This window comes from Haliotis cracherodii, unplaced genomic scaffold (assembly GCF_022045235.1).
Source record: "Haliotis cracherodii isolate W230 unplaced genomic scaffold, xgHalCrac1.p SCAF_14, whole genome shotgun sequence".
In the NCBI taxonomy this organism is placed as follows: domain Eukaryota; kingdom Metazoa; phylum Mollusca; class Gastropoda; order Lepetellida; family Haliotidae; genus Haliotis; species Haliotis cracherodii.
In genome coordinates, this window is record NW_027266269.1 from 32,214,171 (window position 1) to 32,358,349 (window position 144,179).

The 144,179-nt window shown below is 42.3% G+C and overlaps 7 protein-coding genes and 1 pseudogene across 7 annotated transcripts in view; 3 read left to right on the forward strand and 5 right to left on the reverse strand.

The window, feature by feature from the left end:
* Positions 1-4,644: 4,644 nt before the first annotated feature.
* LOC139460730 (uncharacterized) lies at positions 4,645-24,505 on the reverse strand. The gene is made up of 11 exons (XM_071242208.1): positions 24,454-24,505; positions 22,313-22,354; positions 18,359-18,489; positions 18,126-18,241; positions 16,126-16,241; positions 15,181-15,269; positions 14,786-14,854; positions 11,378-12,614; positions 9,674-9,857; positions 5,448-5,531; positions 4,645-4,864 (listed from the first exon to the last, which is right to left on the reverse strand). Exons 1-11 carry the CDS (start codon positions 24,503-24,505, stop codon positions 4,666-4,668), a joined length of 2,319 nt encoding a protein of 772 aa, XP_071098309.1. The 3' UTR covers positions 4,645-4,665.
* Positions 24,506-31,983: 7,478 nt separating this feature from the next.
* LOC139460731 (fibropellin-1-like) lies at positions 31,984-51,346 on the reverse strand. The gene is made up of 14 exons (XM_071242209.1): positions 51,313-51,346; positions 46,234-46,380; positions 45,507-45,623; positions 43,860-43,976; positions 42,841-42,957; positions 41,534-41,653; positions 40,154-40,270; positions 39,288-39,404; positions 38,521-38,637; positions 37,764-37,880; positions 37,187-37,303; positions 35,910-36,026; positions 32,690-32,800; positions 31,984-32,078 (listed from the first exon to the last, which is right to left on the reverse strand). The coding sequence occupies exons 1-14, from the start codon at positions 51,344-51,346 to the stop codon at positions 31,984-31,986; spliced, it is 1,560 nt and encodes a 519-aa protein (XP_071098310.1).
* A 5,177-nt stretch (positions 51,347-56,523) lies between these two features.
* Positions 56,524-64,385, reverse strand: LOC139460870 (uncharacterized). Its single transcript, XM_071242345.1, has 6 exons — positions 64,257-64,385; positions 63,443-63,553; positions 61,655-61,736; positions 60,125-60,298; positions 57,832-57,932; positions 56,524-56,589 (listed from the first exon to the last, which is right to left on the reverse strand). The coding sequence occupies exons 1-6, from the start codon at positions 64,383-64,385 to the stop codon at positions 56,524-56,526; spliced, it is 663 nt and encodes a 220-aa protein (XP_071098446.1).
* Positions 64,386-66,197: 1,812 nt separating this feature from the next.
* On the forward strand, positions 66,198-73,223 carry LOC139460732 (uncharacterized). Its single transcript, XM_071242210.1, has 6 exons — positions 66,198-66,344; positions 67,294-67,404; positions 69,818-69,902; positions 71,032-71,211; positions 72,178-72,275; positions 73,114-73,223. The coding sequence occupies exons 1-6, from the start codon at positions 66,198-66,200 to the stop codon at positions 73,171-73,173; spliced, it is 681 nt and encodes a 226-aa protein (XP_071098311.1). The 3' UTR covers positions 73,174-73,223.
* Positions 73,224-77,135: 3,912 nt separating this feature from the next.
* LOC139460733 (roundabout homolog 2-like) lies at positions 77,136-92,113 on the forward strand. The gene is made up of 13 exons (XM_071242211.1): positions 77,136-77,194; positions 78,044-78,091; positions 79,085-79,164; positions 79,550-79,624; positions 80,983-81,106; positions 82,118-82,209; positions 83,354-83,425; positions 84,517-84,790; positions 86,984-87,262; positions 88,805-89,086; positions 89,849-89,967; positions 91,072-91,225; positions 92,041-92,113. The coding sequence occupies exons 1-13, from the start codon at positions 77,179-77,181 to the stop codon at positions 92,043-92,045; spliced, it is 1,620 nt and encodes a 539-aa protein (XP_071098312.1). The 5' UTR covers positions 77,136-77,178; the 3' UTR covers positions 92,046-92,113.
* A 17,964-nt stretch (positions 92,114-110,077) lies between these two features.
* On the forward strand, positions 110,078-111,415 carry LOC139460374 (ice-structuring glycoprotein-like; annotated as a pseudogene).
* Positions 111,416-113,680: 2,265 nt separating this feature from the next.
* On the reverse strand, positions 113,681-119,854 carry LOC139460735 (A disintegrin and metalloproteinase with thrombospondin motifs 9-like). The gene is made up of 4 exons (XM_071242212.1): positions 119,713-119,854; positions 115,221-115,504; positions 114,184-114,348; positions 113,681-113,839 (listed from the first exon to the last, which is right to left on the reverse strand). The coding sequence occupies exons 1-4, from the start codon at positions 119,852-119,854 to the stop codon at positions 113,681-113,683; spliced, it is 750 nt and encodes a 249-aa protein (XP_071098313.1).
* Positions 119,855-138,875: 19,021 nt separating this feature from the next.
* LOC139460736 (A disintegrin and metalloproteinase with thrombospondin motifs 9-like) overlaps positions 138,876-144,179 on the reverse strand; it is an 8,150-nt gene continuing 2,846 nt past the window's right edge. Inside the window, exons 2-4 of the mRNA XM_071242213.1 lie at positions 141,114-141,397; positions 139,404-139,568; positions 138,876-139,034 (exon numbers count right to left, since the gene is read on the reverse strand). Of these exons, the coding sequence (XP_071098314.1) occupies positions 138,876-139,034; positions 139,404-139,568; positions 141,114-141,397 (608 nt within the window). The remainder of the gene's footprint in view (positions 139,035-139,403; positions 139,569-141,113; positions 141,398-144,179) is intronic.

The window sequence follows — 144,179 nt, forward strand, 5'->3', positions numbered from 1 at the left end:
CAGAAAGAAATGCGAACAATAGCGACTTGTAGTGTAACCACTGAGCTTCAATAAGTTTTTGTCATTAAACAATATATCACGTGACTAACCACGGGTCCAGGTAGTCCTGTGGGTACCCGGGTCCTACTCAGGACCCACCCGGCCCGAGTACCCGTCCCAGTCCTACATTGAACACCTTCAGTACAATTGAACACCCTCACTACTACTGGACACTCTAAAAAAGGACCTGGTGGCACGGGTGGCCCAGTCGTCTAAGGCGTCGTGATTCGCTGTGCAAGAGTTGCGTCCCTTGGGCACGCCAGAAACCTATGATTGTGGGTTCGAATCCCGCGTTCGCCCCGATTATGTTTCTAGGTTTGTCAGCACTATAACTGTGCTTGTGGGTTTAACCGAAGTAGTAAACGTCTGAGACTTGCATCACTTCGGGCTTTCCTCCCACATTAAGCTGACACGCCGTGATATAACTGGAATACATGTAGTGTTAAAAGCGGCGTTAAACCAACTCGCTCACTCACTCAAAAAGGACCTGTCTTTTTTCATGAAACATAACCAGTTTGTGGAAAACGTTTGTGTCTACTACCAGCCCAAACTTGCCTGAGAGCACCAATTTCAGTAGATACTACATAGACCAGTATTATTAGCTGAGCTTACTAGACAAAATTCTACAAGACTCTGATTTCGGACTAGTGGCAAAAGTCACAGATTCACACAATAAAACATTAACTTGTCTATCCACAACTCACATGGCTCTCAGCCTACCATCTTGCCATGCCTTTTGCTTAAGACACATACTTACATACTCTGTCTCTAACAAAACTCCATACAGCTTCAGAGTAGTGGAGTTGAAAGATTTTGGCGGAAGACATGTGGCAAGAATACTACAGCAGTACTGGAAAAATGTACTGCACAATTTCAAGCCAAGCCTGTACATGTATAACCATTGTGGTAGTCATGGATGCTGAAATACTCACCAACAAAAGAAACTTGAATGCCATACATGTTAGTCAGTATATAAGGGCTTATTCATATTCAAGAGATTTCAGATATGTTCTGTGAACCGACGCTCATGAACACATCACGTGTGATGTCATAGATCCCTGCCTCAAGATGCACCATTTGTATTAGCGTGTAAAACTTGGAAATCATGTGCAGCATATCGTGATAACTCTGTGGTAACACTTGACTGATTGTTACTTTGGTCATAAAGTGGTACTCATTGGAAACATCTCTTCTTAACGTACATACTTCTCTACATGTTTCTATGGCACGCGGTTCTTTTGGCGGTGAGTATATACCTATACACACATACAAATATATACAATCAAATCAATTTGTAAAAGCAAGTATATTTTGTAACTGCTAGAAAAACCTACAGGATAATGCTTTTCAAATTACAAATGCAAGTTTGAGAGAGGTAAAAGAGAATTGCACTTGATTCATGTGTAATCAGTTTTCTCCAACATCTGTTTCATATGAACATGCAGTGAAACAATTTACAATAATTTCTCGACTGCACAATACTGCATCAAAAGAACTAAGGCTAAAAAAAAAATCTTGGTTCTCAAGCACCGCCTGCATCTGCCTAAAGTCTGCCGTACATTTTTTTTTCATTTCCACTTAAAAAATAAATAAATAAAATAAAAATACTTAAAAACAATGCGATCCAACATAACATGCAGTTACTTCCCTTTCCACGAGCACTCCTTTACTGTGTATCTCGTGTTATGGTCACGGCGGTAACAGCATTAGAAATTGGCACTAGTCCTGTAGTCCTTACCAAACTGCCCAATAGTAAAGGTATCCTAAAGACTAGTAGAAATTAGCCCGTTTTAAGGGTTTTGCTATATGTTATCATTATAAGGACTAGTGGACAAAAACTGTTAGTTTCTAACCCTGTGGTAATAGGAGTTGGTATGCTTGTTTAGGTTGGGAGGCCCTTTCCAAGGTTGATGGTACACAACTGTTAATTTGGTTACATACTAGTTTGAACAAGCAAAACAGCAACAACGCCCGCACTATATTTTCAAAAGCCAATGCCTGAGGACCAATTCTTTAATCTTTTTAAGCCTACATGAGTAACCACCGATGGAAACATTCCAGCCTGTCACTGTCACACAACAAGAAGGTAAGGCCAGGCATTTAATATTTTTCGGATTACGGACCCGCCGAAAAAGCCTGGCCTAATCACGATATTGATGCAGCTTCATTTCCACACATACATTTGAGTCTGTCTACACACGATAACCAGCAGATAACAAGACTTCATGTTACAGCTGTGAGGTCATTTTCATGATGCAAATACATGAAATGCAGAGGTGAACTGGTAGAATTTGGTAGCCATAATGCCGAAGCCTAGGCTCTATAGATAGCGTTAAGTTGGAGTATTTCTTACACTTTGTCCGACCAAAGAGTAACCCTACTTTTGTTAGATAATATTATAAGTTGTATCAGGATCACAAGGGGCACATGGGTTTTATGAGTCCAATGTTAGGTTTGAAACCATGAACCAGAGGCGAGTGTCATAAAACCCAACAGGAGAATGCATAAAACCCCACGTACCCCCTTGTGATCTTGCTACAACAAATTTATCTTACCGACATGTTTTAATATGACATTGTAAAAGAATTCAAACAAATTAAAATTGATAGAAAACAGCTATGCCATTGAGCTGAGGTTAGCTTGCGCTATGTCACGTGACTTCCATGGACTCGGAAAAAGGGTGCACCATTTTGCTTTGAAGCAGGGTATAAGGGATTTATTCTACCTCTCAGAAATCCACATGCAGCCTGAATTGCCTGTGGTGTATAAGAGATTTATTCCCCCGCTGAGAAATTTATTCCCCTCCAAGGCGGGATACAATATTTTATCAAGATTCGGTGAACCAATCAGATCTCATCATTCTGACATGGGGATGTGATAAATAAACTTTATGGCTTGCATATATCATAGTTCATCCAGAATGAATGTGTGAGTGAGTAAGGTTTTAAGCCACTTTAGCAATATTCCAACAATATCACGGCTGGGGACACAAGAAATGGGCTTCACACATTGTATTCATGTGGGGAATTGAACCCAGGTCTTCGGCATGACATGTCAACGCTTTGACCACTAGGCTGCCCCACCTCCCCCTTCATCCTTAGTATTCTTTCTAGTGTAAATGCCGAAATAGCCCAATCTGTGAAACATCCTGATTATTTATGATTGACAATAATTATCACATTGGGGGATTTTACAGGACGCTTTCATCACACTCCCTGAGGTTGCACTTGAGTAGGCTTGTCATGGTTATTGACTTAAAAAGTCAATGCTTCAGTGAGTACTCTGGACATGTCTTGCATGCAAGAGACAGTAGCACTGGAAAGGAGGGTTATTGTAATCACACGAAACATATAAATAGGATAAATACAGGTAGTTATTAAAGGAGTGATTATTTATCATATTCCCACGATTTCTAGTCCTAGCTTGGAAGAACATTTACACTTTCTAAATGGCATTATGTGTTTATTGTTAGATGTCCCAAGTGAGAGTTTAAATAGTGAGTGAGTGAGTGAGTAAGGTTTTACGCCGCTTTTAGCAATATTCCAGCAATATCACGGCGGGGGGACACCAGAAATGAGCTTCACACATTATACCCATGTCGGGAATCGAACCCGGGTCTTCGGCGTGACGAGCCAACGCTTTAACCACTAGGCTACCCGACCGCCCCGAGAGTTAGATAAGTTACAATGAGTACCTTGAACATCAAGATGACTCTCCATTATTTCTGTTAGTTGAATCTGTAAGACACGAGACACGAGACACGAGACACAGCACAACCACCAGATGTATTACAAGATTTGGTAAAAACACAAACACACAGTTCAGAATTTCCCTTCGATTTGCTATAACCAATGGAGGGTGTCCCCCTTATTTAACACAATTCACCTTCATACACACAAATGTTTTACAGGCGATAGGTCGTCACCAAACCTAGCACGACCATCTATCTAATTGAAATTGGATCTTAGTGCACGCTACCCCTAAACAACGATCTGAGGACATCCCATCACATCAGAACAACCTATCGCAAATTTGGCCGACCAATGAAATGACAAATAAGAAGCTGACATTGGCCAATCAGTAAGCAGTTCCCTCAAACTTTACGGCACTAGTTTCAAACTTGCGATTTCCATTCCAAACTACCTTGGAAAAATATCGATTCAAATTTTGACACTGAACAAAAGAACTTTCTGGAATGTCTAATAGATGGATGAGATTGTATGGCAGTACTTCCCAAGGGCTGGGAAAGTCGTTTCGCTTCAAATATTTATCCCATCTGTTGTTTGGACCACCCTGCTGAACCATTTGGAGGCTGCATGATCAGAAAACTGACTATTACTTTCCTGATCTGGTAAGTGACGATCTGACTGGTCGGATATAAGTTGACTCGTAATTGGATGTCCTCAGATCTCTGTTTAGGGTTAGCAAGAACTAAGATCTGATTTTAATGAGATTTCACGATTACCGAACACAAACTGGTTCCAGTCTGAGTCTCAGATGTCGGTGTAAGTATCCTAATCTTATCCCAATGTGCAACAAGTATTGTTTACACTCTTACACCACCAACCATACACGCAATTTACTTAATGCTATTGTTGTATGGTGTCTTCATCCCCAAGGGAGGTATCATTTAAGGAAAAATACTTCTTCTAGAATTTTGCTCTCTTCTAGATCCTCCGCCTGTTCCTCTCTGCCAGACAATGACTGGTCCCTGGAATGAGTTTTGAGTGACGTGTCCGCCTCCCTACTGCGAACACTTCCATCTAGCGAACCCTCGTTCTTCTCAATGGAGTTGACTAGTTCTAATATTGCCAGAGTCTTGTCACTGAAATGAAGGAAATCAACAATGAGATGTAAGGAAGAGAATATATGGATGTCAACTTCTTTATTATGAGGGGCGGTCGGGTACCCCAGTGGTTAAAGCGTTCGCTAGTCACGCCAAAGCCCTGGGTTCGATTCCCGACATGGGTACAATGTGTGAAGCCCATTTCTGGTGTCCCCCATCGTGATATTGCTGGAATATTGCTAAAAGCGGTGTAAAACCATACTCACTCACTCTTTATTATGAGGAACACAACGTTTCGGAGTATATGCTTACTCCTTCATCAGGTGAATGAATCCCTTTCCCAGGTTGATGGTATACAACTGTTTATTTGGGGTTACATACTAGTTTGAACAAGCAAAACAAAACCCCAAACCACAGCCCGCCCACACTATATTTTCAAAAGTCATTGCTTGAGAACCAATTCTTTTATTTTTTTAAGCCTTGGCTATCTCCATATATCTCTAGTCAGGGAAGGGTCAAGTAAGTTTGTCTCCTTGCACGAAAGCTGTGGTGACAAAACTGTAAGGTGGAGGTATTCAAAAATTATTCATCTAGTTGCTGGCCCAAGATGAGGCAGTGTTACCCTGGTGACGGAGCCCCTTTACTGTGTGATGGACTGGTCCTCTGGCGGTTGAAGGGCAAGGGGAGGTTACTCTGTTGAGGGGACCTGAAACAGAAAAACAAAATAGTTTTGGTTCTCAGGCACTCCCCGCATCATCATAAAGTCTGCTGCATGTTTCATTTTTATTTCCGTTTATAAAAAATCCCCCCAAAATCCTTAAATATTCCAAATCCAACGGTCGTCAAATACTGCATTCCAGTATTTATTCATCAAGGAATACATGCTTCAGGGCTAGAAAGTCCTGGTATTGTAGTGTCAATCACAGCTTACATGACGAATGGGTAGGTAGAAATAATTCCAATCATTTTTCACATTGTCTTGGACTTTCCTGTGAATGGCAATCTCAGTGGAGCTCTCCTCCAAGAATGTGAATAGTTAAATACAGACACGAACAGTATTTAGGTCATGCCACGTCACCTTCATATTTGGGAGGTGTGAATCACGGCTTTAAGACAACATTTTTTTCTTTGAAATGAGAATCTAAACAATTTGGGTTAAACAACATTTTTTTCTGGACACCGCTCCATCCATCAAAACAATTTTCTTTCATAATATTTTTTAAATCTGTATATTCTGGTACAAATTATTTTTAATAAAATATATCGGCAGGCCCCTCTTTCCCTCAACACATAATATCGAAGGTCTGTCCCTAAGACAAGCATTTAGTTCTTGAGACTGAGTAGGAATTCCTGCCCACCTCGATATGTGTCTGTATAGAACACCTGTGTCTGCATCTATCAAGTTCCTGCCCACCTAGACATGTGTCTGTATAGAACACCTGTGTCTGCATCTATCAAGTTCCTGCCCACCTCGATATGTGTCTGTATAGAACACCTGTGTCTGCATCTATCAAGTTCCTGCCCACCTCGATATGTGTCTGTGTAGAACACCTCTGTCTGCATCTATCAAGTTCCTGCCCACCTTGATATGTGTCTGTGTAGAACACCTGTGTCTGCATCTATCAAGTTCCTGCCCACCTAGACATGTGTCTGTATAGAACACCTGTGTCTGCATCTATCAAGTTCCTGCCCACCTAGACATGTGTCTGCATGGAACACCTGTGTCTGCATCTATCAAGTTCCTGCCCACCTAGACATGTGTCTGTATAGAACACCTGTGTCTGCATCTATCAAGTTCCTGCCCACCTAGACATGTGTCTGCATGGAACACCTGTGTCTGCATCTATCAAGTTCCTGCCCACCTAGACATGTGTCTGTATAGAACACCTGTGTCTGCATCTATCAAGTTCCTGCCCACCTCGATATGTGTCTGTATAGAACACCTGTGTCTGCATCTATCAAGTTCCTGCCCACCTAGACATGTGTCTGTATAGAACACCTGTGTCTGCATCTATCAAGTTCCTGCCCACCTAGACATGTGTCTGTATAGAACACCTGTGTCTGTATAGAACACCTGTGTCTGCATCTATCAAGTTCCTGCCCACCTAGACATGTGTCTGCATGGAACACCTGTGTCTGCATCTATCAAGTTCCTGCCCACCTAGACATGTGTCTGCATGGAACACCTGTGTCTGCATCTATCAAGTTCCTGCCCACCTAGACATGTGTCTGTATAGAACACCTGTGTCTGTATAGAACACCTGTGTCTGCATCTATCAAGTTCCTGCCCACCTAGACATGTGTCTGCATGGAACACCTGTGTCTGCATCTATCAAGTTCCTGCCCACCTAGACATGTGTCTGTATAGAACACCTGTGTCTGTATAGAACACCTGTGTCTGCATCTATCAAGTTCCTGCCCACCTCGATATGTGTCTGTATAGAACACCTCTGTCTGCATCTATCAAGTTCCTGCCCACCTAGACATATGTCTGTATAGAACACCTGTGTCTGCATCTATCAAGTTCCTGCCCACCTACACATGTGTCTGTATAGAACACCTGTGTCTGCATCTATCAAGTTCCTGCCCACCTAGACATGTGTCTGCATGGAACACCTGTGTCTGCATCTATCAAGTTCCTGCCCACCTAGACATGTGTCTGTATAGAACACCTGTGTCTGTATAGAACACCTGTGTCTGCATCTATCAAGTTCCTGCCCACCTCGATATGTGTCTGTATAGAACACCTCTGTCTGCATCTATCAAGTTCCTGCCCACCTCGATATGTGTCTGTATAGAACACCTGTGTCTGCATCTATCAAGTTCCTGCCCACCTTGATATATGTCTGTATAGAACACCTGTGTCTGCATCTATCAAGTTCCTGCCCACCTAGACATGTGTCTGTATAGAACACCTGTGTCTGCATCTATCAAGTTCCTGCCCACCTAGACATGTGTCTGCATGGAACACCTGTGTCTGCATCTATCAAGTTCCTGCCCACCTAGACATGTGTCTGTATAGAACACCTGTGTCTGCATCTATCAAGTTCCTGCCCACCTAGACATGTGTCTGTATAGAACACCTGTGTCTGCATCTATCAAGTTCCTGCCCACCTCGATATGTGTCTGTATAGAACACCTGTGTCTGCATCTATCAAGTTCCTGCCCACCTTGATATGTGTCTGTGTAGAACACCTGTGTCTGCATCTATCAAGTTCCTGCCCACCTAGATATGTGTCTGTATAGAACACCTGTGTCTGCATCTATCAAGTCCCTGCCCATCTAGATATGTGTCTGTACAGAACACCTGTGTCTGCATCTATCAAGTTCCTGCCCACCTAGATATGTGTCTGTATAGAACACCTGTGTCTGCATCTATCAAGTTCCTGCCCACCTAGACATGTGTCTGCATGGAACACCTGTGTCTGCATCTATCAAGTTCCTGCCCACCTAGATATGTGTCTGTATAGAACACCTGTGTCTGCATCTATCAAGTTCCTGCCCACCTAGACATGTGTCTGTATAGAACACCTGTGTCTGCATCTATCAAGTTCCTGCCCACCTAGATATGTGTCTGTATAGAACACCTCTGTCTGCATCTATCAAGTCCCTGCCCATCTAGACATGTGTCTGTATAGAACACCTGTGTCTGCATCTATCAAGTTCCTGCCCACCTAGACATGTGTCTGCATGGAACACCTGTGTCTGCATCTATCAAGTTCCTGCCCACCTAGACATGTGTCTGTATAGAACACCTGTGTCTGCATCTATCAAGTTCCTGCCCACCTAGACATGTGTCTGCATGGAACACCTGTGTCTGCATCTATCAAGTTCCTGCCCACCTAGACATGTGTCTGTATAGAACACCTGTGTCTGCATCTATCAAGTTCCTGCCCACCTAGACATGTGTCTGCATGGAACACCTGTGTCTGCATCTATCAAGTTCCTGCCCACCTTGATATGTGTCTGTGTAGAACACCTGTGTCTGCATCTATCAAGTTCCTGCCCACCTAGACATGTGTCTGTATAGAACACCTGTGTATGCATCTATCAAGTTCCTGCCCACCTAGATATATGTCTGTATAGAACACCTGTGTCTGCATCTATCACGTTCCTGTCCACCTACACATGTGTCTGTATAGAACACCTGTGTCTGCATCTATCAAGTTCCTGCCCACCTAGATATATGTCTGTATGGAACACCTGTGTCTGCATCTATCAAGTTCCTGTCCACCTAGATATGTCTGTATAGAACACCTGTGTCTGCATCTATCAAGTTCCTGCCCACCTAGATATATGTCTGTATAGAACACCTGTGTCTGCATCTATCAAGTTCCTGCCCACCTAGATATGTGTCTGTATAGAACACCTGTGTCTGCATCTATCAAGTCCCTGCCCATCTAGATATGTGTCTGTACAGAACACCTGTGTCTGCATCTATCAAGTCCCTGCCCATCTAGATATGTGTCTGTATAGAACACCTGTGTCTGCATCTATCAAGTCCCTGCCCACCTAGATATTTGTCTGTATAGAACACCTGTGTCTGCATCAATCTAGTTCCTGCCCACCTAGATATGTGTCTGTATAGAACACCTGTGTCTGCATCAATCTAGTTCCTGCCCACCTAGATATGTGTCTGTATAGAACACCTGTGTCTGCATCTATCAAGTCCCTGCCCATCTAGATATATGTCTGTATAGAACACCTGTGTCTGCATCTATCAAGTTCCTGTCCACCTAGATATGTGTCTGTATAGAACACTTGTGTCTGCATCAATCTAGTTCCTGCCCACCTACACATGTGTCTGTATAGAACACCTGTGTCTGTATCTATCAAGTTCCTGCCCACCTGGGTATATGTCTGTAGGAAACACTTGTGCCTGCGTCTATCAAGTCCGGGATGTCTGGTGTCAGTCGGCCTGATGTGTCCAGTCTGACTGGAGATGTTCCTATGGACACTCCTGCTCGACTGTTGATGGGGGATGTTCCTGCTGACTTCATCTGCTTCGTCCTGCCTTTCTGACTTGAAATATCTAAGTACAAAATAATAATTAAACTTTAAATGATTACATACATAATAACTTATAACCTATCGGGAATTATGGAATATAATGTTTGTTTTGGTTCTTCACCAAAGCAATATTCCAGTTATATGATGGCATATGTAAATAATCAAGTCTGAACCAGACAATTTAGTGATTGACATCGTAAGCATCGATCTTGTTTGTTTGTTTGTTGCTTAACACCGCACTCTGCAATATTGCAGCTATACGACGGTGGTCTGTACTTAATCCAGTCTGGACCAGACAATCCAGTGATTGACATCATGAGCATCGGTCCACACATTTGGGATACGATGACATAGCCTGTACCTTCATGGCGCTACGGATTGCATGTCCTAATAGAAATTAAATTCAGTCCTAAGCCTTGCAGAGATCAATATTTGTGTCAAAATCAGAGCTTATGCACAACCTTCTCAAAAGTATTTTTTTATGAGGCAGATGAGCAAACATTTCTCTAAATAATGTAATTGCAAATACACAACACACAGAACAAACTTTCTTCCCTGCTTGCATCACATCGAAGCCCCTTACTTATTAACAATTCAACTGCCGTTGCAGTGGGGTAGAATGAAATTGATAATTCTGTAATTAACATGATTAAAGATTTCCCCAAAGTGCACTGCCGATTATTTGCTAAGTGAATTTGATAAACAGAACAAAAAACCCAAATGAAATGTGTTAAATTCATTGCATAGCAAATATTTCATTACTTGGAGAACATTCAATTTGCTGGCTTAATATGATTCTGAGTGAGCAACTAATTAAGTTGGAAATTGGACCCGCATAAGCCACACCTACCAGACTGCCCCAGCAACTTAGTAAGGTTGGTTTGTTTGCTGTTGTTTAAAGCCGCACTCAGCAAAATTCAAGCTATATGAAGGCGGTCTGTAAATAATCGAGTCTGGACCCGACAATCCAGTGATTAATATCATGAGCATCTATCACTTAGTAAGGGGTCGTGGGAGGCAATTCGTTGTTCAGAGTTGCGTCGGATTCTCTGATTGTCAGCACCATACCTGTGGTTGTGGGTTGCACAAAAGTGGCAAATGTTCAAGACCTGCATCACTTCGAGGTTTCTTGCCACATTTAGTTGCCATGCTGTCCACTATGACTGAAATACTGTTCAAAGCAGCATAAAACAAATGTTAAACCAAACTCACTCCCTCAAACATCATACCTACGTGAGGGATTAAGTTGTTTTTTTAACAGTATTCCATTTATGCATGTCACAACTTGTGGGAGGAAAGCTGGAAGTGAGGCAGGTCTCAGATGTTTACCACTGGTATGGTGCTGACAAACCGCAGGGCAAACCAGGATTCGAACCCACAATCATCGATTTCTGGCTTGCCCAAGGGATGCAACCCTGCACAGCGAATTGAGGCACCGTAAGCGACCGGGTCACCTGTATCCCAACCGTGGTCTGGAAATGGCTTAGAATTAAATGTATTCCCCAATGACTGGCAACAAGTTCAATAGTTCTGTATTCTCACCACTGCCACTGTTAGACCGAGAGAGAGACAACCCAGAGTACTCCAGTCTCTTGGCCAGATCCTCTATGCCTCTGTTCCCCGACACCACAGTCTCTGTCACTGTCCTCGGCTGTCCACTGTGTCTGTCTGTCTGACCATTCCGTGTGCCCTTCACAAAGTTCACATCACCAAGTCTACTTTGGATATTTTGGTCTTCAATGTTGGTCAAAACAGGCTTGAATGGAAATTCTTTTTCCTGCAGTTGTTGTTGCTGTCTGTGATTCAACTGCACCTGTTTTTCACGGAGCTGAGTTTCTTGTTCCACTAAAACGTGTTTAAGTCGAATTTGTTCCTCCAACAACGCTGCACGCTGTCGCAGCAACTCTCGTTTCCTCTCTGCCGGAGTCAGTTTCTTGTAATACTCCATGAACTCGCGGTCTCCAGCCACATTCTTCTCCACCTCCAACACCGGCGAGTGAACCCTTGCACTGTCTAAATCTTCAGGGTGATCCACAAAACCAACACGATTCCTATTTCGGTTATCTGGTTGGTTATCATGGAAACCATTATGTCCGCTTAAGGCAAATGTCGTACGTGGACTATCATCTAAAGGAAGAGGCTGATAGTTTTCGCTGGCAATAGTTGGCAAAGAGTTGAAAGACATCTCTTCAAAAATCTGCGAACTTTTCTGGGTACTTGACATGATTGGTTCCCGAAGAGGCCCCAACATCTTCCTGGAACTTTTCTTCCCGTGTCTCTGTCTACCATTGGGCAAATTAGCAACAGGACCATGTTTCATAACATTGTATTCCCCATGCGACACAGGTCCATATTCCCCATGTGAAACAGGTCTGTATTCCCCATGTGAAACTGGTCCATATTCCCCATGTGAAACAGGTCCATTTTCCCCATGTGAAACAGGTCTGTATTCCCCATGTGAAACAGGTCCATATTCCCCATTTGACATTGGTCTGTATTCTATATCCCGTACTGGTCTATACTCCTGCTTCATTGATACAGGCATGTATGCCCCACCCTGAGCTACAGGCCTATATTCCCTAGTGCTAGGTAGGGCTTCATGCTGCATGCCATGTGGCCGGTTCTCCTGCTGTCTGTGCAGAGCTATCTCCTGGTCAATGAGGGAGGTGTACGGCCTGTGGGGGTCTGGGGGGAGTGCTGGGTCCCACCTTTGTGTGGGCACTTCTTGGTTGTCCACATGCATGTCCCTCACAGGCTTTGGTCTCAGTTTGAAACACTCCTAGATGTGAAAAAAGTAGGAGTGTAGTAGCCCGAAGAAATGTTTTACAATATTAAAGAAATAAATGTAGAGGGAGAGTTGTTTATCATAACACTGCAGGGAGATTAAAATATTAGGAACACATCCCCGAGTGGTTTATTTTCCCTGCAGTGTTTTATTGTATGATAAACAACGACAAGTCACGTTTACTTAGAGTCTGCCTGTCCTGTCATAATGTTACGAAGTGCAGTTAGATGCACACACAGCGACAAAGGTAACAAGGTAACAATTCTGACATATTTTGGCCAAATCCATCTGTTTTAATTTGGGGAAAGGATCCAAAACCTGCCGAGGTCTACAAGCACAGGTATGGAAACTGATCACACCAGGCCAGTGTCCTGGATAAATTGTTTAGCAATTTATTTCGCAAAAGTAGCCAAAAGTTGTAAAATGCTTTGGCTATGTCACAGATAGACACAAGTTTTAAGCATATTAGACCATTCTTTTGATAAAGATAGCAATAATCCAAGTACTTTCTCCAGATTCCTGATGGTCACTTCTGACCCAATCCCCAAATGACAAGGGCGATGCCATGTTTGTTTGTGAACACTTAATGGAGTCTCTACTTGACCTTTGATATTTGCATCTCTATCCACATATGACCCTAATGGATATTGTTTTTATCCGTTGGCTTTATCCTGCCGAGAAACCTACCCATTACACGATAATGCTATATTGGGAGGTAACGTGTTTGACAGTGATTGACATTGATTGAACATGCAGATGGCAACGATGTCCAACAAACAGTCAGCATGGCTAGTCACTGCCATTTTGTGGTCATGGATAAAGGGGAGTTAATAATGTAAGAAACAAATCACTTCTCTGATTCCGCCGATTTGTCAATAAATTTCCAGTCTCATTAAAATCAGATCTTAGTTCTCACTACCACTGAACAAAGAGGACAGAGGACATCCCATTTCAGGTCACGCCAGAACCACCTTCATCCGACCAATCAGAGCGTCACTTACAAGATCGAGAAAGTGACAGTTGGAATGTGTTTTCTCGTCAGCCAGAAACAAGTGCAGTAGAGCTCGAGAAAGTTGCTTTCTGACTGGCCAATGTTGACTTTTTGTTAGTCACTGGGAGGTCCTGAGAAATTTGTTCAGCAGTAGCAAGAACAAAGATGTCATTTCAATGATATTGATCAATTTCAAAGGTAAACATCATTTGTGAATGAATTTCTGGGTAGATTGTAATTTAAACAAAACAAATAACAACGACATTTGTGATATATTTTTAACCAGATACACCACAACACGGATAATTCATTGCAATACGAATCATTTGTAAAGCTTATTGCAGTATACCAGTAACACTGTGCAGTCCTAGAAAAAAGTACATAAGTGTACCTCTTAAGATTATCTATAAATGAACATAAAAAAGTAAGTGAATAGAGCCATGAGATTATGTGTATGACCCCTGCAACCTACAATTACTCTAGTCTACCAGTTTGGTGAGGAAATAATGTGTTGTTCCAGTGAGTGAGTATGGTTTTACGCCGCTTTTAGCAATATTCCAGCAATATCACGGCAGGGGACACCAGAAAGGGGCTTCACACATTGTACCCATGTCGGGAATCGAACCCGGGTCTTCAGCGTGACGAGCGAACGCTTTAACCACTAGGCTACCCATCCGCCCCTGTGTTGTTCAATATTAAGGGAGGTCCTCTAGATGTTCTCCTAATGGGACCATATGAATCATGATGGTTTGACACCAGGGTTATCAGTGTTTGAAAGTTCCTTGAGGGGTCCTGAGTTCCTTGAGGCTTGTCATTACAGTATCTGAAATTATGGACCCACTAAGCAGCGGTAAAAACTAACATTTTTAGTCCACTAGCCCTTATAATGATAATATATAGCAAAACCCCTTTAAAATGGCAAATTTCTACTAGTCCTTATGATACCTTAACAATTGGGCAGTTCAGCAAGGACTTTTTAACATTAGGGTGACGATAAGGACCACTTACCTTCGACACTGGTTGTAACACTAACTTCCATGATTGATTTGGAAAACTGCACTGCACTCATAACACTGATTGATGTCTTTCATTGTTCGTTTCAAACACTGGTTTTTAACACTGACACCTGACTATCACGGTATTTTGAACTATGAAATATCTGGAACTGTCCTACCTCACTATCAGTGTCCACGTCTCTCCAGCTCTGTGGTGTCGAGCGGCGATTGTCCTCCACCGGAGGTGTCTGTAGACAGATTTCTAACTATCAGATAAGTTTGTATTTTTGGCTTGGTTTGTTGTTTTACGCTGCACTCAGCAATATTCCAGCAATTTGACGGCGGTCTGTAAATAATCGAGTCTGGACCAGACAATCCAGTGATTTACATCATGAACATCGATCCTCGCAATTGGGATCGATGACATGTATCAACCAAGTCAGCGAGCCTGACCACCAATCCCGTTAGTCGCCTTTTACGACAAGTATAGTCGCCTTTTACGGCAAGCATGGGTTGCTGGGGACCTATTCTACCCCGGATCTTCACGGGTCTGGCCCTTCTATGTGTATCTCACCTTGTGCTTTCTGTGCTTGTGGTCCTCAATTATCTGCTCCTGGTACTTGGTCAACAGCTGCTGGGTCTCAAACAACTTCACGTGGACATCTGAAACAGCCACAGCACTTCTTGAAGGACACTTACAACCAAATCTCCTGTACATGGCATAGAGGCACCATGGAAGCATAAAGTGTTCAAAATAAAGGGGGAAATGGGGTAATTGAGGTTTGCTCAAATAGTATTTGAATCTAGGGACCACTTAGATTTACAAAACTCTTATCAAGAGTGAGTGAGTGAGTATGGTTTTAAGCCGCTTTTAGCAATATTCCAGTGATTTTGACACAAAAAGCTGTATACAGGTCAATGACTTGACCCAAGAAATGTAATAAGTCATTGGCAAAAGTCAGTAAGTCACTTAAACAAAGATGCCGGATGCAGTAAAATTTCGAAGTCAAATCAGTACTTTTAAAAAGTTGGGCATAGCTTCCGCACACCCAGCTACCCGCCGGGTCTGGGAGCAATACTGCCATCAACTTCACCCCCCATCCCCCAGACACAAGGACAACTGAGTCTTGATTGGCACTATACTTTATGAGAGCATTAAAATCGATGGCTACAAAATAATCCTTACTAATTACTATTTAATCATTAAATTATGACACATGTGATGCCTTGCTTAGCATTTCTATCGGTCAAAAGTCCGACAACTTAAACAAACCATCGGTCAAATAGAAAGTTTATCGGTCTATGACCGGTGACCGAGGGCCATCTGAAACCCTGTATTCCAGCAACATCACAGCGGGGGACACCAGAAATGGGCTTCACACATTGTACCCATGTCGGGATTCGAACTCGGGTCTTCGGCGTGACGAGCGAACGCTTTAACCCCTAGGTTACCCGACCGCCCCTCTTATCAAGAGAAGGGTTACGACAAAGACCCCATGAATTTGTGCCCAGACTTTACCTTCCTTCTCCTTGAGCACTTCCTCTTGCTGGGCTACCAGATGCAGAATCTGCTGATCATACTGTTCTCGCTCCTGGTGAAGCTGGGACAAGACCTTCTCTTTCTCATCCCCTGCCCTGCAATGAGAAACAAGATCAGGAATTCTGGACCTTTCCATGTGTCCTGTAAAGTAATTTCAGTGATACTCGCAAATATACTTCACGCTTTACCTTCACTGTGAGACTGTGAGGGGCGGAGGGGTAGCCTATTGGTTTGGCGTTCTCTTGTCACGTGGAAGGCCAAGGATCGATTCCCCTCAAGGGTACAATGTGTTAAGCCCATTTGTGTTGTCCCCCACCATGATAATGCTTGGAAATTGCTGAAATTTCACTGTGAGCAAATTTTAAATTTTTTTAAAAAAAACTTCAAAGCAGTGTTCAAAATTAATTGGGGTCCTAGGGATTGCTTCTACAGTATTTGAATCCAGCGACACTCTAACTCTTTAACATTTAACATTAAGGCAATAAAAAAGACCCTCAACTTTCATGCTTAATTTCTGCATGGGGATCCTTAATTATCTATTTCAATAAGGCACAATATGACACACAATCAGCCAAGTCACCAAGCAGAATCCCCATGGGCCTTCTCAGAACCCCCGTGGACCTTCTCAGAAACCCTATGGACCTTCTCAGAATCTGCACAGACCTTTCCAGAATTCCCATTGACCTTCTCAGAATCCCCATGGACCTTCTCAGAATCCCCATGGACCCTCTCAGAACCTCATAATTTCCATGAACCTTCTCAGAATCTCATAGACCTTCTCAGAACCCCCATGGGCTGTTCTCATAGAAGACAAATATGTGTTTTCAGATCTACGAGTTATAAGAAGAATTGAAGTATTTCCCGATATTTTCTGAAGTACTCTCTCTCTCTCTCTGCGCGAGCTCTCACAGCTGAGACTGACATGACGTCACTCAGGAATGCTATGATGTCACCCTGGAATGTGATGATGCCATGATACAATGGACATGATAGATGACATCACATCCTTCGTGAAAACTGAACTCACCAGTTATCAGAAAGTGGGAAAAAGTTGCCCTGATAAATATTGATTAAACCTAATATTTAAAAAATGTGCCAAACCGAATGACACGCTTTTCAAATATGGGATGAAGGGAAAAAACCCCGATATATATCATGAAGAGATTCATGCACAGTGAATATATCAAGGAGGCTTCAAATCAGCAAATGTGTCAATCAGCAAATGACTGTGAAGTGTCTTCAACTGTCTTAATTCACCTCTAGCTTGTCTGGTGAATTTACAGTCAAACATTGTTGTGTTGAAGTTGAAGAGACCTCTGTAAATACTTCGAGTTATCCGAGGTTCGACACAATCGTAAAAATGAACGACACATATGCGACTACAGAGAACGACATAAGGGAATAAATGTTGACTTATCAGAGTAGATTTGTGCTGGAAGTACATGTTCGGGACTGGAAAATGACTTTGAGACAACCATAACTTCAACACATCAGAGGTTAAATAATGATTAATAAAGTAGGAATGTGCAGGGACCCAGCTTTTACTTTCAGACAACTGTAAGTTTCACACATCAAAGTTCGACACAACTGTGTTTGACACATCAAAATGTTTGCTTTATTGATACGTAAGCCAAGACTATCCTTCCACATTGACTTCCATTCCACAAAATGACCGTAGCACTAAGACGACAGTAACTCCCATACTTTAACAGACATAAAAAAACAGAGTTTAAGGATAAATTTCGTGGTTTATGCTGTCAGCCTGAAATGTTTATATACGACAGATATGTTTTTCCAGAATTTAATTGCCCATAATTAAGGGTGCATATAACACACAAGTGTGTATTATACACAAATAAATAAGTCTTGTGTACATTGATCAGTCAGAAGAGGTGCTAATTGGGATTGTTCACTTGCCAATAATGAATATATTAGCAAATATCGCTGTGGGCGCTTATTACATCGAATATGGTACTTACTTTGCCAACTCTTTGATGAGGTTCGCCACCCTCTTCTTGTCTTCCATTCTAAGATCCTTGAAGGAAGCCTTCCTCTGATGGCGACGTTGTGAGTGGGTATCAAGACTCTGGGACAGCTGGAAACAACAAAGTGCATGTACACGTGTCTGTTTGTTTGTTTGTTGTTAAATCTCATTTTTAATGCGTAGGAGCGTATTTCTGATTTTTCTTTTTATAAAATTGTACTTTCTCACATCATGAAGCAGGATATTTGTCTCAGGGGGCAGGTCTTCCACTGCGGGTCGATCCACTGATATGTTGGCCTTCACCTCGGGAGTCTTTCGACCTTTGACCCTCTGACGCATGTTTCCTGGCTTGGACAACCCTGAAGAGTTAAAATATTGACAGAAACTAGTAAGAGGAACAGTGAAAAAGCATTCTGAGACTTTAGCCACTTGTCTGAAGCGCATGTCTGATCTAAGATTTCTATGATCAGCTTATTCAAGTCCATATGTGAGACTTAAACCTCCTGAAAATAATGCCAATATACATGTTCAGACTAGTAGACTAGAGTACTACACGAGTCCCTGTGAGACTATATTTTTATCATGTTTATCATGAGTGTGTTAAAAAATGTATGTAACCCCTCCCCTGCTAGCATCAATATCCACAGACATCACCAGGTTAGAAACACTTGTAGTCAATTGAAAATCCAGCTTCAAACTCGGTTCAGTGTAGAGCGGTGAGGGGAGCCCGAGAGGTGATCAACTCAACGACATGTCATGTTGACTGTGTGATTTCATACGAGGCAACATATGGTTTATCTGTTATTGGTTTTAATTACTGTGAGGATACACAATCATATATCAGGATAATATATGTTTTTCACCCCCACGAGCCTCCCTAAAGATTTGCTTGTTTGTTTCTTGTTTAACGCCGCTCTCAACAATATTCCAGCTATATGTCGGCGGTCTGTAAATTATCATGTCTGGACCACACAATCCAGTGATTGACATCATGAGGAAAGATCAACACAATTGGGATACGAGGACATGCATCAACCAAGTCAGCGAGAATGACCACTTGATCTCGTAAAGGGGCATTCACACGGTACAACTAGTTGTATACAATTTGTTGCATGCAACACATTTCATCGTGTGAACGGGCAAGTCGGTCCAACTTTTGACGCATGCAACTTGTTGGACGTGAGTTGTACGGAATAGGACATGCTCTATTTTCATGCGACAAGTTGTACGTACGCAGCCAATCAAAACGCGTATGAAAATCACGTGACATTTACACGTCAATTTGTAAACAAAAATGGCGACTCCGATTCACGTCGGTAAGTTCTGCTTTTCGGTATCCTAAGTGTCACCACTCAATAAAGGACCTATGAAAAGTAGGTACCACTGTCTCAAATTATATATTTTGACATTTGCATCGGTCTAATTCTCCAGGTTAAACTGTTTATAGTATTATTTGAAACGACAGGCTATGTGACTGTAGATACTGTAGTGTAGACCATGGTGAGATTAGGTCCATATACGTTTCTAAAACTTAAAATACATCATACACACAAATAAACGTCACAGTTTTAGATTCTGAGGGGAATTATCTATTATGTGATGCCATTAACAACTATGTTAGGCAAAGCATATGTATCACTAACGACATCTGAAAATAGTGTACAGCGAAAATATTGCCATTTTCGCATTTTACCAATTCACTGTTCTAAATGTCATTATTTATTTAAATAAGGTATAGCTACATGAGAATTTCAGTTACAAAAACATTTGGTTTCTGCTCTTTGTCAAAACACCAATCATCATTCCTAAAAGACTCCAATAATCCTATATTCGTTTTCGAAACAAAAACTCTGGACCGAACCGCCATGTTGATAGCGTTGGGAAATCATGGTTCTTTTCGCGTTTGACGAGATGCCTATCACATCATATGTATTTCACACTCAGCTACGATACATACATCCCTGAATTCATCATACCATTAAGAATCAATTGACATTTTGTCTAAGTCACCAATACAAACGGTCCAAATGAAATCAACCGCAATATTCAAGTGTGAAGCCAAACCCTGTGCTCTTCTTTGAAAAAAATGTAAACAAAGCAAACTTCTAGTTTTACTTAACATTTTCTACTATTCCGAGAGATTTAGTCGTCAATTTGTTACGTAGCTCGGATTATTACGGTTATGCAGTCCTTGCAAAAACTGAGGAATAAATAATTAGAGTTTTTTGGAAAAGTCAACAGAAATCGTTCCACGTGACGCCATGATATTGACGCAAAATCACACACACTGACGACGGTATTGGTCTGCCTTTCCACATAGTATCAAAGCGAGAATGGAAACATAAAAACAAACAGAACCTGCTGATTTCAGATTGATTCTGATTACTTAACTTACATGACTCATTTATGTATGTATATGATCCCAGCATCACGGTAAAACCTGCTCCAAACATTCCGCGTACTGCTATCAGTGAACTCGCTACGTTATGACGGGAGGTTACCGGTAGTGATGTCATATTAGTATACGTCAACATCAACATCGTTGTACATATTTGTTATTTTCTTTGAGGTGCGGGTGAACTAGCACACAACGCATTCAGTTTATGAAGTAGTTTACTGTTTCAATCTTGAATTATAATTTGAATATCTCTTCAATATCTTTTCACCCAGTAAAATAATGCACTGCTGCACAATGGGTACATGTATGTAGTACTGTTACTAATATAATCTAAAATGCCATAGAATTTATGAATAATCAGCTGGTTTTTTTATCACAGAAATTGACATTCATCGTGTTATTCTTCCTATAATATGCTTTGTGAATGTACCACACTGCAGCATATACATATTTCCTTTGGAGAATTGTGAAATATTCATTGTGGCAAATTTATATAGATAGGTTAAATAAAACATGCCCTTCATTTCTTAAATTAAAGTAAATGTACACCTGAAGGAAATTCGTCACGTTATATTTTTATTAATATATAACTCATGTGTGGACAACTATTTGTTTTACATTTGGATTTTATCGTCTAATTGGCGGAAAATTGACAGCTAAGGCTTTTTGTCAGAGATCTCGCGAGACCCGAGTTGTATGCACTCGCCGCCGTGTGAATGCGGAGTTGTATACAACTTCAGTTTGTGCAACTAATTGCATACACCAAGTTGTATACAACTAGTTGTACCGTGTGAATGCCCCTTAAGTCGCTTCTTACGACAACCATAGACGCCTTTTACAGTAGGGCTGGGATGATACACCAACTGTGCGATCCGATATGTATCGTGAAAACCTTACTCACGATCCGATATGTATCGTGAAAACCTTACTCACGATCCGATATGTATCGTGAAAACCTTACTCACGATCCGATATGTATCACGAAACCTTACTCACGATCCGATATGTATCACGAAACCTTACTCACGATCCGATATGTATCACGATACCTTACTCACGATCCGATATGTATCACGAAACCTTACTCACGATCCGATATGTATCACGAAACCTTACTCACGATCCAATATGTATCACGAAACCTTACTCACCATCCGATATGTATCACGATACCTTATTCACGATCCAATATGTATCACGAAACCTTACTCACGATCCAATATGTATCACGATACCTTACTCACGATCTGATATGTATCACGAAACCTTACTCACGATCCGATATGTATCACGAAACCTTACTCACGATCCAATATGTATCACGAAACCTTACTCACGATCCGATATGTATCACGAAACCTTATTCACGATCCAATATGTATCACGAAACCTTACTCACGATGCGATATGTATCCCAAAACCTTACTCACGATGCGATATTTATCACGATACCTTACTCACGATCCGATATGTATCACGAAACCTTACTCACGATCCAATATGTATCACGATATCATACATATATATGCATTCCCTGCCCAGGAGCGAGCATACTTAACCCAAAGATGGCTGTGTATTTATTAAATGAGTAAACAATATGTTGAACCAGCATCTTGTTTTGTTCCATTTATGAACTTCAGTTCATACCTTAATGTATCAGATTGCTTTTGAATTAAAAATTTAGAATTATACAATATATCATGATACGTATCGCAATACGGCCTTGTGCATTGCAAAATATTGTGATACACTGTACATTTTAAACCTCCAATACCCATCCCTACCTGGAACATAAGCATCGGAATCCTCCGTGCTGGAATCCATGGCTGCAAAACAATGCATAATCATCATTAATGTTTCGTCAGTGCCTTAAATTTGTTAATTAGAAACAAAATGGCAATAAAGTGAAAGGGCTTTCCATAACAATAACCTTAACTCCAGCATATTTCATTGGCTTGTTTTCCAGCGATAGAAACTAACTGTTTTAGTCCACTTGTCCTTAAAATGAGAACATATAGCAACACCCTTAATAATGGCAAATTTCTTCTAGTCCTTATGACTTATTAGGCAGTTTGGAAAGGACTTTCGGACTAGTGCCAATTTCTAACGCTGTTTTCTCTTTCACTTCAAATTGATATACCCAGTGTCAGTTGGATGCAAACATAAAGTCTTCTCAGCAAGATAATTTTCACAGCAATGTTCTACTTCAGTATTGGGTTGTCTTTAATTGTGTTATTTACGTAATGGGCGAATAAAAATTTAATGATACAGTGCAAGTATGCGAAAGTGCTTCATTAGTAGCAATGTACCCATCTTCCTTCATGGTATACTTCTGGAAACTTCACACGTGAGTGATCTAGCAGAAAGTTTGGTATGTCAAAACTAGCACAAGACACTTTTGTCAGTGTTATGTATTACTTATTGCCCAAACATCATTGATTAATGTTCTTAAAAATAAATTTTCCCCTAAAAAAGTCCCTTATTTTTTAACACCTACATGTTTTGGTACTTCAGCAGGGTTTCCATGAATGAACAGACATGTTTACACGCACAATTCTCAACATAATTCTTGCAGGTCGGCATCAAAAATCAAAATGAAATTGAAAGTTGGAAACCTATACACAAAATATGAATATTTGTCCCATTACAGTGTTCACACTATTATATTCTTCTTCTTCATCATGACATGGGCACCCAAATTCTGAGGGACGATGGAATGTTCTGAGTGACAGGTGTACAGTACTTCACATGAACCCAATGTTGACATTCCAAACGTGCACTCTCAAGTCGGCAGCTTTGATGATGTCACACCTCGTTATAATGTGACAAATCACTATCAAATACGGCTTTTCTAAAATAGGTGTCATTCGGGAATAGGGAACTCGACAATGTATTAATTTATTCAGATATAGACAACTAGACTAGACTCTCTGGATTTTCATGAGTCTCGGACTAACAGACTAGAGGCCATGTCTACCGCAGTAATATTATTAATAATTATATCTTGATTCATACATGGGTCTGCTTATTTCTTTGGCAACAAATACAAGTCTGTCGAACAGATGATGATAAACAATGAATGGTGGTACCTTAACCTAATGGTCTTACTGGTTACTCCCTTAGTGCTCGTAGACCCGTGAAGATTCCTGGGTAGAATAGGTCTTCAGCAACCCATGCTTGCCGTAAAGGTGACTATGCTTGTCGTAAAAGGCGACTAACGGGATCGGGTGGTCAGGCTCACTGACTTGGTTGATGCATGTCATCGATTCCAATTGCGTGGATCGATGCTCATGATATTAATCACTGGATTGTCTGGTCCAGACTCGATTATTTACAGACCGCTGTCATATAGCTGGAATATTGCTGAGTGCGGCGTTAAACAACAAACCAACCAACTTTGTGCTCGTAAACTCCACAGATAATCTATTCAGGATAACGATAATCCTAACCTGGATATTATAGCCCAGACATAACCAAGGGAAATGTAGGTCTGTCTTATGACAAAACACACATTCCACAGGAACAAATAATGGACTATGCAAGGGGTACCAATATATTTTCACGTTAGAACTGGTCAGGCCTATTCCTGAAATTTGTTCTTCTTCAAAAAGAAAATAGTAACAACATTGTTATCCGATAAATATTAACTGTCATAAAATCCGAAATGTTTCACTGTTTTACGTTTAATGAATGTCACTCCGTTTTCTAGATGTAATAGTTTTAGTCGAATATCAAATCGGACATGTGATCATATTTCGTCTGCCACTGTCATGTCCAAACTTGAAGTTTGACACATTGGCTGCTGTCATGGTAAATGTATTAATGACTAGCATGAGAAAATAAATTCCAGTAGAGTACGTTTAAAACTGTAACTGTCATATTTCGAGTTTGAGCTATATCATACAAATATAGAGTAATGTTTAACCTGTATTCGTCCAGAAAACACGTCGTCTGTTATTTGCGGAAGTGTCCGCCATGACATCCAAACAAACCGCCTTTCATTTGCGCATGCGCGAAGTCCGGTTATCCGGACGAGGCCAAGTCCGTACAGCTGTGATTCGGAAATTCGTGGGGAGATGAAAAGGATTTTACGACTCTTCCAGTGATATTTTAACAGACACGGAATAAAGGAACTGCTCGTTTGGAGAAAATAGTAAGACACCCAGAGTAAACAGAATCTAGTAGAAATGTTTGTTTCTTTCGTTATGCATCTGTAGCTCGAGGCCCGTAGGAAAAACGCCCTAAATCGCCCCACATCACCCCACAAACACTTTTTCACATCGATTATTTATTTATCAGCAACTTTTCACAATGAGAAATGTTCATCCCCTCTCACCCCATTGGCTAACATCTACAATTATACACAGTATTTGCTACGAAACCAAGTTTACATGTTTATATCAATCAATAAATATGCTTTTCAGTTTTGTCTTTTGACTTGTCTCTCGTGGAGATTCTTTATCAGTGCCATTGATGACATGGGAAATCGAGACTGCTCTTTCACTCGAAAAGGACGACACTAGTTACTGTCTGTTGTCTAACTAATGTTGATCAATGCCGGGTCTCGAATTTCATGGCATAAGGGGGCTTATTCACCGAGCCATTATTTTCAATGGTGAGAGTCGATTCTCTCCAACAACATGTTTACAAACTACGGTTATAACGAACTCAAAGGGACTACTAATTTTAGTTCGTTATTACCGTAGTTCGTTATAAGCATATATACCGCATAACTACAGCAAATAGTCGGGACAAAACAAGTAAGTTCGTTATATCCTTCAGTTCGTTATAAACCTGTTCGTTATAACCGTAGTTTGCTGTATTTCATCATGCGTGTGACCTGACAAGTTGATATTTTCATCACCTCAAATCCTATACGCTCTACACGTACATATATACGCATGGCTTATTAGTAAAAGTAAATAATATTTAGGAATTTCATCTTTTTAATGTAGTTAATCGCTGAGATTATCTCAGAAAATGTAATCTTCTAACACATGAGTGTGTGAGCTGTTTAGTCTTTAGTTTCACCATTGGACGGGGGAAGATGTGTCAGAATAAACATGACAGAAAATGGAAAGAATAACAGCCATCTTATAAGTACAATGTGTGAAGTCCATTTCTGGTGTCCCCGCCATGATATTGCTGGAATGTTGCTAAAAGCGGCGTACAATCTCACTTACGCACTCACTATCATAATATATCAGTTAATCCAAAATATGTATATTACGCATATCGTGATCATGTTTTAAGATCCTATGAATTGATACACTTATAAACCTCATGTACCTGTATTACAGATATATGTCTTCTGAATTGAAATAAAAAGAATTATAAAAAAAATGTTGTAAGTGTCTCATGTCTTTTTGGCTGCGTGGGCACATGCGTGCTTTAATGTTTCTGCATACTATTATGTACATGCTTCATTCTGCAGGCATACGTGTGTACTTACTAGATCGTGTTATTGGTATCCGCGTCAATACTTTCACATAATATCACACTGTAATACAGTATGTTTCTCCCTTGTTATAGAATGAACAGACAGACAGACAGAATTTTATTCAGTAAAGAAGGCCACATGACCCATAGTTACAATATATTTTGGATGCGCTCTATTAGCTAATAAACCTCAATATAAATATAGAAACAGTTAGCATACTGACAGTGGTGGGATTATATAAAATGTTATATAAATCTGACAAACTAAGATTTTCCAGACGCTTCAGTTAGTTGTTTTCTTTTCTTAGTACAGTGAACCCTGAAACATTTCAAATAGTGATAACTGTAAAAATACTAGACATCCCCTCTGATACTGAAAATGATATATAGAAATCTGGAGAAATAATATAAAATCTCACTTTGATCTGATGTACACAACATATTTATAGTAACAAATGATTTATTCTTTTTTCTCAACTCCTCTTGAAAAACCTTTCGGCTATCTTCACACCTAGGACATTGAAATATAATATGATTTTCATTCTCAAGAACATTACAAAAAACCAACAAATTGCTTCTTAATCCTCTTTAACACATTTACCTTTTCTAACATTCTGGATTCCAAATGAATTAAAACCACTTCTGAATTTTAACAACGCTCTTCTAAATTTAGTTACATTTATACAAAGCACATATTTTTCACATTCTAACAAAAAATAGAATGAACATTTACACGATGATTGCACATCCGGACAAGATTCATTCTTGTTACATGTCAAGACAAGGCACAAATTATAAAACAAGAAAAAAACGTGAGCGTGGCTCACTAATACCCCCGACCCGCCTAGTGTGTCAGTAGTTTCAAATTAAATAGCGAGGATAGGGTTAGGGTTTGAAAAAAATCCTAAAAAATGGAAAATTAATAAAAACAATTTCTTTCTTTTGACTGCATCCCTCCACATGACACAGATTATATGTACTAAGTTTGAGATGAATCAGCTGAATAGTTTAAGAGAAATCGCGCGGACAAAGTTTTCGGACAGACGTAAGGGTTTGAAAAATTAATAAAAAAATATTTTTTTTCTTTTGACTGCACCCCTCCATATGACACAGATTATATGTACAAAGTTTGAGATGAATCCACTGAATAGTTTAAGGTGAGGTGAGGTGAAATGGGGTTTAACGTCGCGTCCAAGATTATTGCACTTATATAGCGACGTGCATGTACGTGTGTGTGTTTGTGTGGCTGCTTGTACTAGTCCGGACTGATTTCCGATTTATAATGCTAGCTTACTGAGATACCATGCTGCAGTTTAACTTGAATACCCCACTCAGACACAGTATACTGACTCCGAGTCGACCAGTCCTTGTATTAGCCCCTTAATGCCGAGCGCCAGACAGGGTAACAACAAGTACCATCTTTTAACGGCTTTTGGTATGACGCGGCCGGGGATCGAACCCCGGACCTTCCGCTCTCCGGGCGGACGCTCTACCACTAGACCACGGAGGCGGTCTGAATAGTTAAGGAGAAATCGCGCGGACAAAGTTTTCGGACGGACGGACCGACGGAACCTTGGTATAAATATAAATAATGTGTGCACTTATATTGTGCTAGACTCACTGCACAAGACGCAGGCAATGGCTTGTTTCAAAATGGAAAAAAAACAACAACGGATGATTGCGTTCGGAGGAATATTAATTCGTCGCTCCAAATTTCCACACATATTCGATTATCCAATGCGCTCTGTATCCAATCCGTTATGATAAATATCGCTTTTAGGACTCGCCAGAATGGCGACGGTGTTTTACTGATTTGTATGGACTAAAGATGTATTACATGGGAACTCCATATCGTGGGTTCAAACCTTGCTTCCCAGCATCTGTACTGAACTAAACTTCCCGGCAGTTTATCAACGCTTACTGACTGATTTTATCTGGTGTGGTGGTCTAGCCTAATGGTTAAAGCGTTCGCTTTTCACGCCGAAGGTCTGGGTTCGATTTACCCTGTGGTACTACGATGAAAACCCACATTTCGCGAGTCCGGCCAGAGGAAGGATAATGCGGATGATAACATCGACGTGATGATGGTGTTCATATGTTTGTTTGTTGTTTCAAGCAGCACTCAGCAATATTCCAGCTATATGACGGCGGTCTGTAAATAATCGAGTCTGGACCAGACAATCCAGTGGTTGACTTCATAAGCATCGATCCATTCAATTGGGATACGATGACATGCATCAACCAAGTCAGCGAGCCTGATCACCCAATGCCGTTAATCGCCTTTTACAGCAAGCATGGGGTTACTGGAGACCTATTCAACCCTGGATCTTCACGGGTCGTATACACATGTCGCTGCATTTAGATGAGTTGCCTCCCCTAGGCATGCCAGAATCCAGTGATCGCTGGCTAGAACCCCTTGGTGGACCGATAAATTGGGAAACCACTTATACTTTAATCAATTCGGATTTTCCTCCCATATTAAGCGGACACGCGGTGACATACTGTTGAAGCGACGTTAGGTGCAACGTGAGTGAGTATGGTTTTACGCCGCTTTTAGCAATATTCCAGCAATATCAGGGCGGGGGTCACCAGAAATGGGCTTCACACATTGTACCCATGTCGGGAATCGAACCCGGGTCTTCGGCGTGACGAGCGAACGCTTTAACCACTAGGCTACCCGATGGCCCCAAGTGCAATATGAATGCAGGAGTTATTGGTTTGAAACCGGTTTGAACAGTATTCCATGCCGTTATATCACGGCTTGCCAACATCATCTGGAAAGAAAAGCAGGTCTCTTAACCATGTTGGCGAAGACCCGTGAAGATCCGAGGTAGAATAGGCCTTCAACAACCCATGCTTGCCGTAAGAGGCGACTAACAGGATCGGGTGGTCAGGCTTGCATGTCATCGTATCCCAGTTGATCCCGTAGATCGATGCTCATGATGTCAAACAAACAAACATTTTGGTGAAACCCACCAGCACGGTATTGCGCTGACAAACTTAGAAAAATAATAAGCGTGAATCGGGATTCGAACCCAGGATCATAGGTTTTTGGCGTGCCCAAGGGACGTAACTTTTCACAGCTAATTACGGCGCCTTAGACGAGTTGGCTACCCATCTTCCAAAGTCCAATATGATACAAAATACCAAAAACATGCCGTTTGTCTTGAACCGTATGCTTTATTTCAGTGGAACAACCCACTTACGTCAGAAACTCTACACATCATCAGGCCAATGTACAGGTGAGGAGCAGTTTCTTTCTTAATAAACAGGTAGGGATCAGAACAGAAACAATACACCAATTACAAGTGTTGCCATGGTTGTCTCTAATTTGGTGACCATCAGCACGGACATCGAAACAAATGATGATGACGACAACAACAACAACAACAGCAACAACAACAAGAGGCCCATAGGGCCTGTATCGCTCACCTGGATATTTACGCACTCATGACAAAATATACATTTGCAATGTACATGTATATAATACTGAAAATATTTCGTAATCTTGACTGTCAGCATTTAAAATAGGTGGATACAACAACAACAACAACAACAACAACAACAACAACAACAATAATAATACCAAGAGGCCCATACGGCCTATATCGCTCACCTGGATATTTACGCAATCATGACAAAATATACATTAAAATTTTGCAATGTACATGTATATAACCCTGAAAATATTTCGTAATCTTGACTGTCAGCATTTAAATATACTACTCAAAATACGTTAAGGATCACCCGATTCTTTCATATTGGTAAAGTTAATCTGTCATGGCATGAGAGATTAACTATTGTAATATGGAAGAATCATGTGATCCTTAACTTCTTTTGAGTAGTATAGGTGGATGGCAAATCCGACAGCATGAACGTGTACTTCTCTAGATACAAATGTTGCATAAACATCAGGACCGTTTCCATGTTATGATCCAGGATCTAAGTTTCCAGAGGTAATGCTGGATCACAGGGCGATACCTACTGGCATAACTGTATTATTCCCTTCATAACAAACATGGGTACAATGTGTGAAGCCCATTTCTGGTGTCCCCCGCCGTGATATTGCTGGAATATTGCTAAAAGCGGCGTAAAACCATACTCAGTCAGTCAGTCATAACAAACAAATGCATACAATGTATCTGTTTATTGTAGGGTGGAGATAATTAGGAGATAAACCTACTGTGTTTTGAAATTTGATGTAGTCCCACTGTAGAATAGATACCTCTTTATTATAATTTGGAACCGAGCGCTTTATTAGGCTTAATATATTTGAAAGGGGTTTCCGTAGCAAAAAGGAAACCTCTTTTTAACCAATCAGAATCAAGCATTCATCAATGTCATGGTAGAATATGAGTTTGCATGTTATGGTCAAGGTTCTAACTCCTTTGGGAGTGCCAGATGAACAGAAGGGCCAGTCCTGGGAGCATATGTGCATTCCTCTCATTCGTCCAATGTTGTGAGCGAATGACCAACATCCAAATGTTTTAATTTGGACTCCGGAACAAGCTCGTGTTGAGAACTTGACTTCAGAGATCTTTCTGGGTGGTACTCATTCGCTAGGTTAGATATCTCGATACTATGCCATTCACACATTGATAAGTGAGATACAACACTTCGATGTCGACTCCTTGTTTGCATAGGATGTGTTTGTTTGTTTGTTTGTTGTTTAACGCTGCACACAACAATATTCAGTCGGTCTGTAAATAATCGAGTCTGGACCAGACAATCCAGGGATTGACATCATGAGCTTCGAGCATTTGGGGTACGATGACATGCATCAACCAAGTCAGCGAGCATGATGACCCGTTAGTCGACTCTCACGACAAGCATAGTCGCCTGTTACGGCAAACATGGATTTCTGAAGACCTATTCTACCCCAGATCTTCACGGGTCTTAAGAGATCTAGCTGGGTAGTACTCATTCGCTAGTTTAGACATCTAGACACTATGCTATTCACACATTGATAAGTGAGATCAGCACTTTGAAGTCGACTCCTTGTTTGCAGAGGAAGCCAGTTAAGGTCCTTCACCAGTAGAGTGTTCTGGTCACAATGCGAGCACCATTGTTCTGGATCTTCAAAAGATGGCGTACTTGCTCTACTCGTCAGAAGGGACAGTAGGGTAGCCAAGTGGTTAAAGCGTTCGCTCGTCACGCGGAAGACCCAGGTTCGATTCCGACATGGGTACTATAGTTTGAGCCCATTTCTGGTGTGCCCCGCCGTGATATTGCTGGAATATTGCTAAATTTCTAATTTGAAATTCTCTTTTCTTGCCAGAACGAGCGATCTTAGTGCTGCTGTAGATGTATCACTGAGAAGATTCAGAGAGCCGCCTTTGTTTCTCAGATAGAAGTTACTGTAGCATTTCTTGACGATGGTTATAATATGCTGTTCCATACGGAGAGTAACGTCAGACGGACCCTAAGGTATTTCACGCTTGATGAAACCTGTACTTTAGCGCTTCAGGCAAGTGTGAGTGAGTGAGTTGGGTTTAACGCCGATTTTAACAGTATTCCAGTTATATCACGGCGTGTCAGCTTAATGTGGAAGGAAAGCCCGAAGTGAAGCAGGTCTGAGACGTTTACCACTTCGGTGAAACCCACGTGAACGGGTATGGTGCTGACAAACCTAGAAACATAATCGGGGCGAACCGGGATTCGAACCCACAATCATAGGTTTCTGGCGTGCCCAAGGGACGCAACTCTGCACAGCGAATCGCGGCGCCTTAGACGACTGGGCCACCCGTGCCCCTCTGCTTCCAGCAAGAAGTTCATGATCGAGGTGAATTTTCAGTCGACCCACCGGCTTGGCATAAAGCACGAAAAGAATCGGTCCCAAGACAGAACCGTGGAGTACACCACACAGTTTTCGTTCAGAAGGTGAATCTTTGACGCAAACATATTAGAGGCGACCCGTTAGATATGATCGAAAGTAGACAAAATATACCTTACAAATGGATATTTTCAGAAACTTAGATAGTCAGTTGACCATTCCATTATTTAAGGTATGCTGCCATTAGAACTGCGCCAAGAACAGACTCGACAATGCAGAGACGACGAGGGGGCCCAGGAAGATTGTCACGTGACTGCCACTTGACCATGTCCACGTGACTGAAAGAAACGAATAACATGCATGGTTTTAGTAACAATCAAATCATGCATTTAATCACAATTTGTTTCGTAAACAGTAATGTTTGTTCATTGTTTAACACCATACTCGGCAATTTTCCATTTATATGACAGCGGTCTGTATATAACCGAGTCTGGATTAGACAATCCAGTGGTTGACATCATGAGCATCGTTCCATGCATTTGGGGTACGATTTGTTTGTTTGTTAGTTTAACGCAGCACTCAGCAATATTCCAGCTGCTTGACAGCGATCTATAAATAATCGAGTCTGGACCAGACAAATCAGTGATTGACATCATGAGCATAGATCCATGCAATTGGGAAACGATGACGGGCATCAACCAAGTCAGCGAGCCTGACAACCCGATCCCGTTAGTCGCCTGAATACCAAACATAAGGTGCTGAAGACCAATTCTAACCCGGATCTTCACAAGCAGGGGTTGCTAAAGACCAATGTTTACCCGGATGTTAACGGGGTAATGGAACTATTCTTTCTATTTTTGGGAGGTATTTGGATGAAATGAGTCGTTGTCAGTTTGCCTTGTACGTATCTCGAGAATGGATTTTGAGTAGAATGTAGCAAGTGACTTACGACACGTGGGTCCAGTGAAACCTGCAAGACAGGTGCACTTGTAGGGGAATGTTGAAGTGTCGCACCATCCTCCATTGTTACATTCACTCCCTCGGGGGCTGCACGGAGGCGCTGGAAAATAGTGCCCAATCAGCATATTTGCATATACATCATTTTTTTCATTTTTTTTTCACATGAACAAATTTTACTTTGTACAAAAAATACACACGGATGAAGTCTGAAAGAAAAATAATGAGTTCTGTGAAGAACGTCCTCAAATCATTACAATGATGCTGTTGAAAATTACAAGTATTTGGCTCTGATATTCTGTACAAGAAATGACATACTGACATACATCATGCTGATCAATGTCAGTGCTTAAACTGTCTTTGTAATTCTTTGTTCGTGACAGAGCTGTGTGTTTGTGATAGAGCTGTGTGTTTGTGATAGAGATGTGTGTTTGTGATAGAGATGTGTGTTTGTTATACAGCTGTTTGTGTTTTGTTATAAATATGTGCATGTTTGTTATAAAGCTGTGTGTGCATGTTTGTTATAAAGCTGCGTGTGTTTGCTATAAAGCTGTGTTTGTTATAAATATGTGCATGTTTGTTATATAGCTGTGTGTGCATGTTTGTTATAAAGCTGTGTGTTTGATATAAAGCTGTATGTGTTTGTTATAAATATGTGCATGGTTGTTATATAGTTGTGTGTGCACGTTTGTTATAAAGCTGTGTGTTTGTTTTAAAGCTGTATGTGTTTGTTATAAATATATGCATGTTTGTTATAAAGCTGTGTGCATGTTTGTTATAAAGCTGTGTGTTTGTTATAAAGTTGTATGTGTTTGTTATAAATCTGCGTGTTTGTTATAAAGCTGTATGTGTTTGTTATAAATATGTGCATGTTTGTTATATAGCTGTGTGTGCATGTTTGTTATAAAGCTGCGTGTGTTTGTTATAGACATGTGGTGTTTGGCTAGAGCTGCGTGTGCTTGAATAGAGCTGTTTGTTTGTTATAGAGATGCGTGTGTTTGTTACATGTTTGTGTGTATTTGTAATAGACACATGTGTGTGTTTGTTGCAGACATGCGTGTGTGTGTGTTTTGTTTTTTTGAAGACATGCGTGTGTGTTTGTTGCATATATGCGTGTGTGTGTTTGTTGCAGACATGAGTGTGTGTTTGATGCAGACATGAGTGTGTGTGTGTTTGTTGCAGATATGCATGTGTGTTTGATGCAGACATGCGTGTGTGTTTGATGCAGACATGCGTGTGTGTTTTTATTGCAGATATGCGTGTGTGTGTGTTTGTTGCAGACATGAGTGTGTGTGTGTTTGTTGCAGATATGCGTGTGTGTTTGATGCAGACATGAGTGTGTGTGTGTTTGATGCAGACATGCGTGTGTGTGGTTGTTGCAGATATGCGTGTGTGTGTGTTTGATGCAGACATGAGTGTGTGTGTGTTTGTTGCAGATATGCGAGTGTGTTTGTTGCAGACATGAGTGTGTGTGTGTTTGTTGCAGATATGCGCGTGTGTTTGATGCAGACATGAGTGTGTGTGTGTTTGTTGCAGATATGCGTGTGTGTTCGATGCAGACATGAGTGTGTGTGTGTTTGTTGCAGATATGCGTGTGTGTTTGATGCAGACATGAGTGTGTGTGTGTATTTGTTGCAGATATGCGTGTGTGTTTGATGCAGACATGCGCGTGTGTGTGTTTGTTGCAGATACGATGACATGCATCAACCAAGTCAGCGAGCCTGACCACCCGATAGTCCATCTTACTTCAAGCATGGGTTGCTGAAGACCACTACTAACCCGGATCTTCACGGGGGAATTGTTATATACACGCAAGGGGATGGTAGCATTTGTTCAAATGTAGAAATGGTCATGAGGAAACATTAACAGTCTTACTGTCTCTGCGATGTGCCTCATCCGTGGTCCAGTCGTCTAGGGTGCCACAATTCGCTGTGCAGAGTTGCGTCCCTTGGGCACACCAGAAACCTATGATTGTGGGTTCGAATCCCGGTTCGCCCCGATTATGTTTCTAGGTTTGTCAGCACCATACCAGTGCTCGTGGGTTTCACCGAAGTGGTAAACGTCTGAGACCTGCATCACTTCGGGCTTTCATCCCACATTAAGCTGACACGGCGTTAAACCCAACTCACTCACTCAGTCACGTAGGTGCTCAAGTACATCCTTACCTGCTGAACAGGTGGCCCCTCCATACCCAGAATAACACTGACAGACATAGGTGCTCCAGTATATCCTTACCTGCTGAACAGGTGACCCCTCCGTACCCAGAATAACACTGACAGGCGTAGGTGCTCAAGTACATCCTTACCTTCTGAACAGGTGACCCCTCAGTACCCAGAATAACACTGACAGGCGTAGTGCTCAAGTACATCCTTACCTGCTGAACAGGTGACCCCTCCGTACCCAGAATAACACTGACAGGCGTAGGTGTTGTAGTACATCCTTACCTGCTGAACAGGTGCCACCTCCATACCCAGAATAACACTGACAGGCGAATTGGTCAAAGTACTTCCTTACCTGCTGAACAGGTGACCCCTACGTACCCAGAATAACACTGACAGGCGTAGTGCTCAAGTACATCCTTACCTGCTGAACAGGTGACCCCTCCGTACCCAGAATAACACTGACAGGCGTAGGTGTTGTAGTACATCCTTACCTGCTGAACAGGTGCCACCTCCATACCCAGAATAACACTGACAGGCGAATTGGTCAAAGTACTTCCTTACCTGCTGAACAGGTGACCCCTCCGTACCCAGAATAACACTGACAGGCGTAGGTGCTCAAGTACTTCCTTACCTGCTGAACAGGTGCCACCTCCATACCCAGAATAACACTGACAGGCGAATTGGTCAAAGTACTTCCTTACCTGCTGAACAGGTGACCCCTACGTACCCAGAATAACACTGACAGGCGTAGTGCTCAAGTACATCCTTACCTGCTGAACAGGTGACCCCTCCGTACCCAGAATAACACTGACAGGCGTAGGTGTTGTAGTACATCCTTACCTGCTGAACAGGTGCCACCTCCATACCCAGAATAACACTGACAGGCGAATTGGTCAAAGTACTTCCTTACCTGCTGAACAGGTGACCCCTCCGTACCCAGAATAACACTGACAGGCGTAGGTGCTCAAGTACTTCCTTACCTGCTGAACAGGTGCCACCTCCATACCCAGAATAACACTGACAGGCGAATTGGTCAAAGTACTTCCTTACCTGCTGAACAGGTGACCCCTCCGTACCCAGAATAACACTGACAGGCGTAGGTGCTCAAGCAGGTGTTGCAGTCTCCCTTGATCCCGCATTGGCTTCCTGATGCTGTGCAGAATGGTGCTGAAGTGGAAGCATTGCCAACTTATCATGAGCCCCGAACGTGGTTTAATGAAGTACAGTAAACTACGGTTATAACGAAGTCAAAGGGACTACTATTTTGAGTTCGTTATAACCGTAGTTCGTTATAAGCACATATACAACAGAACTACAGCAAATTGTCGGGACCAAAAAAGTAAGTTCGTTATATCCGTCATTTCGTTATAAGCGTGTTCGTTATAACCGTAGTTTACTGTATATGAAACGTTTTCAAAACAATTTAATGTCCACAAATGTTTCTAAGAAATAACAACATGATAAACTTGTTGTAGTCTCCCCAGGGAGCTGAGAATGATTGTTGAGTACACACTGACCCATGGACCGGGAGAATAAATGTCTTAGTGCTTAGAGCATGCTTTGAGTTCAGGCTGTAAACATAACCTCAGTGACACAATATAACCCTTGTGTCAAAGCAAATGTGACGATGACATTGCTTTCAAAGTTTACTGGGTGAGTACACATGCAAGTCTCTACATTGGATCCCGCTGAGATTGGATGTATCGTATAGGGCTGGGACAGGTAACTCGGGTACCCGGGTCGGGTGGGTCCTGAGTAGGACCCGGATACCCACAGGACTACCCGGACCCGTGGTTAGTCACGTGATATATATTGTTTGATGACAAAAATTATCTAAAACTCTATGATTACACTATACGTCACTAATATCCCATTTCTTTCTGACAATGCACCCATTCCTTCTGACTTTTATGTGTTTGAATAAAGATAAAACTTCATGCATTAAAAGGGGCGGTCAGGTAGCCTAGTGGTTAAAGCGTTCGCTCGTCACGTTGAGGACCCGGGTTCGATTCCCGACATGGGTACAATGTGTGAAGCTCATTTATGGTGTCCCCCGCCATGATATTGCTGGAATATTTCTAAAAGCGGCATAAAACCAAACTCACTCACTCACTCATGCATTAAACTTCAGTGTATGCATGACCGGATCGTCTTACACGTGTGTCTAAATACATTTTGCCAGGGCTATGGTCAAACCTTTCCAAATCGGACAGTTTGTACCTATCTCTAAATATCTACAGCGGGTACCGGGTAGGGTTGGGTAATAGGGTGTTGGGTACCCGGGTAGTAAATTTGGACCCGTCCCAGCCCTAGTATCGTAACAGTACCTATGGTACACAGATTGCCCTTGTATCCGTTGGAGCAGACGCAGACGTAGGGAGTGGAGGTGGTCCTGCAGACGCCATTAGTGCCACACTGGTTGCCTGCAGCAGTGCAGATGGGGGCTGTGAAGACAAATGGAACAGCGTTAGATGCAAGTCCATGCAGACAACAGTAGGTAATGGTAAGAGGATGCCATCGTGGCAGAGACAACCTATTGATGCCGCCAGTCAAACATCACTTTTTTCAGTTATTAAAACATCCACCACAATGTGTTCGACCCTACAGAGATTACCATGTCATCTTGTTACAGCAAGGGTTCCTAGTTGACACCGCTGTATGACAGTAACACAGCCACAGTCAGTCTGTTGATGCCAGTTTGAATGAACTAAGGCAATGTGGTTGTTAACCTTCAGGCAGCTTGGGTTGTATTCTCCCCAGGGAGCTGAGAATGACTCTTGGGTTAATACTGATCCTGTGACCAGGGTAATAATAGCGCTTTGAGCATACCCGTGAGTGGTATGGAAATATGCGCAATATAAATAGCCTAATATCATTTTTATTATGAACACACTGTCCCCTCACCTGTTGTACATAGTGACCCTGTGTATCCGTCACTGCAGGTACAGACGTAGGGAGAGGAGGACACGGTACAGCTGCCATGTGCGCCGCACTGACTTCCGCCACTTGTACAGATGGGGGCTGCAAATATACACAATAGATCTGTTCAGCGTCGAGGATGGAGGAAGTGTAAGTGATGTCGAGAAGGTTACAATATCAATTATGGACAAAATATGTTTAAAAATAAAATAAAATATAACAATGTTTGAGACAACTTTTTAATCTCGGGGCAACCACAATGCAAGAAGGTACCGCCATGCACATTTTTTATTTGGCTGAAACCTCTGTGCCTGCCATTTGATATTGTTTTTGTTCTAACTTTTTCTTACACACCTTTGGGTTAGAAACCCATTTGAGATAACTGTTATGAAGCATATGTGTCAGAACGAATTCCAGATCCCTGATTGGCTCCTCCATGGTGATGACCTGAGGTCAGATTATGACGGACTACTTTCCTGATTGTAACTCATTGATAAGTTACTCGTCCTTCAGTCGAATTCACCTATGTCTGTAAATGGCTAGCGATATGGCAATGTGGTTGTTAACCTTCAGGCAGCTTGGGTTGTATTCTCCCCAGGGAGCTGAGAATGATTCTTGGGTTAATACTGTTCAAGTGACCAGGGTAATAATAGCGCTTTGGGCATGCCCGTGAGTGGTATGGAAATATGCGCAATATAAATAGCCTAATAATATTTTTATTATGAACACACTGTCCCCTCACCTGTGGTACATAGTGACCCTGTGTATCCGTCCCTGCAGGTACAGACGTAGGGAGAGGAGGACACGGTACAGCTGCCATGTGCGCCACACTGACTTCCGCCACTTGTACAGATGGGGGCTGTAAATATACACAATAGATCTGTTCAGCGTCGAGGATGGAGGAAGTGTAAGTGATGTCGAGAAGGTTACAATATCAGTTATGGACAACTTTATTTGTTTCCATTTGAAAATATTTTCTGAGATACCAGTAATGGGAGTGAGTGAGTGAGCATGGTTTTACGCCGCTTTTTGCAACATTCCAGCAATATTACGGACACAAGAAAATGGGCTTTACACATTGTACCCATATGGGGAATCGAACCCAGGTCTTTGGCGTGACCAGCCAACGCTTCAACCACTAGGCTACCCCACTAGTAATGGATACATATCATTTGGGGGCAGGGGTGGCCCAGTCGTCTAAGGTGCAGCGATTCGCTGTGCAGAGTTGCGTCCCTTAGGCACGCCAGAAACCTATAATTGTGGGTTCGAATCCTGGTTCGCCCCGATTATGTTTCTAGGTTTGTCAGCACCATACCCGTTCTCGTGGGTTTCATCGAAGTGGTAAACGTCTGAGATCTGCATCATTTCGGGCTTTCCTCCCACATTAAGCTGACACGCCGTGATATAACTGGAATACTGTTAAAAGCGGCGTTAAAACCAACTCACTCACTCACTTACTCATATCCTTTGTCTTTTGACACCAATGTGTGTCACTGTATCTTCCCTTACCTGTGGTACATAGTGAGCCTGTGTATCCGTCCCTGCAGGTACAGACGTAGGGAGAGGAGGACACGGTACAGCTGCCATGGGCGCCGCACTGACTTCCGCCACTTGTACATATGGGGGCTGTAAATATACATAACATTTTGTCTCACCAACGACTGTAGAGGTGGTGTATTTGATATCGAGAAGGTTATAAGTGAGTGAGTGAATTAATTTGGGTTTAACGCCACTTTAACAATATTCCAGTTATATCAGGGCGTGTCAGCTTAATGTGGGAGGAAAGCCCTAAGTGATGCAGGTCTCAGACGTTTACCACTTCGGTTAAACCCACGAGCACGGGTATGGTGCTGACAAACCTAGAAACACTCACTCACCCACCCAGGTCTCATTGCCACCCCACCAGTTTGACGGTACTTATACCCAAGTCGAGAAATTACACTTTTTCATTAGCCAAACATTTCGAGCAACTTGGGGTATTGAGGTAACCACATCTATCTTTCCCGCAGTTCGCCATTTTGTCTGTTAATTGAGATGCAGCGTCGGGGGCATTTTTAAGCTCATGAATGAATGGGAATTCACCTGAAGGCGAACACACTTTGCCTTTGTGTGCACGTGCATCACGTGCAGTTTATGTAACATGTGATTTTTTTTCATTGTGATGTTCAGATCACGGTATTGTAAATGTGCACCTCAACGATAGCTACATTCAAATCATTGGTTCCCTCATATTTTGTCGGTAGCATATTAGTTATGTACAGGCTTATTTATCACCATTCGAAAGTATCTGCTGAGATACCAGTAATGGATACATGTATATGACATGTCTTTCGACACCAATGTGTGTCAATGTGTGTCAATGTACCTTCCCTTACCTGTGGTACATAGTGACCCTGTGTATCCGTCTCTGCAGGTACAGACGTAGGGAGAGGAGGACACGGTACAGCTGCCATGGGCGCCGCACTGACTTCCGCCACTTGAACAGATGGGGGCTGTAAATATACACAATAGATCTGTTCACCCATGGGTGAGTGAGTGAGTGAGTTGGGATTAACACCGCTTTTAACAGTATTCCAGTTATATCGCGGTGTGTCAGCTTAATGTGGGAGGAAAGCCTGAAGTGATGCAGGTCTCAGACGTTTACCACTTCGGTGAAACCCACGAGCACGGGTATGGTGCTGACAAATCTAGAAACATAATCGGGGTGAACCGGGATTCGAACCCACAATCATATGTTTCTGGCGTGCCCAAGGGACGCAACTCTGCACAGCGAATCGCGGCGCTTTAGACGACTGGGCCACCCGTGCCCCCTATTCACCCATGAAGATGGAGGAAGTGTAAGTGATGTTGATAAGGTTATACCATCAATTACGGACAACTCATCGCTACATGACTGATAAATGCCGATGTGACGTTAAATAATAACTCACTCACTTAAATATGCACACATTTTGTAATCTTGGGGCACCAACGAGATGGGGTGAAATCGGGTTTAAAGTTGCGTTCAAGATTGTTGTACTTATATAGCAACGAGCATGCACGTGTGTGTGGCTGCTTGTACTACCCCGGACTAATGCCGATTTTATTGTGCTAGCCCACTGAGATACCATGCCGCAGTTTAACATGAATACCCCACTCAGACACAGTATACTGACTCCGAGCCGACCAGTCCTTGTTTTAGCCCATTAATACCGAGCGCCAGACAGGGTAACAACAAGTACCATCTTTTAACGTCTTTTGGTATGACGCGGCCGGGGATCGAACCCCAGACATTCGTTCTCCGGGCGGACGCTCTACCACTTCACAACGGAGGCGGTCTTGTTCGCCAACGACGATACAGGAGTTGTTACTGATGTCCCAAATATGACGAAATGTCAACAGCAGACGTCGCTTGTTCACAGCGTCACAACGCATCACTGCACACATTGAATACACAGTGGTTGGTTTGTTTGTTTGTTTGTTGTTTTACGCCGCACTCAGCAATATTCCAGCTATATGACGGCGGTCTGTAAATAATCGAGTCTGGACCAGACAATCTAGTGATTGATATCATGAGCATCGATCCACGCAACTGGGATCGATGACATGCATCAACCATGTCAGCGAGCCTGACCACCCGATCCCGTTAGTCGCCTTTTACGACAAGCATAGTCACCTTTTACGGCAAGCGTGGGTTGCTGAAGACCTATTCTATCCCGGAATCGAATACACATTGACATTTGATCCCAACGAGAGAGGACGTTGTGTTACTTTACCTATGTTACACAGTGTTCCTGTATATCCATTCGAACAGGAACAGATGTGTGGTAGAGTAACGGAGGTCCTGCAGACTCCTTTAGCGCCGCACTGGTTTCCGGTAGCAGTGCAGACCGGGGCTGTAAATATAAACACAAACGTCTCACACCAACAACCACCTAGGAATTGTTAATATCAAAAGAGTGGGTGAGTGTGGTTTTACGCCGCTTTTAGCAATATTCCAGCAATATCACGGGGGAGGACCCCAGAAATGGGCTTCACACATTGTACCCATGTCGGGAATCTAACCCGGGTCTTCGGCGTGACGAGTGAACGCTTAAACCACTAGGCTACCCGAAATAGAAATAACCGAGCTAAAAACAATCGTACGTGTACTTCTGCAAATATCACTTCACGCGCACCAGTGTATTCTTTACGACATCCAGACGGCACTGTTGACGTCATTCGAATCCTATTGTGACGTAGGGCGGAATGACGTCACATAAGAAATGACTATTGACGTCTTTGCGACACTTGTGGTTTTGGTTTTGTCATGATTCTTCTGAGAGGATTTCAAAAGGATTAACAAATAATGGTTAATAAAGAAATTATTACACTCGGGTCTGTGTCATACTGATTTTCGAAACTGGTGTAAGTATTCATGTATTACTAGGGCGGTCGGGTGGCCTAGTGGTTAAAGCGTTCGCTCGCCGAAGACCCGGGTTCGTTTCCCGACATGGGTACAATGTGTGAAGCCCATTTCTGCTGTCCCCCGCCATGATATTGCTTGAATATTGCTAAAAGCGGCGTAAAACCATACTCACTCACTCACTCACTCATGTATTACTATCTCTATCGCTCGGGAAATGCAAACATTCTGACACTCGTTCGTGAAATCAGTACGACACACATGCTGGTATAATAATTTCTATTTATGGAAGTTTGTTTGTTTTTTGTTTAACACCACACTCATCAATATTCCAGCTATTTGACGGCGGTCTGTAAATAATCGAGTCTGGACCAGACAATCCAGTGATTGACATCATGAGCATCGACTTACGCAATTTGGAAACGATGACATGCATCAACTAATTCAGCGAGCCTGACCACCAAAAACCGATACTCGCCTCATACGACAATCATAGTCGCCATTTACGGCAAGCATGGGTTGCTGAAGACCTATTCTACCCCGGATCTTCACGGGTCCTATTTATTGAAGTGACACACGCGTCGTCATTTAAACGCCAACTTTGACGAACCAGTAATCATTGCATTTCAACACACACAAATCATTTCATTTGATCCCAGAGATGTACTGTAGATATACCTGTGGTGCAGGTCAGCCCTGAGTATCCGTTCGAGCAGACGCAGACATAGGGAGTAGAGGAAGTCCTACAGACGCCATTAGTGCCACATTGGTTTCCGCCAGCAGTGCACAGGGGGGCTGTAGATAGGATAGGAGAGATACATGGTACATGGTACAAAGGTGATACAAAGGTAGTACAATCGCCGACTTATGATGAAACTGTTGGGATTAGTAACTTAACAGTAAACGTTCAATCAAATATGTTCAACAATTGTAATTAACAACACAATCAAAATAACAGTGTCAAAACAAATGGGATAGAAAGATCGCAAGTGTAAATTCAAACAAACGCCTAAGTTGAAGGTTCAATTTTTTGTTTGTTTGTTTGTTTGTTTGTTGTTTAACGTCGCACTGAGCAATATTCCACCTAAATGACGGCCGTCTGTAAATAATCGAGCCAGGACCAGACAATCCAGTGAGTTTGCCCCGTGTACACATTCCGATAAATATCCTCTGCCAAGACTTTCTTTCAGATAAGGAGGAGAATATATGTGTGTCAACTTCTTTATTATGAGGAACACAACGTTTCGGAGTATATGCTTACTTCTTCATCAAGACGTTGTGTTCCTCGTGATAAAGAAGTTGACATCCATATATTATCTCCTTTATGTGTATCACTTCTAAATTTCTTTCAGATATTCTGACGGCAGTATGGTATATTTACGTCAGGACACGTTTCGTCGATCTTGTTTCTTCCCATGAAAGATCTGGTCTGCTTAGACCAGTGCACTACCCAATGAGATGCTCGCTATCAATTTAACGTAATGAGAGTGAAGGCGTCGCGATATTACCTATGGTACACAGTGCCCCTGTGTAGCCGTTGCGGCAGGTACAGGAGTATGAACTGGGCGACGTCAGGACACGCTTCGTCGATCTTATTTCTTCCCATGAAAGATCTGGTCTGCTTAGACCAGTGCACTACCCAATGAGATGCTCGCTATCAATTTAACGTAATGAGAGTGAAGGCGTCGCGATATTACCTATGGTACACAGTGCCCCTGTGTAGCCGTTGCGGCAGGTACAGGAGTATGGACTGGGCGACGTACTGCAGTAGCCATTTGTACCACATTGGTTTCCGGCAGCAGTGCACACTGGGGCTGTAAAAAGCAGTTTGTTATAGCAAGGTTCATGGACTAAAAAAGTTGATACGACTTGACTACGATAATGCCGCTTAACGAGTTAATGTGGTTTTACGCCGCTTTTAACAATATTCCGGCAATATCACGGCGGTGGACACCAGAAATGGGCTTCACGCAGTGTAGAAATGTCGGGAATTTGAACACGTGTCTTCGGCGTGAGGAGCGAAAGCTTTAACCACTAGGCTACCCCACCGCCCCAATATTCCGGCAATATCACGGCGGGGGACACCAGAAACGGGTTTCAGACGTGGTAAATCGAACCCGGGCCTTCGGCGTGTCGAGCGAACGCTTCAACCACTAGGCTACCTAACGTCCCACATATGTCAATAACCGCTTATAATGTTTCATGGTGGCTAGGGCGGTCGGATAGCCTAGTGGTTAAAGCGTTGGCTCGTCACGCCGAAGACCCGGGTTCGATTCCCGACATGGTTACAATGTGTGAAGCCAATTTCTGGTGTCCCCCGCCGTGATTATTGCTGGAATATTGCCAAAAGCGGCGTAACACCATACTCACTTACTCGCTCAATGATGGTGGCTAAAATAAAACCAAGAAATGGTTATTCGATGGTGATGTATTTGATACGGGTATCATAGATGTGTTTTGGACCTTACGTTTGCAGCGTTAAGTCGACTGTTTCCAGCCTAGTAACGTTCTGATAACGTTTGTATTTTTGGGGTCAAATCCACTTTTCAAGTGTATACTTTGATACTTTCTATTGTCCGGCAGTATTGGTAAGTTGGAATCAAAGATTCTCCAAGATGACCCTAGGTCATTCGTGATCAACTCCGGGACAAGCCGAATAGCGACTCGTGCCCCTCTCGTGGCCATTTTTGCGACCGGGTTCCGTCTTAGCGCAAACGGGCATACCTAAACCAATTGTTAACTCGTTACGTAATGGTTCACATATCTTTCCTCATATATTATATAGATATCAGATGCAATTTAAAGCACATCGGGACATGCGAAATTATACAGTATGATTGAACACATTTAACTGTGTCTTGGGTATATTTTTAGATGCAAGAGGGATGTAAAATCCAAAATTATTTCTGAGGGATTTCTTTGACGAAGAACTTGAAATCATACGCGCATTCTGATTGGTCTGTCGTATTTTCGCGCATAACATTCATCGATAGGGGGACGAGTCTTCTTGCAGGTTACGGAAAGGGACGAGTGGTGACGAATGAGGGGAACCAGTCTTCTTGCAGGTTGCGGAAGGGGGCGAGTGGTGACGAATGAGGGGAACCAGTCATCTTGCAGGTTACGGAAAGGGGCGAGTTGTGACGAATGAGGGGAACCAGTCTTCTTGCAGGTTACGGAAAGGGGCGAGTGGCGACGAATGGAACCCAGGTCTGCCACCGTACAAGTTGGTATAAGCAACGACGGACGTCATATAAAATTGATCGACGGGGACATGACTGAGATACTACCTCAAATGCATTAAACCCGCCCCTTCACTCATAATTGAACAAAATGCTTTTCCTTACCTACGGTACACTTTGGGCCCGAGTATCCGTTGTTGCAGGTGCAGACGTAGGGGCTTGATGACGTTGTACAGACACCGTTGGCACCACATTCACCTCCGGCTGCAGAGCAGATGGGTGCTGCAACAGAAGCAGAAAGATGACTAAATCTTTGCACTGCGGATGAAACAGAGTTGATAATGGTCGCATTCGCTGTATAACGTTTTCAATTTAAGCCTTGCTTGACTGAGGGTTTCTCCCGCATCCCCTGACACATCAATATTTGTTTGTTTGTGTGTGTGTTGTTTAACGCCGCACTCAGTAATATTCCAGCTATATGAAGGCGATCTGTAAATAATCGGGTCTGGACCAGACAATCCAGTGATTGACATCATGCACATCGATCCATGCAAATGGGATGCCGACGGGTCTACTCAGTGATGACACCAGGTGTTCATGTAACGACCGACCCGTGAAGATTCCGCGATGGAATCGGTCCTCAGCAACCCATGCTTCCCGTGAAAGGCGACTATGCTTGTCGTAAAAGGCGACTAACGGGATCGGGTGGTCAGGCTCGCTGACTTGGTTGATGCATATCATCGATCTCAAGTGCCTGGATCGATGCTCATGATATCAATCACTGGAAGACTCGATTATTTTCAGACCGCCGTCATAAAGCTGGAATATTGCTGAGTGCGGCGTTAAACAACAAACCAATCTTGTAACGACGGTCAAGGTAACGAACACTCACGGACAGTGCAGTCGTGGCCGCCGTAGCCATCAGTACACGTGCACGGAGCTGAACAGGGGCTGGGGCACGTGCCGTGGCCATTACAGCTGTTGGCGTTGACACAGTCGGTTATCGCACCTTCACACAGGGCTATGCACAACACAATACCTGGAAAACAAAATACAGTTCTATACGGTTATAACGAACTAAAAGGGACCACTAATATTAGTTCGTTATAATCGTAGTTTGTAATAAACATATATACAGCCTATAAATAGCAAACAGGACTAAAAGACATTTCGTTATATCCGTCTGTTCGTTATAAGTGTGTTCGTTATAAACGTAGTTTACTGTAACAGAATACTTTGACACATCCTTTCTGTTTAAACACCAACAACAATTTGCCATGTCCCAAAATCCTTTTCTACACTTCTTGATAATGGTGACAACATTAAAGGCTCACGTAAAGTAAAGCTTTATGGTAGACATGTGGAGAACATTTCCAAAATTGATGATTCAGTGACAAAAATGATAATCCAATGCCATTCACTATTTTGTCTGACTGACTGATATAGGAGATTTAACGTGCGCTTTCCGACTGTAGCGTATTTCGCACACGCGCCTGGCCAGACCATTTAGTGTTTTCCGAAAAGCGTGAAAGTGGTGTGTGCAACCCAAGAGGGGGCTTTTAGGGGTTGCTTATATTGAATTTTTGGAATTTTTAAATTTGGAATAAATGCCGAGGTGGGTGGAGGAGGGAACTAAGGGAGCTGGGTGAGGTGGGTGTTTGTATGTTTATTGGATTTTGGATTGGTAGTTTTTAGATGCGCTTTATTAGGTCTATTTTGTCTAGTACCACATGCTTATGACATACAAGGGGCGTTCAATAAGTTTTGCAACTTGGGCATTTGTGTTAACACAAACAATGTCAGCTTGTGGCAGGTGTGACACTATAATAACATCAGGTTGACACGTGTCATAACAAGTTCCAGACACAACAATAAGTTAGATGTGATGGCTGTATTCACCTAAGGGTGGTCACAATCATGGATTCTCCCAAACATGAACAACACGCTGTAATAAAGTTCCTTACCAAGGAGGGATGCAAAGCAAAAGAAATCCATGATCGCATGTGGCCGCCATATGTGAATGTGGATTCGAACAGTTAAATCACCCACCCTACAGCCCAGACTTAGCCCCCAGTGACTATTTCCTGTTCCGGCAAATGAAATCTGCCCTACGCGGAAGACGCTTCCAGGATGACGAGGACATAAAGGCTGCCACAGAGGCGTGGTTAGAGGGCCAATCTGCGGATTTCTATAAAAGTGGTATTAAAAGCTTGAAAGACAAATGGAATAAGTGTATTGAGGTGAATGGAGATTATATTGGAAAATAAAAGTACAAAAGATATTTTGCGACTTGGTCTTATATAAATATTGAAGTTGCAAAACTTATTTAACGCCCCTCGTAGTTGAATCGTCACTTGTAGTCACAGTTTCCAAAACGCTGCAAACTGAAGGTCAAAGGTCAGCTATGATGCCCGTATCAAATACATGTAATCTCTATGTCCTGTTTGTTTCATTTTTAGCCACCATCAAACATGGTGTATACGTTCTTTTAACCGGCAGTTCATTTGATACCATACAAAGGTCACAAGAATTATTAGTTTTAATTAGACTTAAATATGATTAATTAGACTTAAAAATAAATACTATTAATTGGAATGAGCTATTAGATGCTGCAGCTATATGGGCCCAAGAAATTCTATTCAATATTTGCCCCAAGGACCAAACTACAGTCGAACTTCGTTATGTCGATTTCCCTGTTGACTCGAACTTACCTTCCGGTTCCTGCGAAATCTGTCTATGTTTATTATCATTTATACTCGCATCTGTCGAACTAGTTGTGTCGAACTTATTTGGGAGTCCAACATATCCAAATTAATCATAACATTCCCTAAAGACTCGAACAGTTCAGAATAAAACAACGTCCACACGCCACACTGATGTTGGTTGGTTGTCTCGAACCCTGGATAACTCGAACTTTTCCATTGGTCTCCACGAGTTCAACACAACGAGGTTCGACTGTATATGTTTGATCGATTCATAACATCAAGGCTAAAAAAATGATAGTCTTGGTTCTCAGGCGCCGCCCGCATCATCAAGTCAGCTGCACGCTTCGTTTTCATTTCCATTTTTAAAAAAACACTAAAAAACCCCATAATACTTAAAGACAATGCGGTCCAATAGAGCACACAGTTACTTCCCTTTACATGCACACTGCTTTACTGCGCATCTGGTGTTATAGTCATGGTGGCAACAGGAGTGGTATGCTTGTTTATGTTGGGAGCCCTTTCCAAGATTGATGGTACACAACTGTTTATTTTGTTACATACTAGTTTGAACAAGCTAAAAGAAAACCCAACCACCGCCACCGCACTTTATTTTCAAAAGTCATTGCCTGAGAACCAATTCTTTTATTTTTTAAGCTTATATAATGTCTCTCCGTCACGATCTACTTCTGATGCGTCCCGGCCTACTGACCCAAAGCCTTCTCGGTCTGTCATGCACCAACAGGACAGTGTTTGTATTGACTCTGATGCCATCAGCAACGGACCGCTAAGCGGGTATTGTTCTCCCGCCCTCGTACACATATTTAAGTAGATTGATTGGATCCGCACCACTTCTTCTATATACTCCCAACAACAAGACCACACATTCGCAAGTCGATAATACATGAACTAGTTATCACTAATGGCTAGCTACTAACTACAAAGGCCAGCTGAAATAAGTCAAACAAATGAGCTTATATTTATTAAAAAACGGCAACGCCTGAGAATAACCAGTCTCGATTATCCGCCGAAACAGATTCCATTGGGGGTAAAAGGCAAAATGTCGGTGAAAATTATAGGAATGGATCACTAAATGGTGACATCAATAAGTTTGCTGTTTTCGGCACAATTTTACCCGAGTCCTCATTTTTCCAATTATTTTAAAGCAAAACTACCCATCCGCAGATTACGTTTTACAAGACATAATGCAATTTAAAAAAAGTTCTTTCAATTTTCAAGTACTTAAAATGTAATACGTCCAAAATAACCGGTCTTGATTATCCGCCGAAATTAAATTAGTTCCATAGGGTGTAAAGGGCAAAATTGCTGTGAAAATTATATGAATGGACCACTGAAAATAAGTGATGACACCAGGTGTTCTTGAAAAGGATAAGCATGCCCTTCCCTACCGGTAGCAACCGCACTTCCCCCATTTTGCATGAGCAAGTACAGTAAACTATGGTTATAACGAACTCAAAGGGAGCACGAATTCTAGTTCGCTTTAACCGTAGTTCGTCCTAAACATATACAACATATATACAGTACATGGCCGGACCAAAAACACAATTCGTTATATCCGTCAGTTCGTTATAAGCGTATTCGTTCTAAACGCAGTTTACTGTATGTATTTATCCACTTTCCTTTCCCCTCAGTTTCCTTGACACTGACTATGTTGAAGCTAAGAGCGAGCAATTCTAGCCCATGAGTCAATACATTGGATACCTAATGCTAACCCACGCCATGGAATAACTTGTGTTTTAAAATTTATTCGAATAAACGAGCATTTAGGAAAACAAACCTAGCCTATATTAAGTTCACAAGACTGTATCGGGCGGGGGGTTGCTTTAAAACAAATACGTTAGAATTTTGCAAACAAGCAGTGATTGTTATTTTAGACTAATTCCAGTGTTTGTTCCAAGAAACTTTAAGACGACTGATTATACACTAAAAAGTCTCACGTAAATTGTGAAAGCTCCGAAAGAAAGATTGACATGTAAATGACAATATTCCCGATACTGATGTTCTATACCGTTTAAATAATATACATAGTGTGTGAAAGAGAAGGCCTGGGTGTAATAAGCTACATTTCAGCCTCGAGATAATATATCATAACTTGTAATTACTAAATGAGACTACTGTTGAACCGTGACCCGTGACCTCATTAAAACAATCTCTATTTTACTACGCCACAGACAACAGTGGGGTCAAGGAAAAAGTTGTCTGTAATTGGCGGTTGCAGAAAAAAAACAGTTTTGTCCATCACCGGATGAAGGACGTGGTAGAGAGTTCGAGGCTTTATTACGACACCAAGATGATGACATGCAAGACGTAGTGGCCTTGCGATAGCTACGCTAAATGTGTTCCGTCAAAGCCTTGTTGATGTTGCCTTTATACATGTATATCTAATGACGGAAATGTGAAATTTTACCTGGTGAGGTGAGGTGAGGTGAGGTGAGGTGAGATGAAATGGGTTTAACCTCGCGTTCAAGATTATTGCACTTATATTGCGACATGCACGTGTGTGTGTGTGTGTGTGTGTGTGTGTGGCTGCTTGAACTAGTCCGGACTGATGTGCTAGCCCACTGTGATACCATGCCGCAATTTAACATGAATACCCCACTCAGACACAGTATGCTGACTCCGTGCTGACCAGTCCTTGTTTTAGCCCTTAATTCTGAGAGCCAGGTAGAGTAACAACAAGTACTATCTTTTAACGTATTTTGGCATGACGCGGCTGGGGATCCAACCTTGGACCTTCCACTCTCCGGGCGAAGGCTCTACCCCTAGGCCACTGAGGCGTTAAAATTCTGCCTTGAGCCATACAAAATGCTTGGTGCTTAGAATATGCAATGCAGGAACCTCTTTCACAAAAATAAAGGATCATTAATTGAAAAACACTTTAAACAAATCATCGGTGGATGTAAATACGATTAAAATGTAAAATAATTCGTCCAGAACCGATTTCGGTTTGTCGAAAGACACGAACAACCAATCATTTTTCATTGTCTGACATTCAGAGTCACTTTTTAGGAATCCTTGAAGGGATATTGTCGCTTTGTCGCGCTTTCGTTAATTTTAACACTTTTTGCTTTTTGGCGATGCGACAGTGCGACAATGTCCCTTCTAGGCTTTCATACCCTTTCAAATGTAGAATTGGCGCAGATGAGTGACGCCATGGTTCAGTCAGTGACACATGGATATAGAGGATCAGAATACAGTGGTGCACGTTCCCTGCATTTTTTCTCAACACATTGTTTAAATAATCTTACCTGTAATAGCGAGCACGGAATGAAAACGAGCCATGTTAAGTTCTACCGCTCAAAACGGAATCCCCCTTCAGCTGCGCCAACGTCTTCATTTAGATCAATGGTTTCCATGGAGACATCAAGCGTTGTAGCTACATACATAAAGTAATAGACGTGATGCCTCCCCATTTGTCCGGTGTCCTCGGCGACATCAACTAACCATGACTACACCGCTGACGACATCAACATCACACTACTTAGGACCAATGAAACGACGAGGAAGTCTTTTGTTTGTGTAAACACATCGGTTGTCTTGTAACTATTGGAGCATTCTTATGTTCTGTGAAGAACTTACATCCGTTCACAAGAATATCTACCCTCTTCACATGTCATGGGGAAATGAGTGAGTGAGTGAGTGAGTTGGGTTTAACGCCGATTTTAACAGTATTCCAGTTATATCACGGCGTGTCAGCTTAATGTGGGAGGAAAGCCCGAAGTGATGCAGGTCTCAGACGTTTACCACTTCGGTGAAACCCACGAGCATGGGTATGGTGCTGAAAAACCTAGAAACATAATCGGGGCTAACCGGGATTCGAACCCACAATCATAGGTTTCTGGTGTGCCCAAGGGACGCAACTCTGCACAGCGAATCGCAGGGCCTTAGACGACTGGGGAGATGAGTCTAGGACAAAATTTAGCAATTACAACAAATAACATGGCCCGTTCAAGTATTCATTATAAAATTCCGGGCAAAAGGAAGTATACACCCATGTTTGACGGTCGCCTATAATGAAACATACAAGAAATGGTTACTTGACGGTGATGTATGTGATACGGGTATCATCGTTGTGTTTTGGGCTTCAGGTTTTCCAGCGACTGTTGTTAGGGTAGTAACGTTTGATGTAAAGAATAAGACACCACCACGAGGTCTAGGTCGGTATCGTACGACCTGACGGAGGCAGGGACGGGCTCTTATAACCGGGGGGCGAATCTACCCGAGAGTTTAACAATCCCGACAAGACCGAGGAGGACAGGTTTGTCCGACTTATGTGTGTGTGTGTGCGTGCGTGCGTGCGTGCGTGCGTGCGTGCGTGCGTGCGTGCGTGCGTGCGTGCGTGTGTGTGTGTCTGTGTGTGTGTGTGTGTGTGTGTGTGTGTGTGTGCGAGCGTGCGTGCGTGTGTGTTTTTGTCTGTTTGTGTCCTCTCTCTCTCCCCCCCCCCCCCCCTCTCTCTCTCCCTCGCTCATTAAAACTGACCCCCCACTTCTGCTTACAGAGGGACCGTCGGGTAGCCTAGTGGTTAAAGCGTTCGCTCGTCACGCCGAAGACCCGGGTTTGATTCCCGACATGGGTACAATGTGTGAAGCCCATTTCTGGTGTCCCCCGCCGTGATATTTCTGGAATATTGCTAAAAGCAGCGTAAAACCATACTCACTCACTCACTCTGCTTACAGAATGGAGTACTGCTGTGTGTGTCCCTGTTGGTCTCTGTGTGTCTGCGTGTGTGGGTGTGTCTTTGTGTTTGTGTCTACGTGGTGTGTGGGTGTGTCTGTGTGTGGGTGGGTGTCTGCGAGTGTGTATGTGTCTGTAATTCATTGATACATTTCTCGAGTTTCAGTTGAAGTCGCCTACGTCTGTGTAGAAACGTTATGGTTTTAGAGTATTTAATAAAAGCTGTTATATGTCAGGTAGTTTGCATTTTGATCACCGCCTTGACAATCAACAGATACAGCTGTCTTTGGTGGTGGAGAGTTGCATTATGTATGAGTAGAAAACAGTCAGCCGGATGACGTCACTCGTGATCGTTGTGTTACGTAGTAATGAGCCACAGCGATTATGGGATAGACAAAATATGCATCGATTCAATTTTTAGGTTGTGTAGGAAACAGATGTTGGCAGCTGTGCCTGTCGTATACCGCCAATCTTTAAACGCGTTGTGACATTAATTAATGATTTCTGATATCCTCTCCTGTAGTAATGCCAGCATATCAATATGGCGGCATTAGTCGGTATGCATCGTTATTTAAACAAGAAACTCATGACATCAATCCAGATGATTCCCTCTGGATTATCAAGGTTTTACTTTAGAGAACTCCGAAGTGACAGGCCATTGAGTCATATATTAAATTGCTTTAGATACTGTAAACACTTAAAGCAGCCTTCTTCAAAATGGTCAATGTATTTCACAGTATCCAGCAGTGGACATCAAAACACTTAAGGAACTTGGAGACCAACTATCCAACATCACATTGTCTTCATTGTTTAGGCTTAAACAATATAACAAATATATGGACCAGAAAACGTTGAAGGATGGCTGCGTTATTGATTTAAAGCGATGACGGGAACGTCATTTGGAGATGACCTTCTTCATCACAAATAACTAATCGATAGCATCCTGCAATCCAGTTTTTGTCCTCTGAGGCTAACCAAACATTGTATACTACTCGTGCATTATCGATGGTGACGCGGTTAGCTGACTCAGTTCAGTAAGTGCGGAAAGTCCAATAACCTCCAGTTGTAAGCCAGGACAAATATTTTTTTCAATTACACGATTATTGTATACTGGTTAAGGTTACCTAAATTTTGTCATGATCAACGTACATGTATTTCCGACAGCTATTGTTTTCAATGACCAGTTGGTTGGTTGGTTTGTTAAACGCCGCACTCAGCAATATTCCAGCTATATGACGGCGGTCTGTAAATAATCGAGTCTGGACCAGACAATCCATTGATTAATATCATGAGCATCGATCCACGTAATTGGGATCGATGACATGCATCAACCAAGTCAGCGAGCCTGACCACCCGATCCCGTTAGTCACCTCTTACGACAAGCATAGTCGCCTTTTACGATAAGCATAGTCGCCTTTAACAGCAAGCATGGGTTGCTGAAGGCCTAGTCGACCCCGGATAGTGATTCCTGGACGAATGCTCGGCTATTGTCGGAATGTACAATCAACTCTGTTTTTGTCAGAGATCGAAAACAGTGCTTCGTTCTCAATATACTTTCACCATAGGCGAGGTGAATATTGATTATTCAATTAACTATAAATATTTTGGGCTATGGTTTAATGAACATTTAGATTTACAGTTACAATATATAAGCTGGGGAAATCGGCACTAGGTGCACCATGTGCTACGTAGTTTGACTCAGGTGTTTCCTCTGTTATATTCCCGGGGCGGTCGGGTAGCCTAGTGGTTAAGGCGTTTGCTTGTCACGCCGAAGACCCGGGTTCGAATCCCGACATTGGTACAATGTGTGAAGCCCATTTCTGGTTTTCCCCCGCCGTGATATTGCTGGAATATTGCTAAAAGCGGCGTAAAACCAAACTCACTCACTGTTATATTCTCAAAACTATATGAATCACTGGCGCAGCCTATAACACTATGGCAGTGCTATTTGGGTATATATGAACAAAGTGCATAGCAGACCATGTTAGTTCTTTCTCGGTCTGGACCGGAACTCCTCAAATATTGCAGCTTGAGGTGATTTTGGATGGACTTCCAGTGTGACTAAAGACAAACGTGAAGTCTTCAGCGCTTATATTTTGCCACATTCCAGCTATATGACGGCGGTCTAGCATAGTCGCCCTACGGCAAGCATGGGTTGCTGAAGACCTATTCTACCCCGGATCTTCACGGGTCTGCTTTTAAGTATTTGTACTGTACTTGTATTTCTGCATGCCCTGCCACAACTCAGCGAATATGTCACGCCACAAACGTAGCATATAGTATCAAGGTGTGGTGAGATGAAAGATTATTGCACTAACATAGCGACGTGCACGCACGTGTGTGTACAAGACCGGAATAATGCCGATTTTGTAGTGATAACCTACTGAGATAGCATGCCGCCGTTTAAAATGAATACCCCACTCAGACACTCAGTATACTGACTCCGAGCCGACCAGTCCTTGTTGATCTCCTTAATGCCGAGCCTGAAAAGCTTTAAAAGAATTTGCTTGCAGGGACATGTCGTGCACCTTGTGTTTTTGAATGGCGTGCTCGTCAACATTTCGTAATGTGAGCTGTTTGAGCGATTGGACAATGAATGTAACTGAGAGACATCAAGTACCAACATGTATTATTTGCGTTTCTTTTGTCGTTTAGTTTTTTATCCCTGTATTGTTTTTCCATGCTTGCTCTGTTTGTTTCATACTCTACACGTTTTGATCTGCATGGTTTAATCAAATCCGTTCAACGTGCATATGTGCAGTAGACCAACTCTATGCATGAATTTATCACATCCGTCCAATATTCTATGACTTAAAGGGGGCAGGAGTGGCCACGTCGCATAAGGCGCAGCAAACCGCTGTGCAGAGTAACGTCCTTTGGGCACGCCAGGAACCGATGATCGTGGGTCCGAACCCCGGTTCGCCCCGATTAGGTTTCTAGGTTGATTAGCACCATACTCGTTCTCGTGGGTGTCACCAAAGTCGCAAACCTCGAAGACCTGCATCACTTCAGGCTTTCCCACATCAGTGAGTGAGTGAGTGTGTTGGGTTTAACGCCGCTTTTAACATTATTCCAGTTATATCACGGCGTGTCAGCTTAATGTGGGAGGAAAGCCCGAAGTTGTGCAGGTCTCAGACGTTTACCACTTCGGTGAAACCCACGAGCACGGGTGTGGTGCTGACAAACCTAGAAACATAATTGGGGCGAACGGGGATTCGAACCCACAATCATAGGTTTCTGGCGTGCCCAAGGAACGCAACTCTGCACAGCGAATCGCGGCGCCTTAGACGACTGGGCCACCCGTGTCCCCCTTTCCCACATCAAGCTGACACGCCGTGATGTAACTGGTATCCCCCCCTCCCTCTGCAACTAAAACAACTCGAAATGCTTAACTGTTTATTCTGCAACAACATTGACATAGATGACATAGTACAGCGAGAGGGACGTTCAACGTTCATATTTTGCCCATCATCAACTACAATAAACTACGTTTATAACGAACACGCTTATAACGAACTGACGGATATAACAAACTTAGTTTTTAGTCCCGACCATTTGTTGTAGATATGCTGTATGTATGCTTATAACGAACTACGGTTATTACGAACTAAAATTAGTGGTCCCCTCGAGTTCGGTATAACCGTAGTTTACTGTATATGAAAGAGCGTTTACAGATGAATCAGGTCAGGTACATTAATGTTGTCGTTCTTGCTATTTCTGGTGACCAGGATCACGTTGTAAACATTCTGTGACGTCGTTGACGATTCAATATGTGTAGTAGGCGGTTACAGCTTCCCATACTTCAGGGCGCCCTTGTTCCGAATGATTTCAAAAATATTCACATCATCTTTCTGTAAAGAGAAATGAAATAAAACTATCGAGCGGAGTCAAACAGGTATAACTGTAATAGGATATTTATTCCCGCTGGCGAAAGTATTCTGGAGAAGGTAATATCCTAGGTATGGTATTTCCACAGCGGCAGTCGGGTAGCCTACTGGTTACGCCGAAGACCAGGGTTCGATTCCCGACATGGGTACAATGTGTGAAGCCCATTTCTGGTGTCCTCCGCTGTGATATTGCTGGAATATTGCCCAAAGGGCCGAAAACCAAACTCGCTTTTTCCACAGCCAGTATCGATCCAACACTTATAATTTCCTACATGAATATTCTTTCCTCCGGAAACTTTTTTGACCCGGAAGCATTTACGTAAGTTTCTATTCAACGCATTCTCCTTATATAATAAATGTATTATATTCCAGTTATTATTAGAATACATATTCTTGACTCGAACTAGTCGAATCGTACTGCCGGGCAATATAAAGAAAACACCAATGTTGGATGCTGGCTAACAACGAAACAAACAAGAAATGGTTAATCGATGGTGATGTATTTAATACGGGTATCATGGTTGTGTTTTGGACCTTAAGTCTGCAGTGTTTAGGCGACTGTTTTCAGCCTTGTAACGTTTTGATAACGGTTGTAATTCTTTTGGTCAAATTCAATTTTCAAGTGATACTGTCACTGCCAATATTCATATAAGGTCAGTAAAAATTCAATGTCAATATTAATTTACTGTCAAGTTTAATGTTAATACCCCCTGAATGTCAAGACCCTTTAAATGTCAGTTGTATTATCACTGCACATGTGAAGTCAATTTAATGTCAATACTCATTTAATGTCAACTTTTATGACAGTACTCATTTATTGTCACTTTTAAATCAATACACCTTTAGTGTTAGTTTTATTGCCAGTGCTGCTTTAATGTCAATATTCATTAACGTCAACTTTAATGTCAATACTCGTTTAATGTCAACTTTTATGACAGTACTCATTCATTGTCAGTTTGAAAATGAATAGTCCTTTCATGTTAGTTTTATTGCCAGTGCTCCCTTAATGTCAATATTCATTAACGTCAACTTTAATGTCAATACTCGTTTAATGTCAACTTTTATGACAGTACTCATTTATTGTCAGTTTGAAAATGAATACTCCTTTAGTGTTAGCTTTATTGCCAGTGCTCCCTTAATGGCAATATTCATTTACGTCAACTTTAATGTCAATACACGTGTAATGTCAAAGTTAATTTAACTTACCTGAGAACAGGTTAGCGTAGGGCAGGTGGGTGGAGGATCGAACACGGAGTCATCAAAGTCGGTACTGAGCGACCCCCAGCCAGTCGCTAACAGAAAGTTCACTGTGGAGGCAAAATAACATGCAATAAAATATTTATATGCCCTCTGATATAATCCCCATCCACGATCAAGTTAAGCATTTTTAATCGTGGCACCACGTGGGGATTTGGGGTAAGGATACGTTCTTTGAACCCATGCTTGTCAATACCAGTCTACCGCAGACGCAAAAGAACATGCGACAAAATATTTCAACCTTGTCCATATACCCCTTTCCCCGTGGGTTACAAATAGGTCCCAAGAACCCAAGTATGCTTGTCGTCACAGACGGGTTGTCAGGCTCTGTGACGCATCTTCCCAAGGCAAGGGAGTTAACTTACCATGAAAGTCCAGTTTCCACCCTTGCCGAACAAAGCTGGTATTATGGAGTTATATTTTGGCTGGACTAACGAGTCAATGCATAGTCCAATCAAAATCGCCTAATAAAATCGACATCCGGTTCGTAAACTGCCGTGCGGCTTCGGTCGATTGCAGTATTTGCAAAGCATTTGTACCGTCAACTTAGCGTCAACAGATATTTTCTTAATCTTCCATGTTTTCAGTCAAGGTGCTCACGTGATTTGATGCATTTCGCGAAGTTAGACCCGTTTTATTAAAATATGGATCTTACTTATCGATCAGATCGTTTTCTTTCGGCGACGCCATTTTATTTGAAGCAAATGCATGTGATATGAGAGGTAGAATCACATTTAGCTTGTTCCCAAATGTCGGGCTGATATCGTGAGAATGACACTTACAGTATTCCATAGTAAAGAAACAGGGGTTTCATATTTTCTACTTACCAATCAGACCATCTCGATTTTTAAAAGATTACTGACATGTGTCTTGTTGACAAGCGTATTTGTGGAACACGATCATAGTATTCTTGTTCACGTTGAGGAAGCAGATACTAGTTTGGTTTCGTCTGTTCAGGAGGGGGGAACGTATGGACCAGTCGTCTAGGCGCCGCGATTCGCTGTGGAGAAGCCTCTTGGCCATGCCTGAAACCTACGATTGTGGGTTCGAATCCCGGTTCACCCCTTTTATGTTTCTAGGTTTGTCAGCATCGTACCCGTACTCGTGGGTTTCATCGAAGGAGTAAACGTCTAAGACAGTCATCGGGGCGGTCGGGTAGCCTAGTAGTTAAAGCGTTCGCTCGTCACGCCGAAGACCCGGGATCGATTCCCAACATGGGTACAGTGTGTGAAGCCCATTTCTGGTGTCCACCACCGTGATGTTGCTGGAATATTGCTAAAAGCGGCGTAAAACCATACCCGCTCACTTACTAAAACAGGCATCACCTCGGGCTTTCCTCCCACATTAAGATGACACGCCATACCGGAATACCTTTAAAAGCGGCGTTAAACCCAACTCACTCACTTACTGTTCAGGACACGCACAATCTCTTTATCAACGCACAACACTCGGACTCATGAACACAAGAAGCACATTATGTGATATTATCATGAAATGTGTTCAATCGTCGAACAAACCCTGCCCCGTCATCAAGTTGTATTTGTTATGGGTTTAATAAAGTTATGCTCCTGTTCTGTTCTGATGACAACATATGAGTTGTGTTTAGCAGCAGCAGCAACAACAACAACAACAACAACAACAACAACAACAACAACAACAACAACAACAAATGCTACACAAGCACTTCACTTCCACTTCACGTCATCTTCCCGAGACAAGCCTGTCCTCTAGCCTATATCAAAGCCTAGTTTCTACCCTTGCCACATCAAGGCCAGTTTACTCGACCCTGGCGCCATCTCATGTAGACCACGAGTCGTGCCCCTTGTAATGAAAACGCGATATCCAATCAAATCGCTTTTCTTATCTCGTATAGCTTCTCAAACATGGCGACTACCATAAGTGGCGTCCTAGTCGATTAGGTAACGAAAACATTCGCGATTTCATACCTGTCACAAAAGCATTGTCAATCGTTGGTGGGTTTAAAAGATTTTCGTGTCAACAAAGACAGGCAGCGGTAAATCACTTTCATACAAAGGTGTACAAGTCGTGGATGTTGATTTTGTGAAACGTTCTCTGATTGGACTATCGATATGTGCGATAGTCCAATCGTATTTCGCACAGGAAAGTAGGCTTGATGTGGCAAGGGTGGAAACAAGGCTTTGATTAAAAGGATAGTAGACCCTTTTGCCTCGGGAAGATTATATGCTTAAATTCGAATGGATTTACTTTTTCAAAGACTTACGTTGGCCGAGACCGAAGCTGTCTCCCTGTAACGGTATGCATGCGTCACTGACAAGGAAAACATGGCCGACTTTGTATCTGCCGTCCTGAGAGTCCATCTCCTTGTAGAATGCACGCGCTGTCAGGGAATTGTCTCCATACCCCAGGTTTACCTCAAACAAGTGCCTGGAGGAATCTGGAAACATGATGGAAAGGTTATCATTGAATACCGGCTCCCACATGCACGATATATATATATTTAAAAAAAAAATACATTTTTGTTGTTGACATCATTTATTCATGTTAATTGTCCACGATTTCATGCACGATTCATGACATGTAAGATTCATCGTCAATACTTTTGTTACTTTATTTGGTTGTTGTTTAACGCCGCACAATATTCCAGCTATATAACGGCAGTCTGTAAATAATCGAGTCTGGACATGACAATCCAGTGATTGACATCATGAGCATTGTTCCACTCAGTTTGAATAGGATGACATGTTTCAACCAAGTCAGCGAGCCCGACCACCCGACCCTGTTAGACGCCTCTTACGACAAGCATAGTCGCCTTTTACGGCAAGGATGGGTTGCTGAGGACCTATCGTTTCCCAGATCCTCAAGGGTATCATGTTTGGATCTTCATCTATTCCGTATCTAAAGTCCAATGTGAGTGAGTATGGTTTTACGCTGCTTTTAGCAATATTCCAGCAATATCACGGCGGGGGACACCAGAAATGGGCTTCACACATTGTACCCATGTCGGGAATCGAACCCGGGTCTTCTGCGTGACGAGCGAACGCTTTAACCACAAGGCTACGCGACCGCCCCTTAAAGTCCAATGTAAACTTGAAAGAAGTCGAAAGAAAGCTAACGCTTGAAAGTAGGATTTAATAACAAAAGAGTGCAAACGTTTTATGAACCTGTCACTTGACATTTCACTGCTGTGAACTTAACATTTTGATTGAATTATTGTCATACAAGAGTTACCTCCATGCAAATTGTCTCCCTTTATCGTAAGTGTCTGGCCCGTATACAAACTACTGACTTCCTGTTTACGTTAGTTCCACATTGACAAGGCAAAATAATTATGATCATCTATGGAGTTAATATCGTTTTTGGCCGTTTGTTATTCTCTTGAAAATGTTTCACCATAAACTCTAAATTAACTAGCCTCAATCGAGACTGTTCGTTTCGAAAAGCGCCATTTTTGTTTCGTGAACAGCGTGTGTTCAAACGCTTCCAACAGCGGTCTCGTAGCTTTCAAGAATGCTTTATATATTAAAGTTTATTTTGTATATAATCATATCCAAATGCATGATTAAGGATTTTAGTGACCTTATTACCTTTGTTTTATTTTTTTAAGATTCTGCAAACCTCGGAACTACGTTACAAGGGGTGGTGAAACGTCCCTGCGTGTCAAGTAGGGAGAAATTACGTTTCAAGGTTTTACATTTGTAATGAAAAAAAATAATTTCCGGTAGACAACGACACAAAAATATAATATTTCCCTCGACACATGAAATATCCTCTTTGTATTTTAATGAACTACCTGTACAGAATCTACGAAATGGCAAGTTGATGGTCTCTACGGTGCAGGCGTTAGTTTTAGTGTTGATTATGTAGCGCCGCTTCTGAAAAGAAAAAACATGTGAGAAGGAAAATGAGAACTGAAACACCCGGCATCTGTTTAACTTCCTGTTGCTGCAACTCATGTTTTCCAATGCTACTTGGCATGACATATTGTAAAAGATTTGATCAAGGTAGACCAATGAAATAGATGCCCTATAGGATAAGACATATGTGTTGTTATATACTGAATATATGCTCTTATCTTGTAAGCTACATATCTGACAACGAAACAATTGCCTCCTCGGACCCTGCAGCTGATACTTCAACGTATACATCTTACCACGATACAGCTGTCTCCTTAGAACCTGTAGCTGATACTTCAACGTATACATCTTACCACGATACAACTGTCTCCTTAGAACCTGTAGCTGATACTTCAACGTATACATCTTACCACGATACAGCTGTCTCCTCAGACCCTGCAGCTGATACTTCAACGTATCCATCTTACCACGATACAACTGTCTCCTTAGAACCTGTAGCTGATACTTCAACGTATCCATCTTACCACGATACAAATGTCTCCTTAGAACCTCTACATGATACTTCAACGTGTACATCTTACCACGATACAGCTGTCTCCTCAGACCCTGCAGCTGATACTTCAACGTATCCATCTTACCACGATACAACTGTCTCCTTAGAACCTGTAGCTGATACTTCAACGTATCCATCTTACCACGATACAAATGTCTCCTTAGAACCTCTACATGATACTTCAACGTATACATCTTACCACGATACAGCTGTCTCCTCAGACCCTGCAGCTGATACTTCAACGTATCCATCTTACCACGATACAACTGTCTCCTTAGAACCTGTAGCTGATACTTCAACGTATACATCTTACCACGATACAGCTGTCTCCTTAGAACCTGTAGCTGATACTTCAGCGTATACATCTTACCACGATACAGCTTTCTCCTTAGAACCTTTACCTGATACTTCAACGTATCCATCTTACCACGATACAACTGTCTCCTTAGAACCTTTACCTGATACTTCAACGTATACATCTTACCATGATACAACTGTCTCCTTAGAACCTTTACCTGATATTTCAACGTATACATCTTACCATGATACAACTGTCTCCTTAGAACCTTTACCTGATACTTCAGCGTATACATCTTACCACGATACAACTGTCTCCTTAGAACCTCTACATGATACTTCAACGTGTACATCTTACCACGATACAGCTGTCTCCTTAGAACCTCTACATGATACTTCAGCGTATACATTTTACCACGATACAACTGTCTCCTTAGAACCTTTACCTGATACTTCAACGTATCCATCTTACCACGATACAACTGTCTCCTTAGAACCTTTACCTGATACTTCAGCGTATACATTTTACCACGATACAACTGTCTCCTTAGAACCTTTACCTGATACTTCAACTTTTCCATCTTACCATGATACAACTGTCTCCTTAGAACCTTTACCTGATATTTCAACGTATACATCTTACCATGATACAACTGTCTCCTTAGAACCTGTAGCTGATACTACTTCAACGTATACATTTTACCACGATACAACTGTCTCCTTAGAACCTTTACCTGATATTTCAACGTATACATCTTACCATGATACAACTGTCTCCTTAGAACCTGTAGCTGATACTACTTCAACGTATACATTTTACCACGATACAACTGTCTCCTTAGAACATTTAACTGATGTGTCGAATTCCACTTACATTTCTGTGATCCGATATAATCCTCATGCGATTCTGTCCGCCCTCTGCGGCATACTCGATCACCACTGCAGTTCTCTCGGTGGCACCATCGTGGAAGAACTTGGACAGTCCCTGAAACATGGCAAGTATTTACAAACGCCAACCCCATCTAGGCGATGGCTGTGACGTGCCCCAACATGTACTCAAATCACTCTCACCCTTCAAACAGTCAGATCATGTGGAAGGAAATCATTGAAGATGTTAGGCGTTTCCCGCTTTTGTGAAACCCGGGAATACGGATATAGTGCCGACAAACCATATCAGGGCGAACAGGAATTCGAACCCAGGATTACAGCCTTCTGGACGCCTAAAAAACGTTTGTTTGTTTATTTGTTGTTTAACGCCGCACTCAGCAATATTCCAGCTATATGACGGCGGTCTGTACATAATCGAGTCTGGACCAGACAATCCAGTGATTGTCATCATGAGCATCGATTCACACCATTGGGATGCGATGACATGCATCAATCAAGTCAGCGAGCCTTACCACCCGATCCCGTTAGTCGCCTCTTACGACAAGCATAGTCACCCTTTATGGCAAGCCTGGGTTGCTAAAGACCTGTTCCACCCCGGATCATCATGGGCCCCTAAAATACGTAATCCTACAAAATCATTTGCAGTGCCATACAGGATTGGACTCCCTTCCCCGCCTCCGTATTCCCCATCCCCGTTCGTGAAACCAATGAGTACAGGTATGGTGCTAGCAACGTAAGGAAATCTGGGATTCGAACCCACGATCATAAGATCCTGGACACATCAAAGGGACGAAACTTACCACTTCAGATTTTGGAGAACCTTTGATCATCTCTAGGCCTGCCGTCAACTGGTAGGCACTGAACCTCTCAGGGGCACAACACCCATTTGCAGAGACTACCACAACGGCTAAAACGGCGCACAACAACATTGTTGAGATTTCAGAGGTGTCTGGGAAATCAGTGGAGATCGGTGCGCTTTTATACAACGTACGTAGTGTGGGATATATCAAAAGCGCGGGGAGACATTAATGCCCTGATTCAGTTTCCTGTCTGAAAACTCTATATATGTCTAAATTAGTTTCATAGTTATTAGCGTTTCTGTATATCTGTTCAATCAACGTCTATCAAGTCACGTTTCCGTTTCTGATGATGTCTTAGACAAACAACTTAATAATTTTTCATTAAAATTTGGGACAGACCCTACAAGGGTTCAATGATCACATGACCGAATTACGATCACATGTACCGTTATTATAATGAAAATATACGATATTAACATTTTTTTAATGAATAGAGTACTTTATGATTTATGTTACGATATGTTTTTGAATGATATTAATTCAAATTGTTGCTGAAGAAGACTAATATGTGTTATTACATATCATAGGTATCTGTTTCCAGGATGCAGATGTCAAAAACTGTGTCTCAAAGTTTGTAAACTGTTAGATTATCAAAATCATTAAATTATCAAATGTGTCTGTTCTCATCTTCATCATATTATAATTCTTACAGAGCGTGTAGAATGATAGTTAGCAAATTTTACAATGATTCGTGCTTCCTCGGTTGTTGTGACTGCTCAAGACAGTGAGTGAGTGAGTTGGGTTTAACACGCTTTTAACAGTAAATATTATACCACGGCGTGTCAGCTTAATGTGAAAGGAAAGCCCGAAATGATGCAGGTCTCAGGCGTTTACCACCCCGGTGAAACCCACGAAAACCTAGAAACATGGTCGGGACGAACCGGAATTCGAACCCACAATCATAGGTTTCTGGCGTGCCAAAGGGACGCAACTCTGCATAGTGAATTGCGGCGCCTTAGACGACTTGCAATTGGCCACCTGTGCCGCACCCCCCCCCCCCCCCCTCCCTCCCCCTTAAGATTAAGATTAACGCTTGATTGATCAATCGGGGGTCGATGGTGAGGTGAGGTGAGTGTATGTGTGGCTGCTTGTACTGACTGCTATGACGCGACCGGGGATCGAACCCACGACCTTCCGCTCTCCGGTCAGACGCTCTATCCACTAGACCAGTCGTCAAAGGCACCGCAATTCGCTGTGCAGGGTTGCGTCCCTTAGCCGTCCCAGGCACCTGTGATTGTGGGTGCGAATTCCAGATTAGCCCTTTGTATGATTCTAGGTTTATAAACAACATAGCCTGCTCGTGGACTTCAACAAAGTGCTAAACATAATATAATCATAAGGAATACTAAGGACATTTATATAGCCCTGAAATCCACATCACTAAGGGACTTGCTCAAACATCTTAGATCTACATCACTTAGGGTTTTCCTCGCACATCAAACCACACCGTGATATAACTCAAACATTGTTCAAAGCGGTGTTAAAAAATTACTCGCTCTCTAATTTCAAAGATAAATCATTTGCACACTGTTCATATTACCTGTATATTTCCCCTGCGAGAAACATGATACATCCCCTTTTGTTCCCGTCACACGGAATAATATTAAATCTTTAAAGACATAAAATAAATTTAATTTGTTTGAAACATATGAAAGCAACAATGGACTGCATTAGAAAACATTGTCAGCTCTGAAGCGCGTTATTATATTAGTTGTGATATCATATTGCGCTAGATTCCATTCAATCAACGTGGACTTGGCAACATTTTGGTGACTAATGCTGCTTCATCACGGCATGTTACTGGACTGAAATCTATATAAACCCGGTTAGCCGGGGAGATTTCAGACTTGACTATTGAATGAGGACACGTTCACGTTCAATATGTTGAAGTTGATGTTTGTCGTTGCTGTTTTCGGCGTGTCGGTCGCTGAGAGGAAATGCGCCCCGCCATCTTGGAGAGCAGATGAGGGATCCTTTGGATTGGGCCTGCCTCGTATCAAAGGGGACTACAAGCCGCTTAAAGAGAGGGTGAGTAAAGGTTGGTTGGTTGGTTGGTTGTTTTATGCCGCACTCAGCAATATTCCAGCTATATGACGGCGGTCTGTAAATAATCGAGTCTGGACCAGTGATTGAGCAATTGGGATCGATGACATGTATCAACCAAGTCAGCGAGCCTGACCACCCGATCCCGTTAGTCGCCTTTTACGACAAGCATAGTCGCCTTTTACGTCAAGCATGGGTTGCTGAAGACCTATTCTACCCCGGAATCTTCACGGGTCGGGTGAGTACAGGACCACCCTAATTAACTTGGGGGTTCTTGGCTACCCACGCCCTCCCTTAATGTTGTGGTTGTTTGTTTGTTTGTTGTTTAACGCCGCACTCTGCAATATCCCAGCTATATGACGGCGATCTGTGAATAATCGAGTCTGTACCAGAAAATCCAGTGATTGACATCATGAGCACCGATCCACAGAAATGGGATACCATGACATGCATCCACCGAGTCAGCGAGCCTGACCACCCGATCCCGTTAGTCGCCTCTTGCGACAAGCATAGTCGCTTTGTACAGCATGGGTTGCTGATGACCTATTCTACCCCGGATCTTCACGGGGAAATGGGTAAATAGGAATCTACATGCAAGAACAGACAGTCATATAGCATGAGTTTATACATGAGAAGCGGCGGTCGGGTAGCCTAGTGGTTAAAGCGTTCGCTCGTCACGCCGAAGACCCGGGTTCGATTCCCGACATGGGTACAATGTGTGAAGCCCATTTCTGGTGTCCCCCGCCGTGATATCGCTGGAATATTGTTAAAAGCGGCGTTAAACCATACTCACTCACTCACTCACTTATACATGAGATCATACCGTTTGATGCTGTAGTATTTAGGATTCATGCATTGGAGATGGTGATTAAAAGCATACATTTTCTGCACCAACTGTTTTCCAATTATATCTTTTCCTTTTGTTTCATCCCAGGGGCACAACACCGTCTACTACGACTTACAGAACCAGAGGACGGCAATTCTGTCCAACATTTCTGTCGGAGACCGTGAAGCGGATTTCAAGATTATCACCGACTATAAAGCAGTAGGTACCATGTAGTATGTGAGTGAGTGAGTGAGTGAGTGGGTGGTTGGGTGGGAGAGTGAGTGAGTGAGTGAGTGAGTGAGTGAGTGAGGGAGGAAGGGAGGGAGGGAGGATGGGTGGTGTAGGATGGGTCCATTTGCTATTGAGATGATGTTTGAAGTATGAGGCTGAAAGTAGAGTAGATGAATGAATCGAATGAGTGAGTGAGTGAGTGAGTGAGTTATTCACAATGCTCTGAACACTATTTAGTACCAATTAAGTTATATCAAGACATGCCGGCTTGAGGACAATCCGAATGATACAAGTCATAGACGTTTAAACACTTTGCTGATATCCACGAGCAAGGGTAATATACTTACACTAGAAATTCGACAAGATATCATATGGAGCCAGGGATACGAACCACGACCATAGGTCTCCGGCAGGCCTGTGGGACACAAACTGCAGAGCGAATTGCGGCGCCTTACAGAGTTAGGGGTTGTGAAGGGACAATGACACATCAAGGGGTCCGTGGCTAGTTCAAAGGTTAATACACGTAGATTCCCATATGGCCAGGATTTGAGTGAATGAGCGGTCCTTATTTAACGCCGCTATGAACATTTTGTCAATTAAATGACAGCATGTCAGCTAAAAGTGGGAGGAGAACTCCAAATGATGGGGATCTTAAACGTCATAACGTATATTGCAAAATTCACGTACACTGGTATGATGTTAACATGCCAAAACTCATGACATGGGATTCGAACTCAGAGGTGAGGTGAAATGGTGTCCAAGATGATTGCACTTATATAGCGACGTGCATGCACGTTTGTGCGTGTGTGGCTGGTTGTGCTAGTCCAGACTGATGCCGATGTATAGTGCTAGCCCACTGAGGTACCTTGTCGCAGTTTGAAATGTATACCCCACTCAGACACAGTATACTGACTCTGAGCCGACCAGTCCTTGTTTTAGCCCCTTAATGCTTAATGCCGCAGTTTCACATGAATACCCCACCCAGACACAGTGTACTGACTCCGAGCCGACCAGTCCTTGTTTTAGCCCCTTAATGCCGAGCGCCAGACAGGGTAACAACAAGTGTCATCTTTAAAAGTCTTTTAGTGTGACGCTCCCGGGATCGAACCCCGGACCTTCCACTTTCCGGGCGGACGTTATACCGCTAGACCACCTGAACACCTCATATGTGTCTATCCACGGTACTCTAGGCTATGATGTCTCAAATGTATCATGATAAATACCCTGGGCGCATTCGCTACCATTGCTGGGGACAGGGGTGGTTCCGTCGTTTGATACGCCGTGCAGAGTTGCGTCCCTTGAGCACGCCAGAAAACTACGGTCGTGGGTTCGCCCCGATTATGTTTCTAGGTTCATCAGCACCATACCCGTGCTCGTGGGTTTCACCGAAGTGGTAAACGTCTGAGACCTGCATCATTATGAGCTTTCCTCCCACATGAAGCTGACACGCCGTGATATAACTGGAATACTGTTAAAAGTGGCGTTACATCAAATTTTCTCTTTCACGGGCACGTGTGACGTCCGATTAGAATTACAGGACGCAGCCAATCAAATAACTCGGGTGAGCGAGAGACGATCTGTGCTGAGGCAGTGACAGGAGAGACAGAGATGCTGAACGAACGATCATGGAGCTGGGTCCAGGCTATTTAGAATACAGCTATAATTCAATGGATGCACGGGGATGCTTATAGTAGCGCATATTGTTTTCTGTTATGGTGGAAACAGACCAGGGATAATTATTGGTTAATGTGCTGAATCTGGGATTCGATCACGGCAGGCTTGTTTAGTATAGAGACCCAGTCATATCAATACTTTCTTTATCTGTATTTTCCCCCTTTAAATCCAAACTGGTTCTTCTCCCAATGACTAGTCTTCCTCTCTTAGGGACTAGTCTTCCTCTCCCATTGATTAGCCTTCCAGTCCCACTGACTAGCCTTCCTCTCCAAATGACTAGTCTTCTCCTTCCATAGACTAGTGTTCTTCTTCCAGTGACTAGTCATTCTCTCCCAATGACTAGTCTACCTCTTCCATAGACTAGTGTTCTTCTTCCAATGAATAGCCATCCTCTCCTAATGACTAGTCTTCCTCTCACAATGACTAGCCTTCCTCTTCCAATGACTAGCCTTCCTCTCCCAATGACTAGCCTTCCTCTCCCAATGACTAGTCTTCTTCTTCCAATTTTTAGCCTTCCTCTCCCAAAGACTAGTCTTCCTCTCCCAATGACTAGCCTTCCTCTCCGAATGAATAGCCTTCCTCTCCCAATGACTAGTCTTCTTCTTCCAATTTTTAGCCTTCCTCTCCCAAAGACTAGTCTTCCTCTCCCAATGACTAGCCTTCCTCTCCGAATGACTAGCCTTCCTCTCCCAATGACTAGTCTGAAGATATCAGTTTGTCTGTGCAGGGAGTTCGCTACATAATCAACGAGAAGAAAAACACATGCAAAGTCAAAGAGATCAAGCGAAGTTTCCCAGAAGTCTGCATACCAGGTATGTGGCAACAGCTTTGATAAAACGTCGTGTATTTGATGCGATATCTTTCCTCATATAACGAAAACAAACAAATATTGTGTATATTCACTTTGCATTTCTTTTTACGTGTTCTTTATATAGTTATGATTTTTGAGTCATTTGAAAAATACTTTCTTTGATATTATTACGCCTGCGAGTTCATTTAAGCAAATAACCATTCAAACTAATCGTACTATTTGTTTAGGGATTTTAGTTTTTAATGTCAGCTTTTACTGTTTATTGTGATATCTAACTGAACTGTTAGTGATCTGTGTTATCATTGTCTACTCACATATAGGAAACTCGTAAACAGTTCTAGCCGCGAATAGTTGCACTATTGATGATGCGGCTTAGAGCAATAGTTACTCACTCACTCACTGTTTATTAGGGAAGCAAATTTAATTTTGTACATAAATTGTTAATCATTTCCAACAAAGTCATGCCTAGCGAAGTTCTCGGATAAATACTGTTTCAGAGAATGTGCTGTTTCTGTGTGTCATCGATGTTTTCTAAGAAGGCGCTGTTTCTGAATGTTTCTGAATGTTATCGATTGTTAGAGAGAAGGCGCTGTTTCTGAATGTTTCTGAATGTCATCGATTGTTTGAGAGAAGGCGCTGTTTCTGTGTGTCATCGATTGTTTCAGAGAAGGCGCTGTTTCTGTGTGTCATCGATTGTTTCAGAGAAGGCACTGTTTCTGTGTGTCATCGATTGTTTGAGATAAGGCGCTGTTTCTGTGTGTCATCGATTGTTTCAGAGAAGGCGCTGTTTCTGTGTGTCATCGATTGTTTGAGAGAAGGCGCTGTTTCTGTGTGTCATCGATTGTTTCAGAGAAGGCGCTGTTTCTGTGTGTCATCGATTGTTTGAGAGAAGGCGCTGTTTCTGTGTGTCATCGATTGTTTCAGAGAAGGCGCTGTTTCTGAATGTTATCGATTGTTTCAGAGAAGGCGCTGTTTCTGTGTCGTGGATTGTTTCGGAGAAGGCGCTGTTTCTGTGTGCCAAAAATATTTCATAAAAGACGTCTATTCTGTATGACACAATCTGTTTCAGAGAAGCTGTTGTTCATGAATGACATATCCTGTTTCACAAAAGGTGGTATTTCCTGTTTCAGAGAAAACGAGGTTTCTGTTTGATGTCCAGCTCGGGTTCGCAGTCAATGGCGAGAAGACCATCAGTGCCAAGGCTTACTTTGGCGAGTTCGACAGAAGGAAGGGGAGAGTAGGCGTCGTCGCCACCGTCACCAGCGACCGCAACATCCCCGTCATGTCCTATGAATACGGCCTCGGACAAAGTTTGTTGATTGTTTTATATATACACGTGTGAGTGAGTGGTGTAAGGGGGTCTTGAGTGGGTGGGTGGGTGGGTGGGTGAGAGAGTGAGTGGTGAAGGGTGGGCCTTGGGTGAGTTAGTGAGTGAGTTTTTGTTCGGTTGTTATTTAACGCCGCAATCAGCAATATTCCAGCCATATGACGGCGGTTTGTAAATAATCGAGTCTGCATCAACCAAGTCAGCGAACCTGACCACCCGATCCCGTTAATGGCATCTTACGTCAAGCATGGGTTGCTGAAGACCTATTCTACCCCGGATCTTCACCAGTGAGTGAGTGAGTGAGTGAGTGAGTGAGTGAGTGAGTGAGGATGGGTGGTGTAGGGTGGGTCCATTTGCTATTGAGATGATGTTTGAAGTATGAGTAAAATAGATGAATGAATCCTTGTATGCAGCTAGCATAAAGATTGTAATTTTCCAAATCCGCAAACGGAAAGGTGGAATATGTTTTTGCCTATATATTGGCAAGGTCAGATGTTATGTTGAAGAAATATTTGGAATATTAGTATTCAGACATATTCAAATGACGGCAACTAGCATTGCCTTCTTCTGTAAGTTTGCAGATTCTGGACTTCAGATACATACATATATAAGACTAAATATAATATTTCAATAAATCTGAATGCTATGACCCGTGAAGATCCGGCAAGAGAATAGGTCAGCAACCTATCAACATTCTATTAATGTTAAACACCCTGGACCAATTTGTTACCATACTAGCTTTGTATTTTTTCCTAAGTCAACTGTCATGCCGCTGAAAAAAAATGTATATAGATGATAAATCAATTATAGCGATGGGCGAGACAAATCTTGTGTTCCGTTGCTTCGCTTTGGTTGCGAATGGTCCCAGGGTATTTAATCGGAACAGAATGATGTCGTAGTACCTGTGTTGTCGAGTGTGGACTCAGTTGATTAATGACATATTTTGCAGACAAATACCTCCAGTCAACGCTTTTTGGAAATGTAGCTGCCCCAATACCATCTGATGAATCTGGTGTCTTCTCCCCACCCGCTATCTGCAACAGCATGGTAAGAGTGAGTGAGTGAGTGAGTGAGTGAGTGAGTGAGTGAGTGAGTTGAAACGCCACATACCACATTATTTTTTAGGTAAAGCCTGACGATAGCCAGGTGTGAAACTTTTGTCACGAGCACGGGTATGGTGCTGACAAACCAAAATACATAATCAGGTAAATCTCGGATTCGTACCCATGATCATAGCTTCCTGACACGCCTAAGGGACGTAACTCTGCGCTGTGAACTGCAGCGCACTAGGCGGCTGGACTAGAAACCAAATTAACCGGCTGTGTCTGGTAACTTGCTCTGGAAACTTGTATTTGACCAATAAATGCCACCCGTATTAAATACATGACCATCGAATAACTTTTTCTTGTTTGTTTCATCTTTGCCACCATGAAATATGGGCGTATACTTTCTTTTGCTTCGCAGTGTATGTACAATTTGCATCGTAGTTGATAACAGAGATGTTTCATTAATTTTGCACGTCATGCTTTTTAAAAACTAAATGAGATATATGTACCTAAATGTTAATATATGTAGATATGTTTATATGTATGTGTTACACCCAATCTGTGCAACTGGCAATTGCGTGCATTATGCCGCTTTTTGTGCAGAGTTGTGTCCCTTGAGCACGCCAGGAACCTGTGATTGCGGGTTCGAATCCCGGTTCTCCACGATTGTTTCTAGGTTTTTCAGCACCATACCCATGCTCGTGGGTTTCACCGAAGTGGTAAACGTCTACGACTTGCATCACTTCGGGCTTTCCTCCCACATTAAGCTGACACGCCGTGTTAAAAGCGGCGTTAAACCCAGCTCACTCCCTCTAACATCGTTTACTTGTCTTTTCCAGTACTTTCAAGATGAAGAATTCGAGGTTTTCCTCGGGCCTATTGCTAAGATGCTGCTTTAAATAAGTTTTCATCAAGATAACCAAGAGTAACCGATGTACTCTGCCCAGACGTTGACATGGATGACATAGTGCTGTAGTGATGTTTGTTATTAAATTAATCTGCATCATTGATGTTACATGCGTGTTTTCTTTGTACGTTTTTAACGAACACGCTTATACCGTATTGACGTATATAATAACTCCGCGTCCAAAATTATTGCACTTATATAGCGACGTTCATGCACGTGTATGTGTGTGTGGCTGCTTTGTAATAGTCTGGACTGATGCCGATTTATAGTGCTAGCACACTGAGATACCATGCCGCAGTTTAACATGAATACCCCACTCAGACACAGTATACTGACACCGAGTCGACCAGTCCTTGGTTTAGCCCCTTTATGCCGAGCGCCAGACAGGGTAACGTCTTTTGGTATGACGCAGCCGTGAATCGAACCCCGGACCTTCCGCTCTACCACTAGACCACAGAGGCGGTCCAGTGTCTTCCTAACAGATCCCCGATCCAAATCTGCTTCGCGCTTTATATACTTCAGGCAGGTCCATGAGCCGTGATCTAATGACAAATACAGCATGATTCACTTCCAAAGACATTTCCCTTCAAATAGGAGTACGCATATTTTTTAGAAGGTGCAGAAATACATTAAACTTACTTGTCAAATTTGAAACCAGATCCCTCCCCTGTCGATGATTCCAAACCGATTCCAAAAGTACACAGACAGTTGCATGATTGTGGGGGATTGGACGAAGGCAATTCCGACCCCGAGGGCTTATATATTTAGAATAAAATCGAGGAGAAACAATATTAATATTTGTTTAATATTATGTATGGAAGTGCGTTACCACAGGCTAAAGAAGCGCTCGTAAAATATATCTATACCCACAACATGCTACCTTCTATGTACCACCTTCAACCAGTGCCTGACAACTGACAAAGAGGTTGTGATTCCATTCTCGTCATCCATAATAAGTGAGTGAGTGAGTACGGTTTTACGCCACTTTTAGCAAAATTCCAGCAATAGCACGGCGGAGGACACCAGAGATCTGCTTTACACATCATACCCGGTCTTACCAGGGAAAAGTAAAACTTCATAACCAGTCTTACCAGGAAAAAGTAAAACCTCATACTCAGTCTTACCAGGAAAAAGTAAAACCTCAGATATGGTCGTACCAGGAAAAAGTAAAACCTCATACCCCGTCTTACCAGTAAAAAGTAAAACCTCATACCCGGCCTTACCAGGTAAAAGTAAAACCTCATAGCCGGTCTTACCTGAAAATGTAAAACCTCATAACCGGTCTTACCAGGAAAAAGTAAAACCTCACAACCGGTCTTACCAGGAAAAAGTAAAACCTCATAACCGGTCTTACTTGGAAAAAATAAAAACCTCATACCTGGTCTTACCTGGAAAAAGTAAAACCCCTATCCAGTCTTACGAGGAAAAAGTAAAACCTACATCCGGTCTTACCTGGAAAAATTAAAAGCCAAGGGAGTTACGATAAAAATTAGCCAAGATAGTTACGATCACCTTAGCCAAGGGAGTTATGATCACCTTAGCCAAAGGAGTAACGATCACCTTAGCTAAAGATCGCTTTTTGGAACGGGGCCCTGGACGTCTACGAGTAACGTCACGTCGGAAAGATAATCATATCCGCCTAGTTCACCTGCGAAGTCGGTTTCAGACTGCAACTTTGACAACCAGCAGCTTCCCTGGGGTGTTAGAATAGGTCTCCAGCAACCCACGCTTGTCGTAAAGGGCGACTATGCTTGTCGTAAAAGGCGACTGGCGGGATCGGGTGGTCAGGCTTGCTGATTTGGTTGATGCACGTCATCTTATCTTAATTGCATGGATCGTCAATCACTGGGTTGTCTGATCCAAACTCGATTATTTACAGACCGCCGAAAATAATAGATCGTTTCTCAGCTAATCTGAAGCCGACATTCATGTGTGAGGTAAGATAACACACCATATGCCCCTCGTGACCCGTCGACCTAATATTGTACACAATTCCGTTGGATATTGGTTGCCCTATCCCGTGGACAATCGCATCAGCGAACAATGAAGAACAGACCAGTTGTCATGGGTTGTACGCATAGAATAGCTTTAGTGTTTATCGTAACTACTGTTTTATAGAACTCGAGGTCAGATAGAATATTTATATAAATAATCATGTAACAAACCCTAAAAAGCAAGCATTAAAAAATGGCGCGGTTCCACGGTCACCTATTTCCCAAACTGATCTGCCGAGCTCTTATCAACCTTTGTGGTGTCTCTGGATAAGATAAACGTCGGTGACCCTGTTACGATTTCAATTGTAATAACGCGGTTAATTGTAATCAAATGCGGTAAAATGTAATAAACTGCGGTAAAATGTTACACTGTGGTCCAGCGCCGACATTCACTGTGCAGGGTTGCAGGGCACAACAGAAACCAAGGGTCGTGGGTTCGAATCCCAGTTCGCCCCGAATATGTTTCTAGGTCTGTCAGCACCATACCCGTGGCTTTTACCAACGTGGCAAATGTCGAAGACCTGCATCACTTCGGGCTTGCGGTCACCCATCCAAGGACTCTCCGCAACCGACGTTGCTTAACGTCGCCTGATATACGACGTGCCACCATGCCAGGGAATGACCTACTTGAGGTGTGGTTAAATAGAATGTCAAATTAACGTTTTCCATATTTTGGCAAACCGAATGTACGTATTTTTCATTAGTGTCGGAGTTTCATTATATTAGCTACTTCATCTATGTGTCATAATGCATGATATATGACATAATATTCTGTGAATGTTGATGTATATATGATGTCTATGCGCGTGCATGTATGATGCATTTATAAGGCACGGATATATATAATTGTAACGCAATCGAAGCCGAGATAAATGGATCCTTGCGTTTAAGGAGAGAAGCTTTGCGCAGTGCTGTCCCGCGATTAAGGGTTATCGAGTGAGTGAGTGAGTGAGTGAGTGAGTTACTTGGGCTTAACGTTGTTTTGACTGCATGTCTGCTATATCACGGCGTTTCAGCTTGGTGTGGGAGGACAGCTGAAAGTGATGTACGTCTAGGACATTTATCACTTGGCACTTACCCCCCACGAGCACGGGTATGATGAAATATCAAAATGTATTGTTTGGGATCGAATGGAGTCTACTACCATCGGCGCCTGACGGCAGTGAATTGCGGCGCCTTAAACGGCTGGGGCAGAGGTACCCCTTCTCGGCTAAAGCCCAACGTTTCCCCATTATCCTCGTATTGAATACAGGAGTACATGTGGATTGCTCGACCTGGTTCTGAAATCCTTGAAATTCGTTGTTTATATGCATTCTTTTGTCGTCATGTTTCTGACATTTAATTTTTTTTTCGAAAAACGTTACGTAAATTATTGAGTTTTTATAGTCGATGGTTATCGGTTATTTTCATGTAGGTACCGGGGACACAAATGGCCTAGTGCTTTGGCAGATTTTGCAGATTTGTCTTTCGTAAACACGCACTCTCACTATCTTGAGCGACCCGTGAAGATTCCGGGGTAGAATAGGTCTTCAGCAACCCATGCTTGCCGTAAAATTTTCCAGCTATATGACGTCTGTCTGTAAAATAATCGAATCTGGACCAGACAATACAGTGATTGACATGAGCATCGATGCACGCAATTGGGATACGATGACATGCATCAACCAAGTCAGCGAGCCTGACCACCCGATCCCGTTAGTCGCCTCGAATGGACAAGCATAGTCGCCTTTTACGGCAAGAATGGGTTGCTGAAGACCTATTCTAACCCAGATCTTCACGGGTCTGATGTCATATTTGATTTTCAGTGATCAACTCATTATATATATTTTCCTACCATTATCTTCGAGTCGGAGGATATAATATGCAAAAATAAATCAGAAACCAAGGAAACACCAAACGATTGGTGGTTATCTGAAACTTTTTTATCATAAGCCAGCTTGTCTTATCGCGACACCTGGCTTGGGAACACGGACTGGTTCACAGACCAGACAAAGGTGGTCAGCATGAATGGATGTTCAGGTAGGTCATATCCAGGTGTTTTATATGGCTTATATGTTTTTTCTCATTAGTCTGTTTTGCATTGTTATTGTAGCCCTTTTGTGTACATACTGGTATTAGCCTATAATCCATTGACGTACATTTCGCTGGGTTTAAAAAAAATAATAATACAATCTTCAAGTGTGTGTGTGCGCGTGCGCTCGTATGTGCTTAAGTGTGTGTGAGTGGTGTTTGTATGCGTGAGTGTGAGTGTGTGATGTGTGTATTTGTGATTGACGGTGTGCATGTGTGTGAGTGAGATGTGTGAGAAGCGTGTGTGTGTGTGTGTGTGTGTGTGTGTGTGAGAGAGAGAAGCGTGTGTGTGTGTGTGTGTGTGTGTGTGTGTGTGCGTGTGTGTGTGTGTGTGTGTGTGTTTGTATGCATGAGTGTATGTGTTACGGGTGGGCGTGTGTATGCATGAGTGTGTGTGTTATGGCTGGGCGTGTGTATGCATGAGTGTGTGAGGTGTGTAATTGTCTGTGTGCGTGCGTGAGTATGCGTGTGCGCGTGCTTGAGGAGGGTCATTATAAGAGAAACAATGTGCCCTCTTTTGATTGAATAAAATGCAACTTTCACTGTTATATCGTCATTTTCTTTTTATTGTTGTATTTTATCAATACATCTTTAAACGATTTTACTGTATTATGTATGTGGTAGCAACTTGGGGGAGTCGGGTACCCAAGTGGTTAAAGAGTTCGCTCGTCATCCCGAAGTCCCGGGTTTGATTCCCCACATGGTTACAATATGTGAAGCTAATTGACTCCCGCAGTGATATTGCAGGAATATTGCTAAAAGCTGGCGTGCACGATGCAACATTACTGTATATTTCAGTGATCGCGTCTCTGACACTGATTGCGGGGCTCCTAGACGTGGCTCTAGGTAGGTGTTATTTTGTTTCATATAGTTTCACTATTCTGAGTTTTAACTGAATAATGATGTCCCGTAACTAAAATTATCGTGTCATTCATTACGTACATCCTCCCTGGAGATTCCAGGTGAACATACCCCCCCCCGCCCCCATCCCCACCCTAGCAACCAAAACTTGTCCTGTGCGACAAGGAATGTTGCCGTGTGCGGCGTCAATGCCCATACGTCCCCACTACATTTTAGACAAGTGGGATATACGGCGGTTGTGTCCTCGTCTATGCCCAAACTCTGCATTTGATGGAAACAGAAACACGCTTTTGCATTAATTTCAAATAGGATTAACATGAAATGGAATTCATAAAGTTTTTCTGTATCACTATTTCTGATGCTTGATAGTACTACTAATGACAATATTCATAATTATATTTGAGATATGATGTGCCAAGATTCTCAATGAGTAATGAATTATAGTAAATGCTAGCTATTTCAAACCTTATAGTAAATTGATATAATTACAAATAAATTGAATAATAATAACTGGGACCCTCGAAGAATTTAATTCAGTATAATATCCATTTTCATACGTACTAAGAGACCCGTGAAGATCCGGGGTAGAATAGATCTTCAGCAACGCAGACTTGCCGTAAAAAGGCGACTATGCTTGTCTAAAGAGGCGACTATCGGGATCGGGTGGTCAGGCTCACTGACTTGGTTGTTGCATGTAATCTTATCCCAATTACGTGGAACGATGCTCATGATATTAATCACCTGATTGTCTGTTCCAGACTCGATTATTTACAGACCGCCGTCATATAGCTAGAATATTACCGAATGCGGCGTTAATCAAACAAACAAACAAAAGTAATAAATGGAAATATTTCTAATGTATACCAAATCCTAACAAATCAGCATTTTCATGTAGTGTGACTACTTTTACACCTGTCTGAACATAAGAGATGAATAAGGGCCACGACGAAGTAAGGTAATAGTACGACACCTTTTTAGGGGGAGCCCGTTGCTTTCAGTGTCACGGAATAGAGAACCCGCAAGACTGCAACACTGTTCGCGAATGCCCTGGTGATATGGTAAGTGATGCTTTCGTCGACAACATTTGGTATTAAATGATTGGATTTATAATTACTTCCGGAAAAAGGTGACTTATTCTAGCTGTCCAATATTTCTGACGATTTCATGGGCGGTCGGGTAGCCTAGTGGTTCGCTCGTCACGCTGAAGACCCGGGTTCAATTCCCGACATGTGTACAATGTGTGAAGCCAATTTCTGGTGTCCTCCGCCTTGATATTGCCAGAATATTGCTAAAAGCGGCGTAAAACCATACTCACTCACTCACATTTTGACGACTTTTGAACCATTTGACAGAAACTGATTCAGTAATCTCTGTTCCCATCGTCTTACACACACACGAACGAATGCTGCTTATGTTTAATAATTGAAGTTTTGTTCTGTTTAGCATTGCCATACCAGGAAATATTTCCACACAGAGACTGGCCGCTACTTATATGATCTGGACTGCAAGGCGAAAACGGTACGTGATGACCATTCATATGATTTCCGATGAAGAAAAAACAACATGAACGTTGTCATGGAAAGCGAAACGTATTTTACAAATGACAACCCAGACAACTGCTCCTGTTAGTCGTCGTTTCTTACAGTACCTACTCATTATACGTCAGTGATTGAATGGGTGAGTTGGTTTTAACGCCATGGGAGGAAATCCCGAAGTGAGGTGAGGTGTGGTGAAATATGGTTTAACGTCGCGTCCAAGATTATTGCACTTATATAGCGACGTGCATCGACGTGTGTCTGTTTGTGTGGCTGCTGGTACTAGTCCGGACTGATGCCTATATATAGTGCTAGCTCACTGAGATACCATGCCGCAGTTTAACATGAATACCCTATTCAGACACAGTCTACTGACTCCGAGCCGACCAGTCCTTGTTTTAGCCCCTTAATGCCGAGCGCCAGACAGGGTAACAACAAGTACCATCTTTTCACGTTTTTTGGTATGACGCGGCTGGAGATCGAACCCCGGATCTTCCGCTCTCCGGGCGGACGCTCTACCACTAGACCACGGAGGCGGTCGGAAATCCCTAAGTAATGAAGGTCTTAGACGTCACCACTTTGGTGAAACTCACGAGCACGGCGACAAACCTAGAAATAAATCGGGGCGAAGCGGAATTCGAACCCACGATCATAGCTCCAGGGGACGTAACTCTGCACAGCGAATTGCGGCGCCACAGACGGCTGGGCAACCCGTGCTCCTTGTAAATTAAGTTAGTGATATTAACGAAGTTGTATAAATGAAGACAGGGTTGCGTATGGATTTCCATATCTTCATTCTTCCAATGGGAAGTTTGGTACAGTTGTGATATAGCTGGAATACGGTGTTAACCGTATGCATTAAACTAAACTGACTGACTCCGTGGTCGAGTGGACAGAGCGTCTGCTAGGAGGGCGGGAGTACGGTGGTTCGATCCCCGGTCATACCAAAAGATGTTTAAAGATTGTACTTGTTGTTACCCTGCATGCGTCAGCTCGGAGTCAATATAGTGAGTGAGTGAGTGTGATATCCATGTCTAACAGCGGCAGAGTATCTTAGTGGGTCTAGAAACATAAACCGGAATTTGTTGGGGGTAGTGAAAGCAGACACGCAGACACACACGCACTCACGCACTCACGCACGCACGCACTCACCCGTCCAATAAAACAACACCATTGAGCGAGAGACATTCCGTGCGAAGTTACTAATATGAGATGGTGACGTCATTTCCGACACATATTTATGGTAGAGAATGGGTCAACGGTATTTATCATAATAGAATACGGCATTATAATCTGAGTTATCGAGATGGTAGTTTTAATGCTTGTGACATTTCATTTCAGCTGTGTGACAGTATTGGCAGTCTGAGTGACGCTCCGGACCCAATGTTTGAAATAGAGTTCTGGACATCATGTTGTTATGACAACTTTTGCAACATCAACTTTGATAACCATGGCAATCTCCTGCGTAAGTTGTAAATATGTCCTGACATTGTGTGTCCATGTCTGGGTGTACGTGTGTCTGTCTGTCTGTCTGTCTGTTAAACTCTCTCCCATCTATGTATCACGCGAAATCTGTTTCTTTCACCCTGTCTGTGTTTGAGTATGTCTGTCTGTCTGTCTCCCAGTGTTCTGCGTCTTCCCGTGTTGCCTCTTCCCCTTTTCTCTGGGTCTGTTTATCTGCCCGTGTGTCTGTCTGCCTCCCCCCCCCCCCCCCCCCCCTGCGTCCGTCTCCTCTCTCTCCGTCTGTTGATCTGTCCTTGTCTGTCTGTCTATTTCCTCTCTCTGCGTCTGTTGATCTGTCTTTGTCTGTCTCTCTATCTCCTCTTACTGCGTCTGTTGATCTGTCTGTCTCCCCTCTGTCCATCTCCGCTATCTGCGTCTGTTTATGTTCCCGTGTTATCTGTCTCCTCTCTCTGCGTCTGTTGATCTGCTTTGCGTCTGTCTGTGTGTCTGTCTGTTACTCTTTTCCCTGAAGACGCTGTGTATCTCTCCTCAAATATCTATTTATGTCTGTGTCTCCCTGGTCTTCAGCAAGCGAAGCCTGTAATAGCAAGACTATTTGGTCAGGATCGCTACCTTTGTTGAAGCATGTCATTGTATCCAAATTCAGTCAGTCACTGAAGACTCCATTATCTACATACCGCCGTCATATAGCTGAAATGTTGGAATGCGGCGTTAAACAACAAACAAACAAACAGTGATATTAACGTCAAAACATTTTTGTACAAGTGGATTTGATATTAAGGAGTGACTGAGTATGGTTTTACGCCGCTTTTAGCAATATTCCAGCAACATCACGGCGGGGGAAACCAGAAATGGGCTTCACATATTGTACCCATGTAGGGAATCGAACCCGGGCCTTTGGCGTGAAGAGCGAACGCTTCAATAACTAGGCTACCCCACCACTCCCTTGTACCAACTATGTTTATATAGGTCTGGTATGATTCCTTCCTACATTTGCCCATGTTTGCTTTAGCTCCTGCATTGAGGGTGATGGTGTGCTACAACTGTCTGGGTATCGCTGATCCAGCGGACTGCCATCACACGACCAAGTGTTCCGTGGGTGAAGTGAGTATTTAGACAGGTTGACATGGCCAACTCGGCAGATACATGTCCTGATGTCCTGTAGATACCTTGCAAAAAATGTCAGCTCTGTTCGATTTATATGTCAACATGCAATGGCCATTTTTTAAAAATGATAATGAAAAGTGTAAAAAAGCGACCAAACCCTTTCCATCACAATAAGATATCTCTGATAAAAATAGAGTCCATTATACGATTCCAACTCTATCATGAGTAACCCGTGAAGATTCCGGTAGAATAGGTCTTCAGCAACCAATACTTGCCGTTAAAGGCGACTATTCTTGTCGTAAAAGGCGACTAACGGGATCGGGTGGTCAGGCTCGCTGACTTGGTTGATGCATGTCATCGTATCTCAATTGCGTGGATCGATGCTCATGACGTCAATCACTGAATTGTCTGGTCCATACTCGATTACTTACAGACCGCCGTCACATAGCTGGAATATTGCTGAGTGCAGCGTTAAAGAACAAACAAACAAACAAACAAATATGCATTTGATATACATTGCCGGGCAAAAGAGTGTAGCCACCCATGTTTTATGTTGGCTGAGTGAGTGAGTGAGTGAGTGAGTGAGTGAGTATGGTTTTACGCCGCTTTTAGCAATATTCCAGCAATATCACGGCGGGGGACACCAGAAATGGGCTTCATACATTGTACCCAGGTCGGGAATCTAACCCGGGTCTTCGGCGTGATGAGTGAACGCTTTAACCACTTGGCTACCCGACCGCCCCTATGTTGGCTTAAAAGGGAACAAACAAGAAATAGTTATGTTTTAAAGCTATACAGTTAACTACGTTTATAACGAACACGCTTGTAACGAACTGACCGAAATAACGAACTTATTTTTTTAGTCCCGGCCATTTGATGTATATGTTGTATATATGCTTATAACAAACCACGGTTATTACGAACTAAAATTAGTGGTCCCTTTGATTTCGTTATAACCGTTTACTGTATAAGAATCGGGCTAAAAACGAATCAATTATAGAAACTGTTTTTATTCTCCATATTATTCACATATATCATAAACAGGTAATAATAAATGAACTTGACCTGACTGAGTTTTGACGTTTTTACTTTATTACCTGAATATTTGTAAACGTAACAGCTTGTCATTGTTGTCATACAGGTGTGCCAAACACACGAGAAGATCAGCGACGTTGGGGGAGTGACCTTTGACATGGGCTGTCTTCCACGACAGGTTAGGTCAAACATCTGGATGCGCACTCAGTGAATTCCTGCTAACTTCTGACTAGTCTCCGTGGTCTAGTAGGTAGAGCGTCCACCCAGAGTGTGGAAGGTCGGTGGTTCGATCCCCTCGCCTCCTCCATATTCTAGTGAATAGCGCGTCTTGTCTAAGAGCGGAAGGTCGGAAGTTCGATCCCCGGCCGCGTCATACCAAAAGACGTTAAAATGTGGTACTTGCTGTTACCCTGCCTGGCACTCGGCATTAAGGGGAACAAAGACCTGGAGGTTTGAAGTCAGTATACTGTGTCTGAGTAGGGTAAGGTATCCCAAAGGGCTGGCACTTTAAACCGGCATCAGATGGACTAGAACAAGCAGCGCTATATAAGATAAATAAACGATCTTAAACCACGTTTAATCCCAATTTCATTCGGTATACTAGTATATAACCTCACGGCATTCGATATATATATCCAGTAAATATTGGGATTGTAAAACTCTCTCTCAAACTTCTTGAATCAACATATATATCACCCTATTAAAACTCTATGGGGATGAGAGTGGACATGGATTTTTCAAGTATTTCCCTGAGACAAATTAGTTTTATACTTTTAGGTCATTGTTACATGGGTACTTGTTTACGTATTTTTACCAACCCGCGTATCTTAGTGCATAAAGATATAAACTACTCCAAAAGAGTTGAGGACCATCCGATTATTTCATATTACTGTATCTAACCTGTCTGGATTTTTACCCACAAAAAATTGTCACAGAAGATTCTTGATAACCATTCTTATGCTTCAAACTGATGACAAAAAATACATTACCTGACACCTAACACTTATTTTAAAAAGAAACATTTGGACTTTTAATTAATATTAAGCATATACATATGTATATTGTAAGCAAATATATTGTCCATTTGCTGCAGCTGAAATATACTCAGTCTCGGAGCAAAATCCCAGCAAAATCCCCTTATTCACGAACATCAGATGGTCGTTCCTTGATATGAAAGAATCGACTGGTTCTCAACTTTGTTTTACTGGTATAAATACTTGAATGGGCTTTTCAACTGAATGCTAAACATATGACGCACTTTTTATATAGGTATGTGAGGCGATTGGACATCACTTACCATTTGGTCGACGCCACGTGGTGAAGCGCTACGAGTTGTGTCGGGGATGCTGTGACGAGCGGAGCAACTGTAACAATGAATTCTGTTCTATGAAGAAAGGGATAACGAACATGACAGCTATTGGCACGCCTGTCGTCCCCGGCCAAACAGTATGTCCTACAACGTCAACGATAACTACACCAACAACAACTACTACAACTTCTACGACTACAACTAGGCCTACTACAACGGGAGTCTACGACACATGTACGGAGAATTGTGTATTTGGTTTATTTATAGGTCCACTCTGAAATATATTTGATAAAAACTGCTTATAACTGAGTTAATATGGAGGATGTGAGGTGAGGTGGGGTGAAATGGGGTTTAAGGTCGCGTTCAAGATTATTACACATGTTTTTATAGCGACGTGTATTCACATGTGTGTGTGTGTGTGTGTGTCTTTCTGCTTGTATAAGTACGGACTAATGCCAATTTTATAAGTGCCAGCCTACTGAGATACCATGTCGCAATTTAACAGGAAGACCCCACTCAGACACAGTATACTAACTCCAGTTAGTCCCTTAATGCCGAGCGCCAGACAGGTAACAACAAGTACCATCTTTTAACGTCTTTCGTTATGACGCGGCAAGGGATCGAACCCCCGCCCTTCCGCTCTCCGGGCAGACACTCTATCCACTGGACCTCCGCTGTTGTCGTTGTCGTTGTTGTAGTAGTAGTACCTTCTTTAGGCCAGGTTCCCTTCTTTCTGTTATATCACTAAAGTGAAGATCCGGCTTACAATTAGTCTTCAGCAACCCAGGCTTGTCACGCCCGTGGATTGTATCGACAGAAATAAATTGTCCCCGACAATTCTTGAAAAAATATATGCTCAGATTGTTGTGAAAAAATAAGAAATTACTTGCCACAATAATTACTTTGTTGCAAGGTGTTTCTCTTAAAAAATAGTTCGCCTCCTCCCCTACCAATAGAATATCTAATGGTCGAGTTGCGTCCTTTGGGCATGCCAGAAACCTATGATTGTGGGTTCGAATCCCGGTTCGCCGCGATTATGTTTCTAGGTTTGTCAGCACCATACCGTGCTCGTGGGTTTCACCGAAGTGGTAAACGTCTGAGGCTTGCATCACTTCGGGCTTTCCTCCCACATTTAGCTGACATGCCGTGATATAACTGGAATACTGTTAAAAGCGGCGTTAAGCCCCAAACTCACTCACTATTAACATTACAATTGGTTAAGAGCCCGTATAATGAAATAAATCATCAATCCATCAGTAATCCATCATCTATCTATCCATCCATCCAACATCATCACCGATACATCCTTCCATCACTCATCCATCCATCCATCCATGCATCATCGATACATCCATTCATCCATCCATCCTTCCATCCTTTCATCCATCCATCCATCCATCCATCCATCATCCATCCATCCTTCCATTCATCCTTCCATCCATCCATCCATCCATCCATCCATCCATCCATCCATCCTTCCATCCATCCATCCATCCATCCATAATCCATCCATCATCCATCACCCATCCATCCTTCCATCCTTTCATCCACCCATCCATCCATCATCCATCACCGATCCATGCATCATCCATCCATCCTTCCATCCTTCCACCCACCCATCCATCCATCCATCATCCATCACCCATCCATGCATCATCCATCCATCCTTCCATCCTTCCACCCATCCATCCATCCATCATCATCCATCACCCATCCATGCATCATCCATCCATCCTTCCATCCATCCATCATCCATCCATCCATCATCCATCACCCATCCATGCATCATCTATCCACCCTTCCATCCATCCATCCATCCATCCATCCATCACCCATCCATGCATCATCCATCCATCCTTCCATCCTTTCATCCACCTATCCACCCATCCATCCATCACCCATCCATGCATCATCCATCCATCCTTCCATCCATCATCCATCACCCATCCATCCATCCATGCATCATCCATCCATCCTTCCATCCATCCATCCACCCTTCCATCAATCCATCCTTTCATCCATCCATCCATACATCCATCATCCATCCCTGCATCATCCATCCATCCTTCCATCCATCCATCCATCATCCATCACCCATCCATGCATCATCCATCCACCCTTTCATCCATCCATCCTTTCATCCATCCATCCATCCATCCATCCATCCATCATCCATCACCCATCCATGCATCATCCATCCGTCCATCCATCCATCACCCATCCATGCATCATCCATCCACCCTTCCATCCTTTCATCCACCTATCCACCCATCCATCCATCACCCATCCATGCATCATCCATCCATCCATCCATCATCCATCACCCATCCATGCATCATCCATCCATCCTTCCATCCTTTCATCCATCCATCCATCCATCCATCCATGGATCACCTATCCACCACTCATCACCTGTCCTCGTTTCAGATAAGTTGGTCGTCCGACCGGACCATCAAACTGTGGTTGTGGGATCCACTGCTATCTACAACTGCAAGTTCGACCCTGAGACAAATGAAACAATGTCAATGACCTGGTTCTTCACGAACCTGAGTGGAAATGTTCAACACATCTACACTAACGACGTCCAACCCCCGGAGCTCACCTTCCACGTGAAGTCAGTGGAGGCCACGGACGAGGGATCATACACGTGCGAGGCAAAATTCGGAAGCCACTCCTGGTCCGCTTCAGGAAACCTAACTGCAATTGGTAATTCGCGTCTTTTATCATGTTGAATGGTCTAGTATGGTCTCAGACAAGGTTCGATTCTCCACATGTCCAATGTGTGAAGCCCATCTCTGGTGTCCCCCGCCGTGATATTGCTGTAATATTGCTAAAAGCGCCGTACAACCCACTCAATCACTCACTCACTCGATCTATGCCACTATCAGTCGCTATGGAAATTGAATGTATACCACAGTTACACCAGGATCGGCTGATCATTTGGGGGAGCCCGAGATTTGCTATCTTGGGATCATTGGTTTGATAGCAAATACCATTTTTCGTTGGTGTTTCCAAACTAGCAGTTGCGACACTTAAATTGCGTCAGGATCTGCTTAACTCGGGTTCGAATCCACGAATTTGTCCCTTTTTTCAGGATTCTTGAGGGGGTAAACCTGTGTGGTCGGTATCACTTTGTGCTGCATCCCTAATTTAACATTCACGCCATATCATTGAAATGCTGCTCAATGCGGCGTGAGGGGGCATGGGTGGCCCAGTCGTCGTAGGCGCCGCGATTCGCTGTGCAGAGTTGCGTCCCTTGGGCACGCCACAAACCTATGATTGTGGGTTCGAATCCCGGTTCGCCCTGATATGTTTCTAGGTTTGTCTGCACCATACCCGTGCTCGTGGGTTTCACCGAAGTGGTAAACGTCTGACACCTGCATAACATCATATATGATGGTTCAAAACATTTTGATTAGAAAAAGTATTTGTTCGAATAATACTGAAAAAAAGTTTCCCTCAGGTTTAAAAGAAAAAAATGTTTACTGGACATGCTGGGGACAAAGTGTGGATGGGTGGATGATGGATGGATGGATGGATGGCGTGACGGGTGGATGGATGTATGGATGTATGGATGATACTGGATGGATGGATGATACTGGATGGATGGATGATGGATGGATGGATGTATGGATGGATGGACGGATGGATATACGGATGGATGGATTGATGGATTGATGGATGTTGTTTGATGGGTGAATAGATGGACGGGTGGATGGATGAATGGATATACGGGTAGATGTATGGATGGATGATTCTGGATGGATGAATGATATACGGATGGATGGATGGATGGTGCTGGATGTATTCATGGATGGACGGGTGGATGGATGAATGGATATACGGGTAGATGCATGGATGGATGATTCTGGATGGATGAATGGATATACGGATGGATGGATGGATGGTGCTGGATGTATTCATGGATGGACGGGTGGATCGATGAATGGATATACGGATGGATGTATTGATATATAGATGGATGGTGCGGGATGGATGATGGATGGACGGGTGCATGGATAAATTGTGCTGGGTGGATGAATGGATATACGGATGGTGGATGGATGAATGGATGGTGTTGGATGGATGGATGTATGATGGATGGATGGGTGGTGGATGGGACATGAATGATAGATGGATGGGTGATGGAGTGAGTATTGTTTACGCCGCTTATAGCAATATACCAGCAATATCACCACAGGGACATTCTGGATGTATATTCCCTAAAACATGTACTTATCTTTCCAGCTGGAAATCTGGAGATCATTCAAGGCCCTTTGACACAAACTGTACAAGCAGGACGGAGAGTGACATTTAGCTGCACCGTCAGCGGTAACCCAACGCCCTCCATCATATGGCAGTTTGTGCACGGGACGTCCCACAGCAACATCACCAATGGCGTAACGACGACTCCGACAGGCAGTCAGATGGTCATTGATGCCGTAGCTAAAGGGGATGAAGGCGTTTACAGGTGCCTCTCAAGTAATTTAGTGGGTTCCAAGGAATCACTGGCTGTGCTGACGGTTGAGGGTAAGCCACAGTGATTTTGTTTGTTCGTTTGTTTGTTGTGTAACGCCACGCTCTGCAATATGTGATACGGGTCCCAGACGTTCACCACTTTGTCAATCCAACCAGTATGGATTTGGTTGGTTGGTTGGTTGGTTTGTTGTTTAACGCCTCTCTCTGCAATATTCAAGCTATATGACGGCGGTTTGTAAATAATCGAGTCTGGACCAGACAATCCAGACCAGACCAGATTGATATCATGAGCATCGATCCACGCAATAGGGAAACGATGACAGCCCTGACCACTCAATCCCGTCAGTCGTCACTTACGACAAGCACAGTCGCCTCTTACAAAAAGCATGGGTTGCTGAAGACCTTTTCTAACCCGGATCAGCACAGGTCGAGCTTCAGTGAAGTTATATATTTATGAGCGTGCGCACCCGTACCTCTTTGTGATTAGTTAGTGATGATTTGTTGTTTAACGCCGCACTCAGCAATATTCCAGGTATATGACAGCGGTCCGTAGTTTGTACCTTGCTAGCATGGTAAAGAAACGATATCATATTTCATATCATATGTTTTAAAGGAAATAGCTCCTACAGATTACGATAGAACATATAATATTCAGCTCAGAAATAAACGTCGTGCGAGTACAAACACTTACACGCACTCATTTCCAAACTTTCCATCCACAACAATTTCCAAATTTCCAAGATACTGGAACGAGCTCTTAAAAGCTTAAAAAGACCTCGTTTCTTCAAGCGTATGTAACGAAATCTGTTGCAGATATACCGACTATAGTGCAGGCCCCACGAGATCAGCAGGTCAAGCTCCACGACGCGGTGGCGCTGAGATGTGTTGTTACAGGGACACCTACACCAAGAGTGCAGTGGACGTTTTCCTCGGTGAGGAGGACCGCCTCCGTGGTCTAGTGGTAGAGCGTCCGCCCGGAGAGCGGAAGGTCCGGGGTTCGATCCCCGGCCGCGTCATACCAAAAGACGTTAAAAGATGGTACTTGTTGTTACCCTGGCTGGTGCTCGGCATTAAGGGGCTATAACAAGGACTGGTCGGCTCGGAGTCAGTGTACTGTGTTTGAGTGGGGTATTCATGTTAAACTGCGGCATGGTATCTCAGTGAGCTAGCACTATAAATCGGCATCAGTCCGGACTAGTACAAGCAGCCACACACATACACACGTGCATGCACGTCGCTATATACGTGCAATAATCTTGGACGCGACGTTAAACCCAATTTCGCCTCACCTCACCAAGATATTTATAATTTGTTTGTTGTTTGTTCGCTGCTTACTACCACACTGAACAATAATCCAACAAAATGATGACGATCTGTAATTAATCAAGTCTGGACCAGCTAGTCCAGTGATTAATATCATGAACATCGATTAATGCAATTGAGAGCCGATGACATGCTTCAACCGAGCCTGACAACGCGATCTATTCAGTCGCCTTTTACGACCAGTGTAGGATGCTGGGGACCTATATTATCACCTGGATTCCCCATGTCTCTCCCAAGTATCAACAATTCGGACCCTTATCGACCACGTCTCCGTGCACGTGATCCATTTAGTCGCCTCGTACGACATGCATCGGTTCCTGGGGCCAAATCTGACCAATTCGTGACCAACTCGTGTTATTCCGGGACAAGCCGAATAGCAGTTACGGAAAGGGGCGAGTGGTGACGAATGCCATTCGTGACAAACTCGTGTTAGTCCGGGACAAGCCGAATAGCAGTTACGGAAAGGGGCGAGTGGTGACGAATGCCATTAGAATGCCCCCACTTTTAGGACGTCATCCCAACGTGGGGCCCTGGAAGCAGGCCGTGACATGGGTTGATGTTTTGGTTAGAAATACCGAAAAACACAGCCTTGCGGCCGTATGTATTCTGGAGTGGAGGAACATGGTATATGGAGGTATTGACGTTAGTGGATTGGATTGGCGTGACATTGTGATGTGAGGTACAAAACGTTAAAATACTTTGTTTGTTTCCAGCCAACAGGCTCCACATTTTTTCCCCCTGGGACAGTAATAAATATCGATGACTCCATTGATATTCCTCAAATGACAAACAGCCACGTGGGCATATGGACATGTCTGGCAACCAACTTGCTGGGGCAAGTTGCCGCTGCTGCTACCCTGAGTCTCGGTAAGACTCTACGTCTCTCTCTTTGTGTTTCTCTCTGTCTCTCTCTCTGTCTCTCGATCTCTCTCTGTCTCTCTTTCTCTCTGAGTTGATGCCTCTGTGTGTGTGTCTGTCTGTCTGTCTGTGCGTCTGTGTCTGCTCGCGCTTGTGTAGGGTAGGTTTCATGTAGTTTGTATGTATGCCAGCGTACTACATTCGTCGCTCATATTGTCAACCACTGGTTCGTCGGTTTCAGCTCGGAAATTAAGAGATTTGAGGTTGCCTTAATACTGACGGATTTTGTGTGTGTGTGTGTGTGTGTGTGTGTGTGTGTGTGTGTGTGTGTGTGTGTGTGTGTGTGTGTGTGTGTGTTGTTTTATGTCGCATCCAGCAATATTCCGGCTATATGACGGCGGTCTGTAAATAATCGAATCGGAACCAGACAATCCAGTGATTGACATCATGGGCCTTAATCTACGCAATTGGTATCGATGACATGTATCAACCATGTCAGCGTTCCTGACCACCCAATCCCGTTAGTCGCCTTTTACGACAAGCATAGTCGCCTTTTACGACAAGCATAGTCGCTTTAAGGACAAGCATGGGTTGCTGACAACCTATTCTACCCCGGATCTTCACGGGTCGTCTATATTAGTGATAGCCTTGGATAAAGTCTACAATATGTTAGTATAAGTCTATTTAGTATAGGTACTGAAGCATTTCTTCTACACAGTGTGCTCTTGTTATTATGAAATCGTTGTAGCTTTAACGCTGTTGTAGTGATTGCTTCTGGCATTGATGTTTTGGTTGCACTAATACCCCGTATACGTCTCTTACAGTCTGAACGACCTCGTAGGCTGAGATCAAACAACGACGCCAGTACTGTAATTTATTAAATACTTTTCAAACTGTTTTGAACATTTTCTCAGTTCTGCGACAGTCCCTTTTCACATACCGTTTAGGGGCGGTCGGGTAGCCAAGTGGTTAAAGCGTTCGATCGTCACGCCGAAGAAACGGGTTCGATTCCCGACATGGGTACAATGTGTGAAGCCCATTTCTGGTGTCCCCCGCCGTGAGATTGCTGGAATATTGCTAAAAGCGTCACAAAACTATTTAAGTTCGATCGCTTTCAAATCGCGATTATCTGGCTTTTTGAGCTTCAGAAGTGAAGTTGTGACATCAGTTTTCCGAAATTTGCCAAACGAAAAGACCAGAAACAATACTTAATTTTGTTCAGCTTGTCAGCGTGCGGAATGTTTCGTGTTGCATTCTATCACTGATGGGCGGAGGATCCACGGGAGGCAACTCGTGTAGGAATAAAGCCGACTGGATTATTTTGATCGTATGTGCAGCAATATCCTCCTCTGAAAACGTTTAAATATTTCAGAGAAATGTTGTCTGGGTGATACCTTCTGTAACACATGTTCGTTTTGATGTTTTTTTTAATTTTGTAATTCCATTATATTGCTTGAATACTTTCTTTGTCGTGCTCATGCACAACTCACTATCTCGCGCCTTGGCGGAATAACAAATAGTTTTATTGATGTATACAGTTTAAAATGAAAACATACGGAAATTGCAAATGGGATTCACATACAAAGAGTTGCACGGAGAATACTATTAGTTGTAGCAGGATCACGAGGGGTGAATGGGGAGTGATGCCTTAAGTTTTATACCACGAGCCGGAGGCGATCCTGCTACAACGAATTTATCTACGGGCATATTTTAATATGACATTGTAAAGGAATTCAAACAAATTCAAAATTGATAGAACAGCTGTCCGATTGAGCTGAGATTAACTTGTGCTATGACTTCCATTGAAAAGTGTGCGTTTTTTTGCATAAGGGATTTATTCTGCCTCTCAGATATCTACTTGCAGCCTGTATTCCTCGTGGCGAGGTATAAGAGATTTATTCTCCCGCTGAGAAATTTAATACCCTCAAGATCACGTGGACCAATCACTGAGGTATGATAAATGTACATGTAGTTCCTTGTCTGTCTGTAAACAAGGAAACAGTGAGTCCCTGACAATGGTACTCTCCCATTATGACTACTAACAAGGAGGTAGAATGAGCCTACCTAGGAAATAATGGACTCCTCCACACATAAAAAAGTGTAACAAAAAAGTATGATACGAGCAAACACATTAAACTTTTATTAATAAATTAGCAAGTACATTAAATTAACAATAAAATCACTTTAACGAAACAGGGAAAATGTGCAACACAGGTTTAATTCCATTCCCTGTTTAATATCTTACACCTTGTGTTTGACAACTACACGACTACCGTTCTGTCTAAAATAAAAGTGCCTTATCATATCGTATTTTATCATATAATGGGTAGGTTTCTCGGCAGGATAAAGCCAACGGATAAAAACGATATCCGTTGGGGTCATATGCGGATAGAGATGCAAATATCAAAGGTCAAGTAGGACTACTTTCACTGTTTGTAAACAAACATGGCGTCGCCCTCGTCATTCGGCGATCGTGTCAGAATTAACCATCGGGAATCTGGATAAACTACAGGGATAATTGCTATCATTATCAAAAGAACAGTCTAATATACTGAGAATCAGTGTCTAACTGTGACGTAGCTAAGGCATTTTATAAGTTTTGGCAACTTTGGAGATATAAATTTTGAAACAATTTTGCGAGGGCACGAGGCCTAGCCAAGCGGGATCAGTAGCCATATCTGTGCTTGTAGAACTCGGCGGCTTAAAACCTTCTCCACATATTAAAATAGTTGGATTGGGCCGAACTATGTTTGAATTGTTACCTTGTTTCGTTTTGTCGCTGTGTGTACATCTGACTACACTTCTTAACGTAATGACACGACAGACCGACTGTCAACAACGTCTGACCGTGGCCGTGACGTCTCATAGACTAGGGTTAGAGTAGCTTCCCTTTGACAAAGGGCAGTTACTCTAGCGGACAGACCGATGGATTGCCGCGAAAGGCAATTAAAAACAACAGATTTCAGTTGGAACTATATTGGCTACTGTCACTGTCCGACTGACACATCACTTACCCTGTGACGTAATAAATATTAATGCGCGCATTCCAGGAAAACTCGCAATGTTTCGGTAATGTTTGTGAGTGAGGGAAAGCGATTTTGAAGCACAGAATTAAAGAATGACACTATATGATAAAGAGGTTATCACGCTTGTGTGTTTGGGGATGGTAAATATCCTGTATTAGGAATAAACACTATGTATTTAGCTCGCCAAGGCTCGCTAAATAGAATGTTTATTCCTAATGCAGGATATTTACCATCCCCAAACACACTCGCGTGATAACCTCTATTTATTAAATGCCTACCTTTGAGTGAATTGAAATGGTAGGGTTGATTACTATGACGTTATGAAACTCCTGGGACAAAACAGACTGGATCCTTGTGTATTAAATTCCGCATCATCGACGTCCCAGTACTTATAGAGGAAATCGTGATGACAGTGAAGATAATTAACGATCAGATCATATAATGTAATATTTAAGAAAAAATAAACGTAAAATAAATTGATGTAATAAAATCACTCTAGTATATCCACATTCAATATAGTAACATATAAAAATAAGATTACAAAGTAATTAGAAAATCTAATAAAAGTGGTAACAATTTATTCACACCTAATTATATCACCTCGCCCTCTCCTGTATTGAAATTGAGCGGTACAGCCACAAAGCACGTATATAATGTACAGATGATCACAGGTGAATATTGAGCTGTCGTCATTTTATACAAATATAAACAATCATACAAGTAAAACGTTGTACACATATCATTCCATATGGAAATCATCTGATTAATATATATTAATATAAATACATACGAAATGTATAATAAAAATGCACATGCAAATATTCTTCTCAGAATTCACAAACACACAAACAAAGACAAAGAGACACGGGTCCTAGAAAGGGCATCCAACAGTACTCAGTAATATTATGGTGTGGCTTGATGTGGGAGGAAAACCCGAAGAAATGCGGGTCTTAGATGTTTACCTAAACTCGCAAATAAAGAGCAAGGGTATAGTGCTGACAAACCGTAAACATAATCAGGATGATTCTCAGATTCGAACCTCCGATCAAAGGTCTCTGCCGCGCCTAAGGGACGCAACTCTGTGCGACAGCTGAGTCACCCATGCTCACTTGTATAGAAGGTGTCGTAACACATGAAGCACAATTTGCAGCATTTTTTAATTACACAAAAAGTGCCAATGTAAGTAGATATTCATAATGTGTCCAACCTGGACATACATTCATCGTTAAATATTAGTAAAAAGTCGAAACATCACCAGGCAGGTGATATAAGTGTGGTAGCACAACACTTATATGTATTGAACTGTTAACAATGTTGACAGGGCATATAAGTGTGTCTTAGCACATCACGTAAATGTATTGAAGTGCTCACAATGTTGGCAGGAGATATAAGTGTGTCTTAGCACAACACGTATATGTATTGAACTGTTCACAATGTTGACAGGGTATATAAGTGTGTCGTAGCACAACACGTATATGTATTGAACTGTTCACAATGTTGGCAGGGGATATAAGTGTGTCGTAGCACAACACGTATATGTATTGAACTGTTCACAATGTTGACAGGGGATATACGTGTGTCGTTGGACAACACATATATGTATTGAACTGTTCACAATGTTGACAGGGGATATACGTGTGTCGTAGCACAACACTTATATGTATTGAACTGTTCACAATGTTGACAGGGTATATAAGTGTGTCGTAGGACAACACATATATGTATTGAACTGTTTACAATGTTGACAGGGGATATACGTCTGTCGTAGCACAACACGTATATGTATTGAACTGTTCAAAATGTTGACGGGATATACGTGTGTCGTAGCACAACACATATACACTACTGCCTAGAAGTTCATTCCCCTTACACGCATGGGCAACGCGTTACGCAACCAGTGTGCATCGGGTTGGTCACGCGTGTGATACCCGTGTGCAACGCGTTGCACACGGGTGTGCACCCCGTCCGCCACTCGTGTGCAACGCGTGACACACTCATTAGAGGGGGAACAAACTTTTGACCAAAGGAGGACCCGTCTTAAGCTGAACCTGGAGGTGGTAACAAGGAGAGAAAATTTTGTTATCCTGACGAAAAATGATAATGCACATGTATTTCCTAATGTCTCCTTTCTTTATGTGATTTTGTGGGAATAACATGAATACTGTTGTGATCAAATAGATGTGTTTTGTTTTATACGACCATTGCTTCTAAATCCGATGGTGTTAAGAGAATACATGGTCCTGGAACATGTTATTGCAATTGAAATGCTTTTATTGTGATTTGACATTAACCGTCTGTAGTACGACTTTCAGTGATAATATGTATGAGGTTTGGCGGCGCATTGTTTTTATTGGACCCTAATTACTTTGTGATGACTTGGACTCTTTATCACAGCTCCATAGCCGTGAGGCTGGAAAAGAGCAGCATGTAATTAATGAGGGTGGGTTATATCATTGAGGATACACTTGAGGGAGAGAATACTAATTACCGTACTACAGGAAGAGACCTGTAGACGTAAGCGCGGGGTTGTGTTTTAGCTGGCCGTTCGATAATGGCCGCCAGGAGAAGTGAGCTTTGACTGCGTCATCTAAAATAAATAATAAGATACAGCAGTGTTATTTTCACGGTCTGTTGAATAAACTCCCAGTGCAACGGTCAATGTATCTTCTACTTGATCCTTGATACATCATTTTGGCATTCACAATATATAGTATTTCAACGTACAAAAGAGCACTGATCTAAAGCAATTCCGCGGGAGTAGTTGTTACCTGTGCATTACTGTATTTTCTCAGTGAGTACCCGGATGATATAGCAGAAATCTAGACTTGTTCGCAACCTGTGCTCGCCATTCGTAAGCGCATTTTTATTGAAAGTAGAAGGACATATGGTCACACTGATCAACAAAAATGAAATACAGTTTTTGAAATGTAGGTATATTTGTGGGGAGCATCGGTAATAGTGATGCAGTTTTGATAAGTCACTTGCTTGGTAATTGTGCGATCTTCGTGTACACTATTTTGACTTGCAACACAAAGAAAATATTTCATCTGCACATTGCTTATTTTACCGTGTGTATATGTTTACATTCAAAATGTAAACAGATTTCACTAAGGAAATGTATTAAACGCCTAAATATTCAGTTTATTTTACAAATTAACTGAAAAATATGTCCATCTTTATTAATATGATAACGAATTCCAAATATTTGTTTATGTTTAATATCATCACCAAGTACAGTTCTGTATTGTTTGGCTTCTTTTCTTAGCATAATTGATATATTGTGATGTGTTTAAGCTCTTTTGGTCGTCTTTATCATTTTTAGTCAGTCGGTTAAATAAATAAATGGATTATTCAGTCAATTTGTAAAATGACTGAAATATTTAGATATTTAATAAATTGCCTGAGTGAATCATATTTTACACATTGACTGTAACATATACACGCTTACAAAAGAAAATACTTGTGAAAACAACGTCTATCGCGCATCGAAAAACTTCCCAACCAAACGGAAAAGAACAAGAATGATTCTGTTCAAAGCTGCAGCGAATGAATGAAAACAAAATGCAAATATCATTATTACAACCTACCAAAGTTATAATGTATCCGGGAATATCAACATAAAGGAACAATATCCATTGCGTCTGCAGCTTTAAAAAAATACTTATTCGATGTCAAATGCCTATGTGAGAATCAAATACTTTAATAATAATTATTTGGAAACAATATTTGGAATATATATGAAATATATTAAAATATTTAAATATATCGTTTTTAAACGTTATTTAAATGTATCGAATATTATAACCCGTATCTGTTTCTTAACTGATCACTTAGTTTGTTTCAATTGTTTCACATAGGTGCCACATAGGTGCCAAGTTAGCTGAGAAAGCCCACGTGACAACTATTTTTATGATGTCCACGGTTCTTAAAAACATACATTGAGTTAGATAACAATGAACAACCAGTCAGTGTATTATCGGTTACCCTTTGAACAAAGTATGTTGTTTTTACATCTGTACTTCACGCCATGATATGAGTGTATTCCCTAGGTTTAGTAACCCTACCTTCACATGTAAACACTTACTTTTGACATATCCACTGTGCAAGATAACAGTAATTAATCAATCAACGTGTTTCCTGTTGATCCTTTGATGTCTGGGAATGATCAGTTGATTTACAAAAAAAGTAAATCAACTGATCATACATCTCTTGCTGGGCTGCCACGTGCATAATTCACATTCCACCTCACTTCAAACCTGGATTTAGATTAAATAATTACCCCAGGTACAAGAAAGACCAAATTTGAACCTTTATCCGGTAATCTGAGTGGTGCTACAACTGAGTATACATAATATAAATTCATTAACTGAGCAGCATGTGAATTACGACAAATACAGAAGTGTAGGGTTATACCAGAAAATGTGGATGACAACAAGGGAGTAGTAATTGTATCATCCACGCAATCCGAAATCCGCAAATGCTTTCACTCAGCGATACTTTTTTTATTATCAAACTGTAACAATCAGGGGTATTTCCAAATAACGACATCCGATGAGCTTTCGCCGTTATTTGTCTGTTTGTTTAGGCTGAAGAAATTAATTACCATGCGCCCTTTGTTGAAATCTTCATAGATCACGGGTAACCAATCAGTTTTCAAAAATGCGAAAGTTTATTTAGCTGTCCTTGCAGACTGGTAGCCCAGTCTCTTGTCACGCTCGGTTGCGTTAACGAGCAAATTGACTCACGGCAGCTAGTAAGCCCAAGCGGAAATCCAAAGGTCGTATTACCTGAAGAATCAACCTTCATTTGCGAAATATCTACTGCTCTTAAAATCAATATTTCTCCCAATACTAAAATTCAGAACTTTCTAACCAATGATTACCAGTTGAAACTGGTCGATGGCTGAACATTCCCAGGGAAGACAGCCAGTGTCCACTCTGTGATTCTATCGCTGTGGGAGATGAATTGCATTATTCATTCCGATGTGAAGCTTTACACCAACGGCGATATGAACTCTTAAATAAGCAATATCTTAAGTTTCCAAACATTTAAGAAAATTATGACCACTAACAGTGTAAGAAATCTAAAAGGCCTATCTAAATTCCTTAACAATGTGTACAATACAATTGGTAAATTGTATTAGTATCCACGTATCCTATTTTTATTATTTTTGTTAAATTGTACATAATAAAAATTGTAGATAATTGTATGTCATGTTATTCTAAGAATAAATGAGTTTGAGTTTGAGTTCGACACCCGAGAAGAAGCCAGAGATTAGTGCTCCTTTTTGAATAGTTTACAATCATGTGTTTTAGGGTTAGCTGTGTTGGCTTAAACGTATTTTTATTTCAAAAGAAATCTGGATCGGTAAACAAGCAAAACTTGCTTATGTAATACCTCTCCAGGTAACAACTTAACAACAGCTGGATATATATATATAAGAGAGTGATGAACATAAACATACAAAATGCACAAATGAAATACACGAAGCCAGTACACTGAAGCAAGTGGTGTCTGTGAAATAAGGTAATGCAGTTTTCCTTTACTACATGCATAAAATTAAGCTACTCAAACCTTTTGCTTTTGACAATGATGTCATGAACTGATTTAAGAAGAGTCATGTTTGTAGAACTGCTAAACTACTGCCATGTAATATCATGTTTATTAATAATTGCATCAGAACGATTAATTGAGGATTTGATTTCTTTTAATGAGCGAGCATTAGTTACTTCATCGGATAGAGGGTTCCGCAGGTTGATCATATCCAGAAGAAATGATAATAAGCATAGGTCTGTGTTCTACATTTGATTGTTTGTATGTTGAATCTTTTTCTAAGGTTATATTTGCTGTTATCAGAGAATTGAATATACACTTTTCAAATATTTTGGCTAAGCAACTTGTGAGTGCTACAGGTCTATGATTTGGGCATTCATGTTCATCGCTGACACTGACACCGCATCAGCCCGGCAGTGGACTTGACACAGTTATTTGCGCACTGATTATATAACTCCTACAGACAGGTGGGGTGGTTGTTCAAAGCGAAACGGACGACCCCGTCTGTTATCTAATAAATGCTGTGCGGCGCCTTTGATCTTGCCTCCAACCATACACCTTATAGTAGTAAACGACGATCAGGATGGCCTGGAAAAAAACACAATTCTCTCTGCCCAGTGTATCCACAATTAACTAGAATGCTTCATATCTACAAATATATATATAGAAAATTGCATCAGTGTGGTTTATCATGTACAATGCTTTCTTACGCTTGGTGAGGCAGACTGAAATTGAACATTAGGATAACGTCAGCAGGGATAAAAGAGGTCATACCAAAGAACTTTATTTACTAGTGGAAAAATCAGACATTCCGATCAACCACTACAAGCCCCGGCCGGTGTTTGCACTTCTTTATTTAATCATTACGCTTTTTTACCCTAATAGTATAAGTGCTTCCCCGTGTGCGAGATAGGCTAAAGTCGGAAAGCGCACGTTAAATCTCCGAGGTACCTATCTACCAGAACTTTATTTGCTGTTCTGGTCATACATAAATATATGTAAGTTACGTACATGGGGAGGCTAGATTATTTACAGCTTACAGCAATATAGTGCAAATATTATGTTCAATAAAAGAAAACGTTGATAGATCTATAACACACTTTTTGTACTTTTAAACAAACTGTGGACTTTTAAGACATTTTCGCTTATTGTAATAACATCTAGCTAACCAATCATGTCTATCTATGAAATCTACAAGCATAGTTGCTGTCAAACCTAAAAAAACATATACAGGGAGGTAAGTTTTGACTTGCCAAGCACCTTAAGGTGAGTTTACTTTTAAACTGTCAAAAGCTATTGTCCCCTCAATACTAGTATAAGTCTGGAAGCTGTCTCTCGGACTGTTATGAGTTATGATGTATTTTATGATATAACTGGGGAATGTTCAAATTAGTTACTGTCATTTAATCCAACGTTCTAACTGTCAACTGTCTCAACAGGATCATAGGTTTGGTTATATATCTCCTCCCTGTCTCTATGTCTTAAGTTGGTAATCGGTAACTGCGGTCCAAATATATCAACTTATTCATCTATTGTTGCAAACTTGACTGATTTAAACATATCTTATTGATCATGAACTACTCAGTCAGTCAAGCACCTGTATCAGAAATTTAAAACCAGCCATGTTTCATGTAGTCCCAATATCACTGAAAAATGCCGATGTAACGTGACATATAAATTTACTCACAGACAATATATTTTTCGTGAGAGTGAAGCACAATTTTATTAAAGTTTTATTAACAATTTCATAAACTATAATAATATTAATATTAAAATTCATCATCACTTGCCAAGTGTATGAAAATGTCCCCATTTGGGAGATGTCACATATAAACAAGGATTCGAACTAAATTTGATCGTCTTTGACACTGAGGTTTATCCCCACTTTGCCAGCAAACTGCAGAAGATTAACAGTGAGTGAGTGAGCATCGTTTCTATGTTTATACAAGAAAAGATGTCATGCCAAAAACGCTCACAGTAGTTAGTGAGTAAACTCACAACCTGTCATGACCTGGTTGAGTGACTTCCTCCAATCAACATGAAAGGATTACCCACAGAGAAAGAAAGGATTAAAGTCACCCATAAATCTTCTCCTAACGTAGTACTCCAACTTCTAAATGCCTCTCAAAGAAGGATTAAAATCCTAAAGATATCCTATCTACGTGGTATAGGTACTCACAACCTCTAATAATAAACTGTTACGTTTGGTATCCCCAGCAATACTCACCATGGTCATTGGGCAAATGTAAAAATCACAAACCCTAACGAGATTCTGTCAACATGGTCACACCCGGTGATTGTGAAGATCTCAAATTCTATCAACTGTCAGACAGCATGGCTGTTCATATTCATTTACAACATCCACTTATAATTAGTATAAAAGTGTCCCACACAAAACCTTCTTTTATTTGTTCTTTCAAAATACAACACAGAAAGTGGGGTGTGGGGAAATGGGACATATTCCTACGTGAAATAATGAGACATTAGTAGTGGTGACGGCTATATCATAATTGTACTGTCTAAAGCATAAATTTGGCGAACGAAAAACGTTATATTTGCAATCAAATGGAATGACTCGTGTGGACAAATGAATATGTTCGCAATCCACAAACAATCATTTTATTAATGGCGAACATTTACCAACCCGCGACAATCGTGTCAACACGGGGGTTCCCCTAGCAATAAACTCGCATCTAAATTCACTACTGTTCTACTGTCGGCTAGCCACAATGGCTAGACTGGACCCTAGTGGAATGGTTCATGCCATAAAAGTCTAGCAACCGAACACTAATTAAGATGGGCCGACCTTGTATTTACGGTCTGGTGAGCACAGCTCAATGGCCGCTCATTAACTCAAATTTCACATCTCACTGTTTTGTTTTATCTCACTATTCATTTGATAAATTTGTCAACTTCAACTGGAACCCGGTCCCGTGTTACACGCGTGGCACACGCGTGTGCAACGGGTTGCACACGCGACGCACACCCGTTGCACACCCGTGTCCAACGGGTGCTCACCCCGTGTGCAACCCGTTGAGCACCCGTGTCACATGCGTGTTACACGCGTTCTCAACGCGTGTTAGGGGAATGAACTTTTAGGCAGTAGTGTATGTATTGAACTGTTCACAATGTTGACAGGGGATATAAGTGTGTCGTAGCACAACACTTATATGTATTGAACTGTTCACAATGTTGACAGGGTATATACGTGTGTCGTAACACAACACGTATATTTATTGAACTGTTCACAATGTTGACAGGGGATATAAGTGTGTCGTAGCACAACACGTATATGTATTGAACTGTTTACAATGTTGACAGGGGATATACGTGTGTCGTAGCACAACACGTATATTTATTGAACTGTTCACAATGTTGGCAGGGGATATAAGTGTGTCGTAGCACAACACGTATATGTATTGAACTGTTCACAATGTTGGCAGGGGATATAAGTGTGTCGTAGCACAACACGTATATATATTGAACTGTTCACAATGTTGACAGGGGATATACGTGTGTCGTAGCACAACACGTATATATATTGAACTGTTCACAATGTTGACAGGGGATATACGTGTGTCGTAGCACAACACTTATATGTATTGAACTGTTCACAATGTTGACAGGGTATATAAGTGTGTCGTAGCACAACACGTATATGTATTGAACTGTTTACAATGTTGACAGGGGATATAAGTGTGTCGTAGCACAACACGTATATGTATTGAACTGTTCACAATGTTGACGGGATATACGTGTGTCGTAGCACAACACATATATGTATTGAACTGTTCACAATGTTGACAGGGGATATAAGTGTGTCGTAGCAAAACATGTATATGTATTGAACTGTTCACAATGTTGGCAGGGGATATACGTGTGTCGTAGCACAACACGTATATGTATTTACCTGTTGACAGTGTTGGTGGGGCATATTGGAGTGGTGTGCCACAACACCTTTATGTTTTGAACTGTTCACAATGTTGACAGGGGATATAAGTGTGTCGTAGCACAACACGTATATGTATTTACCTGTTGACAGTGTTGGTGGGGCATATTGGAGTGGTGTGCCACAACACCTATATGTATTGAACTGTTTACAATGTTGACAGGGGATATAAGTGTGTCGTAGCACAACACGTATATGTATTTACCTGTTGACAGTGTTGGTGGGGCATATTGGAGTGGTGTGCCACAACACCTATATGTTTTGAACTGCTCACAGTGGTACAAGTACGCCGTGTCACAACATGTGTATGTGAGTGAGTGAGTGAATATGGTTTTACGCCGCTTTTAGCAATATTCCAGCAATATCACGGCGGGGGACACCAGAAATGGGCTTCACACATTGTACCCATGTCGGGAATCGAACCCGGGTTTTCGGCGTAACGAGCGAACGCTTTAACCACTAGGCTACCCGACCGCCCACATGTGTATGTGTTGACATTGACATCGCTAGGGGTCATACGAACGCCAACCTGTTCATGAGTTTGTAGGTAAGGGTTATGGGTATGCCTTGGCACAACACGTTGATCTGTGTTTGTTATTGTTTGTTTGTTTGTTGTTTAACGCCGCACACAACCATAGCCCAGCTATATGACGGCAGTCTGTAAATAATCGAGTCTGGGACAATAACTGTGAAGCCTATTTTTAAGAGGCTTATAAAACAACAAAAAATATAATTGCACAGAAATACGTTTCAGGCGTATAAACATACCTGGTGAATATAATGTTTTCTATATATCTGTTCACACATAAAACAATTCAAATATACAATAACACAGTAGAATAAGTATTTATAACAAGTGGGTAAAAGTCACATTTGCGTGTTAACATACGTGATTAAATAGTACATAATATAGCTTGTTGCATAATCCTTGTTTTGGTTGTTGTTTTCATATTATGAAATAACACTTTTCAATTATGTTTCTCCAGCAATTAACGAGTAAACCCTCATAATGATGACAACTAGCATCATAAACAATCAGAAAATTAGCACAACATGCCATATATGAAGATATTCATACAACAAGGATCATCTACAGTTTGGTGACGAGAACATTAATCGTGAAAGAGAAATTCTGACCACAGACTCTAATCAGGTGACATCAACAACTGACTTGGCCTATTGTGAAATGACATTAATGTCCATATACTTCACACAATAGTTCATCTCTGGTGGCTTCTCAAAACAAATTATTGAAAATTGAAGTATTAATATTATAAAATTAGATAAAAATGTAAATGGTTGAGTTTGACAAACATCTATCATGACTGACAGCGACAGTTGTTAAATAATCTTTCGAGGAACAATTACATTTATTGACATCATCTACAGCATAGAAGGTGAACAACATATATCTTCCTATAGCCACCCTTACTCTGTTTCTTAACTAATGTTATAGCTAAAGGTAAGGTGGAAGTTCAAAATCGGTTACAACTTGAGGGAACATCTATGTGCACGACGTCTCGGGGAGATAGCTACATGCAACATCATTGTTTGTTGTTTAACGCCTCACTCAACAATATTCGAGCTATATGGCGGCGGTCTGTAAATAATCGAGTCTAGACCAGACAATCAGTGTTTGATATTATGAGCATCATCGCAACTGGGATACGATGACATGCATCAACCACGTCAGCGAGCATGACCACCCGATTTCGTTAGTCGCCTCTTACGACAAGCATAGACGCCTTTTATGGTAAGCATGGGTTGCTGAAGACCTGTTTTACCCCGGATCTACACGGGTCTGCAACAGCACTGAAACTCATACTTTGATCAATCTATCATATGCCTATCACACACGTCAACAATTTGAACCATAAAATTCGTATTGTCTATTTGTTTTTATGTCTGTTGTATGAAGCTCTTTCACTCAACAAGTGAGTCTATCTATTTCAAAGAAATAATATTAAAAAATATGGTTAATCAGCAAAAGCCAGGCTAAGACAAACATTTTGATATTTGACCTGTTCAGTTTTTTTGTGCTTTCACACAATCAGCTCTCGATGTGAAACATCCCTTTAATGAAAAACATCGTTATAATATTGTAAGCCCTTATGTTGTTCTCGCTTCAAATACACACAGGCATCCCCAGATAGAATAGGGGACACCCCAACCACACTATTCGTGTTGAGTTGACTCAAATTAGATTATTAGGATATTTCAGTTGGTTAAATGTGTCATTGTGCCAAATGTGTTAAACCGGTTCAATGCCATTGCATTCAGTTGCATGAAGCTGGAATATTGTTGATTTGGTTGGTTGGTTTATGAAAGAGCTTACCACCATACCCAGCAATATTCCAGCTATATGACGGCGGTCTGTAAATAATCGAGTCTGGACCAGACAATCTAGTGATGGACATCATGAGCATCGATCCACGCAATTGGGATCGATGACATCCATCAACTAAGTCTGCGAGCCTGACCACCCGATCCCGTTTTTCGCCTTTTTACGACAAGCATAGTCGCTTTTTACGGCAAGCATGGTTTGCAAAAGACCTATTCTTCCCGGGAATCTTCACGGGTCGGAATATTGTTGGCTATGTTGTACATCTAACATTCTCATATTCGCATTATGGGATACAGGAACGGAGTTCGTCCGTCTGTCCGTTTAAACTTATTTAAGTGAGACAAATAAAATTTTACAAGTGATATCAGTAGTTGTGTACAGTACCCCAGGACCGCTCCTGGCTTCTGATTGGTCGAGAGGATCACGTGACCTCTGTGATGTCACTTCCGGTCACGTGACCTGCGCATGCGCGCAGGGCATGATGGGACTTGCGCGTGGATCCAAGAGGGCGTCGCCTCCGTTTCCGGGGAGGAGGGGGAGGATGGGGAAAACCCGGAGAAGCGCACGTAAAAGGTGAACGGGATCGACATTGAAAGAAGCGCGTCAAAAATCGTTTGTTGTTGTGGTGGTTGTTGTGGTTCTAAACATAGAAAAGGTGGCGGTGGTGGTGGTGGTGAAGGGAGGGAGGGAGGGAGGGAGGGAGGAGACGGGTTCATGGTTTGGGTGGGAGGGTCGTCAAAGCAAAGGATGAGAGTTTTCCTTTAGATGAGATGGGTGGCCCTGAAAAGGGCCGTTTTGATGCTTACATGCAAGTGCACGCAACGGTGCAAAGGCACGGGTGGAACACGATTTTGAATGTATGCAAGACACGGGGGAACACATTCCAAATTTGTGCGTGGTGCAACTGGGATGTGGACGGTGCATCAGTCAAGTGAGCAAGGACTTGTGCGAACACTGTCCATGGAGAGAAGAAGGGTATGGTCCCAGCCGTGAGATCGTGTTTCGAGGTCCCACCACGCGACATGATGTGTGCGTGTGGTTGACCACGCTGGCTGAAAAACTCAAGAAGAACAAGGACCAAGAGGAAGAGGAGGGCAGCACACGCAAGGGGACAACAGTCCACCTGGGGACAAAAAAGAAAATGGGATGACTCCCCCTCAAGAAACCACGCTTCCAAACGTCAACGACATGCATAACCCTGGCAGGAGGAGGAAGTGGAGAAAACAAAGAAGCCAAAGAACAAGAACACCACCACCACGACAGTCCAGAAGGAGGATCGCATTTATGTGATGGACCACAATGCACGATCCTATGATTTACACTTGATCCTGAAGGGGTTGTCCCCACTCCTGGTGAAACTCCCCACCAAGATACGACATGGTCAACAGATTTTGCAGGTGACCCTGGGACGACTGTGTTTCGAAGACAGCTTAAATTTCATCCCTTACCCCCTGAAAGCCTTTCCCAAGAGCTTTGGGCTGAAAGAACTGAAGAAAGGGTATTTTCCGCACTTTTTCAATACCGAAGCCAACCAGACCTACATAGGTCCCTATCCACCAGGCGTCATGTACGATCCCGATGGCATGTCTCCCGCGGAACGTACGGTTTTCCTCCAGTGGCATACCCAAAAAGTGCAAGAAGGAGCCATGTTCGACTTACAAGGAGAACTTTTAGCCTACTGCCAGAGCGATGTGGACATTTTGAGACGGGGATGTGCTGACTTCCGACAGAACGCCATCAACTCGGTTGGCATGGATCCCTTTGTAGAAGTGATGACAGCTGCTGCGTTCACCATGAAATCCTTCCGAAAACACGACCTGAAACCCAATACCATCGCCATTCTTCCACCTCAAGGCTACCAGCCCAAGAGAAACTATTCCCAAGCCTGTATGCACTGGCTCCAATATCTGATGGAAAGGGACCCCCATCTGCACCTCCAGCACGCCAGGAATGGTGGTGAAAAAGAGTTCACCTGTGGAGAGGGCCAACATCGGTACATCGTGGATGGCTACGATCCAGTGACAGGCACCGTCTACGAATTCCTGGGCTGTTTCTGGCATGGGTGCCAGGCCTGTCACAAGACCCAACGTGGAGAACCACATCCCGTCCTGGGCACGTCGTTGGGAGTCTGTTACACCGACACCAACTACCGCTTGAGTCTCTTGAGTCAACACCCTGAGGTGAAACGGATCGTCATCCTGTGGGAGCATGAGTTTACACAAATGCAACGGGGGGACTCAGCTCTGCGTGCTTTCTTGCAGGGGCCCCACTGTATTCATGTCCCCGGGCCGCTCAACCCTCGCGACGCCTTCTATGGAGGGCGCGCCATTGCCACGCGATTGTGCTGCGAAGCCCAAGAAGGTGAAACCATCAAATACATCGAGATTTTGTTCCCTTTATCCATACATTTGTAAGACCGGAGCGTTTCCCATGGGACACCCGACCCTTCTCCATCAACCCCCTGTGGACGCGTTGTTTGAACTGAAAGGACTGATCCAATGCCGTGTCTTACCCCCGAAACGACTCTACCATCCGCTACTGCCCTACAGATCGGGTGACAAACTGCTCTGTCCTTTGTGCCGCACGTGTGCCGACACCCGGTCAGACTCCCCCTGCGAGCACACGGACGAAGAGAGATCATGGGTGGGGACGTACGCCACCGTAGAACTCCAGGAAGCCGTGAAGAAGTATGACTACCAGGTGCTTCAGATCTACGACGTTTGGCATTTTGACACCTTTGCACAGCATGATCCCGACACCCAGCAAGTGGGACTCTTTGACACTTACATCAATCGACATTTCAAGGAGAAGCTCGAAGCCAGCGGATACCCCGAGGGATGTACAGATCACGACGCTTACACTGAATTCGCTCTGGGGCAAGTTTGGACAACGGGTAGACTACATTCAGAACGTCTATATGAACGATCCTGTACAGTACCTTACCTTGTGGAGGGATGAACGCAATACCATCGAGGATGTCACCGTTGTCAACAAACACATGGTGGAAGTGACCTATACCCAGCAGAAAGAATTCCAAACCCCTCATTCTCATTTCAATGTCGCCATCGCTGCTTGGGTGACTGCCCAAGCACGTCTCAAGCTGTACGAGAACCTTGCTCTGGTGGGTCGCAGGGTCTTGTACTTTGACTCGGACAGCGTCATTTACATTCATCGACCCCACGACGAGAATCCAGAGCTGGGTCATTCGTTGGGTGAGTTTACAGATGAACTGGACGGAAACACCATCAAGACGTTTGTGTCAGGATGTCCCAAAAACTATGGCTATGAGTTAATGAACCCCAGACCCGATGAAACGCGCACGACCTGCAAAGTGCGAGGGTTCACTTTGAATTACCGAAACCAACAACATCTCAACTTTGACACCATGAAGGGGCTGATACTGGGACAGCGGCTTGGGAAAGAGGGGGAGAAAATCAGTTTGGATTACCCTCATCAGATCATTCGAAAAGGACCTCGGCACGAAAATGCTCTTGTGAGCCGACCCTCCCGAAAAGACTATCGTACCGTGTACGACAAGCGACGTCTCGTCTACGACGAAACCACAGGACTGCCTGTAGACACGCTCCCCTTTGGGTACAGAGATGACTTTCTATAAAATGATTTACCATCGGGGTTTCATAACGACGGATCGAAACTGAATCAACATGAACCCCTACAGAAAAAAACGGATCGAAATCTGACCAATCCGAAGTCTGGGTTGTCGACCAATCAGAGGCCGCGCTCGGACCAGGGTGGGCTCTGATTGGTCGAACCGAGATTGTGCTTTCTCTCTCACGCTACAAGCCTGACCCTTTGGAAAAGAAACACTAAGGACGTACCACACTGTTGGGTGGCGTGTGGGACAGAAACCATCCAATCAGAAGGTCGGATTTTCCACCAATCAGAAAGCAGAGTGTCAGTGTCTTTAAATACGACCAACGTTCCCTGGTCATCACTTTTCACTGAACGGTCCAAGCAACAACATCATCATGTTCCGACTACTACTACCGTATGAGAACAATGGCCACTACCGCATCATCATCAAACAGAAGAAGAAGAAGGAGAAGGGGGACAAGGATGAGTATGTTCTCAACAGCGAGCATTTCCGTTGTGCCATGGCGGACATCCTGGGGGAGCAGCTAGTTCTACATTGGGAGATGATGAGAACAAGCGCCTTGTACAAAGCTTCCCATGACTGCATGCATGAGAAGTTAACGAGTGTTGTGGACACATTTCTGCCTCCGGAGTATGGCATCTGCATCCCCAGCATGGAACTCTACGTGGAAAAGTCAACCCCAACACCTGAAGCAGCAGCGCTCACAGCATCCATACTCAAAGCAGCCCAAAAAGCAGCAGCACCACACGTCGCAGCACTTACCGCAGTGGTAGCAGAGGGAACGTTAAAAGAAACAGACGTACTCACCTCAGCACTCATTGCAGCGTCAGCAGCGGCAGAAGCAGCACCCATACTAACAACAACACCCTCAGAACAAGTGAAAGCAGCACAACAACTCGACTCGGCACTATGGACAGCAATACTAGCATCAGCCGCAGCAACACCTGCAGCCATAGAAGCAGCAGCAGTAGCACTCGTTGAAATAGTAACCTCACATGCACCCTTGCTGCAGCAGTACTCATAGCAGACAACACCATCAACAACACCCGTAGCAGCAGCAGAAGCAGCCACCACACAGAAAGAAGAAGATGCAGCTGCAGACGCAGCAACAACACCCTCACTAAAAGTGTTCATCAATGCACTACAGATGGCGCAATGCCCGGCAGGTGTGAGGGCATCGAAGGGGACACCCCGAGAAGTAGCAGCAACAAAAAAATTCGCCTCAGCACTATCCTGGGCGGCAGCAACAGCCACAGCCGCCACAGCCACAGCAGTAGAAGCAGCAACAGCTGCACTCGTCGCCGTGGTAACAGGAGTAACTTCAGCGCAGTCTTCACCACCACCACCTTCACCATCACCGATGGACACCTCAGATGCTGCAGCACCCACACCAAACCCAGTGGCAGTCACCACAGCACCCTCATCAACAGCACCCACACAAAAACCAGTGGCAGTGGCAGTGGCAGACACCACCCGCACAGCCATAAAAGCACCAGTAGCAACACCCTCACTAACAGAACTCTTCGACGCGCTCCACGCAGCAGCAGAAGCAGCCGCGGCAACAACAACACCCTCACCAGCAGCAGCAACACCAGCACTCATCTCAGCACTATACAGAGCGGCAGTAGCAGCCGCAGCAGTAACACCTTCACCAACAGAAGCAGCAGCCACAGCAGCACTCGTTGCAACATTGAGCAGGCTACCTGTGTGATGTCGATGACGAAGGATGTCATCCACTTTTTCGCATTATTCGCATTATTTCACATTGTTTGCCCTATATCTATGTTGTTGTACATTATTAAACAGGAATAAATTGAACTGACTCTTTGTGTCTTGATTGATCTCAACTCCAATAGAGTGCCGAACCGAGGGTAGAGGTTGAGTTGAGATGTCGTCTACGTTGTCTGTCTGTGCGTCTGTCATGTCAGTGCCCATGCTCGTTGTAAAAGTGAAGAAAAAAGAATAGATAAAAGAGAAAGGCCATGCTTGAAAGATCAGCTGCCTGGTAAGACATGATGGAGTCCACATGGTGTTCAGACTAATAGACACCCACCCTGGTTGCTTTGCCAACCCAAACAACAACAATCCAAAACAAAGAACCCACACCCTCCCCCCTCGCCCTCTTGGAGGCACACGCCTACGCGTGACACCACCATGGTGCGTCTCAAAATCAAAATAAATATGTATAAATACACGCGTGAAACACCACGTGTGCCTGGAGACACGAGTCAAACACCACGTATGTCTATCGATCTCTCTCTATCCTTATAAAATAATAAATAGGATCAATAATCCTGTGGCTCAACGTGTGTTTGAAGACACACACGCATGACATCACGTTTGCATGGCAACATGAAGTACATCACGTGTGCATGGAAACACGAAGTACATGACGTGCGCATGGAAACACACGAAGTACATGACGTGCGCATGGTGACACGAATGGCAGTACGCCTATCGACCACCACGAGTACCAGCACCTCGGCATCATTCATAATAATAATCATCTTATGGATCAACGTCAACGTCTGTTTGAAGACACACACACATGACACCACGTTTTGCATGGAAACACACGAAGTACATGACGTGTGCATGGAGACACGAATGACAGTACGCCTGTCGACCTTCACGAGTACCGACTCCTCGGCATCATTCTTAATAATAATCATCCTATGGATCAACGTCAACGTCTGTTGTCGTCACGCGTGGCACCCTGTTTGCATGGGAGTGACACGAAGTACATCACGTAGGCATATACCTACATCACGTTCATGTCTGTGCCTGGCAATTCACCGTTAGAATTCAGCCAACACCTTTAGCCCCTTTAAATTCGCCACTCACCGACTTTTAACTTAGACGAACGACTGTCACTGTGGGCTACAATACACGATCGCCTTGTGGAACGAAACCTTACACCTCAAAGTTTACAAACACATCACCATACCCGATGACATGATTTGTGGCATGTTGTTGCAAGATCCTTCGCCGATATGACGTCAACCTAGCAACAAAGTGGCAGAGTCGTCGACTGTGTAGGATAATCTCGTCTCAGTGAGCTATCTTTTTCACATGCCATCGCCACACACCCACCAAAACAAAACAAAAAACAAAGAACCCGACTCCCCTCCCGCCTTCCTTCCTCCCTGAATCCCTCCTCCCTCCTTCCCCTCCGCCGCCGCCGCCACCACGTCTATGTTTAGAACAACAACAACACCGACAATGTCGATCTTGTCCACCTTTTACGACCGCTTCTCTGGGTTTTTCCCCTTCCCCGGAAACGGAGGCGACGCCCTCTTGGAGGCGCACGCCACCGGAAACGGATAGGACGCCATCTTGGATGCGCACACCACCGGAAACGGATGTACCGCCATCTTGGATGCGCACGCAGGACCCATCACTGGTCATGATCTTAAATGAATTCGAAAATTGGTGTCTTTAATTCATTGTTACAGACTTATGGCCCTTGCTCCATGCTTTCAACTAAGAGCATACTGAGTGAAATGGGGACAAGTTTTCTCTTAAACTTACTGAAGTTACATGAATGAAACTTTGCAAGCTTATATAAGATATGCTTGCCAAGACTGATTTCGAAAATCATCCGCAACATCAACATCAACAACACCATGTTTCAAAACCACATCTCACTCAGGATCACACAATCCTGACCATCCATCCGTCCACAACATCTCCACACACAGGGCTTATGACTGAATTTCCGGATTGATCCCTACTATCATATTATTGACATTGAATATTGTACTGTCATCCCACCGTGTACGGACATTGTAATTGCTGTGCAGTAACTTGTACTGATTTGTAAACCAAGTTCATTTTATTGCACAATTGTGGATGGCAGGTTGTTTGTTTCACACCCAATTTGTTTAAGTACAGATGTCTGGGTGAACTTAATATTTCAATTTTGGAATCGACACTTAACACAATCCACACCATCCTCCACACAAACCAAGTTGACCTATGGCTGAATATCCAGATTGTTTGGGTAGAGGACCATGTCTCCATCAGGATCGCATCCCCCACACCAGCCTCCACACACCAGATCAATGACGGCGCCATTCTGTGTCCGGGTGATACTGTGCACTTTGGCATGTGCTCCTTTTCGAGTCCACGTTAGCTGGATATGAATGGATGTGCTTTGATTCCTTTCACATAACAAGTATGAACTTCGCCATTATCAAGACAGCGATTGGTTGGTTTGTTGTTTAACGCCGCACTCAGCAATATCCCAGCTATATGACGGCGGTCTGTAAATAATCGAGTGATTGATATTATAAGCATCGATCTACGCAATTAGGATACGACGACATGCATCAACCAAGTCAGCGAGCCTGACCACCCGATCTCGTTAGTTGCCTCTTCCGACAAGCATAGTCGCGTTTTACGACATGCATGGCTTGCTGAAGACCTATTCTACCCCGGTTTTTCATGCATCTTAATAATGCAAGCAAAATCACTTACATTGGTGGAGAACTTCATCCCTGTGGCCAGTGTGTCGATGTGAAAGGTTCCTATTCGTTTGCAGCTTCCAGAATATGAGTAACAATCTCGTGCTGAACCAAATGTATGTGGCTTCGTCTTGTTCCCGCTTGTGAAGGTGGTGTCAGTTCTCACAACAGTCATAGTCTAAAGCAAAGAAATATACCATTTCTCCAGATACGTTTAAAATCACACCAGAAGAACACAATATAGTCTCTAAATTTGATTATTTACATTTTTAGGAGCAGAAGGGAAATAATTTCATTTTCTCAAAACTCCCTGCAATTTGAAAATGGCTAGCGGAAACCAATACTTCCTATAAAAAATAATATAGTGAATGACTTCAGACACATACAACTATTTGTATTCTGGTTTCATGGCTCGATCGAAATGGGGAGATGAAGTTAAAAGTAATAAATACAATATAACCAAACAAAACACCCTACACTTTTCAGGCCCTTGGTAGCTGTAAGTATGAGTAATGTACGGGCATATCAGCTTGATTTGGGAGGAACATCGATGCAGGTGTTATGTGTTTATCACTTTACCGACAAACCTAGACACACAGCCGGAGAGGACTGTGATTCGAACCCACCTGGTACGCCTATGGGATGCACAACAATTGGGCCATCCCTTCTCCCTGATGATATTCATATTCAGCAAACGAAGTAGGATGGGGAAACTCCACACCGTAGCTTTTCAAATACCTTGATGGATGCGGCCCGTGAAGATTCATGACAGCCCCGTGAAGATCCGGGGTAGAATAAGTCTTCAGCAACCCATGATTGCCGTAAAAGGCGACTAACGGGATCGGGTTGTCAGGCTCGCTGACTTGGTTGATGCATGTCATCGATTCCAATTGCGTGGATCGATGCTCATGATGTCAATTACTGGATTGTCTGGTCAAGACTCGATTATTTACAGACCGCCGTCATATAGCTGGAATATTGCTGAGTGCGGCGTTAAACAACAAACCAACCAACCACATGACAGAAACTGAAATTATAATAGGCACTTACCGATGGCTGAACTCTGATTCTGTGAAACACTGTTACTCCGTCTTTTCCAAAACCATTAGCTACTAAAAAAGGCTGTTCATTTGTACAACCACTGTTCGACCTTTTAGGAAAGTTTCCAATGTTCCTATTTGGCAGTGTGACATACTCCAGCTGGTGCGTGTCATTCATCAGGCAGTAGACCTTCACTGACGCACCCTTAAACTGAGGAGCCAAGGGCAAGATGTTGTACTCTCCACTTTCAGCTGTTGGGTTGTTTTTCCTGATCTCAAAACATGTGCTAGGATCTGCAAAGGTGACAAAAATGATATAAATGGCGTATTTTTAAGCTTGTTTGTTGTTTAACGCCGCACACAACCATATTCCAGCTATATGACGGCTATGTTGGGCACTGTCAATTGAATTAATGTAGTAATTACGCTTCCGTTTTTCTCATACTTGAATTTCTAAAGTACAAAAGAACAAAATCTAAAATGACAAAGAAACACAATGTGGACACGAATTCAATCAAGATTCCTGAAATGTAAATGACAAACTTTCCTTCGAGTTTATTTATAGTGCAGCGGCATAGCCCCCAAATCTGAAAGTATTGTGCATTTTGTGATACAAGCACCAGATTTGGCAAACAGTTACTTTACTATGTTGTTAACACTTTTGGATATGGAGTCATTTGAATTTCCACCTGCGTGAGACGCCATTTTGAAAATCAAAATGGCGGCCATCAAAATTCTATAATTGTCAATGTTTCTGGATCTATGTCAGCTATACACTTCTTGGGGTCCAAGGAATTCAATGGTCTAAGATACATGTGGCTATAACTGCCACCATGTTGAATTTCAAGATGGTGGCACAGTAAACAATAAGTATTTAACACAATATTTTGTTATTTTAGCCATCTATGCCACAAAAAACAGTGATGTCTCAAATTCATTTTTTCGTGTGTGTGCGTGTGGGGTAGGGGTGGTTACAGAATATGCTCAAGCTAACTTGTATTTCAAAATACTATGAGAAGAGACTTGTTCACATTTGGTCCGTATTTCAGTGGTTCCTTTGCAGACACATGCCAAGAAGACAGTGTGTCAACACTCGTTCTGATATAATTATCTATTATACTAGAAGGGCCTGGTGTCAAGGATCAAACAGGCCAGCGTTCCCCAGCATCTTTGGCAATAGCTTAGCTGCTAAAATACAACAGCATCAAGAATGCCAGGAAGGAAGCACAATGAGTCACCCATGTCAGGCACAACATCAACCAGGAAATACTGCTGCCAATATAGGTTGGTTTGATGCTGCATACGCACACCAGAAAAAGAGAGCAGCTACATACCATTTCTGGTCTAGGAATCAGCATTTCATATGACCGAGTCCTCAGAATATCTGCTGAGTTGGGCAATAGTGTTTGTGAGCGATATCACCTGGAGCATGTGGTCTGCACACCAGGCCCCTCCTGGCTGTAGATGATATTGACCACAAGTCCAGTTCCACCACATCGCAAGACTCCTTCCATGGAACAGGGATTTCGCTCATACAGCACCAGGCCATGCAGAAAGGGGAAGGGACAGTGCCATTGTTGTCATCGGGGGGTGCAACCAGAGTCAAGGTTGTTGACCTGCTTCCTCGCTATTACACAGAGGTACAGCCAGTCACTTCACATGATAGGAACCCACCTATTCCAGCCCGAACGCAAAAGTCCCTGGAGAGAATTATCCCTCAAGAGGAAATGGCCAAGGAGAAAGTGTGGCTGAAAACTGTGAAACAATGTTGTGACGTGCAAAGTGGTGGTCAAAGTCCAGGAAACGTTTCGTTGGCTGCACATCATGCACAAATCCAACCACTAGATCATGTTGCAGTCAACCCACCTGCTTTGCTCCCACTCTTTCATGACCAAGCTCACTCTGTGGCAATGATCCGCCATGCCATATATATTGTAAAGGAAGCTATCATCCACCTGAATCCAGGGCAAACACCTGTTGTGACTTTCAACCAGCCACTGTATGCGATTGCCAAGCAAGTACAATCGAACTGGCCAGACACGCACGGGGAAAACCACTTTGTGATAATCTTAGGTGGTCTTCACATTGAAATTGCTGCCATGAAGACTGCGGAAGACTTACCATGACGCTTTGGCAGAGCTCTGCGCATGTTTTTTTGCACTTGACCATACCCACTATGACCGCTGGCTTCCAGTACATCTGAAGGACATGCTAGAACTTCCGGAAAAAACACCCAGATGTTGCTTACAAGTTCAAAGGAGGACATTTCTCTGCAAAGAAGACCAATCGCCTCTTCCCAGCAATTGCAACAGACCAGGCACATGACCAAAATAATGCGTGTATCAAGGGAGATGGTGGTGCCGTTGGCCTCACAGAAGACCCCATAGCACTTCGTGGTTGGATGGTTTCCGGCCCAGAAGTTTTACGAGTCATCTCAGAGTTTGAATCTTTGCGGCTAATGCAGGACAAAGCCACGGAATTACATCACAATGAGCAAACAAACAAAGCACAGATCAAATTTGGCCAAGATGTCCGTGCACTCAGGTCAGTCATGGAAGAGATGGGGAACCCATTTGAGGAACAAAGTACCCACTTGCTGGTACTTGACAACAAAGAAATATTGACCGAAACAGCAGGTGAGACTCTGAAGAATGTCCTCAAAATTGGCAAAGAAAAGTTCAACTCCTTTGCAAAGGAGCGTTTGGTTGACAGATCATAGCCACTGAGTGATTTCATCAACCGCAACAAATTGCCACTGTTCAGCTCTACCAAAGCCACAGCTTCTAGCAAGAATAAGCAGCAGCTAGCTTCAGCAAAGGATGACTCAGAACTCTTTTCAAGACTATATATTGCATGCCAAACAAGGGAGGGTGATCTGGATGAGATGTTCAAGCATGAGAACCGAGCCTACCCACCAGCACTTTCCCAAGAAGGACAGCTTCGAGTCAGCAAGTCAGACCTACTCAAGCCCATAGAAGAGCTTGCCAACAAGAAAACGGATGCACCACATGTCACCTGTGCCATACTCGATGGGGCTGCCATTGTCCAGATGCTGAAGCCAGGTGGCAGCAGAACATTCCTTGAATATGCAACAGATGTGTTCGTTCCATATGTTGCATCACAGCTAGAACATCGATCTCACCTTGACTAAGTTTGGGATTGCTACACAAAGTCTGGAAGCCTCAAAGCTACTGCATGGGCCAACCGTGGCAAAGGCATCCGAAGGCGTGTCACTGCCGCTGCTGTGCTCCCCGGAAACTGGCAGAACTTTCTTTGTGTTGGTGAAGACATGGAAGAGCTGTTCAGTTTCTTGTCTGGACAACTTGTGAGATACATTGACTCACCACACAAGCAGTTGGTTGCCACAGACGGGAATTTGGTACTCACTGTCCCACCCCTTGAAGACATCACCAGTTTGGCCCCATGCAACCATGAGGAGGCCGACACCCAAATGATGGGAAGTCAAAGGTACTTCCAGTGTTCCATGCTGTCACAGGTTGTGACACGGTATCGACATTTGCAGGCCGTGGCTAGATAACAGCAAGGGCTGCATGGGATGTGTTCCAGGAGATTATAGCTCCATTCCTCAATCTGGCCTCCACACCAAGCGAGGTGCCTGCAGACGTCCTGTCAACTGTTGAAAGATTTGTCGTTTTACTCTATGACCCCACAAGCACATGCACTGATGTCAACCTCCTGAGGAAGAAGCTGTTCTCAAGGAAAGGAAGATCTCTTAAAGCAATACCTCCCACGCAGCAGCTCTTGAGCAACACATCAAAAGAGCTGCATATTAAGCCGGGCATTGCTGGGGACAGGCTCTTGTCACATGCTGCACTCTGCCATCTCCATGCGACTGGGGCTGGTACAAGAGTGAAAATCAGTTTCAACCCCTCTGGACAACACTACCAGAAGGGGTGCTGAGGGAAATGCAAATGCAAGAAGTCAGCCCTCAAAATGCACCGGACTGTGCGCCTGTGAGGGCGAATGTAACACTTAATCAGCATCAGTTACTGTTGAACATGGGTGAATGCTACACATCCATGATCGCTCAGTAATCTTCCCTTTTGAGTTGAGTAATGTTAGATAGTATTGTAAACATCATTTCCTTTTGCAGTGCTGAGACTAGTAGATGTGGTAATGTGTTTCTGGACGTTTTTGTTCAGTGACGCCATTTTGAAATTCAATATGGCGGCAGTTATAGGCACTTGTAACTAACACCATTGAATTCCTTGACCCCCCAAAATGTACAATTAGCCACCAAAAAGTAGATTGTAGTTGACATAGATCCAGACATATTGACAATTAGAGATTTTTGATGGTCGCCATTTTGAAAGTCAAAATGGCGTCTCACGCATATGGAAGTTCAAGTGTCTCCATATCCAAAAATGATTGCAGCTTATTAAAGTAACTCTGTGCCAAATTTAAATCCCCTTGTTTCAGCAATAAGTATATGCCGGGGACAATACAATGTTTGTTTTCAACAACAAAATGTTATGTGTTACCTTGTTCGTTGTCGTAGATGTCAAACAAGCCACTCCCTGGGTTAATGACGCCGTCAGATATTGGCTCTGCGTGTCGTGTGATGCACATGCTGCTTGTGTCTGAAAACTGGAACTCCTGGCATGACATGCGGGAACACAGCATGGCACATGACACTCGTCCAAAGACTTCCTGTGCCTGAAGATGCTGGGAGTTGACTAAAACGGCTGGAGTTCCACTGGTTGTCTTTTTATAATGAGATTCTTTCAAACCTAATGTTACTGAAATACAAATAACCAAGAAAAGTGCCGCGAAGTAGATAATATCCATCTTCAGTTTCAAAAACGTTTCTGTAATGCGAATCAAGCCAGCTGAAGGTCCTCCTGTCCTGTCCTGTCCGCTTGAGGGAGAATGAAATACTGAAAGTAGTTACACCTTTTACATACTACTTTGGCAGATTAAAATAACATGCATATGAGAAGTAGCTAAGATGCCAGTGTTGTCCTAATCAATACGTTCCTCGGAGATTTTGCAAGATTCTTTGTTTCACATGCAATTGTTATGCCACGTTAGACTGTGGCGTACATATAAAATGTCTTTTTTCCCATTACTAACAATCCATCAATCAATCTTTATTCATGGTACTTTATTCCTGGTCTGTTTTAACGGACTGTTTATGCCTAGAATTGTTTTGATGTGCTGACTTGCTTAGTTAAATGTTTATAGGCAGGTCGGCTGTGTTTGAAACTGGTCAGCCGGGTCTAGAATTTCAATAGCGCGAGCTGATTAGCATCTGCCAGCTCGTTTGACTGGTTTCGACAGCTTGCATCCCCAAGCGTTACGTATTTTGATACAAGTCCTGTAAACTATGTTGCGTTTACTGTCTTCGGAATGTGAAACTTAAAGTAGTAGAATATATTTGAATTTGATCAAACTTGAAGACAAAAATAATGATTTTGACACTGTTGTAGTCCTGATGAGGCCATTGTTTAGGGCGTGTTACAACCAACCAACCAACCAACCTTAAATCATTACAGACTGGGCATGCATATAAAAAGTGATATTCATCTTGAATACAATCAGTTTTGCAGATCCTACAAAGTCTGTGTTCTCTTGAGATACCTGCATATCTGACTTCCAATGAATAGATCATGTGGGCGTTAACAAAATCGAGAAAGAGCTGTTATGTTGGTTGGTTCGTTTGCTTGTAGTTTAACGCGGCACGCAGCAATGTTCCAGCTATATGACGGCGGTCTGTAAATAATCGAGTCTGGACCAGACATTACAGTGATTGATATCATGAGCATCGGTCCATGCAGTTGGGATTGAAGACATGCATCAACCAAGTCAGCGAGCCGCTACCACCCGATCCCGTTAGTCGCCTCTTACGACAGAGCTGTTATGTAAATTTACACAAGTATAAGGTTATGGTATTATAGTAGTATTTTATGTAGTGTAGTACTTTGCTTTCCCAGAACTTGAAAAGATGCCATGCCATTTTTGGATGATCATATCTTTTAAGGTCTGTGTCAAATGGCTGAAGAAATGCCGTTGCATGTCTATGAAGGGTGTCACGATAAATCGAAATATCAATATATTGGGAAGCACTTAAAGTCCATGGGGGGCAGGGGTGGCCCAGTCGTCTAAGGCGCCGCGAATCGCTGTGCAGAGTTGCGTCCCTTGGGCACGCCAGAAACCTATGATTGTGGGTTCGAATCCCGGTTCGGCCCAATTATGTTTCTAGGTTCGTCAGCACCATTCCCGTGCTCGTGGGTTTCACCAAAGTGGTAAACGTCAGAGACCTGCATCGCTTCCGGTTTCCCTACCACATTAAGCTGACGCGACACGATATAACTGGAATATTGTTAAAAGCGGCGTTAAACCCAACTCACTCACTCACTCACTCACTCACATGTTCGTTTCTGCTGACGTGCTGTGCTGTTTGTAGACTCTGGTTTGAATGACAACACTAGGTAAGAGCTATTTATGGGGCATAATTGGATCGGTTGTCAGCCAAGACGCCATAACGTGCAAACAAATGCACTTGAGCTTATCAATTTCCTAAACAAGTATGAACTTCGCCATTATCAAGATAGTGGTTGATTGAATGGTTTGTTGTGTAATTCCGCACTTCTTCTGCCTGTCTTCAGCAACCCATGCTTGCCGTAAAAGGCGACTATGCTTGGCATAAGAGGCGACTAACGGGATAGGGTGGTCAGGCTCGCTGACTTGGTTGAAGCATGTCATCGATCCCAATTGCGTAGATCGATGCGCATGATGTCAATCACTGGATTATCTGGTCCAGACTCGATAACTTGCAGACCGCTGACATATAGCTGGAATATTGCTGAGTGCGCCGTTAAACAACAAACCAACCAACCAACCAAAATATATATATCATCATACATAATAATACATGGTAAAAACGAGCTATAGATCGCCAGCCATTGACATGGCAGAAACAGGCTATTAGCCTGGAAAAAAGTTGTCAAAACAACAATAAAAATAACAGCTATGTTTATGTACATAATAATGACATGTAAGTTGTTGTTTGAGAAGGGAATATGTTACTTTTACGTTCTGATATTTTGACGATGATTCACTTTCCCACAATGCCACTGACAAATCACTAACCACTGACAAATCACATGCACGTGGGTTTCAAGCACCTGTTTTCACCTGTCGTCAAGGTGTTATAGGTCATGGACATTCACCTTGATCTACTAACCCTGGTTATGCTCAGTTTCACAAATGGCTGTTTTGTTCATTTTTTTACACACTTTTACGTGTATAAAGACATACGGTCATAACAAACTCAAGGGGACCACTAATTTTAGTTCGTAATAACCGTAGTTCGTTATAAGCATATATACAGCATATACACAACAAATGGCCGGGACTAACAACTAAGTTCGTTATATCGATCAAGTCGTTATAAGCGTGTTCCTTATAAACGTAATTTACTGTACAGCATTGTATGACAAAAGTTGCAACAATGTAATGGAACTTAAGTAACAAGTTGAACATTGTAAAAAATACCAGAGGAATTCAGCCATCAAGTGTTTATTCTTGTCAAGTAAATGCACAAGTTGTTACAAACGATAACACAAATAATGAAAAAGGTAGTCCAGGTGTCAAATAATAAAAGTAAACATTCGGAAAATCGTAAATCAAAGTCAGCAGTAACACTGTAACAGTTGTCAAGGTTTTGTGCATTACAGACCTGTTAAAACATAAGAAAGTCACATTGCCATGGGGTGGGCTCTGTCTTCACGTGTTTAGGTGGATCCAGCACATTTTCCGTTGCCGTTGCCTGGGTCTTTCCCGTTTCCGGGTGCCATGGGGTTGGCTCTGTCTTCACGTGTTTAGGCGGATCCAGCACATTTTCCGTTGCCGTTGCCTGGGTCTTTCTCGTTTCCGTGTGCCATGGGGTGGGCTCTGTCTTCACGTGTTTAGGCGGATCCAGCACATTTTCCGTTGCCATTGCCTGGGTCTTTCCCGTTTCCGGGTGCCATGGGGTTGGCTCTGCCTTCACGTGTTTAGGCGGATCCAGCACATTTTCGATCGGCGAAATAATTTTCTGTGGTTTGTGATAGCGTCAATTGATCAAGTGAGTGAGTGAGTTAAAATGTAACATCGCATCGGCAATAGTTCAACCATATAGCGACAAGATCATGTTAATATATTCACAATTTAGTTTCACAAAGTTATATTTTTAAAAACAATTTATGAAACATATTGAAGAAGTTTCAGTATAGAGGCCACAGGTCCATGTACAATATAGATACACTGTACATGTGTTATATACAAAGTGGTGGTACAATATCAAGAGGATCAGAGTGCAATTAGAGGACAAATTAGAATTATTATAATGAAGAACGTAAAGATAGGACATCTTTAATGTATTTAGCACATAATGACAAGGAGTTTGTAGTAAAGTTCAGAGGGAGTACTCATTTCTTAAGTTAATGTTGGGAAAATATGTGTGTCTTAAAATATCTTAAGTTGGGCATACCAACAAAAAATGTAACTCATCATCTATAATATTTTTACAAGAAGGACAAAATCTATACATATCTATACAAAATCTTCCTATAGTTTTCATTATGTGTAATTCTCCAGAATGTTAAACATCTCCTATGGTCTCTTTGGTGTACGAGATATGAAGCAAATATGAATCAATGCGGAAAGTTGACTTTATAGTGGAAGTAAAATCTCAATTTGGATGCTCATTTATCTTTGAAAAAAGAGATTGAACACAACAGTCTTTAACTCTTTGTCATGATTCTAAATAAATCAATATTACCGACACTTTGATTATTCCATACATAATAAAAACCATATGAATAAAGTAACTCATAAACATTTAAAGGCCCATGTAATTCTGCTTTGCTGGTCAAATCTTCTCAACATGTCATAAACTTGCTTTGGATATCTAGTACCCGGAATAAATACAAGTTTTCACCAATATTTATTGCATCTCGCAATATATATTACATTAAACTGTTCCAATGCCTACCATTAATGCCAACCCCATTCCATTTTATTTTACAAAAATACCTCTCCCGCCATGCTGCTGTAATTCGCCTTCAAGTTGGTTTATAAACATACTAAATAGAAGTGGACATATAAAACAACCTTGACGAACACCGCTTAAACAATCAAAATATTCTGAAATGCTAACACTTGATACTTTAACAGCTGATGTTGTCTTAGCATACATATCACGAATTACATTCAGCATTTTGCCTTTAATATCTTGTTGAGCCAACACATACCATAACAGATCTCTATTGATAGAATCAAAAGCTTTATGGATGTCTACAAATAAACAATAAAACGTACCCCTGGATTTGGATAAATATTTCTGAATTAGTGATTGAAGTGTAAAAATATTACCAAATAATATAAAATATTATTACAACACAGAAGGCGGTGGCTCATGGGCCAATCTGGCATTATAAACCGCTGAATTCTGTGTTTCTCCAGAAACGTGTCATGGGCGAACCAGCCTGGAAATTTCTTCTGTTAGATTCCATAGCTATTCAAGTTTCTATTTGCTGGAGTATAACATCCCTGTAGCCCTGGTGGTGCAGGCGGGCTTCCACTGCACCATCGTCCTTGTTGACACTCCATGGTGGGTGGGGAGCAGAGATGTCGAAACATTTCCTTACACCATGGCTCTTCCCATTCCATCTGGTTCATCAAAGAATAAACAGAGACATGTTGAGTCTTTATCATCCGATGAAGACTCGTCTGAAATTGTTGACTCATGGCCCAGGTTTATTGTGATCTCATCTTCTGATGAGACACCTTTAAAGCTGAACCCATTTGCTATCTCCTTGGGCATTAAAGGCGTCTGTGGAGAGGTGAAAAACGTAACGCGACTCCGAAGCGGTTCCCTGTTAGTTGAATGTGCACGGAGACAACAATCTGACAATCTCTTGAAATTAAAACAGTTTGTGAATATTCCAGTTGTTGTCTCAGTGCACCAGACACTGAACTCCTGCAGAGGCATAGTCAGAGACAGGGCTCGTTGCCTTTATGACATGAGTGAGGAGGAAATTGCAGCTGAGCTGAAAAATCAAGGAATAATTGCTGTCAAGCGATTTACGAAAAGGAAAGATGATGGCACAATTACCAAACTAAATACTTATCTGTTTACATTTTCCCTTTCTTCAATTCCAAAGAGTATAAAGGCTGGATACTTCAACATCGGAGTGGAGGTATACGTACCAAATCTACTCTAATGCTTCAAATGTCAAAAGTTTGGTCATGGGGCCAAGTTTTGCCGTAATAGCTCGGTTTGTGCCCGTTGTGGCGGAGCTCATGAGGGCTCTGAGTGCTCCAACAGCATCAAGTGTGCAAACTGCAATGGAGAACACTTGTCCTCATCCAAATCCTGTCCCTTATATGATCGTGAAGCTAAAATTCAAAAAATCAAACACACTAGCAATATTTCTTACTTTGAAGCTAGAAAGTTGGTGCCTCTTCCTACTAATTCAACTTTAACCTATTCATGCAGTTTCCTCTCCTACTCCTGTTGCCAAACCTACCATGAGAACAACATCGTCTCAAACAACGTTATCTTGGTGGATGAACAGATCATTCTCGATGACCATACCGAGTCTGTTCTATCTCTGTCAAATGTTTCAACATCAGCCTCGCAGACAGACATTGTAACACCTGCAGAAGATCCATCATCTGAACATGAAATTGTCCCTGAAATAGTACAGGGCGAAGCCCACATGTCTTCAAAGAAAAAAAAGCAATTGAAAAAAAAGGCCAGGGCCCTTCAACATTTGGAGGTGCCTTCTACTCAGTCAACATCTATAACGGTTCACAATCAGTTTGAACCTCTGGAGATGGAGGTCAGTCCTTCACACCCAGTTCATGTGAGTGGTCCCTCATCCCGCTCACGATCTCCAGTTGAGCCGCCATGAACAGCTCAAATACCCTTATTCAGTGGAATTGTAGAGGACTAAAGAATAATTTTAATGACTTACAGTTATTGATACAGGATTTTCAACCATCAGCATTTTGCTTACAGGAAACCTATTTTAAAGATACAGATCAACTTGATATACGACAATATATTTCATATCATTTCTTTTCTCCTCCAGGGCCAAAAGCCACTGGGGGTTCTTCAATCTTGGTGAAGCAGGGAGTGATCCACAGCCCCGTTCCACTGATTACTCCACTACAAGCTATTGCTGTCCGTGTGACCTTGCACATTGTGTTTACTTTGTGCTCTGTTTATGTTCCTCCGACTTCATCTCTTCAGCATGTTGATCTCCAGGCCCTCCATGACCAGCTACCTAAGCCTTGCATCATTATGGGTGATTTGAATGGACACCACCCCCTATGGGGAAGTGCACATTCTAGCAATAAAGGGAAAGTCCTGGAAGATTTTATTTCCAACAACAATTTATGTCTTTTTAATGATACTTCCTACACTTATTTACATCCGGGTACAGGTACATACTCCTCCCTGGATTTGTCACTTGTGGATTCTGATCTACTGAATGAGTTTGAATGGTCAGTCCATGACGACCTGTGTGGAAGTGACCATTTTCCAACCGTTCTCAAAGCTGTTTTTCCATCTGATGTTTCTCCATCATCACGATGGAACTTCACTAAAGCCAACTGGCCTTTATTTGAAATTCTTTCATCTGAGAAGTTACAACCTGATCTGTTTATCGATGTCCCTGATCCTGTACAACTATTTTCTGATGAACTGAACAAACTAGCTGATACCTGTATCCCTAAGTCCTCTACGATTCCACACATACGTAAACCATGGTTTAATTCTACCTGCAAACAAGCTCGGAAGGCTCGAAAAACGGCAGAGCATTATTTCCGTCGCCATCCTATGGTACATAATTTAAATCAATTTAAAATTTTTAATGCTAAAGCTCGGCGAACGTTTAAACAAAATAAACGCCAGTCTTGGCGTAATTTTGTTTCAAAAATAAACTAAGGTACGCCAATGTCAAAAGTATGGAACATGATCCAACGAATCAAAGGTAAATCTAACATTCGCCATCTTAAGAATGGGAATGACTTATTGACAAATACTACAGATATTGCAAATAAACTTGGTGAAACGTTGGCTAAACATTCTTCCTCATCTAACTATGTACCTCAATTTTAAGCATATAAAAAACAGCAAGAAAAGAAAACTATTAATTTTAAGTCAGATAATGGGGAAGATTATAATGAAATATTTTCTATTCACGAGCTTCATACTGCCCTAGGGCAAGCTCATGATAGTGCCACAGGAGCTGATAACATATATTATCAACTCTTAAAACACTTACCAGAAACATGCTTAGAAACCCTTCTATTGATATTTGATGAAATATGAACATCTGGCAACTTTCAGCCTTCATGGCATGATGCCATAGTTGTTCCCATACCAAAACCAGGACGGGATCATACTGATCCCTCAAATTATAGACCTATTGCATTGACCAGCTGCGTTTGCAAAACCATGGAACGCATGGTCAACAATAGATTAACATGGTACTTGGAATCTAATAATTTAATTACTAATATTCAGTGTGGATTTCGGAAAAATCGAAGTACTGTTGACCATTTGGTTCGCTTAGAGTCATTCGTTAAGAATGCCATTATTAACAAGCAACATGCAGTGTCTATCTTTTTCGATTTAGAAAAAGCATATGACACAACATGGAAACATGGTATTTTAAGAGATTTACATGATTTTGGATTACGAGGCCGTTTGCCTCAATTTATATTCAAATTTTTATCAGATAGACAATTTCAAGTTCGTGTGGGTTCTACCCTGTCTGATCATTATAGTCAGGATCAGGGTGTCCCACAAGGCAGTATTTTGTCTGTCACTTTGTTTAGTATTAAAATGAATAGTCTTTCCAAGGTTTTAACTGATTCGATTGATGGATCACTTTTTGTGGATGATTTTAACATATCTTGTCGCGGTAAAAACATGCGTACTATTGAAAGACAATTGCAATTATGTCTAAATAAAATAAATAAATGGTCCTTAGAAAACGGTTTTAAATTTTCTAAATCAAAAACAAATTGTATACATTTTTGTAGAAAATACAAACACCATAACGACCCAGAACTAGTTTTGGATAACACTCCTATTAAAGTTGTGAAAGAGGCCAAGTTCTTGGGCATAATATTTGATCATCATCTGACCTTTTTACCGCACATAAAATATTTGAAAAATAAATGTATGAAGGCCCTTGATTTGTTGAAAGTCGTTTCCAATTCAAAGTGGGGAGGTGATCTGTAAAAGTAATTTAAAAATATTGGATACCATCCACCATCAAGGTCTGAGACTCTGTCTTGGTGCTTTCAGAACCTCTCCTATCAATAGCTTGTATGTTGAGGCTGATGAACCATCACTCAAAAACCGTCGCTTAAAACTATCCTTACAATACATTACTAAACTGTTCTCTAATCCATCTAATCCAGCTTATCACTGCGTATTTCATCCGCTGTATGAGGATCTCTATCTCAAGAAACAATCCATTATTCCACCTCTTGGCATAAGGATAAAGCCTGACGTTTCTGCTGCAGAAATTGAACTTTCTAACATATCTCCCACAAAGTTATTGTCGTCTCCTCCGTGGCAACTCGTAAAGCCACAGGTAGATCTTGAATTATCAAAACTAAAGAAATCAGAAACTAATCAATTCCAATATCAGCAGGAATATAATCAGTTATGACATACCTACAATACTTATCGATCTATATTTACCGATGGATCCAAGGATGGTGGTTCAGTGGCTAGCACCACTGTCATTGGATCGAAAACAATCTCGTCCAGATTACCAGATGCTTGTTCCATTTTTACAGCAGAATCTAAAGCTATTTTAACAGCTCTTGAATACATTAATCAACAATCCCAATATCAACAATTAATCATATTTTCTGATTCTCTTTCATGTCTTCAGGCCATTCAAAATAATGCATGTCATAATCCACTTTTATTAGAAATTGTCGAATTATATAATGATCTTGCTACTGGCCAATACGACATCGTTTTCTGTTGGTTACCCAGTCATGTTGGCATCACTGGTAACACGATGGCCGATGCTGCTGCAAAAGCAGCCCTCAACAAATCTGTGACACCACTTCAAATTCCATACAGTGATTATAAACCAGTGATCAGATGTTACATCAGGGATCTGATGCAAAAGAAGTGGGACACCCAAGAAGGTATCAATAAATTACATGAAATTAAACCAAATATCGGTTATACGTACTTGTGTTGTCAGTCCAGATTTGATGAGGTCATTATACGACGATTTCGTATTGGCCATTCAAGATATACAAATGAATATATATTGAAAGGTGAGTATCCTCCATTCTGTATCCCTTGTGATGAAAGAATCACTGTCAAGCATGTCCTGCTTGACTGTATTGATTTTTCCATCACAAGGGATAAATATTTCAGTGCAACATCAATAATGGATCTTTTTAATAATGTGTCGTCTCATTTGATAATTAGTTTTTAAAAAGAAATTGAACTGGTAGATAAATTTTGAATATGTGTACATAGTTACCTTTTTACTGTATAGTAGTGTTTAACTTGTAACTGAGTTTGTTAGTGGCTGTATCTTCAAAGGGGGTTGAAGTACTGTAAAATTATTGTCCCCCCGAGAAGGTATGTAAGTCCACATCATTCGAAGTCAATTTATTCCTACTACCGTTTTAGTCGTAGTATACTTGTTTGTTTTAATTTGGCAAAACTTGATGATAATCGCCAGCAGCTAAGGGATGGTGTAAATCCTGCTGGGGAACCGTGCAGGTAGCAGAAGTATTGTAAGTCCCCACGGTTCCCAGTATGGTGGCCTACTTTTAATTGCTGGCGATTCCTAGCCCCGTTTTTATACTGTATTGTTATTTATGGTAGTACTTTTTTATGGTTCCATATTAGTCTTAAAATGTACATCTGTGATAATCTAGTTATTTTACTGTCCTTTGACGACAGGTTTTATGATAAAAATTGTATGTATTATTACTGTCTAACTGGATTTAGTCACGATATGGCTGAAATATTGCCAATGTGACTATAAATATTCACTCACTCACTCACTCCGCACTGTCTTCACCAGTTACAACAATTACCCTGTCAAGTTAGTCAACCAAACCATCAATAGCACCCTCAACACCAGTGATAAACCTCCCCGCCAACAAACAGCCCCTTTCGTCATCAGCCTGCCCTACATTGGAACTAGGATCAGATCCGCAGATTACTTAAACATGAAGCCAATATATACACCTGGAACTTAATTAAGCGCCACCGGACTAAATATGACACAGAATTATGAATACCGAAAATAAGCAAACAATGATTATTTATTAGACAATATGGCCCTTTCCCCACACCATCACACTGTCAATGCCACGATCAACGCGATTGCTGTTGCATGTACTGCATGTGAAGCACAATACCCTTCAATTTTCTGAAATCAAGTATGGGTTTTTACCTTTGCACACCTTGAAAGGTACACATTTCTTGACAAAGACTGTCTGATCGTTGTAAAACACCACCATGCCACGTCGTAGACTGTCAGAAGCATTAAGAGGGCAAGTTATTGGAATGAATAATGCAGGATTGTCTTTTAGGGAAATTGGACGCCAACTTGGACGTCACCATTCCGTAATTGCAAGATTAGTGCCAAAATACCGTGCAACAAATGAAGTTAAGGATAGACCACGGCAAGGTCAGCCTCGAAAGACATCCAGGCGGGAAGATGCAGCGTTATTACAGCTTGTTAGACGACGTCCGTTTGACAACGCTACAGTTTTAAGATCACAGTGGCTAGGTGGCCGAGCAATTTCAACCAGAACCGTCCGAAATCGTTTGAAGGATGCTGGGTATAGAGCCAGAAGACCAATCAAACGTCCACTGTTAACACAGGAACACAGACGAGCTCGTTTGGCGTGGACAACTCAACGTCAGAACTGGAACATTCGATCATGGAGGAGAGTTCATTTTTTCTGATGAAAGCCGGTTCCTTTCGCACATGGTGGACGGGCGTACACGTGTCTGGAGGCAGCCGAATACAGCCATGGCCGAACACAACATCCTTGAAACCATTCCTTTTGGTGGTGGGTCCGTAATGGAGTGGGGTTGTGTATCTTACTCATGTAAACTGGACTTGATCAGTGTACATGGCACTCTTAACGGACCTCAGTATCAGCATGACGTCTTGGAGACGGCAGTTATTCCCCATTTCGATAACCATCCATTGGCCACAAGACCGATATTCATGGATGACAACGCCCGACCTCACAGATAACGTGCTGTCCGCGAATGTTTACCTCAGAATGCGATTGAGACATTTCCCTTGCCAGCACGAAGTCATGATTTCAATCCCATAGAGCATCTTTGGGACATTTTAGGCCGTCAAGTTCGAGAAAGGGACCCATCTGTCCAAAATTTACGTTAACTCGATGCTGCTTTGCATGAGGAGTGGGCTAGAATACCTCAACGTCAAGTTCAACATTTGATTCAGGGAATGAGGAAGCGTTTGCCGGACGTCACTCGTGCACAAGAAGGATACACCAAATATTGACATAAACTGTGTTTTGGGCTTCTTTAGATTGTTCCAGGATTGCACTGATTCAAATTTGATGCAACCATTTCAGTAACCCCCTTGTGACAATAGTAATTTTCACTTTGTTTTTGGTGCAAATTACGTATTTTTCTAAAATGTCACCATTTGAAAATAAAATTCATCAGTATGCTTCAAACTCATGTTTTCTCTGTGATTAGTGTCCCTTTAAAGCAGTAAACAACACTAGACACACGTATGTAAAAGGAATTTTTCGGTAGGTTGCAACATGGTTGACTCATTGATATAAAAAAGGGTGGCGCTTAATTAAGTTCCAGGTGTATAGATGTTGTGTTCCAGAGGGGCAGACAATTCAGAACCTCCTCAATGCCACGGTTAACCACCAAGCACACGCAAACAAGATCCAGCTGGTGTTGTGTACCACATAGTGTGTGAATGCGGCGACTCATATGTAGGTGAAATTTCAAGACCTCTCAACCAACGCTTAAAAGAACATCATGCCTCTGTCCTAAAAAAGGACTCTAAATCTGCTATCTCTGACCACACCCAAATCCATCCCAGCCACAATATTAAGTGGGACAACGTCAACATCTTAACAACAAACCAGAAAGACTTCAAGCTTAGAAAATTTAGAGAAGCCATTTCCATCAAAAGAATTCAGCCGGCCATTAATAGAGATCAAGGATACAACATCCCTCCCAGCTTACCATGATCTCATCAGTTTGCCAAAACAACACTGAACTTTTATCTCCCCACTGGCCTCCCATACATTCCTTCTTAGTAATCCTTGTGTTTATCCCATACCTATCAATAACTGTATATCAACCCCATCTCTTGTATAAACTTGTCTTATCATAACTACCAAATCAATCAGTGTACATCAACCTTTTCTGTTATATAAACATCTATCTATTGTATATATATCATGCTCATACCTAGTTTGTACTTAACATTACATGGCAGGTGCCCAGATGGTTCACACAAATACAAGGGTAATATACATAGACCACAGGGACACACAAGAGGACATTCAAGACTACATCAACATGGCAAACAAAATCCACTCACAACCCAAGATTATAAATTACAAAAACATCGACAACCACCCAAACAGTATTTCTGACATCCAAAACAACAGATCTCCCAACACACATCATTTTCGGCACACTCACATATTAAGAAAACCCCGTCAGGAACAATCCCACTCAATGCTCCATCTGCCACTCCTTCAATCACCCTACATCCACTTGCAGACAACCACCCATGTGTCAGGAATGCGGCTCGTATAGGCACGAAGCCGCAGAATGCACATGGCCCCATACTGTACACAATGTAAAACAGAGGGTCATACACACACACATTCTCAAGCTAAATAAACACATCACAAAAGACCACCTACCAAAACCCGCCACCATCCCAACTTACAACTCCATACCTGAATACCTTGAACTAGACACCACATCTGACTCCATGTCCGGCTCCCTCCCCAAACCCCCACCTCCCCCTCCACGACCCCAAAGAAACAAACGCAAACAACTCTTTGCCACCCATAACCCCCTACCGCCCCACGACCCTCACCCACCCGCCCACCCCCCCACCCCCCATCACCCCGACCTCCTCCGCTCGCCGCATTCTCACAACACCACTCACGTAATCAAAGGGCAGACAACTTGGGGCATTCAAACTTGCTTTCTTGGCCATTCACTCTCTTGCCTTACTTTGCCGTCAACTGAATCAACACAGCAATAAACAATTGGTCCCCATGTGTGTATTTTAGTACACCACACAAGAAAAAGCCCAGAAAACTCTACACGATGACTTTAGACATTGCTGTTAAGTATAATTATCTTGTCTACTATTTACAGACCACTTAGATTTTAATGCAATGGCACGTGCAGCAGCAAAGTCTGCTAATAGAGCTTTGAGCCTGTTGATTTCCAAAGTTAAAACAATAGTGTATCCACAATATTTGGGCTCAATACCTTGTACGGTTCCTCGTATAAATGTATTTTCCTACCTCACGAACAATTCTTTTTTGACGAGTATAGGAGCTGGGTTATCTATTTGCATTTAACTTTTTAAGTTCGATCGCTTTCAAATCGCGATTATCTGGGTTTTTTAACTTGAGAAGTGAAGTTGTGACATCAGTCTTCCGAAATTGGCCAAACGAAAAGACCAGAAACAATACTTAATTTTGTTCAGCTTGTCAGCGTGCGGAATGTTTCGTGTTGCATTCTATCACTGGTGGGCGGAGGATCCACGGGAGGCAACTCGTGTAGGAATAAAGCCGACTGTATTATTTTGATTGTATGTGCACCAATATTCTCCTCTGAGAACGTTTAAATATTTCATAGAATGTTGTCTGGGTGATTTAGGGAGGGTACCTTCTGTAATACATGTTCGTTTTGATGGTTTTTTTATCTTTGTAATTCCATTATATTGCTTGAAGACTTTCTTTGTCGTGCTCATGCACAACTCACTATCTCGCGCCTTGGCAGAATAACAAATAGATTTATTGATGTATACAGTTTAAAATGAAAACATACGGAAATTGCAAATGGGATTCACATACAAAGAGTTGCACGGAGAATACTATTAGTTATAGCAGGATCACGAGGGGTGAATGGGGAGTTATGCGTTAAGTTTTATACCACGAGCCGGAGGCGATCCTGCTACAACGAATTTATCTACCAGACATATTATAATATAACATTGTAAAGGATTTCAAACAAATTCAAAATTGACAGAACAGCTGTCCGATTGAGTTTAGATTAACTTGTGCTATGACATCCATTGACTCGGGAAAAGTGTGCGGTTGTAAGGGATTTATTCTGCCTCCCAGATATCTGCGTGCAGCCTGTATTGCGCGTGGCGAGGTATAAGAGATTTATTCCCCCGCTGAGAAATATATTACCCTCCAAGGCGGTTACACAGTATTTAATCAAGATCACGTGGACCAATCATTGAGGTATGATAAATGTACATGTACATTGTCTGTCTGTAAACAGGGAAACAGTGAGTCTCCCATTATGACTACTAACAAGGAGGTAGAATGAGCCTACCTAGAAAATAATCCTCCACACATTAAAAAGTGTAACAACAAAGTTTGAATACGAGCAAACACATTAAAATTTTATTAATAAATTAGCAAGTACATTAAATTAACAATAAAATCACTTTAACGAAACAGGGAAAATGTGCAACATAGGTTTAATTTCATTCCCTGTTTAATATCTTACACCTTGTGTTTAACAACTATACGACAACCATTCCGTCAGAAATAAAAGTGCCTTTTCATATCGTATTTTATTAAATGCCTACCTTTGAGTGAATTGAAATGGTAGGGTTGATTACTATGACATTATGAAACTTCTGGGACAAAACAGACTGGATCCATGTGTATTAAATTATATTCCGCATTATCGACGTCCCAGTACTTATAGAGGAAATCGTGATGACAGTAAAGGTAATTAACGATCAGATCATATAATGTAATATTTAAGAAAAAATAAACGTAAAATAAATTTGTTGATGTAATAAAATCACTCTAGTATGTCCACATTCAGCCACAAGGCACGTAAATAATGTACAGATGGTCACAGATGAATATTGAGCTGTCGACATTTAATACAAATATAGAGAATCATATTAGTAAAACGTTGTACACATATCATTCCATATAGAAATCATCTGATTAATATATATTGATATAAATACATGCGAAATGTATAATAAAAATGCACATGCAAATATTCTTCTCAGAAAGGGCATCCAACAGTACTCAGTAATATTACGGTGTGGCTTGACGTGGGAGGAAAACCCGAAGTAATGCAGGTATTAGATGTTTACCTAAACTCTCAACTAAAGAGCAAGGGTATAGTGCTGACAAACCATAAACATAATCAGGGTGATTCTCAGTTTCAAAGTTCTCTGCCGCACGGGACGCAACTCTGTAAGGCAGATGAGTCACCCATGCTCCCTTGAATAGAAGGCGTCTTAACACATGAAGCACAAGGGTACCATTTGTTAATAACACAAAAAGTGCCAATGTAAGCAGATATTCGTAATGTGTCCAACCTGGACATACATTCATCGTTAAATATTAGCAAAAAGTCGAAACATCACCAGGCAGGGGATATAAGTGTGTCGTTGGACAACACTTATATGTATTGAACTGTTCACACTGTTGACAGGGGATATAACTGTGTCATAGCACAACACGTATATGTATTGAACTGTTCACACTGTTGACAGGGGATATAACTGTGTCATAGCACAACACGTATATGTATTGAACTGTTCACAATGTTGACAGTGGATATAACTGTGTCATAGCACAACACGTATATGTATTGAACTGTTCACAATGTTGACAGGGGATATACGTGTGTCGTAGCACAACACCTATATGTATTGAACTGTTCACAATGTTGACAGGGGATATACGTGTGTCGTAGCACAACACCTATATGTATTGAACTGTTCACAATGTTGACAGGGGATATACGTGTGTCGTAGCACAACACCTATATGTATTGAACTGTTCACAATGTTGACAGGGGATATACGTGTGTCGTAGCACAACACCTATATGTATTTACTTGTTGACATTGTTAGTCGGGCATATTGGAGTGGTGTGCCACAACATCTATATGTGTTGAACTGCTCACAGTTTTGGCAGTGGTACAAGTACGCCGTGTCACAACATGTGTATGTGTTAACATTGTCGCTAGGGGTCATACGAACGCCAACCCGTGCATGAGTTTGTAGGTAAGGGTTAAGGGTATGCCTTGGCACAACACGTATATCTCTGTTTGTTATTGTTTGTTTGTTTGTTGTTTAACGCCGCACACAACCATAGCCCAGCTATATGACGACAGTCTGTGATTAATCAAGTCTGGGACAATAACTGTGAGGCCTATTTTTAAGAGGCTTATGAGACAACAAAAATAAAATTGCACAGATATACTTTTCAGGCGTATAAACATACCTAGTGAATATAATGTTTTCTACATACACTGTTTACACATAAAACAATTCAAATATACAATAACATAGTTAAATAAGTACTTATATCAAGTGAGTAAAAGTCACATTTGCGTGTTAACATACGTGATTTAATAATAAATAATATAGCTGGTTGCATAATCCTTGTTTTGGTTATTGTTTTCATATTATGAAATAACACTTTTTAATTATGTTTCTCCAGCAATTAACGAGTAAACTCTCATAATGATGACAACTAGCATCATAAACCATCAAAAATTTAGCACAACATGCCATATATGAAGATATTCATACAACAAGGATCGTCTACAGTTCAGTGACAAGAACATGAAACGTGAAACAGACATTCTGACAACAGACTCTTATCAGGTGACATCAACATTTGACTTGGCCTATTGTGACATGACATTAATGTACATATACTTCACACAATAGTTCAACTCTGATGGCTACTCAAAACAAATTATTGAAAATTGAAGTATGAATATTATAAAATATGATAAAACAGTAAATGGTTGAGTTTGGTGACGGTGACAAACATCTATAGTGACTGACAGCGACAGTGGTTAAATAATTTTTCGAGGAACAATTACATTTATTGACAGCATCTACAGCATAGAAGCTGAACAACATATATCTTCCTATATCCACCCTTACTCTGTTTCTTAACTAATGTTATAGCTAAAGGTAGGGTGGAAGTTCAAAATTGGTTACAACTTGAGGGAAACATCTATGTGCACGACGTCTCGGGGAGATACGTACATGCAACATCATTGTTTGTTGTTTAACGCCTCACTCAGCAGTATTCAAGCTATATGACGGCGGTCTGTAAATAATCGAGTCTGGACCAGACAATCCAGTGTTTGATATCATGAGCATCATCGCTATTGGGATACAATGACATGCATCAACCACGTCAGCGAGCATGACCTCCCCATTCCGTTAGTCGCCTCTTACGACAAGCATAGTCGCCTTTTACGGCAACCATGGGTTGCTGAAGACCTATTCTACCCCGGAATCTTCACGGGTTGGAATATTGTTGACTATGTTGTACATCTAACATTTCCATATTCCCAAAATGTGATTATCTGTGGATAGCCAAAAGTGGAAATAGAGGACCACATGTAGGCCTGTTATACCTCAGCTTCATATCGGTATATGCTTGGTTGGTTGGTTTGTTGTTTTACGCCTCACTCAGCAATATTCCAGCTATATGAAGGCGATCTGTAAAGAATCGAGTCTCGACCAGACAATCAAGTGATTGACATCATGAGCATCGATCCACGCTGTTGGGAACGATCACATTCATCAACCAATTTAGCGAGCCTGACCACGCGATCCCGTCAGTCGCTTCTTACGGCAAGCATAGTCACATTTTACGGCAAGCATATGCACATTCTTCTAATGACATTAAACCTTCATTTATTAACTCATTTATACATATTTGTACTTAATGGTGGGTGGTGGTGGGACAGGAACGGAGTTCGTCCGTCCGTCAGTTAAAACTTATTTAAGTCAGACAAATGAAATTTTACTAGTGATATCACTGGTCGTGATCTTAAATGAATTCGACAATGGGTGACTTTAATTTAGTTATGGCCCTTGCTCCATGCTTTTCAACTAAGAGCAAACTGGGTGACAAGTTTTCTCTTAAACTTACTGAAGTTACATGAATGAAACTTTGGAAGCTTATCTAAGAGATACTTGTCAAGACTTATTTCGAAAATCCTCGCAACAAAGAATGGCTGAATATCCAGACTGTTTGAGTAGATAACCACATCATACAATTCTGACCATCCATCCGTCCACAACATCTCCACACTCAGGGCTTATGGCTTTATTTCCGGACTGACCACTACTATCATATTATTGACATTGAATATTGTACTTTCATCCTACCGTGTATGGACATTGTAATTGCTTTGCAGTAATTTGTACTGATTTGTAAACCGAGATAATTCTATTACACAATTGTGGATGGTAGGTTGTCTGTTTCACACTCAATTTGTTTAAGTACAGATTTCTGGGTGAACTTAATATTTCAATTTGGGAATCGACACTTAACACAATCCACATCATCCTCCACACACCGAGTTGACCTATGGCTGAATATCCAGATTGTTTGGGTAGAGGATCATTTCTCCATCAGGGTCGCATCCCCCACACCAGCCTCCACACACCAGATCAATGACGGCGCCATTCTGTGTGCGGGTTATACTGTGCACTTTGCCTGCAGATCCTTTTCCAGTCCATGTAAGCTGGATATGAATGGATGTGCTTTGATTCCTTTTACATAACAACTATGAACTTCGCAATTATCAAGACAGCGGTTGGTTTGTTTGTTGTTTAACGCCGCACTCAGCAGTATTCCAGCTATATGACGGCGGTCTGTAAATAATCGAGTCTGGACCAGACAATCCAGTGATTGATATTATAAGCATCAATCTACGCAATTGGGATACGATGACATACATCAACCAAGTCAGCTAGCCTGACCACCCGATCCCGTTAGTTGCCTCATACGGCAAGCACAGTCGCGTTTTACGACACGCATGGGTTGCTGAAGACATATTCTACCCCGGATTTTTCATGCACATTAATAATGTAAGCAAAAAGGAATAACTTACATTAGTGGAGAACTTCATCCCTGTGCCCAGTGTGTCGATGTGAAAGGTTCCTATTCGTTTGCAGCTTCCAGAATATGAGTAACAATCTTCTGCTGAACCAAATGTATGGGGCTTCGTCTTGTTCCCACTTGTGAAGGTGGTGTCAGTTCTCACAACAGTCATAGTCTAAAGCAAAGAAATATACCATTTCTCCAGATACGTTTAAAATTACACCAGAAGAACACAATATATTCTCCAGATTTAATTATTTACATTTTTAGGAGCTGAAAGGAAATAATTTCATTTTCTCAAAAATCTCTGCAATTTGAAAATGGCTCACGAAAACCAATACTTCCCATAAATAATAATATAGTGAGTGAGTGAGTGAGTGAGTGAGTTGGGTTTAACGCCACTTTTAACAGTATTCCAGTTATATCACGGCGTGTCAGCTTAATGTGGGAGGAAAGCCCGAAGTGATGCAGGTCTCAGACGTTTACCACTTTGATCAAACCCACGAGCACGGGTATGGTGCTGACAAACCTAGAAACATAATCGGGGCGAGCCGGGACTCGAACACACAATCATAGGTTTCTGGCGTGCCTTAGACGACTGGGCCTCCCGTGCCCCCAATAATATAGTGAATGACTTCAGACACATACAACTGTTTGTATTCTGGTTTCATGGCTCGATAGAAATGGGGAGAGGACGCTTAAAGTAATAAACAATAAAATATAACCAAACAAAACACCCAACACTTTTCATGCCCTTGGTTGCTGTAAGTATGAGTAATGCACGGGCATATCAGCTTGATTTGGGAGGAACAGCGATGCAGGTGTTATGTGTTTATCACTTTACGGACAAACCCAGACACACAGCCGGAGAGGACTGGGATTCGAACCCACCTGGTACGCCTATGGGACGCACAACAATCGGGCCACCCCTTCTGCCTGATGATATTCATATTCAGCAAACGAAGTAGGATTTGGAAACTCCACACCGTAGCTTTTGAAATTCCTTAATGGATGCCTTAATGGAAACGCCATATTTGCTGGCATCAAACATTGGTGTTAATTAGGTTTTTCTTATCTATCCCTGGCAAAATTGGAATGCCACAAAGCATTTTTGTTCTATTTATCATAGTTCTTGCTTAACTTTACAGACCCGTGAATATTCCGGGGTAGAATAGGTCTTCAGCAACCCATCCTTGCTGTAAAAGGCGACTATGCTTGTCGTAAAAGGCAACTAACGGGATCGGGTGGTCAGGCTCGCTGACTTGGTTGATGGTTTCGACCCCTTCATGGATCTTTCGGCATTTAATATAAATATACCACATAAACAGTGTTCACCTTGGACAAAGGATGACGGTGAAACAATGAACTAGTTGGTGTGTATTATTTCTCTTTGTGCCATCGCTGCAGAAAGAAGGATATTACGAGATTAACATAATGTGCTTTTAAAGAAGAGCTAAACCCGTAGATTTCATCGCAAGCCATGCTTGCCGTAAAAGGCGACTATGCATGGCTTAAGAGGCGACTAACGGGATCGGGTGGTCAGGCTCGCTTTGTTGATGCATGTCATCGATTCCAATTGCGTGGATCGATGCTCTTGATGTCAATCACTGGATTGTCTGGTCAAGACCGCCGTAATATAGCTGGAATATTGCTGAGTGCGGCGTTAAACAACAAACCAACCAACCACATGACAGAAAGTGAAATTATAATAGGCACTTACCGATGGCTGAACTCTGATCCTCAGAAACACTGTTACTCCGTCTCTGCCAACTATACCACTTTCTAAATAAGGCTGTTCATTTGTACAACCACTGTTCGACATTTTGGGAAAGTTTCCAATGTTCCTATTTGGCAGTGTGACATACTCCAGCTGGTGCGTATCATTCATCAAGCAGTAGACCTTCACGAACGCACCCTTGAACTGAGGAGCCAAGGGCAAGATGTTGTACTCTCCACTTTCAGCTGTTGGGTTGTTTTTCCTGATCTCAAAACATGTGCTAGGATCTGCAAAGGTGACAAAATAATACAAATGGCGTATTTTTAAGTTTGTTTGTTTGTTGTTTAACGCCGCACACAACCATATTTCAGCTATATGACGGCTAAATTGGGCACTGTCAATTGAATTAATGTAGTAATGACGCTTCCGTTTTTCACATACTTGAATTTGTACAAAAGTACAAAAGAACAAAATTTAAAATGACAAAGAAACACAATGTGGACACGAATTCAATCAAGATTCCTGTAAATGTAAATGCCAAACTTTCCTTCGAGTCTTTTATAGTGCAGTGGCATTGCCCCCAAATCTGAAAGTATTGTTCATTTTTTTATACAAGCACCAGATTTGGCACACTAGTTACTTTAATATGTTGTTAACATTTTTGGATATGTAATCATTTGAAATTCCACCTGCGTGAGACGCCATTTTGAAAATAAAAAATGTGGCCATCAAAATTCTAAAATTGTCAATATATCTGGATCTATGTCAGCTATACACTTCTTGGGGTCAAGGAATTCAATGGTCTTAGATACAAGTGGCTATAACTGCTACCATGTTTAATTTCAAGAAGGTGGCACAGTAAACAATAAGTATTTAAAACAATATTTTGTTATTTTAGCCATCTATGCCACATAAAACAGTAATGTCTCAAATTCATTTTTTCGTGTGTGTGCGTGTGGGGTGGGGTTGGTTACAGACTATGCTCAAGCTACCTTGTATTTCAAAATACTACGTTGTTAAAATATTGTCAATATCTTTTCTAAAGTTGAATAGGGTCATTTCCTGGCTTCGCTGCCCCACCTCTTGTTCTAAAGATGCCCCAAATGAAGATTCTGTGTCTATATATAGATCAGACCTCACAGAAGTCCCGTGCTGAACAGCTGTGACATCATATCTATATAGAGATTTTGGGCTCGAGTTTATCCTGCAACAGTTACTTGTAGGTGCTCAATCTGTGGAGAGCCTGAAAACTTGAGTTGACTGCAGTCATGTCAAAAGACTATAAACTAGTTGATGTGACTAAGGCTGTGGTTAACTGGGAAATGTGTGTGTTGTGCCAAGAACAGAAACAAGAGGTGCTTCAATGTCCTGCTGCAACAAAAAGACAAGACGAAGGTGCAGGGTACAAATCACTTGTTGACAATTTAACTCGGTTTGATGAGCTTGGACAACTACCTAAAGACCTGAAGGGACTCAATGAAAGTCAAGGAAAAGCAGCTACGCTGACAGCCCACGAAACAAGGTGGCACAAGTCTTGCAGACTCAAATTCAACAATACAAAGCTAGAACGTGCTGTTAACCGAAGGCATTCTAATTGTGGTGCTGGCCCTAGCACGGCTTGAACTGAACCAGATATCAAGCTGCACAGGTGTCGTTGTAGCTGAACTGGTGACATATATTGACGAGACTATTGCAGAAGAGTCTGTTGCATCTATATTCAAGCTCGCTGATTTGACCAAGTGGTATTCAAGCTAGCTGATTTGACCAAGTGGTATGCAAGCAGGATGGAACAGCTTGGGGTACAGATGGACCAGCGCGTCCACAGTACATGACAGAAGGAACGCATAAGCATGCAAGAGCATAAGAAAGGCAACGACATCCTGCTAGTATTTGAAGAGGACGTATGGGACGCACTGGCCAAGGCATGTAAATATGACCTTGACAATGATGCCGTACATCTGGCATGGTCTGCACAGATTGAGAGAAGAGACTTGTTCACAGTTGGTCAGTATTTCAGTGGCTCCTTTGCAGACATATGCCAAGAAGACAGTATGTCAACACTTGTTCTGATATAATTATCATTGATACTAGAAGGGCCTGGTGTCAAGGATCAAACAGGCCAGCGTTCCCCAGCATCTTTGGCAATAGCTCAGCTGCTGAAATACAACAGCATCAAGAATGCCAGGAAGGAGGTACATTGAGTCACCCATGTCAGGCACAACATCAACCAGGAAACACTGCTGCCAATATAGGTTGGTTTGATGCTGCATGCGCACACCAGAAAAAAGAGAGCAGGTTCATACCATGTCTGTTCTAGGAATCAGCATTTCAAATGACCGAGTCTTCAGAATATCTGCTGAGTTGGGCAATAGTGTTTGTGAGCGATATCACCTGGAGCATGTGGTCTGCCCACCAAGCATCCTGGATGACATTGACCACAATCCCAGTTCCACCACATCGCAAGACTCCTTCCATGGAACAGAGATTTCGCTCATACAGCATTCAAGCCATGCAGAAGGGAGAAGGGACAGGGGCATTGTTGTCATCGGGGGTGCAACCAGAGTCAAGGTTGTTGACCCACTTCCTCGCTATTACACAGAGGTACAGCCAGTCACTTCACATGATAGGAACCCAAATATTCCAGACGGAAAGCAAAAGTCCCTGGAGAGAATTCTCCCTCAAGAGGGGCCAAGGAGAAAGTGTGGCTGCAACCTGTGAAACAATGTTGTGATGTGCAAAGTGGTGGTCAAAGTCCAGGAAACATTTCGTGGGCTGCACATCATGCTCAAATCCAACCACTCTTTCACGACCAAATTCACTCTATGGCAACGATCCGGGATTCCATGGATGTTGTAAAGGAAGCTATCATCCATCTGAATCCAGGGCAAACACCTGTTGTGACTTTCAACCAGCCGCTGTATGCGATTGCCAAGCAAATACAATGGAACTGGCCAGACACACACGGGGAAGACCACTTTGTGATAATCTTAGGTGGTCTTCACATCGAAATTACTGCCATGAAGACTGCAGGAGACTGGCTATACAGCAGTGGGTGGACACAGGCCCTGG

Excerpts from the sequence above, each read along its gene's own strand:
- LOC139460730 (XM_071242208.1), bottom strand. The coding sequence starts at position 24,505 with ATGGCGGACACTTCCGCAAATAACAGACGACGTGTTTTCTGGACGAAT. Across the intron at positions 18,242-18,358 it reads CAAATATCCTGCTTCATGAT|CTGTCCCAGAGTCTTGATAC; the intron begins GTGAGAAAGTAC and ends TGTTGTTTCCAG. Across the intron at positions 9,858-11,377 it reads TCGGTCTAACAGTGGCAGTG|ATATTTCAAGTCAGAAAGGC; the intron begins GTGAGAATACAG and ends TTTTGTACTTAG.
- LOC139460731 (XM_071242209.1), bottom strand. The coding sequence starts at position 51,346 with ATGGCTCGTTTTCATTCCGTGCTCGCTATTACAG. Across the intron at positions 43,977-45,506 it reads GGGCCCAAAGTGTACCGTAG|CCCCAGTGTGCACTGCTGCC; the intron begins GTAAGGAAAAGC and ends TGCTTTTTACAG. Across the intron at positions 37,304-37,763 it reads AGGGTCACTATGTACAACAG|CCCCCATCTGCACTGCTGCA; the intron begins GTGAGGGGACAG and ends TTGTCTTCACAG.
- LOC139460870 (XM_071242345.1), bottom strand. The coding sequence starts at position 64,385 with ATGTTGTTGTGCGCCGTTTTAGCCGTTGTGGTAGTCTCTGCAAATGGG. Across the intron at positions 61,737-63,442 it reads TTATATCGGATCACAGAAAT|AAGCGGCGCTACATAATCAA; the intron begins GTAAGTGGAATT and ends TTTTCTTTTCAG. Across the intron at positions 60,299-61,654 it reads ATTTCGTAGATTCTGTACAG|ATTCCTCCAGGCACTTGTTT; the intron begins GTAGTTCATTAA and ends TCATGTTTCCAG.
- LOC139460732 (XM_071242210.1), top strand. The coding sequence starts at position 66,198 with ATGTTGAAGTTGATGTTTGTCGTTGCTGTTTTCGGCGTGTCGGTCGCT. Across the intron at positions 67,405-69,817 it reads TTATCACCGACTATAAAGCA|GGAGTTCGCTACATAATCAA; the intron begins GTAGGTACCATG and ends TTGTCTGTGCAG. Across the intron at positions 71,212-72,177 it reads TGAATACGGCCTCGGACAAA|ACAAATACCTCCAGTCAACG; the intron begins GTTTGTTGATTG and ends CATATTTTGCAG.
- LOC139460733 (XM_071242211.1), top strand. Across the intron at positions 81,107-82,117 it reads TAACCATGGCAATCTCCTGC|CTCCTGCATTGAGGGTGATG; the intron begins GTAAGTTGTAAA and ends TGTTTGCTTTAG. Across the intron at positions 82,210-83,353 it reads CCAAGTGTTCCGTGGGTGAA|GTGTGCCAAACACACGAGAA; the intron begins GTGAGTATTTAG and ends GTTGTCATACAG.
- LOC139460735 (XM_071242212.1), bottom strand. The coding sequence starts at position 119,854 with ATGCTGTGTTCCCGCATGTCATGCCAGGAGTTCCAGTTTTCAGACACA. Across the intron at positions 114,349-115,220 it reads GAATCAGAGTTCAGCCATCG|ACTATGACTGTTGTGAGAAC; the intron begins GTAAGTGCCTAT and ends TCTTTGCTTTAG. Across the intron at positions 113,840-114,183 it reads GGATGAAGTTCTCCACCAAT|CTAACGTGGACTCGAAAAGG; the intron begins GTAAGTGATTTT and ends ATTCATATCCAG.